At 41.8% G+C, this 141,777-nt stretch overlaps 11 protein-coding genes and 1 long non-coding RNA gene across 22 annotated transcripts in view; 5 read left to right on the forward strand and 7 right to left on the reverse strand.

Moving 5' to 3' along the window:
- Positions 1–1,171, forward strand: part of LOC139637535 (platelet-derived growth factor receptor beta-like) — a 16,390-nt gene extending 15,219 nt beyond the window's left edge. For all 4 annotated transcript variants that reach the window (XM_071506322.1, XM_071506320.1, XM_071506319.1 and 1 more), the window contains 2 exons: positions 1–107; positions 640–1,171. The exon at positions 1–107 is cut by the window's left edge and continues 32 nt beyond it. In XM_071506322.1, coding sequence (XP_071362423.1) covers positions 1–107; positions 640–787 — 255 coding nt within the window. In that variant the 3' untranslated portion in view covers positions 788–1,171. The remainder of the gene's footprint in view (positions 108–639) is intronic.
- A 3,107-nt stretch (positions 1,172–4,278) lies between these two features.
- On the forward strand, positions 4,279–22,439 carry csf1rb (colony stimulating factor 1 receptor, b). Of its 2 annotated transcripts, XM_071506133.1 has the most exons (22): positions 4,279–4,388; positions 11,849–12,118; positions 12,360–12,665; positions 12,756–12,886; positions 12,964–13,126; positions 13,533–13,917; positions 14,066–14,181; positions 14,339–14,447; positions 15,735–15,916; positions 16,034–16,143; positions 16,554–16,680; positions 16,875–16,976; positions 17,070–17,180; positions 18,215–18,374; positions 19,124–19,197; positions 19,277–19,365; positions 19,765–19,887; positions 20,222–20,333; positions 20,567–20,666; positions 20,735–20,861; positions 20,957–21,056; positions 21,141–22,439. In XM_071506133.1, exons 1-22 carry the CDS (start codon positions 4,331–4,333, stop codon positions 21,188–21,190), a joined length of 3,105 nt encoding a protein of 1,034 aa, XP_071362234.1. In that variant the 5' UTR covers positions 4,279–4,330; the 3' UTR covers positions 21,191–22,439. The 2 variants fall into 2 exon arrangements, with proteins under 2 accessions (XP_071362234.1, XP_071362235.1); XM_071506134.1 differs by lacking the exon at positions 20,957–21,056.
- A 4,861-nt stretch (positions 22,440–27,300) lies between these two features.
- tmprss15 (transmembrane serine protease 15) lies at positions 27,301–40,509 on the forward strand. The gene is made up of 27 exons (XM_071506143.1): positions 27,301–27,433; positions 27,622–27,741; positions 27,821–27,945; positions 28,275–28,342; positions 28,649–28,791; positions 29,158–29,277; positions 29,476–29,584; positions 32,096–32,205; positions 32,674–32,814; positions 32,898–33,050; positions 33,134–33,239; positions 33,375–33,540; positions 33,640–33,781; positions 34,256–34,345; positions 34,567–34,692; positions 34,776–34,919; positions 35,040–35,150; positions 35,469–35,592; positions 35,714–35,809; positions 36,056–36,105; positions 36,246–36,317; positions 36,448–36,592; positions 37,711–37,892; positions 38,239–38,334; positions 38,879–39,018; positions 39,287–39,344; positions 39,498–40,509. The coding sequence occupies exons 2-27, from the start codon at positions 27,630–27,632 to the stop codon at positions 39,620–39,622; spliced, it is 3,054 nt and encodes a 1,017-aa protein (XP_071362244.1). The 5' UTR covers positions 27,301–27,433; positions 27,622–27,629; the 3' UTR covers positions 39,623–40,509.
- Positions 37,749–38,811, reverse strand: LOC139637438 (uncharacterized). The gene is made up of 3 exons (XR_011694597.1): positions 38,676–38,811; positions 38,263–38,325; positions 37,749–37,884 (listed from the first exon to the last, which is right to left on the reverse strand). It is a non-coding gene; the product is annotated as an uncharacterized lncRNA (long non-coding RNA).
- A 10,395-nt stretch (positions 40,510–50,904) lies between the features above and the next one.
- Positions 50,905–55,897, forward strand: ttc1 (tetratricopeptide repeat domain 1). The gene is made up of 8 exons (XM_071506149.1): positions 50,905–51,068; positions 52,238–52,687; positions 53,115–53,175; positions 53,255–53,367; positions 53,682–53,718; positions 53,992–54,140; positions 54,351–54,405; positions 55,689–55,897. The coding sequence occupies exons 2-8, from the start codon at positions 52,247–52,249 to the stop codon at positions 55,820–55,822; spliced, it is 990 nt and encodes a 329-aa protein (XP_071362250.1). The 5' UTR covers positions 50,905–51,068; positions 52,238–52,246; the 3' UTR covers positions 55,823–55,897.
- Positions 55,898–56,004: 107 nt separating this feature from the next.
- On the reverse strand, positions 56,005–60,455 carry pfdn1 (prefoldin subunit 1). 3 transcript variants are annotated; one of them, XM_071506152.1, is made up of 4 exons: positions 60,298–60,455; positions 56,662–56,828; positions 56,400–56,484; positions 56,005–56,165 (listed from the first exon to the last, which is right to left on the reverse strand). In XM_071506152.1, exons 1-4 carry the CDS (start codon positions 60,328–60,330, stop codon positions 56,082–56,084), a joined length of 369 nt encoding a protein of 122 aa, XP_071362253.1. In that variant the 5' UTR covers positions 60,331–60,455; the 3' UTR covers positions 56,005–56,081. The 3 variants fall into 3 exon arrangements, with proteins under 3 accessions (XP_071362253.1, XP_071362252.1, XP_071362251.1); XM_071506151.1 differs by having other exon boundaries at positions 56,005–56,162; positions 60,202–60,441; XM_071506150.1 differs by having other exon boundaries at positions 60,202–60,370.
- Positions 60,456–60,831: 376 nt separating this feature from the next.
- On the reverse strand, positions 60,832–65,199 carry mat2b (methionine adenosyltransferase 2 non-catalytic beta subunit methionine). 4 transcript variants are annotated; one of them, XR_011694598.1, is made up of 8 exons: positions 64,587–64,782; positions 63,307–63,501; positions 62,977–63,091; positions 62,611–62,763; positions 62,305–62,498; positions 62,079–62,192; positions 61,284–61,602; positions 60,832–61,197 (listed from the first exon to the last, which is right to left on the reverse strand). XR_011694598.1 is itself a non-coding variant. In XM_071506147.1 (7 exons), the coding sequence occupies exons 1-7, from the start codon at positions 65,033–65,035 to the stop codon at positions 61,429–61,431; spliced, it is 975 nt and encodes a 324-aa protein (XP_071362248.1). In that variant the 5' UTR covers positions 65,036–65,199; the 3' UTR covers positions 60,832–61,428. The 4 variants fall into 4 exon arrangements, 3 of the variants coding, with proteins under 3 accessions (XP_071362248.1, XP_071362246.1, XP_071362249.1); XM_071506147.1 differs by lacking the exon at positions 64,587–64,782 and adding an exon at positions 65,006–65,199 and having other exon boundaries at positions 60,832–61,602; XM_071506145.1 differs by having other exon boundaries at positions 60,832–61,602.
- Positions 65,200–67,781: 2,582 nt separating this feature from the next.
- LOC139637239 (uncharacterized) lies at positions 67,782–79,636 on the forward strand. The gene is made up of 5 exons (XM_071505802.1): positions 67,782–67,915; positions 69,205–69,455; positions 70,088–70,189; positions 70,303–70,495; positions 78,069–79,636. Exons 1-5 carry the CDS (start codon positions 67,786–67,788, stop codon positions 79,634–79,636), a joined length of 2,244 nt encoding a protein of 747 aa, XP_071361903.1. The 5' UTR covers positions 67,782–67,785.
- Positions 79,637–80,504: 868 nt separating this feature from the next.
- On the reverse strand, positions 80,505–93,941 carry slc23a1 (solute carrier family 23 member 1). Its single transcript, XM_071506144.1, has 15 exons — positions 92,352–93,941; positions 90,594–90,767; positions 89,610–89,767; positions 87,237–87,325; positions 87,015–87,082; positions 85,599–85,780; positions 85,386–85,506; positions 85,138–85,294; positions 84,133–84,280; positions 83,914–84,019; positions 83,625–83,754; positions 83,358–83,501; positions 83,165–83,260; positions 82,301–82,554; positions 80,505–81,246 (listed from the first exon to the last, which is right to left on the reverse strand). The coding sequence occupies exons 1-15, from the start codon at positions 92,367–92,369 to the stop codon at positions 81,238–81,240; spliced, it is 1,854 nt and encodes a 617-aa protein (XP_071362245.1). The 5' UTR covers positions 92,370–93,941; the 3' UTR covers positions 80,505–81,237.
- Positions 93,942–99,144: 5,203 nt separating this feature from the next.
- pwwp2a (PWWP domain containing 2A) lies at positions 99,145–105,782 on the reverse strand. Its single transcript, XM_071506153.1, has 2 exons — positions 104,817–105,782; positions 99,145–102,787 (listed from the first exon to the last, which is right to left on the reverse strand). Exons 1-2 carry the CDS (start codon positions 105,770–105,772, stop codon positions 100,873–100,875), a joined length of 2,871 nt encoding a protein of 956 aa, XP_071362254.1. The 5' UTR covers positions 105,773–105,782; the 3' UTR covers positions 99,145–100,872.
- A 5,513-nt stretch (positions 105,783–111,295) lies between these two features.
- oatx (organic anion transporter X) lies at positions 111,296–121,336 on the reverse strand. Its single transcript, XM_071506155.1, has 17 exons — positions 121,151–121,336; positions 120,924–120,978; positions 120,556–120,768; positions 120,278–120,442; positions 120,120–120,193; positions 119,895–120,024; positions 119,641–119,744; positions 119,358–119,512; positions 119,017–119,185; positions 118,810–118,933; positions 118,614–118,729; positions 118,318–118,372; positions 117,932–118,091; positions 117,680–117,788; positions 117,383–117,461; positions 116,619–116,746; positions 111,296–113,292 (listed from the first exon to the last, which is right to left on the reverse strand). The coding sequence occupies exons 3-17, from the start codon at positions 120,580–120,582 to the stop codon at positions 113,142–113,144; spliced, it is 1,746 nt and encodes a 581-aa protein (XP_071362256.1). The 5' UTR covers positions 120,583–120,768; positions 120,924–120,978; positions 121,151–121,336; the 3' UTR covers positions 111,296–113,141.
- Positions 121,337–123,125: 1,789 nt separating this feature from the next.
- LOC139637445 (deoxycytidine kinase 2-like) lies at positions 123,126–128,522 on the reverse strand. 2 transcript variants are annotated; one of them, XM_071506156.1, is made up of 8 exons: positions 128,292–128,522; positions 126,556–126,674; positions 126,316–126,399; positions 125,277–125,386; positions 125,021–125,168; positions 124,452–124,567; positions 123,722–123,821; positions 123,126–123,624 (listed from the first exon to the last, which is right to left on the reverse strand). In XM_071506156.1, the coding sequence occupies exons 1-8, from the start codon at positions 128,392–128,394 to the stop codon at positions 123,598–123,600; spliced, it is 807 nt and encodes a 268-aa protein (XP_071362257.1). In that variant the 5' UTR covers positions 128,395–128,522; the 3' UTR covers positions 123,126–123,597. The 2 variants fall into 2 exon arrangements, with proteins under 2 accessions (XP_071362257.1, XP_071362258.1); XM_071506157.1 differs by lacking the exon at positions 128,292–128,522 and having other exon boundaries at positions 123,459–123,624; positions 126,494–126,632.
- Between the last annotated feature and the right edge of the window lie 13,255 nt (positions 128,523–141,777).

The following is a 141,777-nucleotide window of genomic DNA, read 5'->3' on the forward strand; positions in this document are numbered from 1 at the left end:
TTGGGGGCAGAGACAGAGGAGGCTGGCCCCTCCCATGGCACTTATATCATCCCAACTGCTGACGTTACCATAGAAACAAGCAGGAGCACTGCGCTGGACGCAGTCAGGTACAAGTTACGCTCTGACACCAAACCAGCTTCACATTCACTGAGCTTCATGGTAAGATGAGTAGAAATCAGTAGAAATCAGTAGAAATGGAGCTGACAGGCTGCAGGTGTGTCTGTAGGTGGATGTTTCAGGTACTTCACTGATAAACAATCATACCACACTAATCAGACAGGATCAGCAATGTCAGACTTGAGGATTGAAACCTGGTTTTGGTTTCTGACCCAGTTATAAATCTGCATTAACACAGGAATCAGGTTTAACTGATGTAAAGAGGCTGAACCAGGTCAGAGTCAGTGAACTCAGCAGAGAGGGAATTGTCACAACCACAGACACTGAATGCACCACCAGGAAGTAACAAGACACAGTCGTCACACACTGACACCTGTCTGAGATGAACGGTCCTGAAACACCTGGATGGACATGTGATGATGATGTTGATGATGATGATGCAATGATGATGATGATAATGTGATGAGGATGAGGATGAGGATGATGATGATGATGATGATGATGATGATGTTTCCTCTGCAGCCCCCTCCTCTCAGATCCTCCCCTTGATGCCACCTCTCAGGATGCATCAGGACCACAGGAAGTGACATCATCAGAAGGTAAAGAGGAAGCCGTCGAGCCTCCAGCTTCGTCCTACAGTCGTGAGGAAGAGGAGGAGAGCTGCCTGTGAAGGCTGCAGATGTTTGACAGACAGTGCACAGCATGAACTAACCAATCATCCTGCCTCAGTCCTCCTGACAGACAGAGCAGAGGGTTCTGGGTAATTTTGCTGTCAGTGCTGACTGTAAGGTTTTTATATCTAAACAACGACTCCACAGACAGGAAACAGGTTCTTCCTCTTCCTGTTTGTTTGTATATGAATTAGTCGACTGAGCAGCAGGTCCTGGATCAGATAATAATCCTTCAGTTATTCTCTGTATTAGTGTGTGTGTGTGTGTGTGTGTGTGTGTGTGTGTGTTTCTGCTTAGTGTGTATTCAAATAGCTTTTAGACTTTTGACACAAACTGAATTTTTATTAAAACATACGAATAAATATATATTGTGCAGCAGTTTATCTGAGTTTGTTTCATGTTTTAAATCAGTTTAAAGGTTTTCATCATGAGTCAGGACCAATCAGATCCCTCCTGTCTTCACCCTCTACCTCCTCCTCCTACCTCCCCCACACCAGTCACCCACAGCTCTCCTTCAGTGACCTGCTCATCTCCTGTTTGTACCATTGCCCCCTATATTCTAAATAATTAGTCACATGCCAGGACCTGGACCAGGATCTGGGTGGAGGACTGAGTCAGGTCAGACCTGATGTTTCTGATGTTGTACAGAACAAAGAGTCAGGACCTGGAGACAGAGGCAACCTGGTCTGAGAAGGAGAGCTGGTCCTCAAATATGACTCCAGGTTTCTCTGGACCTTGGTTGGGGTCAGAGATGAAGAGGAGATGATGATGTTGATATGATGATGAAGAGACTGATGATGACGAATAATTCAGTCTGAGAGAGGTTCAGTAGATATGTTTCAGAAACAGACCGAAGTCCACAGAGGGACAGATTGAGGTCCACAGAGACAGACTGAAGTCCACAGAGACAGACTGAAGTCCACATAGACTGAGGTCCACATAGGGACAGACTGAGGTCCACAGAGACAGACTGAAGTCCACAGAGACAGACTGAGGTCCACAGAGACAGACTGAAGTCCACATAGACTGAGGTCCACATAGGGACAGACTGAGGTCCACAGAGACAGACTGAAGTCCACAGAGACAGACTGAAGTCCACAGAGACAGACTGAAGTCCACATAGACTGAGGTCCACATAGGGACAGACTGAGGTCCACAGAGACAGACTAAAGTCCACAGAGGGACAGACTGAGGTCCACAGAGACAGACTGAAGTCCACAGAGACAGACTGAGGTCCACAGAGGGACAGACTGAGGTCCACAGAGACAGACTGAAGTCCACAGAGACAGACTGAAGTCCACATAGACTGAGGTCCACATAGGGACAGACTGAGGTCCACAGAGACAGACTAAAGTCCACAGAGGGACAGACTGAGGTCCACAGAAACAGACTGAGGTCCACAGAGGGACAGACTGAGGTCCACAGAGACGGACTGAAGTCCACAGAGGGACAGACTGAGGTCCACAGAAACAGACTGAAGTCCACACAGAGACAGACTGAGGTCCACACAGAGAGACAGGCAGGTCGTCTGGAGGGAACCACAGGTACAGTTGGGTGTCGTCAGAGTAGCAGTGAATTGAGCAGACATGAGCCAAATCCACCTCACATCCCTGATAACTGATGATCGTCTCTGTGAAGACAGATGAGCAGAGTGTCCACTACTCTGACGAATCAAAATGAAGGAAGCATAAACTGTTTATTTCAACAGTCTCATCACCACAAACTAAAACAATCTGTTGACGTCTCTTAAATAATCCAGCCTACGGTTGAAAATTGAACTTTGATCCCCCATACTGAGCCATACTACATTTGTCTTGTCCTATCAGATCAGTTCTCTCCCACCTCCCTCAGTGATTTGACTGACTTGTTCTTCCATGTATCCATGGTCGATCTCTGCTTGTTATTGTCAACCCGTCCCTCTCGTCAGGCTACGGACCTGAATCCTTCAATGTGGCCTCAGGTCAACCCCTTCTAAAAACCACACCTGGATCCTAGCTTCTACAGACCTCTGTCCCCTCTAACATTGGAGATTTTAGAAAACTCACCAATCACTGAGATAGCTGTCTTCGTTCTCATGCAGTTACAGTCAAACTACCTTTTTGTTTCTTTTGTATGTGTCTCCGTCACTATTGATCGTGATATACTAATTGATGAGCTAGGAAATGGGCTAGGAAATGGGCTAGGATACCTGGTCTAAACTGGTGAACCTGTCATTAACTTTTTTAGTTTCAGTTGATGATGTGTCCTTTGACTCGTGGCATGCCTCAGGACATCACCTGATCCAACAGTGTTACACCTGGTGACGACTCAGTGTACCCTCTCTTCACAGGTGTCTGGCTGCAGTTAGCAGCTGGATGTCTCAAAATTTTCTTCAATTGAATTTTCTTCACTCCAGCTCAGTTGACACACAGCTGGTCCATACTTTCATGTCCTCTTACACTATTGTAATTCCCAGTCTTCCTGTTTAGGCCAAGATGCTGTTACCTGGTTACAGTCTGTCCAGAAAGGTACCTCTTTACCAGTTCTGACTGAGAATCCTCCCCCTCATCTCTAAGACCTTGAATATCCTGCTCCAGAGTCTGTCAGTGAACTCCTGAGGCCTCACACCTGTGCCAGGCCCTCAGCTCCTCTGACTGAGGCCCACCAGATTTACATCCTAATGGTTTATAGGTGATAGATCAGGTGTCCTCACTCAGCCCCGCCCAGCAGTTTTTTCCTACTTCCTGTTGTGAAGTTGAGAAATGTGCTGAGTGTCAGAAAAGTTTCTTCCATCTGTGTCTGTTTCCTCAGAAAGAAGAATCTATTCAGTCTGAGTCACTCAAACTTCTTCCTCTTTTTCTCTGAGTCTGAAAAACATCAAGTTTCTGTTAAGGTGACGACCGAGTTTATGTGACATCGCTCACACCTTCATCTCCAGGTAACACTCCTGCATCACAAGGTCAAGGTCACAACTATCATCAGCTAAATGTATTTCAAGTATCAAAAGTAAAAGTACTTGCCCCTGTCTGACAGTACTGTTATTATTACTTTGGATACACACTGATGTTGCAGCATTTTACTGTTGTAGCTGCTCCAAGTGGAGCTAATTTAACTACATCAGATACATTTAGCTCAGTCCACTGGTTCCAAACTGAGGGGTCATGGACCTACAGAGGGACAGCAGATGAATGTGTTTTAGGTCACCTCTACTCTGAGCTCTAACATCTGTAATCGTTCTCAGGTGCAGTGATGCTGCTGTTTATGTTTATAAAGCTACACCTGTCAGGTAAATGTGAAGCAGTGAAACGTCCACCATTTTTTAAATGTGTATTACATGTAGATGTACATGTATCAGAGTACATGTACATCTACATGTATTCTGATACATGGGGGACATGATCAGAGTCAGAGACCTGCAGGACGCCTCAATCACTGTCCCTGAGAGAACGGGCTCAGGGAGGGAGGGGCTGGTGAGGGTGGTGTCAGGGTGTTGGGGTTGGAGAGGAAGTTCGTCTCTTCAGTCACATTCAGTTTGACTTCAACCAAACAACACAGAGAGAAAGATGTTGGTCCATTCTCTGCTGCTGTCGATTGCCCTGAGCTGCTGCTGCTCGGCTGAAGGTCAGAAAACAACTCACACTCTTTGTTTACTCTTTGTTTACTCTTTGTTTACTCTGTGTTTACTGTATTTTTATAGTTTTATTAAACATTAATTTACTGTTTATTAATGCAGAGCAGTAAACAAGTAAATGATCATCTATCTATCTATCTATCTATCTATGGGTTTTTATGAGTTTCCGCTGCTCTGAGAGTGTGGAGATACGTGGATCTCACTGGACACTAGTAGAGTGAGCCATGTGAGTACAACCGGAATAACTAAGCACATTTACATGAGGTACTTCAGTGCTGTGTAGTAGTAGTGCATCTGCTGTGTACCTGTTGTGTACCTGCGGTGTACCTGCTGTGTACTTGTACAAACCTGCACTGACATGTGTCTGACGTAGTTACAGCAGGTTCCACTGGAGCAGCTACAAATGCTACTGAAGCATCAATGACTCAGGATCAATAACCAATAATATCAGTTATAATAATATATAATAACATTGTAGTACTTTTTACTTAAGATAAGTACATTATGTGGAAAGGTTTACAGACTGTGGTACTGATACTTTTACTTCTGTTAATGAGCTTCATTCCAGATTATTACGATCATTAACATCAGTGGTGTCTTCACATTTTTACTATTAAAGCAGTTTGTGTTGTGAAAGCTGCAGCAGCTGATTTTCAGATGTACTTTTTAAAGTGCAAGGCTGCAGCAGCACCACCATCAGGACCAACCAGGGGCTGGAAGCTTATAAAACCCTCACTCAGCTCAGACTTCAGAGAATTAGTTAAAGATGAGGTAAAAACAGATCAAACTATAACACTGCAACTTTACAAGTGATGATGATGATGTTGATGATGATGATGATGAACAAGAAGAAAGACACTTAAAGACGTAGCTTCACATGATGAACTGGTCTGTGACACCTTCCCATCACAGACCAGTTCACCACCATCTCCACCACTCCCACAGAGTCGTCTACAAAGAAGAAGTAAGATGAGGAAGTGGGAGAAAAGACCCTCTACACACACATTATCCCAGTGTGTGCGTGTGTGCGTGTGGTCTGTGGTAAAAAATGTGTTTCCTGACTCTCTGAGGTTTCATCACATCGCCCCCCCCCCCGACACAGAAACCTCCTAACTGCAGGATTTTCTTCAAAACAAAACTCTGATTGGTTGGTGTAAAAACCTTGTATGTCTGTGAACAAATCTGATGATCAATAATCAGATTAATCAATAAGATCCTCAGTGGTTAGTTTGACACTAAGATGACACTGAGATGGACTCATTTATCAAACGATTGATGCTTCATGTGTGATCATTTTAAAAATCAATACTAATATTGTGTTACCTTCTTCACACACTGATTATCAGAAATAATCAATAAAGATAGAAAATCAGTCCTGAACTGAAACTGTGGAGATACAAGGTTTTCAACCCTGAACAGAAACAGACCAGGTTAACATGAAACAGACTGATGTCACTGATCCTACAAATTAAAACTAATAATTTAAAACAATAATTAAAAATAATAAAAAAATTAAAACTAGTAACAAAAACTGTTTGCCATTATTACTATTATTATTATTATTATTACTTCTTGTAGTGACATTATCACAGTATAAGTACTTCCTGTAGTTCGAGTATCACATTAAAAGTATTTCCTGTATTGATTTAGTTAGCTAGCTTCCCATTAGCCACTGTGTTGACCTTGAGTCCCATAAATCTATTGACCAAACCTCAGTACTCATCCATATCATTCATACTGACACTGAGATTCGCAATACAACGCAACCGTATGATACACAACATCCAACACAGACTCACAACCTGACACCTTTATATTTACCTGTTCTCTATTAACCTGTAGTTGTACCTGGAGGCAGTGTAATCATCGTGTCTGTGGAGCTGAACAACAGTGTAGCTGTGATAACACTAATGTTCACACTGTCTGTTTAATTCAGTAGTTAGGTATGGATTGCCTTATAGCAGCCACGTCTCTGCCCATTTTCACCACCTTCTGATCAATACAGCTGATCAACAATGATCCCAATCACTTTGCTTTTGTTACTGCATATTCTGAATATTCTATTTACAGTTATAGGTTGTTTTATTCACTTTAACTCCTCATTTAAAACCACACTCAGTTCTCCAGATGTGTGTGCATGATTCAAAATTGGAGGGTAATCATTTGTAAAAATGGAAATGAAGCTCAGTCCGAAACAACTTCCAGACACCCTCTGCTCTTCCCTCAGAATAACACCATTAAAATGTACAGCATGTTTCCTGTTGGTGAGATAACTTTATATCCAGCAGCAGCTGCTTCAGAGACATAACACTAATCAATAATAATTATGATCAAGTATCAGCTGCACTGAAATCCAACGACACTGCACCAGAAACTCTTTATTCTCAGTTTCTTTCATCCAGTCGTCTGAGTTCATTAGAGTTTATATAAATGTTGAAACTGTATTTAAGTCATTCTTAAACAAACACTGTTCTCTCCACCGTTTGACTTAAGGCAGATTCAGACCTGAGAGGGAACCTGGGTATTTTCTGTTCTACAGGACAAACACATGTCTCTAAACTTAAATTTATGATAAATTAAAACTAGCATCAGTTCAATAACTTCACATCCAGGTTATCGACACCTGAGGGTCATTCAGTACTATCTCATAATGATTTCACATTTTTACCAAACAAACTTTTTCAAATTTAACTTTATTTATTTATTATTATTCTGTTTATGACCTGTCAGAAAACCTGAATTCAACTAAACTTAAATCACTGACAGAATATTTCCATCTGCTTCCAAACTGTTTTTCTTCACATCAATTCGCTACATATGCTCCATATTTATCTAATGCCATCCATCCATTGTCTATACTGCTTATCTGAACTGGGTCGCAGGGGGGCTGTGGCCAATCCCAGCCGACACTGGGGGAGGGTGAGGGCGGGGTACACCCTGGACAGGTCCCCAGTCTATCACAGGGCTGACTCATAGAGACAAACAACCATTCTCACTCACATTCACACCGACCGGTAATTTAGAGTCTAATGTGCATGTCACGCAGACATGGGGAGAACATGCAAACCTAGAACACACGGGACACGAACACCGGGATTCAAACCCAGAACCTTCTTGTTGTGAGATGACCAGGCAGCCTGGTGTCTCCCTCCTGTGTTTGATTTCTTTTGCCTCAACTCTGTGTCTTAGTTTGATTTTCATCAGTTCCTTCATTTACAGATTAGTAAACACATCAGAATCATCCTCACATAAAACTGTTCACCTGTTGATATTTCCTACATCAGCATTTATCATCATCCTCTTCAGTGTTATTTGGATCATTAGTTTTCCTCTTAATTAACCATCAGCTCTGCAACATGTTGTTGGTTTGTGAAAACCTGAGATTGAGTGAACAACTCTTTAAAATCCAGTCAACGGTTAAATCTTCCAAAACATAGATTTCCTCATTTAAGACACATTTAACATTTCACATATTGCATCCAGATACATCACTGTTGTATTTGTTCATATGTAACAATGATCAGTTCAGTCTGAGCTCCTCCCTCGATCGTACTGGTGTTTGGTTCTGGACATGTATCTCTTCTTGGAGCTGTTTATTGTTGAATCTTAAGGTTCTATTCTTAACACTTCTGGTTCATAATTCCCGTGTATCATAAATTTCCTTTAATCAACATGACAACAATCAGATCAACACAAAGACAACCAGACACACACAAACACACACACACAGTAAAGGGTACAAACACAAAGCCTGACACATATTCTGAACCTTAAAGTCTCCATCCTGGTTCTTATGAACTTATGACGTGGTTTAAAGGCTGATGCCTCAGTGTTTCCCAGCATGCCTCAGGGGGGATCAGTACTTCACTATAAAACTCTTATTTTACTGGCAGAGGTTTTACTTCTGTTTCTTATTTTGGCCTTTTTTACTTTCTAATCTGAGGTGTATACACACACACACACACACACACACACACACACACACATACTTGTACTTCCATCTTTGTGAGGACACTCATTGACATAATGCATTCCCTAGCTCCTTACCCTAACCTTAACCATCACAACTGAGTGCCTAATCCTAACCTTGACCTTAACCTAATTCTAACCATAACTCTAAAACCAAGTCTTAACCCTCAAAATGTGATTTGAAGGTGTCACAAAAAGTGAGGACCGGCCAAAATGTCTTCACTTTCTCAAAATGTCCTCACTCTGTTAGTAAAATACTTTTTTTGGTCCTTACTATGTAGCAAGTACAAGTACACACACACACACACACGCACACACACACACACACACAGACACACACACACACTTGTGTTTGTCTTTCTATTGTCTATCTATCTGGCTGAGTGGTGGCACTACAACACGACTACTAATACGTCAATTAACTTTACACAGAACCTGTGAAACATTTACCATATAGGCCTGAATATAATATAACCCTGATTATGAGAGGACCCCCCCACTGTTGTGGTATAATTGTTGTTATATCACAACAGTGGAAGTAATAAAAAGTAAACTGGAGAGAGATAACTTAACCAGACTGCAGCAGTGAGTTTGTTCAGTAAGTAAGTGTCAGGCAGCAGGAATCAGACAAGACATCCAGTGTCCACGTCTCTACCTGCTCTGATTAAAGGACTGAGGGAGTTTATCAGTGTTTTCATTTACAGCTGCATTTAGTTTGGTGACCTGTAAAAGAGACACTTCAGTCAGTCTCGGGCTGCAGCATCAGCGTACAGCTGTTTCCTGAAGGAGGAGGAAATGTGATTCATATCAGATCATCAGAGATGTTCAGACGACCAGTTCAACCAGTAACCAGTGAAACCAATGGATTATCCCACAGTTACAACATATCAGGAGAGTCTTATTTATACACACACACACACACACACACACACACACAGTTTCACTTCTTGTTTTTTCTCAGAAACATTCAGATTGTGAAACTCGATGACGTGAATCTTCAACTGTCACATGAAGCTTCACAACAAATCTTTCTTCTTCTATTTATAATATTTGTTGATCTGTGATTGATCAGTGATTGATCAGCCTGACTCCACTCTGTCAGTTATTAGAAACCTGAACGCCTGCTGATTATAGAATAACTGTTTAAGAGCTGTTTTAGTATGATATCTCTTGTTCACCGACTGTGATTAATCTGTGATTGATCTGTGATTGATCCGTGACTGATCTCTTCAGAACATTACATTACTACATTTATCCACAGTCCTTAGCTTCAACAGCCTGAGTCAAGTATGAAGTGGTTTTATTAAGATGTTCAGTCTATTGAGGGAAATTCTCTCTGAGGTTCTCTGACTGTTCCACCTCAGGTTTGTTCCCACAACTTTTTCAAGTAAGCTTCAGGAACACTTTTAACTCAATAAACTTTCAGTAAAGGCTCGCTGTTCTGTCTGTTCTATTCTGTCTGTTCTATTCAGTGTGTTTGGTTTGGTTTGGTTTTGTTCTATTCTATTCTGTTCTGTTCTGTTCTGTTCTGTCTGTTCTATTCTGTTTGTTCTATTCTGTTCTATTCTGTTCTATTCTGTCTGTTCTGTTCTGTTCTGTTCTGTTCTACTACTCTGTTCTGTTCTGTTCTGTTCTGTTCTATTCTGTTCTGTTCTGTCTGTTCTATTCTGTTCTGTTCTGTTCTGTTCTATTCTGTCTGTTCTGTTCTGTTCTGTTCTGTTCTGTTCTGTTCTATTCTGTTCTGTTCTGCTCTGTTCTGTCTGTTCTGTTCAGTTCTGTTCTGTTCTGTTTCCTCTGTGGAGAAATATCAAACTGTTTCCATCTGTAAACGTTTTCATGCTCTGGAGTTTCCTGTTGTATCCACCCAATGGCTGTTGAGATATTTCCATGTGAACCAAAATGGTGGACAGACTGAACAATGTTACCATGCATAGAGCGATGTCGCTAACATGACTAAAAACATGGCTGTGGTGTCATGTGACCTCAGTCACTGGCTGAGACACCTGTCAAACCAAAATCATCTTAACATCCCCGTCACTAATTCGTAATATAACAGGACCTTTAGTTTGAAAACCCCAGGAAAATAAATCCTGTGCGTGTAGTGTAAAACCTGAAGTTTTGACTTCAGTCGTCTTCACTGCAGGTGATCACCATGACAACCCACCTGCCGACATCATGATGGGCACTGCCCAATCAGATGATGAACATCAGCATCCAGAGGCACTGTGGAGAAAGAAGGTCCTGGATCTGCTGACACAGCTGGTCCTGACCCAACAGGAGGTCGCAAGAGATCAGGTCAAGGTGGTCCAACTGCTCGGCATGTTGGGAACTCAGGTGAGCCAAGTTTAGTTTAGTTTAGTTTATCTGAAATTTAGTTGAGACATTTAATTCAGCTTAGTTTAGTTAAGTCTATCTGAGTTGTAGTTTTGTTAAGTTTAGTTTATGTGAGGTTTAGTTTAGTTTAGTTTATCTGAGATTTAGTTTAGTTTAGTTTAGTTTAGTTTAGTTTAGTTTAGTTTAGTTTAGTTTAGTTTAATTCAGCTTATGTCTATCTGAGGTTTAGTTTAGTTAACCTGAGGTTTCATTGAGTTTGGTTTATCAGAGGTTTAGTTTAAATCGGATAGATGTTCATCACTAGTCAGACCCACTTTGACTAAACTAACCTGGGTGTGTTGCTGTGCCCTTAGGGTTCCCAGCAGATCCAGGATCTGCAGAATGTGGCTCGTCACCAGAGTCTGCTGGTTGAAAACCATCAGGCTTTACTGCTGCAGACATCTCGAATCGCCACCCACCTGCAGGATATCCCCAAGAAACCTGCTGCTGCCAACCAGTGAGATCCTCTGGTCCTCTACTGGCAGCCGATGAAATCATCTGTTTGTAATGACAGTGAAATGTGTTCTAAACCAGCCAATAAAGTTAATCTGTACTTATTCAAATAGCCAGTGATTTTGATGGTTTATACCAATTAACCAATGAGATTGTTATTGATTCATTATTAACCTTTTAACCATGAGCAAACCTGTTGTCAGTTAATCAATGAGAATGATTTTCTGTATCAATATGCTGATAGATTTGAACATACAAGATTCATTTTGGCTTATCATTTGTTTTTCTAAGATGAAGTAGGACATAGTTTCTGCGAGGTATCTTAGATCACAACACTTTTCACTTCATCAGTTGCTTACATCACAGCAATTCATTGGACAAACTTAGGTTGATTTTGATCCTTTTGTTCAAACTAAATGTGATGTCAATGATTTTTAACTTTGAATGGGCCCTAAATAAAGACATGCTCTATCATCCATCCAGTGGTAGTGTTTCTGTGTTTTACAGTGAACTTGGTTGTTTTTGTTCTCTACTAACCCTAACCCTAACCCTTCCTCACAGGTTAGTGTGTTCAGGTGCTGCTATTGTTAATGTTCCTGTTGTGTTTCAGTGTTGTTGTTGTACATATATTATATTTACCATTCCTTTGTGTCAGATTCTCCTGCTGCTCCATCAATCCAAATGAACTCCATCTTCCTGCCAAATCAAACCGAGGAGGTTCTGACTGCTGGCTCCACCTTCACCCTCAGTTGCCATGGTAACGGTTCAATACATTGGTCGAGCACTGCATTTCGTCTACTGGGAAACCTGCCTGACCCAGTGGTGGTAAACAGTTCAGTTCCTCGACATACTGGGACATACCGCTGTGGGTACACCACCCAGGGCCTGGAACACCTGGACACCTGGATCCACCTGTACATCAAAGGTAAGATCATCTAAGGCCACACCCCCTGCCACAGTCAGATGGCTGAATCCAAACAGAAAACTATGTCAGGAGTTTGCGTTTCCCAACATTTGTAGTCCCTCTAATCTCTGCTTGGTTCCTGTTCCTAGTGGAAAAACACCTTTAGGTAGATGATAACAACTCCCCTGTTAACAGTGGTGTTTTTTTTATGCTTCATTGTGACCTAAAAATGACCTCCAGTTTCCTGTAATACATTTCTCAGACCCCACCAACCCTGCCAGTGTGTTCGTCACTCCTCGTAGTGTCCCTGGTGTCAAAGAAGGCCAGGACTTCCTCTTCAAGTGTCTGCTGACTGACCCATCTGTGAAAAACCTCACCCTCCAATCAGAGGGCAGGGCTGGGGACAGGGGGCACGGCCTGCCCCATGGCATGAATGTAACCTTTGACCCCCGCAGAGGAGCACTAATCCAAGACCTGCAGATGTCATTCAATGGACGCTATGTCTGTTCAGGCTGGAAGGACGGAACACAGTTCAGATCCAAACCTGTAGACCTGTTTGTGGTCCCCAGTAAGACCTGTCTGCTTGTCTACCTTTTAACTGTAATTGTTCTGTTGGTCTCTCCACCTGACTTTCGTCTGTCTACCTGTCTGATTGCAGACCATTCTCCCTCCCTGTCTGTCAGTCAGGATGAATTTGTCTGTCTGGAAGGAGAAAAATTTGAGGTCACCTGTCTGACTAGTAACCCCTCCCACCTCTACTACCTCACCTGGACACACCCAAACATACAGGTGAGAAGGAAGTGACCTGTGCGTCTGTGCCCCAGACAAACTGATTTGATGTTCATTGGTTGTTTGGTTTGTTTCAGACACTGAATGTGTCCAGCAGCAGACACTATAGTAACCACCGCCTGTACATCAATGGCACTCTGACTGTCTCTGCTGTCAGTCTGAAACACAGTGGACCATACACCTGTACTGCCATCAGCGAAGCTGGAGTCGCCACGGGAACCACATGGCTCAGAGTTCTGGGTAAGAAAATTTGGTTGAAAGACAATTATTATACCGACACAGAACAAGATAACAACCTGTGTGGAACAAGAATATAAGTCATATTCTTATAGGGAGCAAGATAAACGCTTTACAAAACATTGTTATCATTAGGATAAGACACATAGGAACAAGATAATAACACATGGAAACAAAACAATAACATATGGGAACAAGATAATAACACGTGGCAAAAAGATATTGACACAGGGCAACAAGACAATATAATTGTACAAAATAAGATAGTAAAACACACAAATAGTAACTTGTGTGGACAAGATAAAACATGCGGAATTAAGTCAGTAATTTATGGAAATAAAATGTAAACTTTTAAGAGTAAGACAGACTCAATGTTGAGTTATATTTACTCTCTCCTCTTCTTCTTTAGATCGTCCCTACCTAAGGATCTACCTGCAACCCATGCAGCATGCTAATGCTAACACCAGAACCAAAGATGTCAAGGACCTGTTTGCTAATGTTAACAACATGCCAGTGGAGCTGCAACAAGAGCCAGGCACTGACATCAGCAGTGGCTCACTGGAAGTGAATGGGGAAATGCTTGTTGGCCCCAAAGGAACATATGCGAATGGTGCCAGCAATACCAGTATTAGTGGCAGTAGAAGAGTGGAGGTGTATGAAGACCAAGATGTGAAGCTAACATTTGTGATGGAGGCGTATCCTCCAATCAGGAACCACAACTGGACAACACCAACACACATAAAAAGCCACAACAACACCATGTACCAGGAGAGCTACACTGCTAATGGTTACAGGTTAGCATGCTAACAACTACAGACTAACACACTAACAGTCAGTGCTAACTGCTACTACAGGCCAACATTATCAGATTTCTACTGCAGGTTGGACAGAGACCTGACAGAGACTTAAAGGGTTGTTAAGGTAGTTTTCTTCATGTTTCAGGTCAGAGGCGAGCCTGCTGCTGCGGCGGGTCCGTCAGGAGGATCGAGGTCAATACTTGTTTCATTTCTCAAACTCGTTCTTCAGCGGCCTGCACAGCATCGACCTCAGAATCTACCGTAACTTTTACTCCTCCTCTTCCTCACTGCAGCAGTTTTCCTTTTGTCTTCTGAGCACATGACCTATAAATGTTTTACCAACTGCAGATCTTGTTGTTTCTTGCTCTGTTTATACTCTGTAGCCAATAAATATATAAAATAAACTGTCTTTTCTCAGGTCCTCCAATAGCTGTGGTTAGTCTGCAAAATGACACTCTGACCTGCAGCAGCTCTGGATATCCACTACCCACAATCCTCTGGTACAACTGCCCCGGCATCCAGGACACGTAGGTACCACACAGATTGACAGTTTTTAGAGTCTGAACCTGAAAGTATGACGTTTGTCCTGAAGGTGGCGCTAGAGGAAAATCAAACAATTTTGGTACACTAGTTGTGTTATAGATGTTGTTACATTGTGTTTGTAAATTTGTGAGACATGCAAGCTGTCTTTTTGTGCTGGTGTTTTGTGTGCACAAAACAATCACAATAAACAACATTGTGAGGGACTGAGTCGTAAGGCGATGAGGAGTCACAGGTATTTTATCAAAAAAAGTTTATTTATTCCAAATTAACAAACTTCAAATTACAAAAAACAAACCAAACCAGTCTGGGCCGATAAAAGAGGTCAAAGTAACAAAACTAACTGAAGCAAAATAACCTAGAGCTCAACCTAACTCAACTGACCCACAGACAAAGAACACAAGGGAACATATATACTGGCTGATCAGACCAGCTAAGGCACACAGGGGGATAACATTAAAACTAACAATTTAACTAACAAATAAACAAACAGGACAGTTGGTCCCAAGCTTAAAACAATATCTAATAACCCTGCACAACAAAAATATACTATCCAACTAAGATCTAAATAAGTAAATAATCAAACATAAGAACTCCAATCCCCCCCATACTGACAGATACTTAGTTCAGTCCTAATTAACACATCCCCTATAAAAGTCTCCAGCTTCCTTAAGAGTGTCCTTTGCTTGACCCCAGCCAGCTGACCCAGGCAGCAGAGGTAAGGAAACCCCGAGCACCAACAAAACAGAAAGAATTAACACATCTTAAGGGAACTTATATAAATAAACACAAATGTTAAATGTAGAGAAAACTAACTAAACATGTACTGCCAATTAAACTAAATAATAAAATATGAAATAAAGAACTATGTGTCCTTCTTTATGTGTTTACATGTATGTGCAATATGGGTGTAAAGTGTAAAGAAAACCTAAAATAACTAAAGAGATGTCAGTGCATGGGGTTACCCACTTTTAATGTGTGGCTGCAAATGTGGCCATCACAAACATCAACAAATTTCTGTGATGAATATTGTTTCAAAGATGTTTCAAATCTCTGAGCTGCTTTGGAGACTTACTGAATCATGTTCTCGTGTGTCTGGAGTAAATCTAATCATTGGATTAATTTGTAATTTTCAAAACTAAGATAAAAGAATTCATCTCTCTATAAATCAAATTAACTTTATTGACTTAACTATGAAGAATCATTCAGCGGAAAATGCCACCGACACAACATGAGTGAACACAACAGATAAAACACTGTCACCTCCTCTGCAGGTGTGGAGATGTCTTCACCTATCTGGTGTCTCCAACTGATGTGACCTCACAGGAGGAAGAGGAGCAAGAAGAAGAGGTGGAGCAACACCTCCATCTGTCAGCTGGGGATGTCACAGTCGAGTGTGTTGCCAAAAATGTGATGGGAGAGTCACGTGAAGTCTTTATTCCTCGGATGACTCAGAGTACGAACATGTTGGGTTATTCTTTAAATTGGTGTAAAGCCCTTTGTGGTTTAAGGTTCTACACAGTTAAACTTTGCTGAATACATCTTACTGAATACACTGTTGCTGTTTGTTTAGGTTCTGCAGGAGAACCTCAAACATTCTTCACTCCAGCTCTGATTGGAGTTCTGAGCACTGCTGCTGTCCTCCTCCTGCTGCTATTGGTCATCATTTACCAATGGAGACAGGTACATGTGCTCATCATCCTGTGGACCCAAGTGTTCACAGGAAGAGATGAAAACATAAAATCAGGATGTGAGTGATGAAGAACTTGTTCTCCTCAGTTGGTTCTTTCTCTGTTTTCTTACTGAGGGTCCAGTTCATCCAAGACGATGTGAAAGTAAACCAGTCTCACTGTCCTCTGAGCAGTTATGCTCACACATCCTCATGTTAAATAAGACACAGATGCAGACTTACTTGGTTCTTTCTCATTGTCTTGGTACAATATAGATCAGACAGCTGCAGAGTCTGGAACATGGACTCTGGTTAAACCCCACTGTGAATATTGCAGGGAGTTGATCACCATCTTATTTCTGATGAAACTGGATCAGCTGAAGTTTTCAACTCCATAACGTTTCAACTCTTCTTCTTCTACCAGAAACCCAAATATGAAATTCGCTGGAAAATCATCGAGAGCACAGATGGTAACAACTACATCTTTGTTGACCCTTCCCAGCTGCCGTACAACCACAAGTGGGAGTTTCCACGAGACAAACTCCGCCTCGGTACAAAACTGTCTAATTCAAAACCAGATTATATGACAAAGATGTTCAGTCCAACACCAGAGCAGAGAGGTGTTTCAAATTAATAGTCAGTGTGGATCATTGAGAGCTGATGTCACCAGATTTACCATCTGTTGTTCAGGTGTGTTCAGTCTGTATTCTGTTTTGCCCTTGACCTTTGACCTCTCTGGTATCAGGTGCTGTTTTGGGTTCTGGGGCATTTGGGAAGGTTGTCGAGGCAACGGCTTACGGTCTGGGAACTGACAACGTCACCCGAGTCGCCGTCAAGATGCTCAAACGTCAGTCCACAAACCTTCATCAGCCTCATCATTGTTATTACATGTGGAACTAATTACTGTTGTACTGAGATGATCTGATGTGTTAATGAACAGCCAGTGCGCACTTGGAGGAACGTGAAGCTCTGATGTCAGAGCTGAAGATCCTCAGCCATCTTGGTTACCATGACAACATCGTCAACCTGCTGGGAGCCTGCACTCAAGGAGGTGATGATGGTTTTAATCATTTCAGTGTAAAACTACAGCCATGTCATAAAAGCAGAGATGTTCAGAGAAAGTGAGACGGACCAACACACTGTTCGTCTGCACACTGTTCACACTGTGTGGATAAACATGTACCTTGAAGACTAAAGGTAAAAATGTCAAACAAGTTGTTCAAACTGAATCTTCTGATGGCTCTATGGTCCAGTAAAATCCAGGATAGAATTTAAAATCCTCCTCCTCACCTACAGAGACATTAATGGTCAGGCACCATCGTACCTTGGAGAGCTTATAGTTCCCTATTTTCCCAATAGGACACTTCGTTCTCTAAATACAGGTCAACTTGTGGTTCCCAGAGTTTGTAAGAGTAGAATGGGGGGCAGAGCCTTCAGCTATCAGGCTCCTCTCCTGTGGAACCAGCTCCCAGTGTGGGTTCAGGAGGCAGACCCCCTCTCTACCTTTAAGATCAGGCTTCAAACTGTCCTGTTTAGTAAGGCTTATAGTTAGTGTTGGCTCGGGTATGTCCTGACCCATCCCTTAGTTATGCTGCTATAGAGCTAGACTGCTGGGGGATTCCCATGATGCATTGGGCTCTCTCTCTCTCTCCCCCTCTCTCTGTCCTCATTCTGCAGGTCTCTCTGCCTCTGGAGCAGCAGGATCCAGATCCACCACTACTCATCATTACTATTACCCACTGTTATCTGTCATTATTATTGATAACACCATTACCTACACAGCTGTTCCTGGTCTCTCTCTCTCTCTTTTCTCCTCTCTCCTCCCCCCACCCCCCCTTTTTCTCCTCCTAAACCCAATCGGTCGAGGCAAACCCCCTCCCACCCTGAGCCTGGTTCTGTTGGAGGTTTCTTCCTGTTAAAAGGGAGTCCTGCTCCTGAAGCGTCATGAAGACGCTATACTTCAATATTTTGCAATTCTTGATTATTTTAATGTTTTCCTTTTTGTATTTTATTGTTGGACAGTGACCAGACAAAATCACATCAGCTCTCTAACCCTTTAACCTCTCATCACCACCACCCCACCAGGCCCCATGCTGATGATCACTGAGTACTGTAGCCATGGCGACCTGCTCAACTTCCTGCGGGCTCATGCTCAGGACTTCATGACGTCCATTTTGAGTTTGGATGAAGTCGAGGAGGAGGCTTTCTATAAGAACATGGCCACCCAGAACACCAGACTCAGGAGGTCCGAATTATTTTTGTTTCAACTGGCTGATCCACATTTCAAATAGTTATGATAGAAAATCTGTAAACACAGGTGCTTCATAAGTTTGATGATAGTGTCAGTTCAATAAAACCATAATCTGTGACACAGAGTTAACCAATATGTACTGATGATATCGCCTGATGTTACTAAGTAATCACTAGTTAACACTAAGAAATCTTACAGACCAGTTAGATTTACACCTGTGGAAAGAAGTTCAAAGCATCAAGGGGAACAGACACAACATGCTCACCCTCCATGTCCACGATGCTCTCCACAGGACCACAGCACCTGTCCATACCTGTGAGGAGCTTGTTGGTACCAGATCCTGAACAATAAATCACATTCATATTTAATAAAACATATAAGTCATCCCATGGGGAGGACCCTGGGCCAATTCGACTCGTCTTCACATCTGTTCTTGAGACAAAGAATTAATTTGTCAGTGACGTGCAAACATATTACCTGAAAACCTGAAGAAGGAAAAAGTTCTTCACAAGAAAAATGTTTGTGTAAAAGACTATATCATCAGCATTGAGTAACAGAAACATAGACGAAAATGTGACTTCCTGTGAAACATCTTATACTGTTGAAACCTCTGTGTTTGACCTTGAAAGCAAATATTTGGACATTGCAGTGTTTCTGGAGCTGTGAGGTCACACTGACATAAGATGAGTCATCAGCTGTGTGGCCTCCAGCTAACTTCTGACATCCTATCATATGTGTTTCAGTGACAGTGGAATCTCATGCTCCTCAGAGTATCAGGAGATGCTGCCCGTTCTGAGTCCAGGACAAACACACCAGGGTACCAACCTGAACACACCTGACACATAGTTTCTGTCTCTGTGAGGTCAGACCTGTCTAACTCCCTGTCTGTCTCTCAGGTGTACAGACAGATAGCCTATCTGTCAGTGACCTCATGAGGTTTTCCTACCAGGTGGCTCATGGTCTGGACTTCTTATCCACCAGAAATGTAAGAAAACATACAAACGTTTGTCTATACTTTGACAATGCTCATTGATATAATGCAACCACAAAACCCAACCTGAATGATCCTTAAAACCTTCAAACTGTCCTGTGAAGTAATAAGGACCAGCCAGAATGCCCTCACAATGTACAAGAGTCCTTACAAAGTAGAAGAGTCCTAACAATGTAGAAAAGTACTCACAATGTACAAGAGTCACCACAATTTAGAAAAGTCCTCACAATGTAGAAATGTCCTCTACAATGGTTTAATATTGAAACCGGTTGTCATTAAAATACACATGCACCATTATATCAGCAGTTAAACTTTTGTAACAGTCTCTCTCTATCACCTGTTTCTCACCTGTGTGTCGTCTGTTGGTGTGTCACCTTTCTGTCTCTTTATCAGTGTATCCACAGAGATGTGGCAGCAAGAAACGTCCTGCTGACTGATCGTCGTGTTGCAAAGATCTGTGACTTTGGTTTGGCTCGAGACATTCGCAATGATGACAGCTACATAGTTAAAGGAAATGTCAGTGTTTCAACAACAACACAATGTTACCTGTTAGAGTAAACAACAACACTCTGTACCTGTTCAGACTTCTGCAGGGTCCTAAATGTTCATTACTCTCTTCTTCCTGTTGACAAAATAAGACGCCTGAAGTCTAATGCAGAAATTCTACATTTTACTGAGACACATTTGGGAGAAAAGTTTTACGAATGATAACATTTTTGTTAACTCATCTCTGTTTCTCTGATAACAACTTCCATGGCAACAGATACAATCCAGGTAGAATCAGGTGAAGCATCAGGCCACACCCACAACAACACTCACTTGACACTTCCTGTGGGTTTTATTGTGACAGGCCCGCCTCCCAGTGAAGTGGATGGCTCCAGAGAGCATCTTTCAGTGTGTTTACACCATACAGAGCGACGTCTGGTCGTATGGAGTCTTACTGTGGGAGATCTTCTCTCTGGGTAATCATGGCAACACTAGACATCCTGTCACATAACAGCTCTGATCTTGATCAATAGTGATCATTGATTACGACATTAGGCACTTCAGTGGTCCTGGTCCTTTCAGTTTTATTCTCTGAGTTTGTTCTGTGGAGAGTCTCCATATGTTACTATGGAGACGACATCCAGAACTGTGACATCAGTGTTAAATCACATCATCTGACCTCTGACTGTCTCTGTGTTTACCTGTTAAGGTAAGAGTCCATATCCAAACATTGCTGTGGACTCTAACTTCTACAAGATGATCAAAGATGGCCACCACATGTCTCAGCCAGACTTCGCTCCAGCAGAGATGTAAGGCGACAGATTCATTGTAATGTTAATAAAATTATGTTGAATTTAACACTCACCTGTCCTCTCAGGTATCAGTTGATGACTCTCTGCTGGAGTCTGGAGCCCACTGACAGACCAACTTTCAAAATGATTGGTCAGCTCATCCACAGGCTCTTCCCCTCTGCCAATGACACGTCGTCACATCACAGCCACCAGGTGAGGACCAATTAGAAGGTTTTTGTGCCCTCAGCTTTGATTGACAGGCTTTTAACCCAGAGTAGAACCCAGAGTTTTTCTTTATCTCTCCCTAGCCAATGTACAGAAACATTGATGAGTGCAGAGAAGAAGAAGAGGAGGAGGAAGGAGGAGGAGAAACACTGAAGAGAGGAATAGAACAGGATGAGCAGAGAGGTACTAACCTAGGATGACATCAGCTGTTGCTAAGAGACAGTTTACCTGTAAACCTGATTCTACTCCCTACCCCGACCCTCTCAGAGCTCCATGATGAAGAAGAGAAGATGAAGAACATCTACCAGCTCTCCTGACTGTCTCGTCCAATCAAGATCTGTTTCTCGTGTTGTTCTATTGTTTCTCATTTTTACTTTATTAACAAATGAAAACTGAGAACGAGTTGATAGCACATTGCTGACGAAGCGAAGTCCATCCTCCTCACTGCTGAAAACTTTGTGGATAATCTTTGACTTTGAGATGAAACCTCCAGCCTGAACAGATATGAACGGATGTCTGGGTGGTGCTCTGGTGTCCATGTGTGAGGTGGAGTAATTTAATCCTCTGCTCTGACTGGACAGTTGTTTTCTGACAAACCTTCATCAGCACACATCAACTGCGTTCTGATTTTTGTCCGGTTTTTATGTCGTTAATAACTCATCATAGAGAACTGGGAGGCCATCAGCTTCCCTCCACTTGGTTTAAAGTTTACAAAGTTTAAGTTTTTGGTGCAGTTTGAGATAAAACAACTTTCTGCTGGACTCACCAGGCTGTTTGTTGAGTCTTTCAGGTCTCATTCACGATGAATAGCAGCCGTCAGTGTCCCAGCTTTTTGAATTTGTCTGTGAACGCAGCATCTCAAAGCCAGGTCTGTTTCTGCAGCAAGGTTAACCTGCTGCCGATCTGATGGTTTTATCAACAACAACAAACTACAACAAACACATCGAGCAACAAAAAACGCTTATAAAAGATTTTTAAAAGCACAACCAATCTAGTCCAATCAAATCCAATCAAATGTAATCAAATTCAGTCAAATTCAATCAAATGTGTTTTTAAAGTTTTCATTCCTGACTTACCACCAAACCAAATTGTGGTCCAGGATTTTTGGGTGTGCAGGGTTTTACCTTCATCAGATATTTGAACCTCTGCAGTGACAGCAGAGACTGACACTGGACAATGGATTTAACGGATTAATCCAGTCTCAGGTACAGAGTCTGGATCTGGTGGGATCCGGTCTGAACTCTGGCAGCTACACATCCACCTTATTTACTGAGTTGGCTGTTAAAGGGTTTGATCTCAGCAACATTTAATTATGTCATTTTAATTGTTATTGATTTGATTTTGATCCAGACGTTCTCCTGTGTGACTGATCAGAAGTGTATTTTCATGTTTTATAGTCACATGTCAAAATAAAATCAGACTAACAGCAGATTTATTAAAGTTTGTTTTCACACTCACCTGCTGAAACACATTCTGACATCTGCTCTACATGAATCTACAAACTGCTGTAAAATCACATGTTTATATATTGATTTTAATAATAAACATTCACAGTAACATTTCTAATATGCATTTCTAATTCCTTTGTTTGTGTCTTCAGTCACCTCACCTGTGCTGCAGGTGAGGTTTCTGTTGTACCTGTCAGATGAGTGCAGAGGGGTGGGGACAGATTAAAGTAGATTAGCTGACAGGTTTACTGCCTCTGGACTTTAGATCGTGATCAACAGGTGAGTGTTTACACATGTGGACAAAATTGTTGGTACCTTTCTGTTAAAGAAAGAAAAACCCACAATGGTCACTGAAATAACCTAAAACTGACAAAAGGAATAATATATAAAAATTTACTGAAAATTAACTCATGAAAATCAGACATTGCTTTTGAATTGTGGTTCAACAGAATCATTAAAAAAAACAAACTAATGAAACTGGCCTGGACAAAAATGATGGTAGCCCTAGAAAAGATTGAAAATAATTTGACCATAGGGACAGGTTAAACTAAGGTTTGTCCTTGTAATCAGTCAGTCTGCCTATTTAAAGGGTGAAAAGTAGTCACTGTGCTGTTTGGTATCATGGTGTGTACCACACTGAACATGGACCACAGAAAGCTAAGGAGAGTTGTCTCAGGAGATTAGAAAGAAAATTATTAACAAGCATGCTAAAGGTAAAGGCTATTAGACCATCTCCAAGCAGCTTGATGTCCCTGTGACTACAGTTGCAGGTATTATTCAGAAGTTTAAGGTCCACGGGACTGTAGCCAACCTCCCTGGACGTGGCTGCAAGAGGGAAATTGATGACAAATTGAAGAGACAGATAATATGAATGGTAACCAAAGAACAACTGAGAACAACCCAGAACAACTTCCAAAGAGATTAGAGGTGAACTCCAAGGTCAAGGTACATCAGTGTCAGATCGCACCATCCATTGCTGTTTGAGCCAAAGTGGACTTAATGGAAGATGACCGAGGAGGACACCACTGTTGAAATGAAGTCATAAAAAAGCTAAACTGGAATTTGCCAAAATCCATATTGACAAGTCACAAAGCTTCTGGGAGAATGCCCTTTGGACAGATGAGACATAAATTTAGCTTTTTGGCAAGTCAAATCAGCTCTATGTTCACAGATGCAAAAATGAAACATACAAAGAAAAGAACACTGTACCTACTGTGAAACATGGAGGAGGCTCGGTTATGTTCTGGGGCTGCTTTGCTGCAGGGTGTCTTGAATCTGTTCAGGGTACAATGAAATCTCAAGACTATCAAGGTATTCTGGAGCGAAATGTGCTGCCCAGTGTCAGAAAGCTTGGTCTCAGTCGCAGGTCATGGGTCCTCCAACAGGATAATGACCTAAAACACACAGCTAAAAACACCCAAGAATGGCTAAGAACAAAACATTGGACTATTCTGAAGTGGCCTTCTATGAGTCCTGATCTAAATCCTATTGAACATCTGTGGAAGTGGAGCATGTGTAGGTGCGGCTGTAGTCTGTAGTTCACTGTCTGTAGTCTATTGTCCACTATCTGTAGTCCGCTGTCTGTAATCCACTATCTGTAGTCTGTAGTCCACTATCTGTAGTCTGTAGTCCACTGTCTGTAGTCCACTATCTGTAGTCTATAGTCCACTATCTGTAGTCCACTGTCTGTAGTCCACTATCTGTAGTCTGTAGTCCACTGTCTGTAGTCTGTAGTCCACTGTCTTTAATCCACTATCTATAGTCTGTAGTCCACTGTCTGTAGTCTGTAGTCCACTGTCTTTAATCCACTATCTATAGTCTGTAGTCCACTATCTATAGTCTGTAGTCCACTGTCTGTAGTCTGTAGTCCACTGTCTTTAATCCACTATCTATAGTCTGTAGTCCACTATCTATAGTGTGTAGTCCACTGTCTGTAGTCTGTAGTCCACTGTCTTTAATCCACTATCTATAGTCTGTAGTCCACTGTCTGTAGTCCACTATCTGTAGTCTGTAGTCCACTATCTGTAGTCTATAGTCCACTATCTGTAGTCTGTAGTTCACTGTCTGTAGTCCACTATCTGTAATCTATAGTCCACTATCTGTAGTCTGTAGTCCACTATCTGTAGTCCACTGTCTGTAGTCCACTATCTGTAGTCTGTAGTCCACTGTCTGTAGAAATCTAAAATCTCTGCTCAGAAATGTCATCATTTTATAAAAAACACTTTTACATTAGGGGTGCAGGTGAGCTGTGATGTCTCAGTCAAACGTATGTGAGTTGATGAACTGATCAAACGTTAAACACAAGCTGATGTTGATGTCTGAACTCACATTAATATTAACACATATATTAATACATATATTAATATTTAATATTCATACATATATTAATAAACTAAGCACAAAAATTAAGGATTTGTGTCTCAGTGCCAATGCCAAATAGCTTTTCTTTTGCTGTTGACTCTTGTTTGATGTTGTTTGGTGGACTGGATGATTAAAGTCTGAAGAAACAAGACATATTGGCAATTTATTCATTTAACAAACAGGAGCCTCAGTAGCATGTGGAAGAACCACACACAGCCACAACAGCCTGGCACCTCCTCCTCATGCTGGTCACCAGCCTGGTCACACACTGCTGTGGGATGGCATCCCATTCTCCAACCAGCATTTGTCGCAAGTCAGCCAACGTGGTTGTGTTGGTCACTCTGGCACGAACAGCACACCCAAGCTGATCCTACAAGCGGTTGAGGCCATTCCATCCTCTCCACTCCCAAATTCTGGAGGTAGTCTCTGATAAACCCTGCTCTGTGGGGGCGAGCATTGTCATCTTGGAGGATAGAGTTTGGTCCCAGACTGTGGAGATATGGGATTGCCACTGGTTGCAGAATTTCATCTTGATATCTCTCTGCATTGAGATTGCCTCCAATGATGACAAGCCTCGTTTTTCCAGTGAGGGAGATGCCACCCCACACCATCGCACTGCCTCCTCAAAAGGAGCAGCAATCACCAAAGCATTCTCCACTTCTTCTCCACACTTTGACCCTACGATCCAAGTGCTGTAGGAAGGATCTGGACTCATCGCTGAACATAATGTGCCTCCACATGTTCAAATTGTTAAATTGCCAATATGTCTTGTTTCTTCAGACTTCAATCATCCGATCCACCAAACAACACCAAACAAGAGTCAACAGCAATAAAAAGCTGTTTGCCATTGGCAGAGAAGATTTGGCAAATCTTTTATGGGCGCAAACCACATACTTAGCTGTGCTGCTCATCCCACAAATGCATGTTCCTTACAAACGTGGCACCATTTAAAAGGGAAATAAACAGGCTTTCCAACGGCATAAGATTTATTGCCAAGAAGCATTATTACAAGAAATAATCTACCAAACACAAATTTCCTTACTTTTTGTGCTTTGTTTATTTATATATATATACACTACCATTCAAAAGTTTGGGGTCACTTAGAAATGTCCTTATTTTTTAAATAAAAGTACAGTTTTTTCAATGAAGATAACATTAAACTAATCAGAAATACACTCTATACATTGTTAATGTGGTAAATGACAATTCTAGCTGCAAACATCTGCTTTTTAATGCAATATCTACATAGGTGTATAGAGGCCCATTTCCAGCAACCATCACTCCAGTGTTCTAATGGTACATTGTGTTTGCTAATTGCGTTAGAAGGCTGATGGATGATTAGAAAACCCTTGAAAACCCTTGTGCAATTATGTTAGCACAGCTGAAAACAGTTTTGCTGGTTAGAGAAGCTATAAAACTGACCTTCCTTTGAGCTAGTTGAAAATCTGGAGCACCACATTTGTGGGTTCGATTAAACTCTCAAAATGGCCAGAAAAAGAGAACTTTCATGTGAAACTCGACAGTCTATTCTTGTTCTTAGAAATGAAGGCTATTCCATGCGAGAAATTGCCAAGAAAAAATTAACAGCTAGAATGCCAAAGGTCTGCAATGCTGTAATTGCTGCAAATGGAGCATTCTTTGATGAAAGCAAAGTTTGAAGGAGAAAATTATTATTTCAAATAAAAATCATTATTTCTGACCTTGTCAATGTCTTGACTATATTTTCTATTCATTTTGCAACTCATTTGATAAATAAAAGTGTGAGTTTTCATGGAAAACACAAAATTATCTGGGTGACCCCAAATTTTGAACGGTAGTGTATATATATGAATTAATATTAATGTGTCCTACATATTTTAATTATTTGTTGTAGTCTCAGATATAAATTTATCAAACACGTCTCAGGACGAACAGATCGATACTGAAGTGAAGAGATATCTCCCGTCACATCTGATCTCAGAACAGCTTTCTGTCCCATAAAGGATCTGATACCTGTTTGTGCTCATCAGCAGCAGGGTTTGTCTATGAAGACAGTTTGACTGACAGCTGTTGTTGCTTTGGTTTCTGTCACCTTTGTGGGTGTGACCGTGATGATGACGGAGAAGAGCAGGTAACATTTGTTGGTGTTCAGCTGAGAGTGTATTTGTCAAACTGTCCTTGACTCAGCTTCTACTGTTCTGAAATCAGTTATGACATTGTAGCATCATTATTTGTGTGTGTGTGTGTGTGTGTATAGAAGATAAACACACACAACAGTGCATATTGATAATTTGACAAAGAACAGGTGAGTGACACCCCGAGCAGGTAACACTACTAATGTTTGATTGACAGGTGAGGTCATTATCCTCATTAACCTGACAGGCCGTCGCTCGTATCAGTTCTGGACTTTGAGTTTTCCTGAAACATCACACACACAATAAAACACACAACACACAACACAACGAGGAGTGAACAGAGCAACAGCTTTTCCAAAACATCATATTTTATTAATGAGTCACGAGTATAAACCATTTATCTCCACCTGTGTGCTGCTCCCAGTAACTTACCTGATTATCAGCTGCCGTATTGATAATGAGTCATCAATCATTTTCAGCTCAATAAAAGCTGATCACAGATCAGATCCAGACTCAGAGAGGACTGACGGTCAGTGTGGTCCTGATCCTGGAACCTTAGATCTGCTCTAAACAAGAGAAACAAACAGAAGCTGGTCTGAGGTCTGCAGCAGGTAAACTGGTTTCACACAGGTGACAGGTGAGTTCATCTTCTGTGCTGACAGGAAGTGGAATCAGCAGTGAGACTTGTCTGTTAGAAACAGGTCCTTACTGAACCATTCAGGCCAGACTGATCAACAATGAACTGATGATTTTTCTGCTCTCAGAACCTAAAACTCTCTAATTGATTGATTGATTGATTGATTGATTATGTATTGCTCCCTGTAGCTGTCAGTATGAAGCGGCGTCTGTCGTCTCTGGAGTTCCTCCTCAGCGTTGTTTCCTCTCTGCTTCTGATCTGTTGTGTCGGCCTGATCGTGGTTTCATGGATCAGCCTGCGGCCTGAAGGTATCTGACGGTCTGGTCTTACTAACCTGATCAGACTCACAGGATGTTATTGATCAGTACTGATTGTGTGTGTGCCAAGGTGCCATTGAGCCTGTGGTGCTGAGCGGGCGGATGGTGATCACTGAGGGTGCCGTGTTCTCTGAGGAGCTGAGGAACTCCAGCAGTCTGCAGTTCAAATCTCTGGCCTTCGACATCCAGCAGCTTGTGAGATCACAGACTTTTACTTTGAAAGAGCAGGCAGTTTCACCATCTAGTACCTGGTAATGTCAGCAGCTTTTATTTTGAAGGTGGCCTCATAATCAAACTATCAGCTATCAAAGATGTGATATTCTCTGTCCTTCCTGAGGAGGTTCACTCTGTTTTTTTTCTCAGCATTGAGCATCTCCTCTGACAGTGTTCTGTATTGTAGGACAAAACTACATTAACTGTGAAGATCAATACTGATCTAATCAGGTTTAATGACATCACAGACCAAGCTGTCTGTCTCCCTGTAAACTCAGCTGATCACTCTCTGACCTCTGATTGGTCGACAGGTGTCTGAGGCGTTCACTCACTCTGAGCTTCGATGGCTCTACAAGTCCTGCCAGGTGTTACACTTCAGGTCAGATATCTGATCAATATTGATCAATCACATCAGCACTGACCAATCAACAGCTTATTGGTTCATAAGTATCTCTGTAACAGAGGATCAATCACATCATCACTGACCAAAGCTGAGCAAAGCTGTTAGAAGGCAGCAGCTTCTTTTTGATCTTACACTGATTAAGTGATTAATTGATGTATTTATTGATTATCAGTTGGTTATTCATTGATTAATTCTTTGATTGATCACAGGAAGAGGACACTTGTTTTTATGTGGTAAAGTGATTCTGATGAGGTGATGAGTGCTATTGATCTGTGTCCTCAGTCGGGGCAGTGTGGCCGTGACCTTTGACCTCTGGTTCAATAAGGTGATTGATGTGAAGGAGGCGGAGCAACAGCTGGTGGCGGGGCTTCAGGAGGCCCAGGGCAGAGGACTGGTGATCGACAGAAACAGCATCCAGATCAAAGGTGGGTGTGGTCACTGTGAGGTCACTGTGAGGTCACTGATTACAGGTCTCAGATCAGACCACATTAGACTCACAGCTGACTGTGGAATGAGTGAATCAGCTCTGACACTGCAGAGAGGATCTTTAACAGATCTTCAGAGACTACATTAGAATGAATCTGGTCCAGTCTGGATCAAACTGGGATTAGCTGTAACCTGTTTAAAGTGTAGAAGGTCTGAGGATAATTTCAGGATGAAAGTGTGAAACTCTCCTGCAGAGAAACCTGAGGAGACCACAGCTGCACCGACGACGGTCCCACCTACCTAGTCTGTTCATCTTCGTCAGTGTCACATTCACTTTCTGAAGTTTATTTTCTGCGTCTCCACAGTGACGTGTCCTCCTCATCAGGAGTCCTGTGCTGATCGACGGATGTGCATTCCAATCGATCGGTTCTGTGATGGAGTCGACGACTGTCCAGACGCCTCTGATGAAGACGCTGCTCGCTGTGGTCAGTGATGATTTCTATCATTTATGTGACAGTGGTGACTCAGCAGGTGACATCAAAGGAGGCTGATTATCAATCAATGATTGATTACTGATGTAATCAATGAAGTATATCGGTCCACAGGACTGACACGGTTCAGACTGATCAGGTGTTACTGGAAGATATAACGACCTGATGATGTCATCACACTTGTCTCTGTAGCAACAGCATGTGACGGACAGTTCGTCCTGAGGGGACCAATGGGATCGTTCAGATCGTCAGAAGATTCTGACACGTACAACAACAGCAGTGTGTGTCGCTGGATCATGAGGTTACACACTACACTACACACTACACACTGCACACTACACAACTACACTACACACTACACACTGCACACTACACAACTACACAACTACACTACACGCTACACAACACACTACACAACACACTGCACACTACACAACTACACAACTACACTACACAACACACTACACACTACACACTGCACACTACACAACTACACAACTACACTACACACTACACACTACACACTGCACACTACACAACTACAGAACTACACTACACAACACACTACACAACTACACAACACACTACACACTGCACACTACACAACTACACTACACAACACACTACACACTACACAACTACACAACACACTACTACACTACACAACACACTACACACTACACACTACACAACTACACAACTACACTACACGCTACACAACACACTACACAACTACACAACACACTGCACACTACACAACTACACTACACACGACACACTACACACTGCACACTACACAACTACACAACTACACTACACACTACACCACTACACAACACACTGCACACTACACAACTACACAACTACACCACACACTACACAACACAACACACTACACACTACACAACTACACAACACACTACTACACTACACAACACACTACACACTACACAACTACACGCTACACAACACACTACACAACTACACAACACACTGCGCTCTACACAACTACACAACTACACTACACACTACACAACACACTACACAACTACACAACACACTACACACTACATACTGCACACTACACAACTACAGAACTACACTACACAACTACACTACAGACTACACAACACACTGCACACTACACAACTACACAACTACACTACACACTACACAACACAACACACTACACACTACACAACTACACAACACACTACTACACTACACAACACACTACACAACTACACTACAGACTACACAACACACTACACACTACACAACTACACAACTACACAACACACTACACAACACACTACACAACTACACAACTACACTACACCACACACTACACAACACACTGCACAACTACACAACTACACAACTACACAACACACGACACACTACATAACTACCCAACACACTACGCAACTACACAACACACTACACAACTACACTACACAGTACACAATACACTACACACCACACTACACACAACAAAAGACACTACACAACTACACAACTACACAACACACTACACAACACACTACACAACACCCTAAACAACTACACAACTACAGAACACACTACACAACAAACTACACAACACACTACACACTACAAAACACAACTACACAACTACACACCTACAACACTTCACAACTACACAACTGCACAACACACTACACACTACACACTACACAACTACACAACTACACTACACACTACACAACACACTACACCACTACACAACACACTGCACACTACACAACTACACAACTACACTACACACTACACAACACAACACACTACACACTACACAACTACACAACACACTACTACACTACACAACACACTACACAACTACACTACAGACTACACAACACACTACACACTACACAACTACACAACTACACAACACACTACTACACTACACACTACACAACACACTACACAACTACACAACTACACTACACACTACACCACACACTACACAACACACTGCACAACTACACAACTACACAACTACACAACACACGACACACTACATAACTACCCAACACACTACGCAACTACACAACACACTACACAACTACACTACACAGTACACAATACACTACACACCACACTACACACAACAAAAGACACTACACAACTACACAACTACACAACACACTACACAACACACTACACAACACCCTAAACAACTACACAACTACAGAACACACTACACAACAAACTACACAACACACTACACACTACAAAACACAACTACACAACTACACACCTACAACACTTCACAACTACACAACTGCACAACACACTACACACTACACAACTGCACGACAAACTACACAACACACTGCACAACTACACAACTACACACTACAGACTACACAACACATTACACACTACAGACTACACAACTAAACAGCACACTACACAACTACACACTACACAACTACACACTACAGACTACACAACTACACAACACACTACACACTACACAAAACACAACTACACAACACACTACACAACTCACTACACAACACACTACACAACAATATACACAACTACACACTTCACAACTACAAAACTACACAACTCACTACAGAACTACACAACAAACTACACAACTACACACTACACAACAAACTACACAACTACACATTCAGACCTATGTTTTATTTTTTATTCAGAATATTTCAGACACTGAGTCAAAGTTTCTTTCTTAGACTGAAAATGTGTTGTTGTGTTGTGTTGTGTTGTGTTGTGTTGTGTTGTGTTGTGTTGTGTTGTGTTGTGTTGTGCTCAGGGTTGACCCAGGACTGTCAGTTCAAATCAGCTTCCATCAGTTTGAAACAGAAGAAAACATAGACACTCTGAAACTATATGAGGGAGTGGGAACACACAAACTGCTCACAGGTACAGACACACAAACTGCTCACAGTGTGTATGTGTGTGATGTGTTTTCAATTATCTAATCTGGATCAGGCTCCTGTAGCTGGATCAGACTTGATCCACATCCTGCGGATTAACCTGATGACATATTAACAAGCTCACACATCAGACTCCTGACATGTTCACACTATACAACAATACAACTACTCATTGTGTTGTGATCGTAAATCTTGAACTTGATGTGTTTGCAGACTTCATGTCTGATCAGTTTTAGGGTTAATGACCAGATCTTTCACTTGGTGGACTCAAAAAGCAGTCTGTCTCATCTCCAAACTACATTTTGTTATGAAATCACACAAGAAGTGACACAGGAAATGATGTAATTTGCTTGTTATCCAGTGATTTTCACTAAAAACTGTCGGTGAGCGGAGAACCTGGGCTGAAATCATGCAGTGTGAATTCAGCATTAACTGACATTAATATGACTTACAGTTGAGCTCTCAGGCTCCTCCCCTCCTGGGACCGTGTGGCTGCTGACCGACCAATCAACTGTGGAGTTCATCTCTGATGATGTCAACAACCTGTCAGGGTTCAGCGCCACCTACAGCGCTGCCAACATCTCTAACCTGTCCAGTAAGAGTTTCCAGCAGAGTGTACAGTTGTGTTGTTGTTGTGTTGTGCTGCAGCTGACTGTCTCTGCGTTGCTCCCTGCTCAGATGAGGAGAAGCTCACCTGTACCTTTGAGCAGGGCATGTGTTTCTGGAGGCAGCAGCAGGATGATGATGACGGAGACTGGATTCGAACCAGCGGCTCCATGTTTCCTCCGCTGACTGGCCCGAGTGTCGACCACACGCTGGGGAACAGCTCTGGTGGGTTTGTGTGAAGGAAGCGTCAAGTTATCATTGTTTGTATCATTATCATTTATCAATACTGTGATTGATCTGTTTGTCAGGTTTCTACATCGTCACACCTCTGAGTCCTGGCCAATGGCTGAAGAGCTTCAGGATCCACAGCCTACCTCTGACTTCGCCCACTCAACCCATGTGTCTGAGCTTCTGGTAAATAATTGAAATAAACATGTAAACAGCTAAAATTTAACAAATAAACAACAGAAATTATGATAAAATAAAAATAAAATAAACAAATATTAGTGAACAAACAAATACACAACAGTCACGTGTGTGTGTCTGCAGGTACCACATGTTTGGAGATGACGTCCATCGCCTCAGAGTCCTGTTGCTGCCATTGTCTCCATCACAGCCTGAACCTGCCGTTACCGTGGTGTTCCAGAGAGACGGTAACTATGGTGACAACTGGAACTATGGCCAGGTGACCCTCAACTTGACAACTGAGACCAGGGTCAGTGACACCACACAGGGGTCCACAGAGACCCAATATCTACCCAATACCCAATCATCAATAACTGACTGACTGTTGTGTGACCTCTGACCTCTGCAGGTGGTGTTTGAAGCTCTGAAGAAAGGCGGGATGAGGAACGACATCGCTCTGGACGACATCACACTGACTGCTGGTCCCTGTGGTCCTGCCCCCCTTGAACCAACCAATGTACCGCCCCTCACGACCACGCCCCCTATACCAGGTGAGCCTCAGGTAACATCCGAGACCAGACCCTACATAGGTAACATAGGTAGGTCATGTATGTCCAAACAAACAGGTGAGTCTTAAACCACACCCCCCTACTCAAATTATTGCAAACATTTGTTTGTTGTTGTTACATTTTTTATTTTCATAACTAATATTATTGATATGATTAATTATCCTGTGTTAATTTTAATAATATATTTACGAATTGTTCTTTCATTGTTATTTGTATAATTATGTGTTTTATATAAATGTTTATTCTTTGTCTTAATTCACAACAAATATTTTAAATAAATAAAATCTATAAACATTTTTTGTTCCCGTTGAAATGGTTCAGTTAAGTTAATTAACAATTTAATTATTCCCTCTGTGACACCATGTTCACACAGAGCTCTGTTAACACGACCTGTACATGGTCATACTGTGAGCTGGAGCCAGTCTGACTCTGCCCCCTCTGCTCTGATTGGTCTAGCTGACTGTGGAGGACCCTTTGATCTCTGGGAGCCAAATTCCACCTTCAGTTCACCAAACTACCCACAAGCCTATGGGAACAAGGCTCAGTGTGAGTACACCTGTCTGACCTTCAGTTACACCTGTAGTGTGTATACTTCTTAATTAGGCAGGAGAGAAGCTCCACCCCTCAGAGCATCACACATGGCGACGCCTGATCCAGTTTCAGATCTACGTGTTGGACTGACTGGGAATGTTTACCTGTTGCTTTGAACCTCACCTGTCACCTGCATGTTGATACTGTAAATTACCCATGATCCTCTGCTGCTGCAGGTCTGTGGACTCTCCACACTGTGGAGGGTCTAAACATCCAGCTCCACTTCTTGGACTTTGATGTCGAAGCAGCCTATGATGTTGTAGAGGTGCGGGACGGGGCGGGGCCTAACTCCACCTTACTGGGTGAGGTGGTTTTTAGCTTTGTCATCACAGGTACAATTCATAATTTTCCCATTTTCAGGTTTGACTTGTTTTTTTTCTTCCAGCCGTCCTCACCGGCAGCAATGGCCCTGCCCACGACTTGTTCTCAACAACCAATCAGATGACAGTGTGGTTCTTTACAGACAGCTCAGGTTACGGTCGAGGATTCAGAGCCAATTTCACCTCTGGGGTTGACCTGGGGTTGCCAGGTGAGTCAGAGGTCAGAGGTCAACCTTTAGTTTGTGTTATAACAGAAGACAACAGTATTGTTGATTGGCATTATTGATTATTGATGATTGATTATGACGGGTTGTGTGGTCTCTGAACAGCTCTGTGTGCAGCCGGACAGTTCCAGTGTCAGACAGGAAGTTGTATCCATGGTAACGGTCAGTGTGATGCTGTGGTCGACTGTCCTGACGCCTCTGACGAAGCTGACTGTGGTGAGTCAGAGTTTGATAATCAATACAGGATCAATAACGATAATACGCCACAGAGATGAACTTCAGTCATTTAAACTCGTCACACTTTCTTCATGTACGATGTTCAGCCTGTTGTGACACTGTTTTAGTTACTTTGTGTTGTTACATTGTGTTGTTACTGTGTGTTGTTACATCATTACATTGTTAGCATCACTCTTTTAAAACACCCTCTGGTGGTCATTCTGAAGAACAACTTCTGTCAGAAGCGGTGCAGCAGTTGCTGTTTACATCATGTCTAGTAGCAACAGTCAGTGTTTGTTTTTATTTCTTGTGTGTTAGTTGTGTTGCAGGTGAACGGCTCCCGTCGTCTTCAGTTTCAACTGGTCTCCACTCTGTTCACTGTGTGTGCTGACACCTGGAACTCTCACCTGTCTGAATTCACCTGTCAGTACCTGGGATACAGGTAATTCTTACCTGCCCAACCACAGCTGTCGCTACCTTAGATACGGGTAACTCAGGCTGAACATGAGTTCTGAGGTTTCAGATCCAGGCTCAGAACCAGTTTTTGTTTCTGGTCTCTGCAGATCTGGAGAGGCCTCGCTGCTGCCAGCTCTGCCACAAGATTCACCGTTTACAGTCATCACAGTCACCAGGAACGGAACACTGGAAACCACTGTCAGGTACTGAAGACCAGGACCAGGACTAGGACCCCAACTACAACCAGGACTACAACTAAACTATAATCAAAACCTTAGTTAAAACAAGAACAAGGTCCAAAAACAGAACTTGTACCAGAATCATAACCAGGACCAGAACAAGGGTTCAATATTTGGGTTTAAGTCCAAATAACATTTAACATCATCATATTTAACAGTTAAAAAAAATCTCACAGTAAATTACTGTAAAAACTGTTTGTTTTTTTACAGTGAAACTTGTAGCAGTGAGGAAGTGGTTTCTCTAAGCTGTGACAACCAACGTGAGTACACTCATAAACACTGACAGTTAAAACAAGTCACTGCTACACTAATAAACACTGACCATTAACTCATAAACATCGACCTGGGTGAACTGAGATGGTTTATATGTGAAGACTGACCAAGCCATTGTATGTTTTAGCTTGTGGTCTTCGTCAAGTCACTTATGTCACAAGACAGATGGACCAATCAAAAGAGAGGAAGCTTGGTCAAGGTAAGAAAATTAATTAAAATAATTAATTAATTAATCAATCCATTTGATCTGATCTCTTATTGGTGATCGTGTTTGTTTCAGTGTCATTGTGTTGTGGTGTGATAGTATGTGTGTTGTTGTTACCTGTCAGGTGAGACCCGAGTGGTGGGCGGAACTAATGCAGTAAAGGGGGCGTGGCCATGGATTGTGTCTCTGCAGTGGCAGGGGCGTCATGTGTGTGGAGCCTCACTGATTGGCAGTGACTGGCTGCTGACTGCTGCTCACTGTGTCTATGGGTGAGAGACTCAACCAGAAATCATACCTCACGTAATAAGACGAAGGTTTACAGAATAAATGTCAGTTTTTACCATACACATGTCAAGTCCATTTTTATTTTTAAACATCACAACAGAAGTTATGTCAAAGCACTTTTCAAATAGAGCAGGTATAGATCTCTTTGTAATGTTATTTAAACTTCTCTCACAAATATTTTATTGGTGACCTCTTGTCCATATTGAAAACATCATTCAAACACTCAAACAGTGTGTAAAACCTCAACTACCTGGACTTGGGTGTTATGAGACCTGGACTTGGGGTTATCAGACACAGACTCGGGAGTTATCAGACCAGGACTCAGTGAGACCAGACTGGGGGTTGTGGGTCAGAGACGCTTGTGGTGTAAACAGAAAACCTCCCTCAAGTGGAGGAGCATCGAGACCTGGACAAATCCATATCATGGTTTATCAAGGTCTCTTCAGGATCATGTCAGGGTGTCTGTCCACCTGCTGAGGCTCAGGAGAAGCTGCTGATGACTGTGAACATCAGAGTAAATCCACCTTCTGGAGTGGTCCATTCAGAGTCCAGACCTGGATCCAGTAGAGCTGCTGTGGACTGAGACTAAGACTGTCCGAGCTGAAACAGCTCTAGAAGAAGAATCGTCCAGACCTCCTCCTGAACATGGAGCAGGTCTGATCAGCAGCCACTGAAGATCTGGTTTTAGGTTCAGGTTCACTGACTGACTGAGATTAAAACTATCTGTGTGATATCAGAAACACTGAGTCTGTCTGATGGTCAGTCACTGCAGAAAACCAGGTCATTCAGAGGGTCACTGACTTCTTCACCACTGTAATCACCACTGTGATTGGTGCAGAAAAGCAAAGGGTGGTGTTTCCTGTTCTTCTCAGGTGGATGGACTCTGCTGCAGGTCTGTGTGGACAGACTGAGAACTGATGATGAAGGCTGCAGCCTGTAGGGGACGCTGACAGAGCAGTTAGTCCTCACATTACTGTTGACAGTGTGATGGTAAATAGTGTCAGCAGTTTATGGCTCTGATTGTCTCTTCTGTTGACATGGTTTTGTTGTGTTCGTCCAAGTCATCCTCACAGAAACGTAAAGTTCAGGTCCTTCTCGACAGGAAGAACGTCCACCTCCAGTCCTGGTCAGCTGTTCTCAGTCTTCACGCTCAGATGGACATGAACTCTGAGGACATTCAGACCCGACGAGTCGATCGCATCGTCATCAACAGACAGTACAACAGACGAAGCAAACAGGCCGACATCGCCATGATGCATCTGCAGCAGCCAGCCAACTTCACCCGTCAGTAACAACACACACACACACACACACACACACACACACACAGGAAACATCATAACAGAGAAAAAAAACAAAATGATCATGACGTTCATTCATGATCATAAAAGGAACAACTGGTATGCTATGTGGAGCTTCAAAGAAATTTAGTCTGAACTGAAACTCATAGTGAGGTATAAATAATGGTGTCGTCTGCAAGCACTTTGACTTCTGCGGAGCGTCATGTTAACTTTAAAGATTAAAGTTTCATGTTAAAAACAAAAACAAAGATCATTGTCCTCGAATCAGATCATTTCAGTATTTTTAGAAACAGCTGCTGTGTTTTTCTGAAGAGACGTTTGTCTTTCAGAGTCCGTCCAGCCAGTGTGTTTACCTGCTGAAGGTCAGGACGTCACAGCAGGAAAGAAATGTTTCATCGCTGGCTGGGGACGAATCGCTGAGCAGGGTGAGACACACAAGGACACACAAATACCTCTATTCAATTCATGTCAAAGCATCAAAATATAAAATGCAACAAACAACACACAGATCTTTTTCTCTATGACAAAGTAAGGTCTTGACCTTACCCTGTAAAGTGCCTTGAGATAATGTATATTATGATTTGACGCTATACAAATAAAACTGAATTGAATTGAATATGTGTGTGTGTGTGTGTGTGTGTGTGTCTTTCTCAGGTCGTGTACATTGAAATGTTTAATACTGAGACATCACTGAGTTCAGTGAGATGTTGAATCACTTCCTTGTTCATTCACATTTTAGGAGGAAGTTCACATGTCTCAGCCTCACCTGAGAACACTGTGTTGTGTTTTCTTCGTGTTGTCATGTTTTGTGTCGTCCTTGTTGTCAGTTTGTGTTCCTGATCCTGGTCTGGATCTGCCTCTGCTTTCAGCCTCTGACAGTTCAGGGTCAGGGTCATCCTGATCTACCTCTCACAGGTTCTTCACACTGTTAGAACCTGGGTCAGTCTTGTTCTGGTCTTTGTCTCTCAGGTTCTCTCCCTGACGTTCTCCAGGAGGCCGAGGTTCCTCTGGTGGATCAGGATCAGTGTCAGCGTCAGTTACCTGAGTACACCATCACCTCCAGCATGCTGTGTGCCGGATACCCTGAGGGAGGGGTCGACTCCTGTCAGGTAACAACTCACCTGGACTCACCAGTAGAACTGACAGTGTTTTCTAATGTCAGAGCTCTACTGTGTGCTGAGTTCTACCGTCAGAGTTCTACTGTCAGTCTACTATCAAAGTTCTTTTGTGAACTACTGTCAAACTTCAGAATTATGTTTCTAATATTTTACTGATATTTTTCATGTTTTGTTGAAGCAGGAAGTGATCCGACTTCTGATTGGTCAGTCAGCTGCAGTGTAATAGGGTTTGTGTTGTTTTTGTGTTTGTTGTTTCCAGGGCGACTCTGGAGGCCCACTGATGTGTCTGGACACTAATGGACACTGGACTCTGATTGGTCAGTCACACACACACACACACACACACACACACACACACACACACACACACACACACACACACACACACACACACAGCCTCACTGTTTCTACCCTTTTAAAATAAACACTGACGTTTGAAGAAATGGTGAGTTCTGATTGGTTCCTGACAGGTGTGACCTCCTTTGGGATTGGCTGTGGGCGTCCTCAGAGACCTGGAGTCTACGCCCGAGTCTCTGCATTCACTTCCTGGATCGCCCAGACCAGACGCTCCTCGTCCCCCTCCCCCCTCCTCTGATACTACAGTCATCTTTGTTTTTTGTTTTTTTCTCTGAGCTCCTGTTTCTGGTTTGAAGTGGGCAGGGCTCACCTGGGTAAAGGTAAAATAACAAGTGTGTGAACCAATCAGGATTCAGTATTTTATGACAGATGTGGGTGTTTGGTCAAACAAAGCCCTGATGAAGCTGATCAATTCTAAAACAATGTTGAATATTTATTTCATTTTATTTTGGTTTTTATTTTTCAGATAATAAAGTTAAAGCAGCCAACAGTCAGTTTGTTGACATGTGTTTGTTGACATGTTTTTGACGAGACAGTTCATGTAAATAAACATTTATCTTAATATGTGACATATACATATGTCCCTATATTAAGAGTGCCATATATGTTAAGTATAAGGGGATATATTATTATCACATATATACATATATGAAGATAAGTTTATAACGTTTATGAAATACCCGTAGTAAAATTTGCATGTGAGCATCTATTAAAAATATCTACATGATGAATTTTGATATTGTATAAGAACTATTGTATTGAATTTACATATCAAATTTATGTATGCTTAAATTTTTTTTTTTAAAATCAATTTCTCATTAACTTTAAACATGTCTGTCTTCTCATTCTGGGAAAATATCTCAGACTTTTGGACTCTAATATTTATATTATCAACATACATTAACAGGCTTTAGGATGGATCTATATTCATGTAACATACAGTGCATACAGAAAGTATTCACAGTGCTTCACTTTTTCCACATTTTGTTATGTTACAGCCTTATTCCAAAATTGATTTTTTACCTCAGAATTTTACACACAATACCCCATAATGACAAGGTGAAAAAAGTTTGCTTGAAATTTTTGCAAATTTATTAAAAATAAAAAACTAAAATATAACATGTACATATGTATTCACAGCCTTTGCTCAATACTTTGTTGAAGCACTTTTGGCAGCAATTACAGCCTCAAGTCTTTTAGAATATTATGCTACAAGCTTGGCACACCTATTTTTGGGCAGTTTCTCCCATTCTTCTCTGCAGAACCTCTCAAGCTCCATCAGGTTAGATGGAGAGCGTCGGTGCACAGCCATTTGCAGATCTCTCCAGAGATGTTCAATCGGGTTCAAGTCTGGGCTCTGGCTGGGCCACTCAAGGACATTCACAGAGTTGTCTCGAAGCCACTCCTTTGTTATCTTGGCTGTGTGCTTAGGGTCGTTGTCCTGTTGGAAGATGAACCTTCGCCCCAGTCTGAGGTCCAGAGCGCTCTGGAGCAGGTTATCATCAAGGATGTCTCTGTATGGGGCTTCCGGTGGCGTGCTACACAGCATGGCAGCATAGTCACTGAGCTCCGGGCATCAGCCTTAACCCTAATACTACACACAAACGCACAAATTACATTTCGCTTTGACGATGAATGGGGACAAAGTCAAGAAAGGAGGGTATGAACTACGCAGTAACTTTGAAAGAGAATCCGAGACGGAGGCTGAAGCTAGCGAAACTCCAAAACAAGATGGAGGCCGCAGAGAGATCGAAACTCTGGATTCAATACGTACGGTGGTGAGTGAAGTGATGACTATGGGAATGGCAGTGCTCCAGGCCGAATTGAAAAAAGACCTCTCTGACTTCCGCACGTGCTTCAGGGAAGATATTAAAAAACAAATGGACGAATTTGTATCAGAAGTAAACCGGAAAATACAAGATGTGACAGGCCAAATTGAAGGGGCAGTGGAACGCGTAGGCCAGATGGAGGAAAACATGCTCGACATGGAAAGATGGGACATCGGAGTCAAAGATACTCTCACCCAGCTGCTCACTAATCAGCGGGCGCTACAGGAAAAAGTGACCGATCTGGAGGGGCGCTCCAGGTGCAATAATATCAGGATCTATGGCATCCCCGAGGACGCCGAGGGCACGTCGGCAGTGACTTTTATTGAAAACTTCATCAAGACGGAGCTGGGAAAATGAACTCGGCCGTGGACTGGGGATTGAGCACGCACACTGCGCCATGGCACCGAAACCACCACCGCGTGCCCCGCCACGCTCTATGGTGGTCCGTTTCCTCCAGTTCTCTGTCAAAGAAAAGATCCTTCACACCGCCTGGAAAAAAGAGCTCCGTGTCCAAAACAAATGGGTGTATTTTGACCATGATTATGCAACGGAGATGCAGAACAAAAGGAAGGAATATATACCCATCAAGTAAATACTACGAGATAATGGCGTACGTTTCCAGACCCCACTAACAAGAATGCGTGCTTTTTTTGAAACGGGCCCTGTAACGTACAACAGCGCTGCACAAGCAGCAGAAGACCTGTGGAGGAGAGGATACACGGTGGGCAAGATCCCCGGCGGCAGGACCAAGGGCAAAGACATCTCGGAGGAGACGCTGGCTTGGCTTCTACCCTGGAAGACAACAGAGGCCCGACCCGGTGGAGAACAGCACCGGTTCCAGGAGCAGATCCAGGAGAAGTTGAAGGAGTACCGCAGAACGGAACCAGGAGCCACAGCAAGGGATGAGTGAGACATTTAGCCCAATCATAATTTCCCCATTATCTCATTATAATGATGTCTAATTAAAACATAGGCTGATACCCATGGGCAAAAGACAGAGCCACCAAACTTTTTCTTTTTTTTTTTTTTTCCACTACTGAGGGCCCCACCTTGTGGCCAGCCCTCTCACTGTCTAAAGCGACATGACAGCTTTTCTGTTGGAAGTTCAGTTCACTGTTCTACAAAGTTCTGTTCTATACTGTACTGTTTATTACCATTGGTCCGGGGTGATACAAGAATGTCTCAAATGTAAGACTGACGCATTATCAACACTATAATATACTGTCTCTGAATGTAAATGGGCTGAATAACCCGGTCAAAAGAAGCAAAATGATAGCTAAAATAAAAAGGGAAAAGATAAATGTGGCATTTTGGCAGGAGACGCACCTTTCAGGTGCTGAACATGAAAAACTTAAAAAGATGGGGTTTAGAAACACCTTCTTTTCATCATATAAGAAAGGAAAAAGAAGGGGAGTAGCTATATTGATTTCAAATGCTGTCAAATTCAAATTAATATCTCAAATTAATGATAGAGAAGGTAGATTTGTTTTGGTAAAAGGAAAAATAGACCATAAAGAAGTAACATTATTTAATGTCTATGCTCCCCCTGGAAGCAATATAACTTTTTTCAAAAGGATATTTAAACTAATTACATCACAAACGTATGGGACTCTTATTTGTGCAGGAGATTTTAATATACTTCTGAACCCTTCTTTAGATACAACCAATAGAATAAGAAAAAGGAATTTGATTGAAAAACGCATAAACAAAGTAATTAAAGACTTGGGACTTATTGATGTATGGCGGGCTCTGAATGGTTCAACTCCAGGTTATACTTTTTATTCTGCAAGACACACAGCCCACTCAAGGATTGACTATTTTCACATGTATAACAAAGATCTGCATAGGCTGAAATATTGCAGAATAGGTCAGAGGGATCTTTCAGACCACTCAGGGATTTTTCTAACTTTACATTTAGATGCTAGACAGCGAAAAACTTTGTGGCGACTTAATACTGGTTTGCTAAATGACCATACCTTTAGAAATTCAATGGAGAAGGACTTAGCATTATACATGCAGGACAATAATAACGGTGAAGTAAACCCCAGTATATTATGGGACTCAGCTAAAGTGGTTCTTAGGGGGAAGATTATAACCAGGACAGCTGCACTTAAAAAGGTGAAAACCCAAAAATTAATTGGTTTACAGGAAGAAGTGAGACACCTGGAACAAATACACATAACAAACAAAGAACCCTCGATTATACAACAAATTAGACATACTAAACAGGAAATAGATAAAATACTAGGTGAGGAGGTGGAGAAAAATATAAGATTCATGAAACAAATATATTACGAGGCTGGCCCTAGGGCTGCAAAATTGTTGGCTTGGAAGCTCAAAAAACAACAGGCAGAAAACACCATCCACAAGATAAAATTACTAACAATTTGGACGGCATACAAAAAGCATTTGAAAGATATTATAAATCTTTATACTCTCAATCAGAACAGGTTAATAACCACGCAGCCGCCGAATTTTTGAGCTCCTTAGACCTTTCCACACTAGGTAAAGAAGCTAATGATAAACTCATCTCACCAATAACAAAGGAGGAAATAAGTAAAGCTAACTCAAGTTTGAACACTAGCAAATCACCTGGCACGGATGGCTTTCCTCCAGAATGGTATAAGTCAATGAAAGATCACCTGCTCCCTAATTTGGAGTCCAGTTTTAATTACATTCTAAAAGGAGCCTCTCTATGAAGGAGAGAGGCCTTCATATCTGTGATCCCCAAAGAAGGTAAGGACAGAGTGGACTGTAAAGGTTACAGACCTATTAGTGTTTTAAATTCAGACTATAAACTGTATGCCACCATTTTAGCAAAAAGAATGGAACCTGTAATGCCCTTGTTAATAGACGAGGACCAAACGGGATTCATAAAGAATAGGCAGACACAGGACAACATAAGAAGAGCCTTACATACCATCGAACAGATTAACAAAGACCAAATTAGTGCCATCATTCTCAGTTTAGATGCGGAAAAAGCTTTTGATTCAGTTGGGTGGGAATTTCTGTATTTAGTTATGAAGAGTCATAACTAAAGTCAGAAACCTTGGTGTCATTTTTGACCAGGACTTGTCCTTTACTTCACATATAAAGCAAGTCTCTAGGACAGCCTTCTTCCACCTGCGCAATATTGCTAAAATCAGACCCATTCTATGTCTAAAGGATGCTGAAAAACTAGTTCATGCATTTGTTACCTCAAGACTGGACTACTGTAACTCTTTATTGTCAGGATGTCCCAAAAATTCAGTAAAAAGCCTCCAATTGATCCAGAATGCGGCAGCACGAGTACTGACAGGAACTAGGAAACGAGATCACATCTCTCCTGTGTTAGCTTCTCTGCATTGGCTCCCTGTAAAATCCAGAATCGAATTTAAAATCCTCCTCCTCACCTACAAAGCCATTAATGGTCAGGCACCATCGTACCTTGGAGAGCTTATAGTTCCCTATTTTCCCAATAGGACACTTCGCTCTCTAAATGCAGGTCAACTTGTGGTTCCCAGAGTTTGTAAGAGTAGAATGGGGGGCAGAGCCTTCAGCTATCAGGCTCCTCTCCTGTGGAACCAGCTCCCAGTGTGGGTTCAGGAGGCAGACACCCTCTCTACCTTTAAGATCAGGCTTAAAACGGTCTTGTTTAGTAAAGCTTATAGTTAGGGCTGGCTCAGGTATGTCCTGACCCATCCCTTAGTTATGCTGCTATAGAGCTAGACTGCTGGGGGATTCCCATGATTCACTGGGCGCTCTCTCTCTATTTCTGTCTCTCTCCCCCTCTCTCTCTCGATGACTTCATGCCATTAACTTTGTTTCCTTTTCTCTCCCGTAGTTTGTGCTTCTCCTCTCTCTCCCTCTCTCTGTCCTCATTCTGCAGGTATCTCTGCCTCGGGAGCAGCAGGATCCAGATCCACCACTACTCATCTTTACTATTAACCACTGTTACCTGTCATCATTATTATTGATAACACCATTACCTACACAGCTGTTCCTGGTCTCTCTCTCTCTCTCTCTCTCTCTTCTCTCCCCTCTCCTCCCCCTCTTTCTATCTTCTCCTAAACCCAACCGGTCGAGGCAGACGGCCGCCCACCCTGAGCCCGGTTCTGTTGGAGGTTTCTTCCTGTTAAAAGGGAGTTTTTCCTCCCCCCTGTTGCCAAGCGCTTGCTCGTTGTGGGAACTGTTGGGTTTTTCTCTGTAACAAAGTAAGGTCTTGACCTTACCCTGTAAAGTGCCTTGAGATAATGTATATTATGATTTGGCGCTATACAAATAAAATTGAATTGAATTGAATTGAATTGAAGAGATTTAATTTTAGTAAGGATTTTATACACTGTATCCAGGCACTTTATGCCTCCCCCACTGCGAGAATTAAAGTTAATGGCAGTCTGTCTGATTCTATAACTTTACAATGTGGTTGCAGGCAGGGCTGCCCTCTCAGTCCCAACTTATTTAATTTATTCATCGAACCCTTAGCCCAAGCAATATGTCAGCAGACAGAATTAGAAGGTATATTCATGGGAGGAGAGGAATATAAAATAAGTCTGTACGCAGACGATGTATTAATCACAATAAAAAATCCTAATTCAGGCCTGCCTCTATTAATGAAAATGCTGAAAACATATGGGGAATATTCAGGATATGCCCTAAATATACATAAAACACAGGTTATGATATTTAATTACACACCTACAGAGGAACTCAACGCAATGTATAGTTTTAATTGGAACACACCCTGTATTAAATATCTGGGAGTGAGTTTGCCTAAAGATATGACACAATTATTCAATATTAACTATAACTGTATTAACAAAAAAATATATTGATGACCTTGATGGGTGGAGCCTGCTGCCTCTTGACTTCAGTAGCAGAATTAGATCAATAAAAATGAAAATCCTCCCTAGGTTATTATATCTCTTTTTATCCTTGCCAGTGGAAATCCCTCTGAAACAATTTAGAGAGTGGAATAAACATATTTCACGATTCATCTGGAATAAACAGAGACCAAGGGTTAAATTTTCCACCCTTCGGCTCCCGGAGGAGAGGGGCGGTAAGGCCCTCCCATCTTTAAGGGACTACTATTTAGCAGCCCAACTGAGACCCCTAGTATATTGGTGTAATTCTTCTTATGTAGCTAAATGGAAAACCATGGAGTTATCATTAACAGATGCACTAATACAATCACTGCTTGGTTGTGTGGGAATGGAGAAAAAAATATTACATATGGAGAGCCAATGGGTTAACTGCTCTTTCAAGGTATGGGGGGAGGTGGCTAAAAAATTTGAACTCCAAAAACAGATAAAACTACTTGGCCAGCGTATGACCCCGAATTCACACCAGGATTACTAGATCATAGATATGAACAATGGACCTATTATGGTGTTAAAGCTGTATGCAAAATTGTTAAAAAATGGGAACTCAACAGCTTTAACAATTTATGTCAAATGTATGGACTAGGTGGGCATGACTTTTACAGGTACTTACAGTTCCGTGATTATTTTTGTAAAAAGCTGAAAGGTTGTAACCCAGCAGAGCCACCAACAATTATTCACATATTTATGGATGCATACAACTCTGGGAATATTAAAGGACTTATAAGCAAGTTATACCACAGCATCACCTCATTGAAGAAGGATTCTACAGACTATGTGAAACAATGATGGGAAAAAGAGTTGAACATTGTGATTACAGAGGACATGTGGCTGAACGCATGGAAAACACAGTCATCCTCCACCAGCTCCTGGACTTGGAGAGACTTCTGTTGGAAAAGCTTAATTTGTTTTTTTATAACTCCCAAGCAGAAGTCCAAACAGACTGGTACACAACTGGCCTGCTGGAGAGAATGTGGAGAGGTCTTTGCTGATCATGCTCATATTTTTTGGTCTTGCCCCTCCATCCAGTTTTTCTGGAGGGAAGTGGCAAAAATTATTTCAAAGGTTCTATGTTTTAATATGAATGTATCATTCACAACTCTCTATCTTGGGAATATGCCAGATGGGTTGAGTAAAGCTGATTTGTACCTACTTAGGGTCTTGCTGGCTACAAGTAAAAAGGCCATCACAAAATGCTGGCTCCAGAAAAATGCCCCCACTACCGATTGTTTTGTTAAAATTGTAAAACAACTACATGTATTAGAGCAAATGACTTACTCAGTCAGATTCCAAAAAGATCTAGGGGAAAAACGATGGCAGAAATGGCAAACCTATTTGGCTAATGAGTGAGACTGTATGCATGTATTGGGTATGATACTTTGTCTTTTGGATTTGTTGATTACCCACGGACCTTGAATATGGGTAATTGTTCAATGTTTTGTATTTGTCTTTTTGTTTTACCTTCCTGTAGTAAAAGATGAAAATGATCTATAAATAAAGAGTTTAAAAAAAAAAGGATGTCTCTGTACATTGCTGCATTCATCTTTCCCTCCACCCTGACTAGTCTCCCAGTTCCTGCTGCCGAAAAACATCCCCACAGCATGATGCTGCCACCACCATGCTTCACTGTAGGGATGGTATTGGCCAGGTGATGAGCGGAGCCTGGTTTCCTCCAGACATGACACTTGGCATTCAGGCCAAAGATTTCAATCTTTGTTTCAACAGACCAGAGAATTTTGTTTCTCATGGTCTGAGAGTCCTTCAGGTGCCTTTTGGCAGACTCCAGGCGGGCTGTCATGTGCCTTTTACTGAGGAGTCGCTTCCGTCTGGCCACTCTACCATACAGGTCTGATTGGTGGAGTGCTGCAGAAATGGTTGTCCTTCTGGAAGCTTCTCCTCTCTCCACAGAGCAACACTGGAGCACTGTCAGAGTGACCATCGGGTTCTTGGTCACCTTCCTGACTAAGGCCCTTCTGCCCCGATTGCTCAGATTGGCTGGGCAGCCAGCTCTAGGAAGAGTCCTGGTGGTTCCAAACTTCTTCCATTTACAGATGATGGAGGCCACTGTGCTTCAATGCTGCAGAAATGTTTCTGTACCCTTCCCCAGATCTGTGCCTTGATACAATCCTGTCCCGGAGGTCTACAGACAATTCCTTGGACTTCATGGCTTGGTTTGTGCTCTGACATGCACTGTCAACTATGGGACCTTATATAGACAGGTGTGTGCCTTTCCAAATCATGTCCAATCAATTGAATTTACCACAGTTGTAGAAACATCTGAAGTACGATCAGTGGAAACAGGATGCACCTGAGCTCAATTTAGAGTGTCATGGCAAAGGCTGTGAATACTTATGTACATGTGATTTTTTTTTGTTTTTTATTTTTAATATATTTGCAAAAATTTCAAGCAAACTTTTTTCACTTTGTCATTATGGGGTATTGTGTATAGAATTTTCAGGTAAAAAATGATAAAAAAAAATTTAATCCATTTTGGAATAAGGCTGTAACATAACGAAATGTGGAAAAAATGAAGCACTGTGAAAACTTTCCGGATGCACTGTATGTCTACAATATAAGCATATGTACATAAACATAGATATTTATAAGGGGTAAACATATATGTCAATATATGAAATTGTTATATAAATAATTTTACATATGTTTTTATTTTATATGTACATGTGTAAATATATTACATTTGCGTAAGGGATGTAAAAGTATTTGTTAGTAAACAGATTTAGACTTCTGACTTCCTGTAAATAATAATAATAATAATAATAATAATAATAATAATAATAATGAATTGTCGTGGCAGATCAGGATCCTGCAGCTCCAGAAAGAGAGATAGAGAGAGATGGAGAGAGAGATATAGAGAGTCCTCATGTCTCTGAAGTCTTTGAATCTCTCTCTGTTTCTATTAAATCCAGTTTCGAACCTGCTTTTGGGTCCAGACTTAACAGTCAACTGTAACAGTTAATGACATGAAGTAGTAGAAGTGCATCATGTGAGTCCCTCAGCAGTTATATGAAACTGAAACACATTGAATAGTAATAAAATATAACAGCAATCAGTAGTAAAATACAGTGTAATACAGAAAGGATTCCCACAGTTTGTACACTCCACTGTGTCATTCACTAAATGAATTTTCTCTACTTAGCAGAGCCATGGTCAGGAAACTATATAAAAAACTGTATTAATATCATTTATTCTGGTGCCTTTCATATTTTTATTTAACTGTTATTTTCATGGCTCAACTTCATCTTGTTTATTAGTTTCATGTTATATTATTATAAATATATATATTATATATATATGAGTAAGGAATTCTCTATGCACACTATAGAGTGATGTGTGCACACATACTTATTCTAGACACTTTTCGAGGAGGAGTAGAGGAATTAGAACACCAGAGCACTTCCTCAGTCGAACCAGAACATATAGCCGGCATTTATTTAACAGCAACACTGAACATAGTATACTTCTTTTTCCTTCCAGTGTAATTTGTTAGTCCATTTTCAAAAACAAAAACAAAAACAACAATCTCCTTCAGTCCAAATAGTTTGAGATTTAGTCTCTTAGTTCAATTTCAGTTCTGCTTGCTCAGTTCTCATGTTGAGGAGCTCTGTATCTTTCTTATTCATTCAACCAACTCAGCTTGAAAAAGAAATAACCAAAATAAACAACAAATCAGAGCTCTGAGAAAATAACAAACCAAATTAAATTAAATATGTTCATCTACCCGGGTAGTATGTTTTTTCTTTTAATTCGAGGGTGGTGAGATCTCAGTGCTTATCTGTACAAAGCGATGAAGGAAGATAGAATGAGTCAATCCTCTTGACTGGTGAGGAGCTCCTTGGCTCACATACGCTGTAGGTCCTCGGCCCATCTGTGGTCGGTTCTTCAACAGTCTTTCTCACTCGCACATCATTAGTTGCAAAAAGAACAACCTGCGTAAGCAGGCCAAATTTAGATTTTTCTCTTTAATTTCTTCTAATTATACCTTTGCTTAATCAACTCAAGTTCTACTCCGATTGGTTTTTATCAGTAAATGTCTTAGGAATTGCCACCTTGTAAACACATAAATAGCAAGGCAAGATTACAGGATTTCTCATCAAAAGAAGACCTCTCACTATGAGAGTACTGCACAGTGACCTAGCCATGTTAGCTAACAGTTAGCACGGCATGGCAATCAATCAACACACACTCACCTGAGCATGAAATACACGGTCATTCAATCCCCGCCAACATCAACCAGTCACTCCTCGTAACCCAGGGACTTCACGTCTTTTTATTGTGTTCCTTCTTTACTTCTATATTTCGGTTCTCTTAATATCTGATCTAACTTTCTTTATTTCTTTTTTCTGTTCTCTCATTCTGTCGTTTCGTTAACTGTCCGCACCGCCGCTGCCCTCTGCTGGACTAAAGCAGCTACTGCAATTTATATATGTGTGTGTGTGTGTGTGTGTGTGTGTGTGTGTGTGTGTGTGTGTGTAATATGATATATTATTATAAAGTTGGTCTAAAACATCGGAATATTTTCCTGACGAACTCTTCACTTATTAACTTCACGTTTTCCATCGAGGTCAAAGGAAAGTGGTGAGGAAAGGAGGCCGAGGAGGAAAAGTAAATTCTACATCATAGGAAAACTTAGTGATCACCGACAGAACACATCTTAGTATCATGCAGGACGTCTGTGCACGAAGGGGCAGGAATGAAGGAAAACAGTGAAAACATCTTAGAGTGTGGACAGTGGTGAAGGAAGGAAGTGGTTAGTTCATCTTTCATGGGCGACTGGAAAAACAGATCTGAAGTGAATTAATTCTGAGGGAAGATAAACGCTGCAAATGCAGTAGTGCAGCATTGTGGCGGCAACTGCCGTAAAACACCGAAGAAGAAGAAGAAGAAGAAGAAGAAGAAGAAAAACAAGACGACTGTAGCCGGGATCATAACAGTAGAAGAAGAAGAAGCGGGTCATCGTCCCGGAAGTGACATCAGGGTGAGTCCTCGGCAGGCTAACAGGTGTTAGCAGGTGAGAAACCAAATGTAATCTCTTTAATATTTCTATTATTTCACTTTGTATTAAACTATCGCGCGGATGACGTCACACTGATCTGTGACGTGTCCGACGGTTAACAACGCTTTTGCTACATTTTGTTAGCCGTTAGCTGTTGTGAGCAGTTAGCTGTTTGTTAGCCGTTTATTAGCAGTTAGCTGCAGCTCCCTACAGACCAGACATTCAAGGCTGTAATGTTTGTTTGAAGGAATCAGACTGTTCAGAACTCCCTTTGGCAAGCTGCTGATTTAAGTTGCAGCTGGAGCAAAAGGGAACACAACCAAAACCTGCACCAAAACACTTCAGTCCAGAATCCACAACTGCAGACTCATCATGATCATCACTGATTCATTTACCAAGAAAGACAAGCAGACAGCAGCTCCGGATTAACCGATTAGTTTGTCACAGTCAGTCTCAGAGCTCAGTCTCATGGATGAAAGAAAATCATTTGCACAGTGAAGAAAGACCTCTTTGTGACTGCACGGCAAGTCAGGAACCTTCTCCAGGATGTAGGTGACATGATTCCTGTTCAAGGTTCAAGAGAAGACTTGATTAACCTCAGAGGATTCAGAGTAGAGATCTCTGAGTTACAACCAACCAAACCAAAGCAACAGGATGAAGAGATGGAACATCCTCCACTGGCCGACTCAGTCCACTTGCAGAGGACCAGACTAAATACAGAGACCCCACAACAACAGGAGCTGAGGGAGGCTGCAGTGACGCTGATCTTACACTGATCTTACGCAGCAGGATCTTACACTGAATGTTCAAGATGAGCATTTAGAACCTCCACACTTTGGGCACCGTGTGTGTGTGTGTGTGTGTGTGTGTGTGTGTGTGTGTGTGTGTGTGTGTGTGTGTGTGTGTGTGTGTTAGCACATTGTGTGTGCAGCAGCCTCTGTTGTGTTCTGTTTTTTTATTGTGGTATCAAACATTGTGGAATTTCAATGTCATGGATATCAAAAGTTTCAAGTCTTTGACATGACCTGTCTACTGAAGACTTAAGACTTGACTCTCTTCTAAACACTTAGGATTTGACTTCTCAATACAATTACGATCAGTATTATTGATTTATTGGTTCATCTATGAATCATCTTCATTCTGTGTTGCAGAGCTTCAACATGAACAGCCAAGTAGGTGAACAGAGATGTAGTGGAGCACCTGGGAAACCAAGAGAGCAGGAGGAGAAGGAGGAGGACTTCTATGACTGCCAGGAGACTCTGGAGTCTCCAGACTTCAGAGGGGGGGGGGAGGAGGAGGAGGAGACAACCCAACATGATGTAGAAGGGTCAAAATACTATCACATTAAAACTGAGAGACTAAGTGACAGAATAGACGGCACAGAGACTGAGACAGGAGGGGGAGGACTACATCAGGAGGAGGCGCAGGGCGACAGGCTGCGGGAGGAGGCACAGGGTGACTTGTCAAAGGAGGAGGAGCAGGGCGACAGGCTGCAGGAGGATTCAGATTCAGAGATGAGGGAGGAGAATAATCAGGGGGTGGAGTTTGATGATGACTACCTGAGGGAGGTGGAGAAGGATCTGACAGAGGAAGAGAAGGAGGTAACACCTGTTCACTTGTTCACCTCTTTACCTGTTTAGTGGAGAAATGTCAGCATCAGTCAAACTCCTGTTTGAAATGTGTTTGTATTTTCCATCTGTCAACTGTGTCCTCACATCCAGAGCGACGTCCCTACAAACCACCTGTTCAGTCTGTGCTCTCTGCTCCACTCACCTGTTTACTTCCTGTCACATCAGCATGAGGTGGAGCACAAACACCCACCTGCAGTTATTAGGAACATCAGCTATTTGATGTGTCTTTTTTCTTCCAGAGAGCAAATCATTTATTAAAGTAAAGTGGAAACTATATTTGTACCTTGCTGAATACTGTGTTCAGAGTTGGCTCCACCCCATGGAGGAGGGTGCTGGTAGGTTAACGTCCCTCAAATCACCTACTACCTGCTGTAGTTCTCTGTATCATATGTTTCAGAGTCGACGACAGCAGAGTTTAACTCTGAAGGAAAAAGGAAACAGCCAGTTTAAAGCTGGGGGTGAGTATACACCAGTACTAGTCCAGTCTAAACCAGTATCTAAACCAGTATCTAAACCAGTGTAAACCTGTTCCTACAGACTGGTCGGAGGCGGAGTGCAGCTACACAGAGGCTTTGGTTTTATGTCCAGTTTGTTTCAGCAGAGAGAGAGCCGTCCTGTTCTCTAACAGAGCTGCAGCAAGACTGCACCTGGTAACAATGTGCTAACATGCTAAGAACATGCTATACACAGGCTAACAACAAGCTAACCAGAGAAAACTATACAGTTCAACAGAGCTGCTACAAGACTGCACCTTGTAACAGCACGCTAACAACAGGCTAATGAGACAGCAGCTAATAACATGCTAATAGTAATTATATTAGCATAATGCTAACAGTGATATTAGCAAGATGCTAACAATGATGTTAGTCGAACACTAACAGTGATACTTGCAGGATGCTAACAGTGATACTTGCAGGATGCTAACAGTGATACTAGCAGGATGCTAACTGTGTCTCCTTGTCAGGACCTGAAGGATCAGGCGATCTCAGACTGTACCAGAGGTGAGTGATTTATTGTTTTCATACGCACAACTGAAGTGGGAAAAGTTTTAAAATGAACAGACTGGGGACAAAACAAAATACACAATAATAATAATGGTAATGGTAATAATAATAATAATAATAATACGTTTTCCAGTTGATCTGTCTGGTTGTCCTGGTGACGACTCAGACAAAGTTATCTATCGAGAGTCTCAGGTTGTAATCAGAGCATTTTGATCAATATATGATGAAATTGAACCAGAGGTGAATGATGATTATTTCTGGTTGCCGCAGCAATAGAGCTGAATCCAGACTACGTGCGGGCGTTGCTGAGGAGGGCGGAGCTCTACGAGCAAACAGAGAAGCTGGATGAGGCTCTGGAGGACTACAAGAAGGTTCTAGACCGAGACCCGAACCAGCCCAGCGCCAGGCAGGCCTGCATGGTGAGTTCACTTACTGGTGGGACAAACCAAACTCAAGCAGGACTGATGAGCTTCCTTCAGTATCGGACTGATCAAGTCCCTTAAAAAGCAGTCATCAGCTGATGAAAGTCTGAAGTGTCGTCCTGACACATCAACTGTCAGAGACCACAGTGCTGACGGCTCTCTACCTGTCTGTCTACCTCTCTCTCTCTCTACCTGTCTGTCTTTCAGAGGTTACCTCAGCAGATACAGGAGAGAAATGAGAAGTTGAAGGAGGAGATGATCAGTACGTCCTGCACCTGAATGCACCACACTGCCTTTCTTTCCTGCCTCAGCTAATTAGATAAATTATTATTACCAATAATCAATAGGTATAATCAACTCGACTCGACACATGTTGAGGGTTAAAGCAGTTCTCTATGGAACGCCAAAGGTGTCGTTAACATCTCAGTTTCCACAATGTTTATTGTGAACGCTGCTCTAACATGTCACCTGACATTTGGCACGGAACTCTGCCCTGTGGTTTTCACAGCCAATATATTTGAACTGTAAGCATCCAATCAGTGAAGAAGAAGGGCAGACCACACTGATAAACCATTAATCTCCTTTGCTGTTTGTTAGAGAAGCCTAAAGAAAATCCTCAGTGTGGACCTTGGTGTTGTAGTAGAGTGTAATTACATCAGAAACCTGACTGGGACAAACCAGGATCCTGCTGCAGCAACAAACACATGCAGACAAATTACTTAAAATAAAAATACCAATGTAGAAATATTAAACTGAACAATTAAAAAGAATAAAAATAATAGAACATTCAAAAGCCTTGTAAAAGATGGTGATTTTGCAGATCGAAGTTCATCAGGCATGTTGTTCCAGTTGTGGTGTCTCAACAGCTAAAGCTCCGCCCCCTTTAGTCTGACATGTTGACATAGAAACCACCAACAAGTTCATGTCTGAGGACCTCAGACTACCTGCATGTTCATTCAGAACCAGGGTCATAATCCTCCAGTGGATAGTAGAGTCTGGCTTCTGCATTCTGATGTTCTGGTTCTGGTTTATGGGAGTCAGGAGGTCGTTTGCAGTGTGTGATCATGAGGCGTGTGATGGTTTCTGTCTCCAAGGCTCAGACATGTTCATCGTCTCAGAGTGAAGGTTGGAATCAGACTCCTGGTTTCTGATGACTTTGTGTTAGAACAGAGGATTTAAAATGTTTAAATAAGCTTACTCAGGTTCATATATAGAGAAAAAAGAAATTAGATACACAGTTTATATACATAAAATGATTGTGTACCTGTTACAATATCAATAATGTCAGTAACACAAGGAGATCAGTGATTGATTAGTGTGGTCTGCTCTGGATACTTCCAGGTTAAATTTATTGGGCAGAGTTCTGATGACACATACTGACACCTGACAGCCAATCGAACAGCGTTTAAAATACACCAAACATTAATGTGTTGTCCTTTCATAATAAGAGCACAAACACTTTAATTTGAAATCATGATGGTTGACGCTGCAGGGTTGCAACTGTGTAACGACACGTGTGTAACATGTAATAATGACGTTCCACAGGTAAGCTGAAAGACCTGGGGAACATGGTCCTGAGACCATTTGGACTCTCCACGAACAACTTCCAGGTGAACCAGGATCAGGACACTGGATCTTACTCCATCAACTTCGTCCAGAACCCAAACAATAACAGATGACATCATGATGACATCACAGCAGCATGTGGACAAACCTGTGTGTTTCAGAGTTAAATAAAGTTTAATTGATGAGTTTCCTGTTTGTAAGGTGTCATCAAGCTGCTAACTGAGTGGTTATTGACTGGTTAAGTAATTGTTGACTGGTTATTAGTTGTTTAATAAAGTAGGAACCAGAGACTGAATTACATTTCAAGAGTTTAATATGAACAAACACACACAGGAAACAGGAGTCACTACCACATTATTGATTGAATATTGATCAATGAGCTCTTCTGGACAGCAGCATCTCTCTGATGTTGTCTTCAGCTTCTTTCACGCTGCGTTCAAGGTACACCTTTTTCTGCTGGAAATAAACACACACAGTCAGGTTCGACACACACACAGCAGCTGGACCTGGACTAGGACCTGGCTGAGCAGCAGATGACGGGTTGTGGATAGACAGTTCAAATAATTAAAGGACCACATGTGAATTTGACCGAACATCAGTCTCTCACACCTGTAACACCTGAATCAGGTGAGCAGGTGAACGGCCTCTGTCTTATTTTGTGTCTGTGTATCTCATTGTGTGTTTTTGTACCTCAAGCTCTTTGATCTTCTCATCAGCTGTTTTCTGTTTGTCCATCAGCTGATTATTGATCTCCTCCTTTGACTGAAGAATGAACCTGAAACGCATTTCAGTAGCTTTCAGTCACGATATCACATGGTCTTCCTCAGTAGATCATCAGAGAGAACTGTTTGTTGTAATTAAAGTGACACATTCATGACCTCTGTGATGTCACACTTTCTGTCTGCATCACCTCTCCAGGTGAACAAAGATGCTGGCGGTAATGGAGACTCACATGCGTCCGACTCCCTCATAGAGTCGCGTGTTGTCGGGCAGCGTGGTAATCTCAGCATGAGTTAGCTTAGCATGTTTCTGGACCCGGGTCAGCTGATCGATCTGCAGGTCGGCCAGCTTCACCTTCTGCTGCGTGTCAATCATCTTCACCTGCAGCTCAGAGAACGCCTGAGGAGACAGGAGGTATCATTCTGATCAGAAACAACTGCAGCTCCTACAACACCGAGGTCTCACTCTGTTTAAAAACACCTGAACATGAACTGGTGAAGGAGCTGGAACAGGTGGGGCAAGTCTTAAACAGAGGAACAAAAGCACAAATATATTTTCTACTGTTCAGTTTGTTTCAGTTTACAAACACAATACACCTGTTCTTACATGACAAACATGGTTCAGGACTTACATCCTACAGTCATTGGGGAAATGAGACACAAAAACACACCTGAGCACCAATCGGTCTTATAGACCTCACGTGAGCTTCAATGTGAAACTTGAAAACATGGAAGCAGTGAGAGGAGAGGAGAGGAAGAGGAAGGAAGAGAGTCGTGGGGCAGGACGAGGGTAAGAACACAACATCACGTCAACACCTGATGGAGCACTTGTACAGGTTTACTATGACCATGTGTCACTGTAAAGTAACACAGTAATGACAAAGCTGTCTGTGACCTGCACTAGTGCCTCCAGTCTGGGGTGGAGTCTTTTTTTTGGGGGGGGGGGGGGGGGGTGTCTGCCCCATCCTCTCCCTGTGTGATGATGTAATCACTGTGATGCTGTGACTAATATGTTGTATTTGAGTCCTGCTGGACTTTGGAGACTGCTGTTCTGACAGCTGTTTTCATTCAAATTTAATTAATTCAACAAACTGACCTGGCTTGTTTTTAAATGACATCATTTTCCAATAGATGTCAATTGTCTGTAGGCAGAGCTCTTACACACTGATATCTTGACACCTGCTCCGGGGTCTTAGGTGTGTTACCATGGCGATTTACCCGGCGTTCCAGTTTAACTGGTGTTTGTGTTATCTGGTGATATTTGTTTACACATTTACCTTCTTGTGCTCGGAGGTGGCAGAGTCGTCATTTTCTCGGTAGCAGATCTACCTGTGTGTCTGTGAGATGTAGTGATACACTGAAGACCTCGCAGAAATAAAAGTGAACATCTCCAGTTAACGTAAAATGAAAATTCATGTCGATATTAGTCTATAAATAATAAAATGAAACTTGTTCACCAAAAATACATATACAAATAAATGACGCCCTGCTGGAGGGATTCAAATTGCTGCGCTACTGCAATAAAATTACCAAGATGACGTTTACCTAGTTACACCACTAACAGACTCAATCAGTGTTTTTACACCACATATCATGTTGATTTTGTCACACATTTAAAACCCGTTTAGATGACAGGCCCATGTTAAGTGGTGATAGTCATGACACATGCAAGAAGACACTGCTCATTAACACACACATCACGGCAAACAACTTTAACAAACCTGCCCCCAGTGGCTGCCAATATCTATCATTCCAAACCTTTTTGTTATTATTGCAACCGTCTGACTCTTTGTTGAAGCTTTTACACATTGGTGTCAAAGAGCCTGACCTAATTTGGTAAATTTCAATCCAAGCTACAAACTGATCACCAAATAAACACAAAATAGAACAGGCTTGTTTGATAAGAGACTTTTTCTTCCGTTAAATGCTATTTACGTGCAGGGAAATAAAAGTCCATGTCCACAGGCGGTTCTTCAACACCGCTCCAGTGGAACCAGCTGTTGCACACAGAATTGTTATCCGATTATTGCACATAAAACTGTCCTGCGATCAATTAACAGATTGATTCTCAGAGGGAGGAGTTCAACAGTTTGATGGCCACTGGCAAGGGATGATTTCCTGTGGCACTCTGTGGTGCAACGTGGGGGTCTCTGGCTGAACGTGCTTCTGTGGCTGACCAACACGTCATGGAGAGGGTGTGAAGAGTTGTCCAATACTGACCTTATCTTGACCTTACATTCTCCTCTCTGACACTGCTGTCAGAGTCTCCAGCTCCCCTCCCACAATGTGGCTGGCCTTGTGGGTGAGCTTATTGAGTGTCTCAGTCTGCTAACCCAGCACAGAACAGCATAGAGGATGGCACTGGCTACCACAGACTCATAACATCCTCAGCATAGTCCGACAGATGTTGAAGGACCTCAGCCGTCTCTGAAAAAAGGGTCGGCTGTGGCCCTTCCTATAGAGGGTGTCAGTGTTTTTGGCCCAGTCTTGTTTATTGTCCAAGTACACCCCTAGGTACTTGTACTCGTCCACAATGTCCACACTGACCCCACAGATCAAAACAGGGGTCACCGGAGCCCTAGTTTTCCTCATGTCCACCACCAGTTCCTTTGTAATTAGTAGGCTAAAGTCAATCACACCAGTGATTGCTTCCAAATAAAGCACATTTCATTCATAATATTGTGAATACAGGCCTATGGTCTCACATACATGTTATTTTTCTGGGTTGTGTGAAATCATTAAAAATAATACAAAACAAATCTGCACATCAAGGTGAATTGGTTCAGTCTTGACTCTTGGTTGACGGTGTGTTGACGAAGTACAATATTGTAATAATTAGATTTCTATTCTTGTTACTTTTTGTAGTGATGATTGTATATATTTTTGGTATTATTACAACTGTACATAATCTTATGTCTGTGTGGTTCTGATGTTTAATGGTGTTTGAGAATGGTGTTTTTTGTTGGGGGAGTAACGAAAACAAAAGTTTGTGCAGCGGTGGTGCTGGTGGGTGGACGAAGGGGGGGGGGTTCGCCCAGGGCGTCATACACGCTAGAAACGCCACTGCAGTTTTCAATCTTACTCATGCTTATAATCTGAGTTGAGGATAGATGGAAGCTGTTTTCTGAGCTGATGGTGGATTAACAGCACAGCATCTTAATTTACACATTAACTTCCATCTTTTTGTTGTGGGTGAGGCAAAGTCTCGAACACGAGCCTATCATCTAAAGCATACACGGATTTTAAACGTGTGACAAAGTCAAAATGATATATTGGCGTAAAATACAATGTGGTTTGAGCCTGTAGGTGGTGTAACGGGCTAAATTCCCGCTGGGACATTTTATTGCTGCTGCTCTGCAGTTCCGATCCCTCCGCGGGGCGTCGTTTATTTGTTATTATCTGTAGACTGATGTCGACATCGATATTCATTTTACGTTAACCGGAGATGTTCACTTTTATTTCTGCGAGGTCTTCAGTGTATCACCACACCTCACAGACACAGGTAGATCTGCTACCGTGAAAATGACGAATCTGCGACCTGCGGGCACACGAAGGTAAATGTGTAAACAAATATCACCAGATAACACAAACGCCAGTTAAACTGGAACACCGGAAACAAGTGAACCACCATCGTAACCCTGACAACCCAGAGCTCAACATGAAGGTGAATCCTGCGTCATGGTTCAGACCTCTGCAGGTGAAACCGTCCCAGCTCCTCATGCTAACACTTAGCTCATCGCGCTGAACAGTTTAACAGCTGTTCATATACTCACGTAGCTTGAGTTAAAGACAGAGAACAGGTGAGAACATGTGAGAACAGATGAGAACAGATGAGAACAGATGAGAATGGCGACACGTTGAATCTCTACCTTTTTCAGCTCCAGATCTATGGGCGCGGCCATCTTCACCAATGCTGGACCGGAGCTACGTGCAGAGACTGCGGATGTGCCGCACGATCTTCTTCTTTTATGAATTTTCCGGCAGGTGACGTTGATCAGCGCCTCCTGCTGGACTCAATGACCGGTCACTGAACAGTGGTGTCTCCTGGAGAAATCAATATATCAGTCAATCTTTTTGATGAGAAAAACATTCATAAGAAGAAGCAGGAACAACATGGCTCCACTTTAAAAGACTCAAGAACAAGAAGAGAACAAACAGTCTCCAATACATTTATTGTGAACCAGTGATATTTTGATTTCACTTAGTTGAAGAGTTTTTGTGTGAAATCACAGTTAATAGTAATAAAAACTATTAATTAAAAAAACCTTTCAATCTTATATGAAACCATGGGAAAACAGGGTATTATTGGATTATTTGATCTTGAACTGAGTTCCACCACCCCCACAGAACCAGGTTTAAAGTTTTTGTGTGTTTGTATCATGTAAACAGAAACTCAGGTCAGATTCAGTGTTTCAGATGTTTAATGTGAACATCAACCAGAGTAGAATCACAATAGACATCACATTAGATTAGATGTCGTCCTGAAACCAGCAGTTGACACATCGACTGATTCTCGTTCTCTTTGATTTAACGAGTTTTTAAAATGTGAATCACAATAAAAGAAACAACAACAAAATAATTGGAAAATATATAAATTAAAATCTACATGAAACCAAACAATGAAACAAACTAAAACCTTAAGTCTGGATCTCAGGACACAAACACAGTGAGGAGTAAACTCTAAGTGTTACACTGACTTTCAGTTCAGTCTGCTCACACTGTCTCAAACCAGAGTCACTCCGGTTCTGTCTCCACCTGTCTGCCTCCACCTGTCTGTCTACCTGTCTGTCTATACACCTGTCTGTCTCTGTCCGTCTGTTCACCTGACTGTCATTCTCTACTTGTCTGCCTCCACCTGTCTGTCCATACACCTGTCTGTCTGTCTCCACCTGTCTGTTCACATGTCTGTCTATACACCTGTCTGTCCACTTGTCTGTCTGTCTCCACCTGACTGTTCAACTGTCTTTCTATACACCTGTCTGCCTGTCTCAACCTGTCTGTCAGTGGAAGACGGTCTGTCTCCAGCGTTTGTCAGGTGTGAACGGCCACAGACAGTCGGTGATGGCGGAGGTGAAAGGTCGCGGTTCAACGCTCAGGTTCAGCAGCTCCAGACGAGAACAGTTTAACCGACTGTTGATTGGACGAGGAGCCGCCACCGCCGGCTGCTCCGTCAGCTGTAGAGAGCGGCAAAGTATTAACACTACAAGCACTACATACTGCAAATATTAGATAGTAGTACAATAATTTTACACCATGAATAATTAATACTACAAGTACTTCATAGTACAAATGATAGTGAGTGTGTTCAAGAACTACGTACTGCAAAATCCCCAGTACTACAAATACTTTTCCCTACAAATACTTTACAGTACAAATACTTTCTATGCTACAGATATTCGATGAGTATTTCCAGTGAAGAAAGTATTTGACTCCTTACTACGTAGGTAAATATACTGATTAATGTGTTGACTGATTTATGTTAATATACAGCTCTGTGTAATAGGTTCTTCATCATCATCAGGAGGCTTCTGATTGGTCCAGATTCATTCTCTCTCTCTCTCTCTCATAGGGTCACATTTGACCACACCTCCACTGATGGTTCTTCGATTGATATATTATCTGAGTAAACATATTGATCAACATTACTTACAGGTATGAGGTGATTGGACGGAAGCTTGAAGGCCTGAGCGATGGCCACGCCCATCTCATATTTGGTCATCTGCTCCTTCGCCGAGAAGTGGAAGACTCCTCTGATAGACGGGTCCTGAGAGACAGACAGGTGGGGAGACAGGGAGAGGAGAGATAGACAGGTAGTGAGTCTCTCTCTCTCTCTCTCTCTCTCTCTCTCTCGCTCTCTCGCTCTCTCGCTCTCTCACCTGTCTCGCTCTCTCCGACAGCTTCCTGCAGACAGCGGCGACATCCCTGGCGTCGGTGGGGAACCTCTGCTGACAGTGGTCCAGGGTGCAGGTCTCCGTTGCCTCCTGAACTTTGAGCCACAAAGATGTGACGGCGCTCTCCATCACTGACTCCACCTCCCCAAATAGAACAGGCACCCGCAGCACCACCGCACCTGAGGAAGAAGACAGGTGAAAGACACAGACAGGTAGAGAGGCAGACAGGTCAGATTAAGTTGACAGGAGTGAGACAGATGAGAGGCAGAAAGGTGAGAGACAGACAGGTACCTGGACAGTGCCGCAACGTCTCCCTCTCTCCCTCCAGTTTGCTTCGCCCGTAGACATTCAGGGGGTTGGGGCTGTCATCTTCTCCATACGGAGGATTCCTCCCATCGAACACGTAGTCGGTGCTGATGTAGAGGAAGAATGCTCCACACGCAGCTGCACACACACCATACGTGTTCTACATATGATCATCTACACACACATGTATGCATGATGCTGTCACTGGTCTGAAAACGACTGCACCAGGTGAGAAGAACAGCGTGACCTGTCGTACAGCCCAGGTGACTAAACCACCTCCACAGGTGAAACCTCCTCCTCTGTGAGTGAAAGGAGCTGTCAGCAGTGTGACAGCATCATGTGATCACTGACCTGCCTCCTTGGCGAGCGTGCTCGTGGCGTGCACATTGAGATTAACAGCTGCTTCGGTGTGTCTCTCCACAACATCTGGACGTCTCTCTGCTGCACAGTGCACGATGACATCAGGCTGAGACAGGCAGAGACGGTTAAATTACAACTTTATTAACGAGTCCTGAAGATCTGATGATTATCTCCATGTTCAGCAGATTGTCTTTGAATTAAAGTTGATGATGAGCTAGAGACTGTGACTGCAGTCTGACCCAGTAGGAAGGATTATACTGATCTACAGTACAGTTTGCAGTAGAGTGTGCAGTACAGTAGTGTGCAGGGCAGTGTCCCTACCTTGTACTCATGCAGTAATCCTTTGACAGCATCCTCATCTGTGAGGTCACATCGGAGGAGGCGGGGCCTAGCCCTCCTGTATCCAGTCCCAGTAACCAACCAGCCGTTGTTCTGAAACTCTCTGCAGACGGCTCGACCTAGAAGACCAGTCGCCCCGGTAACCAGGACCCTCAGACCCGGGACCACCACCTCCTCCTACAGTACACACAGAACTAGAATAAGGAGAGTGCAGTGACCAGAAAGGAGGGTGGGGAGCAGGTCACTGTAGACCTTCAGTACAGACCTGCTACTGAAACCTGACTCAACTTTATCCAACAACTGAGGTATCAGTTTACACTGAATTATTTTTAAGGATATTGACTAGAAAGGTAATGAAACAGGTGGGTAGTTACTGATCATTGCAGGATCGAGGCTTTTTAAGAGGGGGCTCGACCACAGCGTGTTTCAGGCAGGGGGCACAGTGGATGATGTTCAGACTCATCTTAAAAACATCTCTGACTGAGGCTAATGAAGTCGGGGAGAAACAGGTCAACCGGGCAGGGCAGACTTGCTAGCTCTCTGGTGGGGGTGGGAATGTTTTCCTGAATGAAGGTGTTATTGAATGAGGTACTGAGTTCCTCAGTTAAAACCAGGTCAAGTGTATGAGCCTGATTGTGAGTTGGGCCTGTGACATGTTGAGCAGCAGACATCAAGAATCAGAACCAGACGGAGACAGGAAGTCTGTGAATTGTGGAATTAAGTTTTGATGCAATTTAGGCAGGTGATACACCAGAGCAATCAATGAAGGATTAGCTGCTCCTGCTTTAATTAGTTGTACTTCACAGCTTTGAAAGAAGCAGAAGCTTAATGGAGACAATTGAAGGGCATCGAAGAGCCTTATGAAGTCTTGTCTAAGTAGCCCTGAATATCATTTGTTCTGACTGACTCAACAGTCAACTGGAAACACTGGAAACACTGGTTTCAAAGCTGGAACAGTGTTGATCCGACGGTGACGTCAGTGTGAACATCAGGTCTGTTTTCATTTATCATCTTAAACACAAACCATACACAGGTGTACACAACACACTGATTAAATTAGCTTCAGTTTCAAACAGGAAGTGAATTAACAGCCGGACAAATCAATATAATCAAATCAATGATTTAAATGATCAATACCTGACTCAGACTTTTTAAACTTCCACTTTAAAAAAAAACAAATTTTAAAGTCACACCATTCACAAACTTTCCAGGACATTCCAGGACCTGCTGTGTTAGCCGTTAGCTCCGTTAGCAGGGTTTACCTGAATCAACTGCACGCGTCCGGGGCTGAACATAATCCTCAATTCTGCGCCTGCGCGGCTCATCTCTCTCCTGCGTTGATCAGTTATGTTTCTGATATCTGTTATCGATCAGTATCGATAACTCCGCTCGGCTCCGTTTTTCTGATGCGCACTTTCCCGTCTCTTCCGCTTCCGCACTGATCAGGTGTTTACCGTAAAGTAGCTGTCGCGGTGATGCTACCTGTTAGCATGCAGGCTAACGAGCTTCACAGAAGAAACACGGAGATAAAACGGAAAATGGGACAAGTTCGTCTCCATCAAACCGCAGAGTTTGTTCAGACAGACTCAGGGAAACGGGTCTAACCTGGACCAGGTCTGATCTGAGACCCGATTTAACACGGCCACTTTATTCCCACAACACCGAAGAAGTAACGACTCACCTCCGGAACTTTGAACTCAAATCCAGGCATCGGGTCCGGAACTAGCTCTCAGACCAGCACCGACCCACAGAATCCAGCAACAATCGGCAACAGCCAGCAGAAACCAGTAGAAATCAGAATGAATCAATAGAAACCAGTTGAACACCTCCCACAGCAACAGAAGGCTCAGTCGCTGCTTCTTCTTCTTCTTTTGGTTTGATTGGCAACCAACTTTTAGGAGAATTACCGCCACCTACCGGACTGGAGTGTGGATCAGTAGATTGACAACAACAACAAAAAAAAAAAAAAAAAAGGAGAGAAACTAAATTATTTCTATTAACCCTTTTTCTTTAAGGTAATTAAGTGAGAGTAAATTCCCGCTGCTCCTCCTCCTAGTGGACTCCCCAGAGTGAAACTAAGTCCAGCTCTCCTCAGTGCTGCTCTTAGGTGTTTTCTCTTTCCTTCATATGCCCTGCAATCAATCAACACATGCTGGACTCATTCTTGATGATTACAGTGCAGACAATTACCAGTCGGGTGTTTGCCTATTTTATTCAGAGTGTCACTGAGTCCTGTAGTCCTGTATGCCCTATCCTGAGATGGGTAATGATGTCTTCTTTCTATCCCTACATGCTTATGAATACTATACAGATGTCTTCCAGTGTCTTCTATATTCCAATACCCTTGCCATATTTCTAACGTTTGCTTCTGGATGACTGATTTACCTTCAGCTTTGCCTAATGGAATATTTATGTCTATTGTATGTGATCTGAATGACTGTTTGGCGAGTATGTCGACATCTTCATTTCCTTTAACTCCAGCCTGAGCAGGAACCCAAAGGAAGCAGAGAGACAATTCCTTATCATGCATTTTGAATATTAATTTGTGGATTTCTAAAATGATGTCTTGTCTGCATGATTTCATTAATTTGATACTAGCAAGAGCTGCCCAACTTTCTGATGCAATCAGTGCAGTATTATGGTTGTTTATTTCAAGCCACTGCAATGCAAATAGGATAGCCAGGAGTTCTGCTGTGAAAACTGATGCATGATCTGTTATTCTTTTCTTAATTTCTACCTTGTGTTATGGGACAAAAACTGCAGTAGTCATTATCATTAGTACAGTGATCCACATAGAAAATCAGGTTCTCCAGCTGCTCCCAGGTCTTTGAAGTGACCAGGATGTGTTGAATGTCTGTGACCCACCCCACCCCAAAGTCCACAATGCACCAGTCTCTACCTGTTTGTGACGAGTGAATCTTCTCAGCAGGAGTTCACTCCTGTACATTTATTTTTGACACCATCATGACTGAAACAGTCTAAAACTGTCAGACGGATGATTAGAGAACACCTGAGCAGCACATGAACGACATGGAACACCGAGGTATCAGTGAGATTATGAATCTATTCACTCAGTTGGTGGTTTGGGGTAGGGCTAGTCTGGATTAGGGTTTGGGCAGCTGTTTTAGATCACCTGTTTAACTTCTTTAACTAAAATAAGATGCTCTGCTGCCAGTGGACTTGTGATTGGTTAAATGTTGCAAGCACTGCCCCTGTAAAGTATTGCTGGGTGTGTGAAGGGACTGGTTCCGGATTATGGTAGATCAACGCAATGAGTTGTTGGTTTAAAACAAGGTCACAAACACAGAGGATCCAGTTCTTCTCATTTATTGTTTAGCTGGTTGATTCTGATGAAAAGGAAAACGAAAGAACAGCAAATATTAGTCCACACAACTCATATAGATTCAATTCAATTAACTATAAAATAAATTAAGAGTGTGTGGAACTTAAATGAATAACTCACATCAACTACGCAGCTCAACAATCAGGAATTGGGGAGGATGAGGATTAGGCAGCCAGGTCCTTTGTTCTCCAGGGCAGAAAAGGCCTGCCCCAGCTGAGCTACCTGCCTAAATGAACTTCTCAGCTCCACCCTCCAGTGATGTGAGCGGAAGGAGGAGGGGTAGAAGGAGTTGAGGTGAAGGAGGGATGTGGAAGGAGGTGGGGATTTTTTCCAGCCCCAATTCTGTGAACACTCAGGAAACCTGAGTTCAGTTACAGGGCTGAAACCCAGTTGTGTGACTTCAGTTGTTGGTTCAGTGTTGACCCTGATTTATATTTTGGATGGTTCTGGATCCTACAGCCCCTGTTTTCTTTCTCCTGTTCTCAACTTCAGGTTCTGGGATCAGGGAACAGACTGGAGGACCAACATTCATATTAATACCAGTTACACTGTTGTTCAGACCTTGTGAGTCTGTCATCAGGGCTGCATGTGATCCTGGACTGTACCAGGAACCACCAGAAGAGGTTTTCAGTATTTGGCAGGTGTTTATCTGTCTGTGAGGAATGTGTCACTGTGCCAGCATCAAACCTGTCAGAAACTTTATAGGTGTGTGGTAGAGCTCAGAATGAAGCTGGTTCGAAGATGGTTCTGGTCTAAAAAGGCCCCCTTTTTCAAACCCCTGGTCCTCATTCATTTGTTTCTTTCATTCATTGATTTGTTATGGATAATAACAGCAGCACACACACAAACACACACACACACACACACACACACACACACACACACACACACACACACACACCATGCGTTATCACATTCCTCTGCAGAGTGTTACAATGACAAACACACACAGGTCTAAATATAAACTGTATTATGTTGTTGTTACTATGGTGACGGCATCAGTTTGTGATGCCATGACAACAATCAGCAACAAACTGTATTTAATGACAGTGACACTGAGCTGATCAATGAGAATTATTGATCAGGTTTTCATCAGATGAAAACCTGACCCAGACCAGATGAGGTATCTAGTCCACCAGTCTCTTCTGGGTCTCCTCCAAAACCTCCAAGAAGGAGACCACAGGGATCCAGATCAGAAGATGAATCTGAAGGAGCAGCTGTCATTGATCTTCAGCCTCAGGTTTTCAGGTACCAGTTCCTCTTATGAACCACCTTGTACTCCAGCATGCATGTTGTTCACAGTCCATCAACAGGTTCAGACCAGGACCTTCCTCCCAGTCCCCTCCACCAGGAGTAAAGTCCTGAACTATGTGTGTTTAAGTAGTTTCCTCTGCTGGACTTCATCCAGAGACTTTAACAGGACCAGATTCTAAAGTGCTGGTGCATAAACTGTCGGAGGTTTTCTCCCAGTTCATTTGGACCATGCCTGACCAGGACTCATGGGCCACCTACCAGAGGCTTGTCGGCAAGATCCCCTCCCAGGTCTGGCTGCAGGAGGGGGTCCTGGTGCAGCTGCAGCCTCGTCTGTCAATCACCTCTTAAAATAGAAACCTGCAGTCTGACACCGACTCTCCCTCTCAGTTTGTGTCTATGTCTCTCTACCATCCCCCCTCTCTCTCTGGACCTGCAGTCTTTCAGCAACACTCATCCTCGCTCTACCACTCTCTCTCTCTCTATCTCTCACACACTCTCACTCTCTCTCCTGAAGTCAGTGTCAGTGGTGACCACCCTGACACTGAGCTGGTGTTGATTCAAGTTTAAACTGAAACAAACAGAGCACACAAACCAGTCTGGGACCAGAACTTCCTCTGAACTGGCACTGACAGACTAGAAAACCAGAAGAATTCTGGGTAAACTTTGGAGGTTTCTGAGGTTTATCTCAAAGAGGTTGAAACTCCAATAACACTTGAAGTAAATAGAAGAACGACATCGACCAGAGACCAAATCCTTCAACTGGACCAAAGACCTGAATTTGGACCTGGTCTTGGACTCTGCTGGACTTCGACTACCAACCTTACCTTGAACCAGAACCAGAACCAGGATCTCTATAAACTGAAAATGTATCTTGACAGGTGACCCTGGTACTGATCAGATCTGGATCCTGATCAGATCTATCACTGAACTCATGAATGAAACTAGTTTGAGTCCAGAACAGTGAAGTCAGATTTGTATTGGCTGACTGTCACACCTGAACACCTGTGTCAGGTAGGTTCCTGTAACAACTCTCTGATTGGACAGACGGCGCCTGTGTGTCGAACAGAAGCTGCTGCAGTGACAATCTGTATATCTGTGTCAGAACAGCTGGAATCAAACGTTCAGATTAAAGACGAACAGCAAAACTATGAGCAGCAGAGTGGACAGAGAGGGTGGAGGAGGAGGAAGGAGGAAGGTCTTCCTCAGCGCTCACCGCTGCCCTGAAGCTGACCTGCTGCCATATCATGACTCTGAGATACAAATCCCTCCCCTGTGTTCACTAGTTCCTGTCAAGAAGAGCCCTGAGTTCCCATGTACGGGTCGTTCAGAGGCAAATTACCTGGATGTCTCCTCCACCTGTCGCTCTGAGGAGGAGGAGGAAGAGCAGCAGGAGGAGGAAGAGGGGAGTATAAGTGACTGGTCAGAGGAGGATCTCTCCCTCCATTTCTCTCCCTCTGTCATCCTCCCATCAGAAGATGAAGAGTCAGATCCAGAGAGCAGCTTCAAGTGTGTTGACGTTACCGTGGAAACAAAGGTGAGTTTTATTTTCTCATTAATGTCTGACGGAGGATAAAGGTTCAGTCTTGTTCATCAACATCGGTCTGTTTCTGTTTCACTCACTGCTGTAAAGGTCCTGATCAATAAACATCAATAACCATTGATAAACACTAATAACCATCGATAACCATCAATAACCATCAATAACCACCAATAAACATCAATAAACATCGATAACCATCGATAACCACTGATAACTATCAATAACCATCAATAAACATTGATAACCATCGATAACCACTGATAACCATCAATAACCATCAATAAACATCAATAACCACCAATAAACATCAATAACATCAATAAACATCAATAAACACCAAAAACCACAAATAAACATAAATAAACATAAATAAACATGGATGAACATTGAAAAACATAAATAACCACCAATAAACATCAATAACATCTCTTCAATCATCATAACTGAAGATCAACAACTGTTTTATCTGTTTCTCTGATATCTGTTCCCCCCCCGATGACACAGTTTTCTATTGTAAAACTCAGGAGCAACAACAACAGCTCCAAAACCAACTATCAACAGCTGCATGTTACTGTTATCAATCACAACCTTTTATCAATCAATCAACACTGTTTTCACCTGTTCAGGTGGCAGGTCATGAGGGGGAGGTACTAAGGATGGTACCAAAACGACAGATCCATCTGAAAAAGAAGAAAGACATCATCAGTGAGAAAACTGAGAAACTGCAGGTACGATTAATACCTGTTCACATTTCTGTTTCTACCTATTTACCCATTTGTTTCCTGTTCTCCTGTCCAAATCTGTCTACTTGTCTTTCTGTTTACATCACCTATCTATCTAGGGGATATTGAAGGATGAACCTGCTGAAGGGGGAGGAGCTAACAGTGAGGTGTCAGCTAATGAGCTGCTTTATCCAACTGTCCATCATCGCCCTGATCTATTGCTGCGACAACACAGTATGCCTGCCTCCTTCTGCACACGTGATGTCGACAGCTACAGGGTCTACAAGGGCCTGGTTGCAGGGGCTAGCCAAGGTAACAACACCTGTAGCTGTTGTTGTTTATTAAACTCCTCCGGTTCCTATAAATAAAAAAGGGCTTAATTACATAAGATGAGGGAGTCACCCATCTCCCAATGACACCTAGACCTTTTGACCTAGAGCCTTTTAGCTAAGGCCCTTAAATCTTTTTACCTAGAGCCTTCGGGCTAAGGCCCTTAAATCTTTTTGACCAGGGGATCCCTAGCTAAACATACCAAACCCATAAATTCACATAACATATAGAACTTCAGATACTACATATTTCCCCCCTTCGAGACTATGCAGAGTCTCGAAAAATAAAAGAGTAACACATACATGCTTGCAGTTATAACAAATATAACAGTTCCTCCTACAGCATAACCATAGCAATACAGCAACTTTATGGAGTGCAAGAGTGAAGAACCTGTCAGGCAGCTATCTGTCCTGAAATGTCCATCAAACAATCTAGACAGGAAAATTCTCTCACGGCCCCTCTGCCTTAGGCGACCACATATAGTACTCTAGACCAATTGAAAAGGAGGAATTTTGACAATGTGTGTAGGGATATGACTTAAGTAAATACATATGGAAACCTCAGAAAATAAAATCAAAACAATGTCCAAATTCAGGCTGGTCAACCCATCGCACCTTCCAGTGGACCTTTCCCTGCCTAGCACCAATATCCCTAAGCACCCCGGGACAAAAAGAAAACATCTGAGATCCCAGTATATTTACCCAATAGCAGAAAACATCATTCTCCAAACAATTAAAACAAAGAAAATGTTATAAAATTTAAGTATTACTCATGTGATAAAGAAACTTCAAAAACTAAGATAAGATTATCACTACTATATAAATGTCCTCTATCACTATCACAGATTACAATATAATAGAACAAAATCCAATATTATAAAAAATATATGTAAGCAAGGACAGAAAAATGTATCACACCACAGCTCCTCAGCAGCGTCGACTCTCAGTGTAGTGTCGATGGTGTTTTAAATCTGGCCAGTCCATTTTTATTGTCCATGTTTGAATGTCTGAATCCCTTCAGAATGTCGGGATCCCTGAACAACCAACCACCCTCACAGTGGTCTTCCCCCAATATATTGTTCTAGGAGGAAAAAAAGAAAACACCAACCAGTATCTTTGCAAAAACAACAGATGCAAATTGAAACATAAATGCAGATGAACACCTTATAAATAGATGTGAAATTCACAATATCATACTTTCACATTATTCCTAGTTATAAATCACCTTTTCCATTTCCCCCCTTTAATCATACCACTCTATAGTAAGAAACTACTAAAAATAGAATAATAACAGAAATAAATGTTAAAACTATAATAGGATTAGATATTCAAAATGGATATTGCTCTACCAGTTCGCCTTCTATCACCACTTCCTTGTCATCGTCTGTGTCAGTCCTATGTAGTAATGGCAACTGAACTTGATCTCCAGGCATCACAACTCCAACCCATCTCAATATCATAGCCTTCGCAAAGGTCAACAGCAGCATACAGCAACAAAACATCACACACAATGATAGAAGAACTGCTACCAAAATCTGAACCAACACTGCTCCAAACAGTCCTAATTTCTCCTGCAACCAAGCATTCGCAGACCATCCAGTTCCTTCCAATGAGCCAAACGCATCCCTTATATGCTTCAATGCATCTATGACATTAGTCATATTATCAGAGCTATCAGGAATCAAAGTATAACAAGCATCCCCAGTTAAATTCAAAGCTAAACATAGGCCACCTTGTTTGGCCAAAATATAGTCAAGAGCCAAGTCATGTTTCAGCAACGTCAGTCTGTGACTCCTTTGAGTATTTGACAAATATTCAAAACCTCTTATAGTCTCCTTTGCAAAATCCTATAGGGTGTAGGTAATATTATCAATGTGATCTGCCAAAAATGTTACACCATACCATGGAAATAATCCTATACCCCACTTCTCTCCTAGACTTATCCTCCAATGGTAGGACTCCAAATTGTGAAATTGTGCCAGTTCCCTTTTCTTTCTACTTCCAGAAATAGCATTAGATTGGACCTCATCAGGTACTTTTCCTCTCTGGACAGCAAAAACCTCATATGGGAGTTTCAGTGTTGCCATATAACAGCATCCTGTCCACCCATAAGGTAGAAATATGTATGCCTTATCACCACAAACCCACCAAATATCCTTGAAATTCCCTATAGTCACGTTTCCAGGCAAAATTTGGTTCTGCACCATCAAAGTTCTACTCTGTTTGTGATGTGGTACATAAAAGGTCACTTCATACAAGTCATCACTAACCTTATGTTTACGCTTACCCAAATTCATCATATACTTGTTACAGTCTGATATTCCCATAAACATCCAAGGCCCATTATGAGTATCGTTTGAACAAAAACAGTCTTTAGCCCTCACAGATTTCACTTCCATTGCATCAGGGACCGCTGTTATCATATTTTCATACTGATTAAGTAGATTCACATATGGTAACTCCCTCAACCAAGAACAATTATGTCTAGGTCTAAACAGATGCACCGACAAAAACATCACTGTATCTTTTGCTGATTGCTGCTGATACAACAACCACGATAGTGCATAAGATTGACATACAATAGTTAGTGGTTCTGGTACCCTCTCTAAAATTGAAGGCCATGTGCCTAGTGATGGAATTTTCACCACACATGGACAGTTCATTTTCCTAACCGATCTTACAGAATGGGTTACCTGCTGGAACCATAAGTTCCTACCTGCCCACGGGTCTGCAATTTGTAACACAGAGGAATCAAATCCATATGCCTTCCACTTAGTTTCTCTCTTCTGTAATCCATCACATTCACCTGCTGAGGATCCTTCATCACATCATCTTTCCTGCTCCTCATCCTCTGAACCTGCTCCACTCTCACCCTTCATTCTCCTCACTTCCTCTGATCCATCTTAAATAAATCACTCACCTGATCACCTAACTCTTGTCTTTGCCTGTCAGAAACATATGTGGATATTCTTTTATGCAGAGTAGCCATATATGTAACATACGCTCGCATTTCATCTTCCAAAAGGGCCAGGCTTGGACCCTTTCCACTTGTACGCAAACAAGGCGTTGGCATCCGTCTTCCCATGACCAACTCATGAGGTGTCATATACAAATCACGCAGCTCACTCGAGCGATGCACCATTAGTGCCAGCAGAAGTGCCACTATCCAATTTAGACCTGTGTGTTGGCAGATTTTAACAGTACAATTTTTCAGAGCACCATTCATTTTTTCACAAATCCCTTGACTTTGCGGATGATAGACTGCTCCAAGATGTTGTTTAATTCCCAGTTTTTGCAAAATCAATTTCACTGTTTTATCCACAAACTCCTTCCCATTGTCTGAGGACATCCTATCTGGAAGTCCCCACCTGCTTATGACCTCTCTACACAAAAACTTGGCAACAGACTGAGCATCCTTCCGCTTGGCTGGACAAGTGTCCGGCCATTGCAAAAATCTGTCCACAACAACCAGCATATATCTCTTACCTCCAACTGGTTTTATCATGTCAACAAAGTCCACAACTAGCTCACGCATGGGACCCCTTGGAGTTGGAATGTGACCAGGAGGAACCATCACACCCCTCCGAACATTATTTTTCAGACAGATAGTGCACCTGCCTATAACATAATCAATCTGTTCAAGCAAATATGGTGCCCAAAAACCATACTCCTTTGTAATCTTTCTCCTAACTTCCCCCCTTGCAACATGAGCTAACCCATGCGCTTCCTGAATCATCAGACCTAACAGGTCTGGAGGTGCTACTATCAGCCCCTCATGATGTCTCCAAAGACCAATAGAATCTTGGGTGGCACCTCGGTCTAGCCACAACTGTTTATCCATTTCAGGAGCAGCTTCCTGCATTGAAATCACATCCCTAAGTGTAATTTTATCTTCCAAATTCACTTCATGAGTTACCAGAAGAACTTTACCCAATTTGTCTGCTCCTGTGACTGCTTTTGCAGCTTCATCAGCCGCTTTATTCCCTTGTGTGACCTTTGACACATCCATTTACTTTAAAATCATCAAATAATCTCAATATCGACTCCCCAATGCAGCTCAGATCAAAATAAACCCTACACAGACAATAAAACTCACATTTGCAACTCTCAACAGTGTTTAAACCGAATAATTATACTAAATTAATTAATTAAATGCATTAACTGGTCAGTCCGTTGCCAAGCCTCTCTTCTAAATGACTACAGCATGTATTATCTTTTGTATATGTAGACAGATGGAGGTATTCTATTAACCCCAAATTGAGATTCTTATGACAGCCTATAAGTGAGAGCAAACTAAATGTGTATCAACAACAATGGCTATAAATGAGTGTACACACAAATGTTTAAAATGCAGGTATTTGTTAAAAGAATTTGTGGATAAAACCGCACTAGCCTTGATCAGACTGGATTCAAGAGCTGCACACTCTGTTGTCAGCAAGCCTCAATCTGTGTGACACACTGACCAGCTGCCTTCTCATCTGCACTTTGGAAGATCCCAATTCAGACGCACTCCATCTCCTCTCTCTCCTCCCACTCTCACACACCATAGGTGGATAAAGGAAGAAAAAGAGAAAACAGACAAGAGTTCAGTATCTTATGAACCCACTAGGTCCTTATAAACAACACAATAAACAATTCAGTGTGATTTACGCACATTATCAACACCAGATGTTTTCCTTCTTTTAAACTACAACTATTAATAAACACCAAGTTATGATTTCATACAATACATTATCAATTTAGAAATTTTTGTTTGTTTCACTCTAATAACATCTTAAATCTTCCAATAGTATATTATTACCCGCATGCTGTATTTCCTAGTACTCTTTTTACTTTACAGTGATTCGAATATCCTAAAAACTGTCAAACTACTATCAGAACCAAATCATAATGACCTAACATCTTCCTCCATTGCACTTCCTTGTAATAAGAGAAGGGAGAGAGCACCCTCACCGCTCCTCCTATTAGGGAGAGCCATCTTATTTGAGTTCTATGTGGGGTATCCCCCTTTGCTCCACCTCTTAAAATTAGCAAGAACTTCCAGTATATTCTAGCTCTCAGAGAGTGAACATCTAGCCCAATCTCCGTATATCCCCCCAAGATCAGATAGACTCCATATGACAAAGCACAGAGTCAGAAACAAAGAGCACACACACAAGCCAGAGCAGAATCTCAGTCAACAACCAAAAATACAGAACGTCCGCTAACAGTTAAATCTATCTTCTCCACTATTTTGGATAAGACTATATGTTCTTTAAATGGACAAATCCACTTCATACAATCATGCACACTCACACAGACTCACTGAGAAACTCACAGACAGCAAGAAAGAAAGACAGAGAAGAACTACTCATCTATTTATCAAGCAATCAATTCGCTAATTCTTAATCAAAACTCACATTCCAAAATCAATAAACGTCATCAAAAGATTTTATTTTATTTTATTTTCCTTTCTATCTTACTTATTAAGTCTTTTTACCCATGCTTATGCACACAAAACATCCTCACTGATCTCTCCAGTTCTCTTCAAAATCATATACGTCCTTTTTGGGGCTCATACATTCTTACAGATTTGAAAACGTCCCCTCGAAAGAGGCTCATAGATCTTATCAAAGTCCCCCTCAAAGGCTCATAAGTTTTAGTCACATATATAAAGTCCTCTTATTTTTGAGGCTCATATTGTTTTATTCAAATGTATAAAGTCCTCTTATTTGAGGCTCATATATTTTAACACTAAATGACAAAATATCTTTCCTTATGAATTACTAAATCTCCTGTTCTCAACCACAACCTATATATGCCTATTCAATATGAAATCTATCACATTAACATAAACCACATTAACCAACCCATTCTGCAGCCTTTCACACATAGCTGAGACACAGCTGAGACACAGCTGAGACAGTGCTCCACACACACACACGGACACACAGGCAGAGACCGATCGTCCAACAAACAATGGCACAAAGCAAACTCACAAAGTAAAAACACACAGCAAATTTAGCATCATCCCAAAAACACAAGCAGCATTCAATCCTAAATTCTCAAAGTCGACTCATTCATACTTTTCCTATAGCATGCTTTTCACCGCTTCTTTTCTCTCTTTTTTCCTTCTAAATTTATGCTACTTTATGAGGTGTAGATATTCAATGAGAGGCTGCTTCAGACACTTTGTCAATTAGTGTTCGAGTGGGAACTTGCAATTGAATTTTCCATTCTACACCTCCAGTTCCTAGAACTGACCCGAAATTCACCTAGTGATGTTCCAGGAGTCTAAAACCGCCTCCCAGACGTCTTTTGTCCAAATCTTCTTTCTTTAACTCTTATTCTCTCCTTTCCTTTATTCCTATTTCTCTTTTATTCTTTACACTTATTTTCTCATTTCTCTCTATTTCTCTATTGTCTCTTCACTTTTTCCTCTTGTCTTCTCTATTTTCTTTATCTTCTCTTTTTCTCTTTACCTTTATCTTCTCTTTTACCTTGTCTCTTCTTTCATCTTTCCAATTTCCCCTGGGCCCAGGGTTGTTACTTTCCTCTTTTTCTTTTAGCCAAATCCAACTATTCCTCAAAGCCAACTTTCACACAGTGACTACTATACACATGTCTTACCGTTAAGAAGCTGAGGGCCCACTCTTCATTTATCTTGCATGGTGTTGTTTAGCTCACCTTATCGTTAACTAATTAGGCTATTCTACACTTTTTACTTCACTACTTATTTTCTTCACTTCTTTTACTTAAACTTTTATTCTCTATCTTCTCTATTGTACTCCCCCCTGTTGCGTTGTTCACAACTCAATAAAACCCAATTTAGAACGGCGCATCACTCCACACATCAACACATCATGGCACACACACACAGATGATCCTTTACGGTGTGATCAGCCAGCAAACACACAACAGCCTCAATGAACAAATCAGCGCCCAATCATGTGAGAAATGCTCACCGTATTTGCTGGCTTGGTGCGGGAGAAGGTGCACTGAAGCTGTCGGAGACGCCGCCGGTCACAACACGTCCGGACTTCGTGACGCCAAAATTCTTGTTGTTTATTAATCAGCGATGATGTGATGATGATGAAAAAACCTCTTTATATACAAGCAAGACGGTGTCTTGCTTGTATATAAAGAGGTTTATTACAAAGAAGTCCAGTATCAAATCAAGCACTTGAGATTGCCTGAGAGAGGAGTCGGAGCCAATATGAATCTCCTCTGAATAACAGCTCCAACTCCCCACTTATATAGGTTGGTTGTTCTCGTGAACCTAAGGTAAAACATATAGTTCCTATAAATAAAAAAGGGCTTCATTACATAAGATGAGGGAGTCATCCATCTCCCATTGACACCTAGACCTTTTGACCTAGAGCCTTCTGGCTGAGGCCCTTAAATCTTTTTGACCAGGGGACCCCTAGCTAAACATGCCAAACCCATAAATTCACATAACATATAGAACTACAGATACTACACTGTCAGAACTCCTGTCTCTACCTGTACTGACCATGTTCTGATCTGAGTGTCTCATCAGGTGTGAAGTTCTGCTCTGATCCTGTTTGCGGTTTCAGGGTATCAGGTTGGAAGAAGGTCTGAGGCGCTGAGACGTCTGCAGAAATCTGTCTCTCTAGATGAAACTAAAACAAAGATGGCATCTTGCATCATTAAGAGCGTCCTGTCAAAGAAGATGCAGGTGGAGCAGAGCAACACTAAAACTTCACACTTTAAGAAAAAATCTGAGATGTTACCTGGCCCTCCCCAACCTGCAGACCAACAAACAGTGAGGGAGGGGGGTGAGGTGGGTGGATGTGTGTTTAAAGCTCCGGTTCACGTGGTGAGAGACGTGAGGAGTTTAGTGAAAAACACCTACAACCTCTCGTTCTCCACAGCAACAACACCTGAGAACTACAAACCAAAAATCTTCAAGGTGATTGGTCAGGAAGACAGTCCGCCCCCCACCTACCAGCAGGCTGTGGGGGTCAAAGGTCACCATAAGACCAACTCCACCAAAGGACACGTTTCCAATGTTGCTGCATCTCTTAGCCAATCACATGACAGGAAACAGAGCAACACACTGAGTCGTCCAATTACACAGCAGAGAAGAGGCAGCGAGCCAATCATAAGCAGAGTGAAGGTGGATGATGTCACGTTGCCTGTCATGGTATTTGACCCACCCCCGCCCAGCAGCTCACCTGTCAGCCAATCAGAGGGAATCAGAGGTGTTAGTCACCAGGCCGGGGCCTCCCTTCCCCTTCTGTCTTCATCCAGCAACCCCCTCTTCCCCCCTCTACCCCTAAAAACCCCCAGGGGACCCAGTCTCCTCTCTCTGCCCAGGAACAGCACTCCCTCCAGGGTGTTTCCTGTCAGTCTTCCCCTGCTCCCCCCCAGCAGTTCTTCTACTCATGTTTCTACACCCCTCCCCACCCTACATCCTCACCTGGGGAAGCTCAGCTATGTCCACAGCCCCATGAACTACATCCAGATCCAGCTGCAGCCCTCCCCACCTGTTCCCACCCTTCACCTGCTGAGGACGTCTGAGGACAACCAGAAGAGGTCAACTGGAAACACTTTGGACCAGCCGGACTGCTGTATGAAGTCCTGCCCCCCTCAGCAGACCAGGACCAGAGGAGCCCAAGAGGGACACCTGACACCTGCCACACAGACGCAGCAGCAGCCATTCATGTGCAGCGTTCAAGGTTTTTTACCTGCACAGGTGGGTAGTGACTTCCTCGTTGACATCACAGGTTCTGCTGCACCACCTGGAGGCCTCCTCAGTGGCCCCGCCCCCTATAACATGATGTTAGAGCCTCAAGGTGGACGGTGCTACTATGTTGACACGCCCCCACAGCCTCAGAGGAAAATGCTGCTGGATCCAGAAACTGGTCAGTTTATCCAAGTGTTCATACCTGTCACCAGCTCCGCCCCCAACACGACTGTGTTCCCTGTTTGCTGTCCTAACCCTGCCCCCACTATCACAAACCCTGCCCCCACTATGCTACAGATGGGCAGTGCTAACCCCACCATTGTCTCAGTGATGCGGTTCCAGCCAACCATGGCCTTCCCCTCCCTGTACACCCCCCCCTGCCTCCCCTTCACCCTGCACACACCATCAGGTAACTTCACAGATACGGCGCCATGATGACATCACAGTCTGTGTGATGACACGACAACACATCAACTTTGACTGCAGCCAGAAATATTTAAATTCAACAAACAAATCCTGAAGTCATATTTATTATGTGAAACTCAAGTCTGACTCAGTTCAAATAATAAAGCTGCTGAGATGTAGCTGCTAACATGAAGCTGCTAACATGTAGTTGCTAACATGTAGCTGCTAAAATGAAGTTGCTAGCATGAAGCTGCTAACTTGTAGCTGCAACAGCTCATCAGTGCTTCACACATATTCATTCAGCAGTCACTGTTGTGCTGCACTGTTACGGTGAAGAGGAAGCGGAGAGCTGCCATTTACCTGTCCTGAGCTCTGGGTAGTGACTGAAGGACTCAGGTTGTGATTTACAGGTAGAACTTCCTGGAGACATGATATATGACATCACATGGAAAGAGTTGGGATCAGGGGGCGTCTGAACTAAGCTGCTGCCAGAAGGTGATGATGGGACTTCAGATTCAGTTCCAGTCTAAGACTGAATAGATTTTCTATGACAGAAACACATTGTTTATCTGAAAACACTCAAATATTGAACTAGCACAGTAAAGCTGAACAGATTTTGTGTGTTCATAGGTTATTGATTGGTTATTGATTTGTATTTGTTTGCACACTGTCACTATGAGGTCATTTCACCTGAGATTGTTCTTACCAGCAGATTACTTAGTTTAATTCTGTCTCTGACACAGTTGCTCAGGGGCAGCCATCTCTAACAACACAATATAATCACGTTGAACAATAAGTGTTAAAAATATTGATGCACAATTCAGTTTAAAATTCTACCTGTAAACACAAACAGCACAAATAAAAACTGTGATGGAGATGAACAGATTCACAGTCATGGTGGTCGTCATTATTATTTCTTTATTATCTAATGTGACAATAATGTGACATGAAAATATTAAATGAACAGAAAAATATGAGACCAAAGAAAAAAACATGTTAATGTAAACAGACAAGTTGTTGTGATGTGAAAGTCACTGATTGAAACGAACTGTCGTGTTCAGTTGAATTATCATGATTTATCTCCTGTTGACCCCCACTACACATTTTTTACTTCCACATAAACCAACCAGGTCTCTATGGCTGAAATGATTAGATTAGTCATTAATCAATAATAATTAGTTTAACAGAAAACAGAGCTAAAACAGATACATTTTTTAGTAAAATGTTAAAACACTGGTTCCAGATTCTGATGTGCAAATGTTAGATATACGACAGTAAACTCAACATCATTAGATTATCTTCACTTTGGGATGATGAGGCATTTTCTTCACAGAATAATGGTTAGTGAATGAATGGTCCTCCTGAGGAAGGAAGCATGACTGTGACAATACAAAACTCAGTGGAAGAAGATCAATAAAATGGTTATAATTAAATGGTGTGTCGGTGGATTCTTCATTAACTATTTAAGACTAACTACAGACTGCAGAAGGGTCAGTGTAGGAGCCGTTGCCTGTTGCACTGGTGAACGATTCGTCTCTCGATTTGTTTGGTCTGGTTGCCACGGTAATGCACAGGGTTTGGGTCACGTGGGCACTGGGGGATGATTGCCGTAGGTGATACAGGGAGCTGGTTCACCTGCACTGGGGGAGGAGAGAGGCGAGTGTGGGTAGCCGCAATTTTTGTTGACCGCTTTTGTTCATTCTGTTGTTTAGTTACACGCCACCAGCGTGCACGTTTTCCATCTTTTAGGCGAGTGTGTAATTTGTGGACCGCTGAATGTAGCTGTGCTGTTTTTATTAAATCATTAAATAACTCACTTGGACTCAGCGAGCTCATATGAACTCGGCAGCAGCGCGTCACACAAGACAGGCCTCACCTCATCCTCTTAAACGACTTCAAAGGGACAGGCAGGTCGTTATAGTCAGGTCAGGACAACCTTCATGACACCTAAATGTCATGTAAATAAACAACTCACAACATTATAGGAAGTCTATAATTATTAATGTTCTACTTGATTGAAAACTCATGTGAGCAGATTTAACATCAGTCATAATTATTTCAGGTCATATACGTTTATTTCTAAGCATAAAATTATTTTCTTAAATGACTATGTTAAAAAATGAACACCTCACCTGTTCAGTTACATGTGAACATAATACATGTGAAGTGAACATTTAGTTTTCGATTGTCTTTTATTTGGGTTGTTGAGATTTTTCTGCCTCAGTGAATCAACAAACGTGATCAGTTGTTTTGGTTTTGTTATAAGCCTGTGAATATTCTCATTTGTCCAGGTCATAGTGTCTCAAAGGAGTTTTAAATCGAAAGCAACTGGACTTGGTTATTTGTCTAGGAAGACGTTTCACCTCTCATCCAAGAGGCTTCATCAGTTCATCACCTGACCAGGCTGGGACTGGTTTTGTTTTTGTTGTTTTCTGACACTAAATTGTTTTAGTTGAGACATTTTTGTGTAATAAATAAAACACAATTTATTTTTTGATGTTATAAATAAAAGTAAAAACATGTCATGAAAACACTGAGCATTTTGTAGCAGTTGAATCTCTTTATGGTGCAAAGGTGATCAGGTTTCCATGGTAACAGAGGCTCGGTAACAGAGGTCCCTCTGTGACCATTATCATGTTCATCTAAAAATTTCAAGTCACTTGACAGGTGTGACTAATGACATCACAGTCACACCTTGGTGCTGGACAGGTGGGTGTCAGGAGCTTCCTCCACCTCTCCCCCTCTTCCTCTCTCCTCCTCCTCCTCCTCCTCCTTCTCAGGTGTCGGTTGGTCGTCAGATGCCCTGAAACCTCTGAAGGAGGGGCTGATGGGAAACCGTCTGAGCCAGGGAGTCTGCCTGACCACACCCATCCCCAGAGGAAGATCATAGGAGGAAGAGGAGGAGGAAGAAGAGCTCCAGTCGACCAAACCTCGCTCTTGTCTGGAACCTGAACACAAACAAAGAAGAAAAATCTGGTCAACACAAATGAACGACACACAACACTAAAGCCTCCTGATGTTTTCTTCGTCTCTGATTAGTCTGTGTTCCTGAGGCTCACTCTGTCACAACATGACAGGGTGAAAACATGAATCAGTCAGAGTCTGAGCGAATCATCTGTGGTGTCTGAACAGCTTCATGTCTGAAGTGTTTCACAGCGCCTCCTTTAGGCAGCGCCCTTCACTATACAAACACGAGGAGTCAGCAACGGTGTTACTGTAACTGATCAAATATGAGAACGAACACATACACACACGCACACACACACACACACACACACACACACACACACATACACACAATGTTTATCTTTGTTTCTCTGTCACTATGAGACATCTCACTTAGCATGGTTGAGCATAGCATCAGCTGACTGTGTGTGTGTGTGTGTGTGTGTGTGTGTGTGTGTCTGTGCATGTGAGCAGCTTTTGCTGTGTCTCTTAAAGGCACAGTTCCACATTTTATTTAGCTTAGCTCAGTGTCACTCATGAATATTTGTTTAATCTGGAAACAAGCTGTCTGTGTGTGTTGTGTGTGTGTGTGTGTGTGTGTGTGTGTGTTACCAGGTATTGTGTTGTCGAGACAAAAAGCCAAAAAACCTCCAACGAACATCTCAGTGGACAGAAGAACCGTAAGGATCTGATCCAGCTCTGCCAGACCTGAACACACAAAACTGATGCATCAGATCTACACCAAGAACTTGTCTATATCCGTCAGATCTACACCAAGAACTGGTCTACATTTGTCAGATCTCACCTGTTTGGATGGAGTTGGGGTGTGAGTCCAGGTATGTCGGCAGCGTCAGACCAAAGAACACAGAGAAGCCGAGAACAAACAGATTTCTAGATGAGTTCAAATCCACCAGCTGCAGGTTGGATAGGCCTACAGCTGTGATCATACCTGAGAAACACACCTGGATTATTGTGACATCACTAACACACCTGATATTGTGATATCACTAATACACCTGATATTGTGACATCACTAATACACCTGTATTGACATTTGTCACCCATGACTCACCGAACAGCGTGCAAAACATCCCTCCGAGGATCGGATCCGGCAGCGAGGCGAACAGAGCTGTGAACTTCCCGACGGATCCCAACAGGAACATGATGCCGGCTCCATACTGCACCACCCGCCTGCTGCCCACCTGCACACAGGGTCAGTGATTCAAACATCTACACCAAGGTCTAAGCATAAATCCTTAATAATCAGGAACATCGGCAAATAACCATCCAGTCAATTACCTCTGGCCTAGAACCAGTAGGTGCAGGACCAGTTACCTTGGTTACCAGTTGGGCTCAGTTACCTTGGTGATGCCAAGAACGCCTATATTTGGACTGGAGGAGGTGGAGCCATTTCCTGTTCCTAAAAGACCAGCGATGATGCAACAAACACCCTCAGTGAAGATCCCTCTGAAACACACACAAACACTGTCAAACACTATTTCATGTGTGTGTGTGTATGGAGGGGGTGGGGGGGGTAAGAGGACATTTCCTCATTTCTTCCTGTTTACCTACTGTCTCACCTGTTGATGGCGTGAACCGGAGGGGGAGGGGCTCCAGACAGGCGAGCACAGGCGTAATAATCTCCTATTGACTCCACAATTCCTGCCATGGTGGCACTTAACATCCCCAACACCCCAGCTACCGTAACCACCGGCAACCCCCACTGACCTATCAGACACGAAGACAGCAGGAACAGGAAGTCAAAGGCCCTGTTCTGATGTGGTATTAAGACCGATCACACGTGCTCAGCTCTGAGTTTGTCTGTTCATACTTGCTTTAAAATGTGTCTCCAGTGATGTGATCACTTCCTGCTCTGCTATGCAAATAAGAAGGTATGAAGTGTTGTTATTAGCCAGACAGACGTCTGTTGTCATTTAGCTTCTGTGTATGTATGCGTGTGTGTGTGTGTGTGAGAGAGACTGTGTGTGAGTGAGCAAGCGAGCGAGTGGTAATGAAAGGTTGAGTGAATCAATGCTCTGTTCACAGCTCTACAGTGAAATAAGGTTTCATCCATTAGAAACAGTAAAATATTTTCGGTTCATTATGAAACTGTGACAGGACTCATTAGACTGTGTCAGAGGACTTCAGTAGAGGAGGTGGGCCTTCAATGTGGTCAGGACACATTCATGTTCGCGCTGCTAAAAAAAATGTGGCCACATGTGGACCACCTCTGAATGTGGTCTGAGTGATCGGATCTCAAATTCATCCTAAATGCGTCCAGGTGCATTCACACCTGAACTTAGATCTATCTCAGTCAGGGTTAACCACTGATGTTTACTGTGATCACTGACGGAAAGTAGACCATAGAAGAAGACAGCCAGACACATGTTTAATGAACCTGTTTTAAACTTTAAGTTAGCTAATGTAGCATTGTGCTGTAGCTTGTTAGCTAATGTTAGTTTGCTGACAGGACAGGAGTGTAGGGTTAGGATTAGGTTCTGTAATTAGTTACCATGATTGCAGGAGGACTGTAAGTTTATTGCCGCATTTTAAAACATAATCAGGCCTGTGATTGGCTGACTTACAGGGGTAGGGTACCCTGAACCAGGGTGATGAAGCCATGATGTCACCTCGAGCATCAGTCCGAGCTTTGTGTCCATAGCGATCAGGGTCGCTTGGCAACAGGTCAGTCAGAGTGAGGACATAACAGATGAGCCAAACCAACATGATAGCGAGGATGATCTGTGATGAAACAGACACCTGACACATGATCACCTGGTTTGTTTTTTGTTTGTGTGTACAGGTGTGTGTGTGTGTGTGTATGTGTGTTTACAGGAAACATCTTGAAGATTTGGACTCTGGTGGACGTCAGTCCTTTCTTTCGGCTATAAACAGGAACAGGAAGTGATGTTGCTCTCAGATACTGAGCGAACAGCACAATGAGCAAAATACACCTGTAGAGACAGAAGGACAAATATTTACCTGTCCATCTGTCTGACGGACAGGTAAATATTTTACTTGACAGGTAGACAGACAGGTGTCTCACAGTGCAGTCAGACCCCAGTGAGACCCAGCTCTGTCTCCAGCTGTGGTGAAGACAGACAGGCCGATCAGTGAGACAGTCGGAGTGATGGTGAGTGGACCGATGTACTCCAGCAGTAAACCTGGCAACCCACAGAGACCGATGACCAACTCCACCACACTGGACATGATGATGGCGCCCTGGATCTGAGACACACAACAAACAATGAGACCTGATACGATAGATCATTGTATTCTCCTTGACCGATTGGAATGCACATTTGGTGTCTCTGGCCTGGCCCTCCCGCTCCCAGAGTTTAGGGCTCTTGTCTGTTCCTAGAGTTAAAAAGTCTTCTGCTGGCTGCAGAGCCTTTTAGTATCAGGCCCCTCTGCTCTAGAACAACCTCCCTGCTGATATGAGGCTGTCCGACTCAATTTTAAATCGAAACTTAAAACTTACTTTTATGCCTTAACTTAGATGTTACTTAGATCTTACTTAGATGTATATTCTCTAACTACCTCAGACGTTGTACCTGTTATTTTCCTCATACTGATGGGGGGGGCTTCAGTGTCAATAAATCAATCATACCCAGTATAGACACAGTACAGCCCAGGTTCTTCTGCCAGCAAAATTACTGTGAACTTTCTGAACTTACTGAATTTACTGTATTATTCTAACTGCCTGTTTTGTCTCTCATGCACATGAGTGCCCAGGCTGTGTGCTCCCCCCCCCCTCTCCGTTTCCCTGTGACCCACCAACCACCCCCACCCCTCCTCTCTCTGCCTCCTCCAATTGGAAAGTGCCTTGAGATAACTTTTGTTGTGATTTGACGCTATATAAATAAAACTTGATTTGATTTGATTTGACCTGAGACCAACTGGACCATGATACCAGCTGGACTCTGATACCAGCTGGGCCATGATACTGCCTGGACCATGATACCAGGTAGACTCTGATACCAGCTGGACCCTGATACCAGCTGGACTTTTCAGAACCACTGATGGACTGTCTCTGTTCTGAGAACCACTGCTCCTGTTCTCAGACCAGGGGGAGGCTTAGCAGTGAGACTCTGGTCCCTTGTGAAGCACCACCCTGGTCTACCAGTCCACTGCCTTCCACAAGAAAGCCTTCAGGTTTGGGTTAAATCTTCAGGTGAACCTGGTCCACACCTGGTGCCAGACCTCCGTCAGAGAAAGGACGAGTCAGTCACGTTCAGGGGATCTCCTCAGACCAGTTCAGCAATTCTGTGCTGTACACAGTCTGGACTTAATCCTGCCTCCACCTCCTGAGTCTCTGAAGGTTTGTCAGATCGTCTTTGAGGACCTCCATGACCTCCTCGAACTTATACCTGTCTGCTGCTTCAGGACTCACCTGGACAGACCCAAACCAAGACTCACCTGCACTGAACCAAACCTTCTGTGAATAATAATATTCATGTACCTCTCTGATCCGCGGCTGCCAGATGTGTGAGGTGTTCAAAGGAAGACTCCAGTTCCCATAAATCTCCTCTGCAAAGAAAATAAAAAGGAAGTGACCTCAGAGAGAGAGAGAGAGTCAGAGAGAGAGAGAGACAGAAAGAGAGAGAGAGTCAGAGACAGAAAGAAAGAGAGAAAGTGAGCAAGAGAGAGGGAGAGAGAGAGACAGAGAGACTAACTGTCTCACCTTCGCTGGGACACCTCCATCGGTCCAGACTGAGGATTGCCTGAGCAGGAATCAGGAAAGCAAATGCACTGGCCTGAAAGAGAGGAAGCCTACACACACACACACACACAAGGAGTGAATGCACCGTGAGCCTCCCACCAGGGGAAAAAGAAGAAAAAAAAGACCAGTGCACTCGATCCCGCCTTCATCCACCAGTTCAGGATGATGACATCATGGATGACATCGTGAAGCTAAGCCCTCCATCACAGACTCTTCAGACTCAGTGAAGCTGAGGAGAGCATGTGGGGGGAGGAGCCCCCACAGGGTCAAGAAGAGATGAAGACACAGATGACACATCAATTACCTCTGTCTATGAGACGTTCTGACATCTGATTTCCTTGTTACAGTAATAATTTTACTTTTATTTTACTTTAACAAGTAGTGAAACAAATTACTAATAAAATTTCAGTAATAAGAATAAAACAGTTACAACTTGTTACAAGCTTCGTTTTGTTGCCCCTCCTCCCCGACTGATTTAAACTCGACCAATCACGTCCCAGAATTCAGTTTCGTCAGCTCAATAACCCTGAAGATGAACACTCACATTCAGCAGCTGGAAACATTCCCATTCTTTGATTTTGTCAGGAAGAAAGATGAAACCAGACGTTTACATACACTATATAAAAAGGCACATAACCTTTTTTTCTCACCGTCTAACATTAAATCAGATTAAACTTTTCCTGTTTTTGGTCAATTAGGATTACCAAAATTATTTCTATTTGTTAAATGCCAGAATAATGAGATAATTTTTTAGACAATTTTTTATTACTTGAGAGTCAGAAGTTTATACACATTTCATTAGTATTTGGTAGCATTGCCTTTTAACTGTATGACTTGGGTCAAACGTTTTGGATATGTTTCCACAAGCTTCTCACAATAGTTTCCAGGAATTTTGGCCCATTCCTCCTGACAGAACTGGTGTAACTGAGCCAAGTTTGTAGGCCGCCTTGCTTGCACATGCCTTTTCAGCTCTGCCCATACATTTTCAATTGGATTGAGATCAGGGCTTTGTGATGGCCACTCCAAAACATTGACTTTGTTATCCTTAAGCCACTTTGTCACCAGTTTGGCAGTATGCTTAGGGTCATTGTCCATTTGGAAAACCCAAACCCAAGCTTTAACTTCCTAGCTGATGTCTTGAGATGTTGCTTCAGTATTTCCACATAATGTTCTTTCCTCATGATGCCATCTATTTTGTGAAGTGCACCAGTCCCTCCTGCAGCAAAACAACCCCACAACATGATGCTGCCACCCCCATATTTCACAGTTTGGATGGTGTTCTCAGGCTTGCAAGCTTCCCCCTTTTTCCTCCAAATGTAACGATGGTCATTATGACCAAAAAGTTCAATTTTAGTTTCGTCAGACCACAGGACATGTCTCCAAAAATTAAGGTCTTTGTCCCTGTGTGCATTTGCAAACTGTAATCTGGCTTTTTTATGTTTCTTTTGGAGTAATGGCTTCTTCCTGGGAGAGTGGCCTTTCAGCCCATGTCGGTACAGGACTCGTTTCACTGTTGATAATGACACGCTCTTACCAGCTTCACCCAGCATCTTCACAAGGTCTTTTGCTTTTGTTGGGTTGATATGCACATTTCGGACCAAAGAACGTTCATCTCTGGGACACAGAGCCCGTCTCCTTCCTGAGCGGTATGATGGCTGGACATTCCCATGGTGTTTATACTTGCGTATAATTGTTTGAACAGATGAACGTGGCACCTTCAGGCATCTGGAAATTGCACCATGAACCAGACTTGTGCAAATCCACAATTCTCTTCCTGATATCTTGGCTGATTTCTTTTGATTTTTCCATGATGTTACACAAAGAAGCAGTGTGTTTCAGGTGTGCCTTAAAATACATCCACAGGTGTTCCTCTAATTAACTCAAATGTTGTCAGAGGCTTCCAAAGACATGACATCATCATCTGGGCTTTCCCAAATTGTTTAAAGGCATAGTAATCTTAGTGTATATAAACTTCTGACTTTGAAGAAAGTAATAAAAATTGTCTAAAAAAAATTATCTCCCTCATTATTCATTATAAATATTTTAAGAGCTTATAGTTTCCTATTGCTGCAGATTACTATTACTATTACTATTACTATTACTATTACTATTACTATTACTATTACTGCAGAACCACTGCAACATTCATTATTATTATTATCACTGTTATTTATTATTATTATTATTGATAACACCATTACCCATAGTCTATACAGCTGCTCCTGGTCTCTCTCACCCCCTTTCTCCTCTCAAACCCAACTGGTCCAGGCAAACTCACTCAGCTCCCATAGTTTCACCCTGGCTCACTCAGTGTCACCTGGCTCTGACACTCACCTGACTCCCACGGTGGTCTGAATCAGGGTTGTGACCCCGACGGTGGTGAAAATGGTTCCAATCAGTTGACTGATGGTTTTCTGGTCTTGACCGACACACATGGCCTCTGCCAGGAGGAATGGTACTGCTACAGTCCCGCTAAAACATGTCAGGTAATGCTGCAGACAGATTAGAACAGGTGACAGGTGAAATCATCAGCACTTCTTTCACCTGATTGGACAAACACATGACTTGTTGGCCTGTCATTGGGCTTTGTTTGTGATGTAATAGCTGTTCTTGAAACCTTGGTCTTAAGTGTCACCAAACCTGCAGCTGCTGAACCATGATCCACACCTGGACTGTGAAAAACCTGTAGACCTGAAGAAGTCCAGTCTAAACCCAGCAATCCCAGTCTAAACCTAACCAGCCCAGTTTTAACCACTTACAACATTAAATCTCATATATCACAAACCTTTTGTTAATCTAAATTGAATTTAATCCCAGTATAATATCAGTATAATCTCAGTATAATCCCAGTATAATATCAGTATAATCTCAGTATAATCCCAGCATAAACCCAGTACAATATCAGTAAAGATCCAGTATAACCCCAGGATAAATCCAGTATAAACCCAGTACAATCTCAGTATAAATCCAGTATACTCCCAGTATAATCTCAGTACAAACCCAGTATAAACCAAGTATAAACCCAGTGTAATCTCAGTATAAACACAGTATATACCCAGTATAATCTCAGTATAAACCCAGTACAATATCAGTATAAATCCAGTATAATCCCAGTATAAACCCTGTATAATCCCAGTATAAACCCAGTATAATCCATGTAAAAACCCAGTATAATCTCAGTATAAACCCATTATAATTCCAGTATAAATCAAGTGTAATCTCAGTATAAACCCAGTACAATATCAGTTTAAATACAGTATAATCCCAGTATAAATCCAGTATAATCCCAGTATGATCCCAGTATAATACAAGTCTTACCTGAAGTCCCAGTAAAATACACAGGTACCAAGGTGGAACGTCTTCAATGGTATAAATCATGTCTGACCCCGCCCCCTTTGCTTCTATTGGCTGTGTAGTTTTTCTGTCTTCTCCCATTGGTAAGTCAATCATGTCTGTCTTGTGACTCCGCTCCTCTGCCAGGTAATCATTAATCTGATTAGACAGACATACCTATTAGTACAGGTACATTATTTATAACATTATAACATATTTGAAACATACAAACTACAAAGCAGCAGAAGTGTAGTTGGAGTTTGTTGTGTTGTTGTTGTGTCAATCTTTGTTAGTAGTGTGTATTGATAAATGTTAAGGTTGTTTACTGTAATTCCATCTTTAAGTTAGTTTGTGTGTTAGAGTTAAAGTGTCCTCCATCATAATTCTGATTGATGTGAAGGAAATACTCAGGTCCTTTACTTGAGTCAAAGTACTAATACTACACTGTAAAAATATTGTAGTGATGGTCCCATATATTGGTTCATGTTTGCCAGCTGTATTGTTTCCATCTGCTGGAGAAATTAATTCATAACAGTTTTAACTTTTGAGGAGACGTTACAGCGAAATGTTGATAGAAATGTGTGTAGCTGACACATTTGTTATCGAATCTAAATTTGAATGTACACTTTAAAATCAGTCATCAGTCATATAATAATAACTAAATGAATAGCTGTTGTAGTTTTTAATCATAAGAATCATTATTATTATTATGATTAATAATAGTAGTAGTAGTAGTATTTGCATTAATTGCATTTCATTAATTTTATTCTCCAGTTATCATTTAGACACAAATATCTAAAGTCTGCTTTATGGATTTCTTGTCTTTGCAGGGTCAGTGCTGAAGTTTGTGAGCGAGGGCTGAGTCCAACAACTAAATTCTGTTTAGGGCCCCAATGTGGTGAGGAGTGGCCCTGTCTCTCACAGGACACAGGTCAAGTTTCTCTTTAACAGGCTTATTAACTGATCAGAGGTCAGTTTGTACTGAGAAAAGATGGAATGTGTTCACACCTGAGAAAAACCTGTGAAGTGGAAACATTAATGATTAAACCAAACAGAAAGAATACATTGATTTTAAGGATTAAAACTGAATCTCTAGATTAAAAACATAATTCGATCAGGAAAAGTAAAATAACAGTATTAAAACTAAAATGAACTAGACTCTCCACAGACACCAGATAACCAAACAGATCCAGACCTCAAGTAGTACTGTTTCCATCACAGACCTGAAACTCAGTCAGACACAATCTGTTTGTTTTAATCTTCACTACAGTTTAAATAATAATAATAATAATAATAATAATATTTAACAGTTTCAACAAAGTCTGGCGAAACAGGAAGTGTCTGGGCTTTAAATGGTTAATAAAGTTTAAATCAACGTACTGGGTTTTTAGGCCCTTTAGTAATGGGGCCCCTGGACAGGTGTGAAACTGTGAGATTAGATCTTTTGTAACAACACAAACTGAACAGTCCACCTGACCTATAGTCCATCTGTTCTACAGTCCACCTGCTCTACAGTCCATCTGACCTACAGTCCACCTGGTCATCACCTGTCCACTTGACCTACAGCTCACCTGACCTACAATCCACCTATTCATCACCTGTCCACCTTACCTACAGTACACCTGTCCTACAGTCCAGCTGTTCATCACAGTCCACCTGTTCTACAGTCATATTTATCACCTGTTCCCTGTTCACCAACTGTTTTAGAGACAATAATCAATCAATTCCCAATAATCACTTTACCTTATTGTCGTCTTCCATTTCATTGGCAGCTTCTGACTTCTGGATGATCGACTACTGAAAACTAAAGACAGAGCAAGAATGAGAGTTTTAGTGTTTGAGGTGAAAGTCCACAGGGTTAACAACAGATTATTAACCATCATACACACACACAGAAACGTGACAGAAACGTCTCACCTGTTCAGGTGTGTCACTTTCTCTGATACAACAGGTTTTATGATCAGTGATTGTTGATTATTGATTATTACTGAGGTCAACTCCACATGGTTTTCATCATCTGAGTTCTGACTTAATCTTCTAATGACTTATCACCTCTTCTGTGGTGGTCTGCCTTGACCGGTTGGGTTTAGAGGAGAAGGGGGTCAGTGGGTGGGTGGGTGGGGGGGTAACAGCTGTATATACTATAGGTAATGATGTTATCAATAATGATAGCTAACAGTGGTAATAATAGTAATAATGAGTAGTGGTACATCTGGATCTTGCGAGAGAGAAAGAAGAAGCTCAAACTACGGGAGAGAAAAAAAAATGTTAATGACATAAAGTAGTATGATATAAATGTGGAAGGAGAGAAAGAGAGGGAGAGAGAGAGTCGACCAACATTCACACAGCAGCATAGGAGGGACTGAGACTTCACCCAGGTTTGACTCTGAAGAAACTTTTTTTCCAGTGTCCAAATGGAAAATGCAGCTAAACATCAAACAATGGCTTCAGGTGATGACAGGAGGCAATGAAGTTATTAGGTCTGTCCTCCTGAACTCAAAAGTAAAACCAGCTGAAACTGAAGACATTTAACTTTCATCATCATTGCAATATTTGTTTTCTACCCTGGAATGTTTTGGTATCAGCAAAAGGTTCACAGACTGGATTAGGCTCATATATACTGGTCCCAGAGGATCTGTGCTCACCAATGGCATAATCTCTCATTCATTTGAACTTGTTAGGGACACTACTTTTCACGATGGCACTAGAGCCATTAGCTGTTGCTGCATTTCCAGGTTTTTAGATTGGCGACAAATGTCATAAATTGATGATGTATGCAGGCGACATTCTTCTGTTTGTATCAGATCTGGAACACTTTATTCTATCTCTATTTCGAATTATTGACAAGTTCTCATCCATTTCAGGTTATAAAATGAACTGGACAAAGTCTGAAGCTCTCCCTCTCATTGCTAATTGCCCCAAATCCCTCTTCATATTCAGATACTTTTGCCTGACCATAGAAAGGCATTAGATATAACTCTAACCCCCTTTTTGACAACTTGTGGGCTGATGTAGAGCGTTAGTATCCACTGTATCTCTCTGTGGGTCAAAGCAAGCATCATTAAATGAATTGTGCTCCAAAAGTTAACTGCCTGTTGCACGCTCCCTCCACTCAGAATTCATTCAACTATTTTAAACAATTTGATCAACTTATTAATAAATTCTTATGCAACAATAAACATCCAAGAATGAACCTGAGGAAACTGCAGAGGCCAGTTAACAGAGGAGGCCTTGGGGTGCCTAGCTTGTTATTTTACCATTATGCTTTCACTCTCAGGCATTAGGCACAGTGGTCCCTGCCCCCCCACTGGCTCCCCCTCAAACACCCCAGCTAATGTAAACACTCTGGAGAAAGTCCTATAAATCTTTGGTTGTAGTCATGAAGCTTCTGCCTACTATTCTATGATCCTTATGGCCTCAGATTCCAATATTAGTCCCTTTAAATCGACACAGGGAAAGTGACTTAAAGGTATTATTTACAGGGGCAGAATGGGGAAGGATTCTTAAGAATGGAAAAAAAATGTCAATGGAACTGTAACCAAGGTTGATCCAACCTAAGATCATAAATAGTGTCTACTAGACGCAATCCCAGCTGCACAAAAGGGGTTTTGTGGACAGTTCAAAGTGTTGGAAAAGGCATAACAATCATTATAAAGAAAATTACTAGACTAGACATCCCTTTCTCTCCAAATCTGTTTATTTTGAGTGACCCTTCAGCACCCAAGTGATTTAACTGCACCACAGTATTGTTTTCACCTTGTGAGTACTCCTGAGTACTGATGTATCAGAACATCAACATGTTGACTTGTGTCACAGATTGATCCCATAACATGATGGTCTATTAATAATAAACTCTATTAAACTAAATATTTTCTTTTGAACATCTGATGTCAAAGAAACTGATGTAAGAAAAATCTTTGTGTCTAAAATTCAATCAAATTGGAAGAGTTTGTTGTTTTCTGAGACTGATTAAAAAATAAAACTACTTCCACCTAATTCTTATCATTTCTAATCACTGTTTAATTATCCAATAAAACAACCAAACTGTTTCACACATGCAGTCTGTTTATTGCATTTATCATCTGTAGTTTGTACACAATATTACAATAATAATAATAATAATAACAATAATTATAATTTCTCTGTGTTTCATTTTCACATATTTGCATCATTTTCAGATGAGATAAATAAAAATGTGTGAGGACAGGTGATTCAAAGCTTCAGTATAATAATCTTCAGAAACCAGTTTAGACCAGTTCAGACCAGTTTTTGGATTAGGGTTATAGGGTTTTAGGGTAAACCCTGATTCTCAGGTTTATCTGTACCTGATATCTAGCTGGACCACATCATATCTGCAACCACTTTAGTATCAGCTGGTTTCTGTCTAGTTTTAGTCTAGTATCAACTGGTTTCAGTCTAGTATCAATCTAGTATCAGCTGGTTTCAGTCTAGTATCAGCTGGGTTAGGGTTAGGTAGACTGATTCCAGTCTAGTATCAGCTGATTTCTGTCTAGTTTTAGTCTAGTATCAACTGGTTTCAGTCTGGTTTCAGTCTAGTATCAATCTAGTATAAACTGGTTTCAGTCTAGTATCAATCTAGTATCAGCTGGGTTAGGGTTAGGTAGACTGGTTCCAGTCTAGTATCAGCTGGTTTCAGTCTCACACCAGTCTATTATCAAATAGTTTCAGTCTAGTATCAACTGGTTTCAGTCTAGTATCAGCTGGTTTCAGGTCTTTAATTGTCCTCTTCTCTCCTCCTCTCTGTGCTCACATATACAGTATTTTAATTCAGCCGAATTCACAATGAAGCTGTTCTCATTGACGTTTTTCTGTTTGTTGTCATGACAACAGAACAAGTTTAAAACAGTGACTGAAACGTGGTCTATTAAGACATGTTAACGAGCAGTCACTTCAAGCTGCTGCTAAAACCCTGATGTTATGACCATGACGTCATGTGACAGAATCAAACACATCAGTGAAAGACAAAGACTTTCAGCTGATTCACCGTAAAATGATCGGAGAGAAAAAGAGAAGGTCAGTCACGTCTGAGACGGCTGCTGTGTCAGTTGGGAGAGGTATGTCTGTGGGGCGCAAAGCTGGAGTCTCTCTACAAAAAGTAGCTAAAATTTGTCCAAAAAGTCATTACATTTGTAGCTGGGTCTGAAAAGTTGCTAAACCTAGAGGTTGATGCATGAAATTCTCAACTCTGCTTGTAGTACCAAATCATTTTCAAAGAGCAATGACTAGTGAGGAAAGTCCAACATTCCAACATTTATTGGACTGGCCTCACTGTCATGGTCCAGCCAAAAACTCTGTCTGTTTCTTCTGTAGAACCTGGTTTACCTGGTCTAACCCTAACCCTAACCCTAACCCTAAATCTCAGGTTTAATCTGAGTCAAGGTCTTTACTGAGAGACAAGACATTACTGGTTTATTTTCCAACATTAAGGTTTAAAGTCTGTTTCAGAAGTTCTGCTGAAGGAAACACTTCATTTATTGTTGTTTTAAATATTTAAATAAACAGTGGAATCTTCCTTTAAATATCCACCAAGTTTTAAACTCACTGAAACACCAGAGTAAAGTTAAGAGACTTCATTAACCCTGTGAAACCCTGTGTTTCTTTCTCAGAGAAACAGAAACAGAATCAGTTCAGAGCTGCGGTCAACATCATTTTTTCTTCTGATGGTTCAAACTGAGTTAACTGAGCTGAAGTATCTGAGCAGCCATGATGAGAGCTGAGGAAAGTAGCTGAGGAAAGGAGCTTCAATGCTTCCTATCTTATCTCCTTTAGCATAGGACACACTGGACCTTCCTTTACGAAAGGAAAGGAGAAAAGGCTGTCCCACAATTCCATGCTGCAAGTGATGTACCATTGAAATTTGACCACAGCAGAGCAACATAGACGTAGAAACAACAGAGCAGCTGTTTCATGTTTGAGACTCGATTCAACACTTTGATTGTCTGATTGTTTGATTCAAGGAGTCATCATGAAGAATAATCACCATCATAACTAAATGCTACAGACATAAATAAGATTTCACTGAATCCTTTCATTGTGTGAAGCTCTAAAAATCAATTTTCTCTACTTGACAAATGTATAAAAAGGAAACCCTGAACACTTCTATCTGAATATTATTTATTCTGATCTGCTCAGTTCATTATTTTTATTGTTCAACTTTCTCTACTCGTATATTTCTTTCATGTTATTTTGTTTCAACATTTCAATCTTCCATATGTTAAAAAGTTTAATCAGTTTCTTTTCTAAGTCCTTATGACCTCTCCTTCAACTCTGTTCTGGACCTCAGGATGTTTTCCATCGAGGTTGAGGAGAAGTGGTTAGAAAGAGGATTATTTAGACTTTGCAACCGCAGCCCAAATCATAGCTTAGCATGTTTAGCCACACCCATTAAGGGGAGGGGCCAGAACACACCACCGCAGGTGTGAACAGGAAGCTGAAGAACAATTCTATTTCTGCATCTGATTATGAAGCAATAAACCTCCTGTCAGTCACACTTTGTGCCATGCTACACTAAGTTTCCACCTGTTTCCAGTCTTTGTGCTAAGCTAGGCTAACATGACCAGTCCTATCTCAGCACTGATGTCTCCTTCCTCTGCACCTGATAGTTGTCTCCTGAGGGGCGGAGCCTCATGTCTGTTTATCCCAGGTGGTTTACAGACATGAGGCGGTAAATTCAGGTGCAGCAGTAAAGTGTGTAAAACTGAGCTCTGACTCTCACTTCCTGCAAGTCAAAGGGTGAGTGACATCAGTCGTTTCCCTGTTTCCATGGAGACCACAGCTTACCCACAAGCGGACAAAAACCCCCCCAAAAAACTAAAAGGTTCATCTGTGAGCTGATTGATCACTGATTGATTGTTAATTGTCTGATTGCTGATTGGAGGACACAAAACAAAATGTGGTCAACAATATGAACCTGGTATCCATGGAAACACTGATTAGATCTAATTGATCAATGTGTTTCCTTCTCTTTATAAATATCAACTCTTCAGTTAAACAATCATTGATTATTGATTATTTATGTCCATGTGATCGATCATCTGCCACTTGGACTTCGCCCACAGCCTCTCAGCCAATCAAAGCACAGGATTCTCAGCGTCAGCAGCTCTTCAGAGTAGTACTGCAGAGAGAGAGACAGCCATCACTAATGATGTCATCAACAAGTCAGTCACATAATCAATCAGCATCAGATAAATATGGATGCACAGTTTACATCTTCACTTTGTCAAACACACTGCACTATTTCAGACAATATCTAAATAAAGATATTAAATAATTTATAAATCAATAAACAATAGTGATGTTTCACCTCAGCGGTTTGATTATTACACAACCACATTTTATTATGAGCAGTTTATCTGTTCTAACTAGTTACCAAGGTGTACATGAAAAAACATGACACCAAACTTCATCAATATCCTGAAATGATCATCTGGGTTTTGTCCACCAGGCTGTTGAATCAGGAGGAAACTGAAGGAACACGAGTAGTTTCCAGAGGACCCTTTAAACTCAGCTTCAACACGAGTCCATATGAACAATGACAGAAGTTTTTCTTTCTCCAATTCGGTTCTCATTCTCTGTAAAAGTCTAACATGAGGCTTCAGCATTTACAATTCATCAGATCAAGTAAAGATCTTGTTTAGTTCAGGTGCATCTTGCAGCTCAAGTGAGTGAAATCTGATATTTCCACTGGCTGTGGATTATGTCTAAACTTTGTGAACAAATCTTTTCACTCAGAAAAGAGGGCAGCATCATGTGTCTGCATCTCTTAACTTCCTGTAAAAATGTTTCTATTCTTTTTGAGTTTTACTGTTTTGATGTGAATCACTGTATATGAAATGTGCTCTAAAACCTGCTTAATGAAAACATTCATCTTCTCTTGTTACTGTTAAACTCACTAATAACTCCACTTCCTGTCACACGAACACAACTAATAAACACAAAAGTATCTCACACTTCAACAGTGAGTGATTTCCTCTCCATGAGGATGTCAACCAAACTCTAATCCCAGGATTTAGTCAGTACCATCTGTTATTTTTGTTCTAGAGCTAGTCAGTTATTTTCCAATATTGAGTCAGTGCAAGATTAAATATTTTTTCCTGTATTCAGACAGTATCTTCTAATATTTTGAGTATCAAATCAGTACCTGATTATGCTGTCCAGTATTTATTCAGTACCTGCTGGTATTTTCCCAGTCTGGTTATCAGAGGTGTTTTTACCTAAAACCAGCAACATGTCAACATTATTGGATGAAAACCTCCTGATCATGTTTATTTCCTGTAGTTTCGGTCTGGTTTCTGTAGATTAGAAACAGAAACATTCTTGCATTTTATGTTGTTGTTGCTGACATTTTTGGTAAAATCAGCTCTGGAGACCCATTTACCAAACATCTGTTTGCAGGTGAGAAAATCTGAGCGTGAGGGCTGCTGCCAGCATGCTGCTGAGCAAGGCACCACCGTCACTCCTACAGTAAGACCACCACAGAAGAAAAAGAGTTTAAATGACGACGATGATTCAAAGAGAAGTTTGACAGTTTATTAATAGATTTAAAACATCAGAAAAAAAACATGTACACAGGTCGACTCAGACGATTCTTTTATTTTTACTTTAATTCTTTTTGTTTCCGTTGTATTGTCCAAACAATTTTTAGTTCAGAATCTCTGATCTGCAAACAGACGGTAAAAAGAGTCTGACAGCTGAAACTACAAACAGCAGAGAGGGAAAATCCACCTTCTTCTTCTTCTTCATTATCATCATCATCATTAGAGAGCAGAGCAGCAGCTGTCCTGTCTAACAGTCAGTGTGTCCTACCTGTCCGTCTGTCTGTTGGTAAACTGAGGCCCGGGGGTCAAAACACAGAGCGAGTGTGACCTCTGCAACATCGTCTCCATAAAACATCTCTGACTTCAAATGAAAAATCTTTAAATAAACAGAGTGAGAGCAGCAGAATTTCACTTCTACTCATTGTGTAGAAAACATGGATCAAATCCTCAAATAAATATGGTTTTATCATCGGAAATACAGCTTCTGATACAGAACTACGGTGACATAATTTGATGCAGGACAACAGGGACCTGATCTGATACAGAACAACAGGGACATTCTGATGCAGGACTACAGGGACCTGAACTGATACAGAACTACGGGGACATTCTGATGCAGGACTACAGAGACATAATCTGATGCAGGACTACAGGGACCTGATCTTATACACAACTATGAGTTTCAGTCCGGTTTGTGTAAGAGCCCTGGTACAACAGCTGTCCTATGTTTAAATATCAGAGAGCAAATCAGAGAACAGAATATCACAGTTGCTGTATTGATTGCTTATTAGTTTTCTATCAGTTGGACCAAACATTTAAGTCTGAAGATTTGGATCTCATGATGAAACTAAAAACCTTCCACAGTCCAGACCACTTTGACTCAGCTCTGAACCCTGTTGGGGACCTCCTGCCTCAGTTAGGACAACACTTTGTGTTTCACAGTTTTTTATCTTGATATATTTGTGAATGGAAATGAAGCCTCCTTAAAAAGAAAATAAAAAGTTTCAGTCAGATTTTTCCCCAGTAGAACCCAGAGGAACCTAGGAAACAGGAAGTGACACATCAGCGTTTCACACCGCCATCACCGGACCGACGAGGGACAAAGAAGTCAGACTGAAAAACTTGACACACTTGCGTTAAATCAAAAATTTAGTTTTGACTCAACACATTATCGAGATTTAGGATGACAAAAATCTATGATTGAGGAACGAGAAAAGAAAACGAGGTCAGACGGCATCTTGACCACCTGGATCTTAATTAGTGTTTTTTTCACATTAGCGATTCTTCTGTCGATTTTGGATCATTGATGTTAATCTGTGACATTGGGATGTAGTTGTCTGGTCTTTGAGTCAATTGTCATTTCAGTTTTCCAGTGATTTTGTTCGTATGTGAAACAGATTAACAGCAAACATCACTGTGACATCACCAACACTGTGACATCATCAGCGTTTTACACTGATGACATGTAAGCTTGGTGGACTGTCCCTTCAATAAACTCAATAACTTGATGGCGAGTGGAAACGCTGCCACTGACTGACCCCTGCACAGAAGACCTCCATGAATGCCCCTTGCCATTAACTGTCTGGTAACCCAGATGCTCCACCCCCTCATTCAAACAGGAAGAACAGAGACAGAAACATTGTCCACCTGTCTGCATCAGTCTCTGACAGACGGGCGGGATGGGGGGGATTTACCAGTGGCATATGCTACGTCTCAAACTGCGTGAGCAGCGCTCGGACTTCAGGTGTTAGCTGTTTGGCAGCGCTGGCGGCCTCTGCAATTGCACGGCGGTACGGCCCCTTCCTCTTCCTGTCAAAGCGAGACTGGAAGGTCTCCAGGAAGGGTGACAGCTGGGCAAGTGGCAGGAAGGAGGTGGTGGGGGAGCCGAACCAGGAGACTCGCGCCTCCTGCCGCACTGCCAGCCCTGTGTCGCCGCGCCGCGCCACCGTGATACCAAGTACGCGAGCCGGCCACCAGGGGAAACCGTAGATCTTTGCCCAGACGATGTCGCCGACACACACGGCCCGACCGTCAGGGAGAGAACACTTGGACACCGACTTGGAAAAGACAGAGGAAGACGATGAAGACGAGGAGGAGGAGGAAGATGTGGAAGACTTGCGGCGTCTCTTTAGTTCACCTCCCCCCTCTTCCTCCTCCTCCTCCTCCTCCTCAGCGCCAGCCTGTGTCTCCTTACTGTCGGATCTGGGAGGAGGGGTGACAAGTGAGAAAGAGGGGGAACATCGAGGCGCTAACAAAGAGGAGGAAGGGGGAGCAGGAGCAAGGGGAGAGGAGAAGGAGGGTGGGTCTCCAGGGGGTGGGGGGTCAAAGGTCGTTGTGGAGCTACACTCTGAGTGGGACGAGTCCAAGGAGGAGGATGAGGAGGAGGAGTGAGAAGGAGGCTCTACTACCTGCCCTTCAGCTCCTTCCCCTCTGTGATACGTTCCCTCCTCCACTGCAGGATAGACCTGCGTCTCCACGGCAACACTGACTGCACAGGAGGAGGGTGAGGGCACTGGGAGAGTAGCTGTGGTTGAGGGAAGTGGTGGGGCTGTGGGTGGGACCGGGTCTGATGTGGGGACAGGAATTAAAACAGGTTTGGGAGGCGATGAGCGAGCAATCTGTTTGGGTGGGGAGGAGGAGGATGATGTCTGGCTGTCGTCGGTACGATACCTTTGGGGTTTGAGGCGCATTCTGGGTGGTAATGATGTGTGGGCGCTCGAGCTGACGGCGGTGCCAGTGAGGTGCTGAAGGCGGCGGGTGAAGTGGACCTTCTGGTTGTGGTTCTGCAGGGCAGCAGCTCGGGTCACAGCCTTGGTGCGTTCCTGGCTCTGGGTCTGACTCTGGTTCTGGTTGTGGTCTTTGGGCTGACGATGCGGCGGTGGCTGCGAATTCCTTGCCAGCTTCTTGAGAACCTGCCGTGCTTTGGAGCGGTCGCCGGCCGAACCTTTAGCCAGACCCTTCTTAGAGTTCAGCTTCAAACGCATGCGGCTGGATGAGGATGATGATGAGGATGAGGATGAAGCCACGTCCCTTAGGACACGGCGGGAGGAAGATGATGTTGAAGATGACACACAAATCCCTGATGTCGAGCGTCTGTCAGTGGTGGTTCGTCCTCCCCTGTCGTCACTCCTCAGCCGTTTTACCTCAGAGGAGATTGGTCCCTCAGCTTGCCTCCGCCGACGAGACGCCTCCTCACCCCTCAGATCCACTGGACCCCTCCTTGCCTCCCTTTGCCCTCCTGACACCACCACACCTTTGCACTTGTCACAGAGCACCTGACGGGGGCGGAGCTTTATGGCATTCATGATGGAAGTCGGCTCCTCGCAGCGATAGCGCCTCTTTGGCCGTTTGATCTTGCGTGGTGGTGGCTGAGGTAAGGCCTGGTTGTAGGTGTCCCTGATGAACAGAGGAGGCGGGTATGGCGCCCCCTCCTGGAACAGTGGCGGTGGTTTGGAGATCCAGGGGTGAGGAGGGGGAGGGGGCGGGGTGCTGACAGTCACCTCCTCCTGTTTGGTGTAAGGGTTGTCGTTGGTAACAGGCTCTGAGTGTAGAGACATCTGAGGTCGACTGCAATCATCCCGCCTTGGAAACACCGTGATAGGAATACCGTACGGTCCGAACCTAAACAGAACGACAGACACAAAAACACATACACAATGAGAACCTTAGAGACTTAAGTACAGCTGACCAGCACTATGACGAGAATCAGAGATAAAAACTAATACTGTTGTTAGAACCTGAAACTAAAACTGTTGTCTGAAACTGCAACTGTCATTATACCTGAAACTACAACTGTCACCTGAAACTACAACTGTCTTTACAACCTGAAACTACAACTGTCTTTACAACCTGAAACTACAACTGTCGTTACAGCCTGAAACTACAACTGTCATTAGGACCTAAAACTACAACTGTCATCTGAAACTACAACTGTCATTTGAACCTGAAACTAAAACTGTCTTTACAACCTGAAACTACAACTGTCATTAGAACTTGAAACTACAACTGTCGTTAGGACCTGAAACTACAACTGTCATCTGAAACTACAACTGTCGTTACAGCCTGAAACTACAACTGTTGTCTGAAACTAAAACTGTTGTAAGAACCTGAAACTACAACTGTCGTTAGAACCTGACACTACAACAGTCGTCTGAAACTACAACTGTCGTTAGAACTCTGAATCTGAAGATGCTTGGATTCAAGAAAAAACTTTTTTTTATTTTCAGATGAACATAAAAACAATAGATCCTCCTCTGACTTCACAGATTATTGATTTCAAATCAATAACAGACCAAGACCGGGGAGACACCAAGTCGACAGGGCATACCGTACTGTACTCTTTTTTTTCAACCGTACTTTGCGGTTTCTTTACTGTACTCTTTTTTTTTTTTTTTTAAGCGTACTCTATGGTTTCTTTCCTGTACTCTAAAGTTTCTTTACTGTACTCTGTATTAGTAGATTCTATTGGAACAATTTCAATTTTGAAAAAGGGGGGAAAATCACAAGTTAAATTTGACCCTGAATAAAAACAGAGCTCTTGTTCTGCTCTGGAACCTTGGCAAGCTTGGTGTAGCTCCACATGAACCAGTTCTCCACCTAAGCAGAACAAGAACCACCATCAGTCCAAGACGGTGGAGTGACAGTCTGGACAAACAGGAGAGGAACAGGAGGCAGGATGAGGTGGGTCAGTGACTGAACTTTCTAACTGAAGTTCTTACATACAGCACCTCATGAATAAACTGCAGGGCTGTCCAAGCAAATACTCCATATGAACTAAGCTAAAAGTGTGATTGGTTGTGACGCTTGTTATTTCTATTATTACCACTGTTATTTATTATTATTATTATTATTATTATTATTATAACACCATTCACTTTAGTATATGTAGCAGTTCCTGGACCCCCCTCCCCAGTGGTTCTGTTGGAGGTTTCTTCCTGTTAAAGGGACTTATTCCTCCTCCCTGTCACAAAGTGCTGCTCTTAGTGGGAACTGTTTTTTTTTCTTCTCTATAACAAACTCAGGTCTGACCTGACCCTGTGAAGAGCCTTGAGATAATGCAGATTATGATTTGGCGCTATACAAATAAAACGGAATAAATAGAAACACTATCCAGAAAGAATAGACAGGATTTTGGGCAAAGGAAAGCAACAAGCAGACAAACATCCGACAGATGTGTACACACAGCAGAAATATAAAATCACAACTTCTATTCCGAAACAAAATCAAACATTTTATTCATTCATTTAATAAAGCAGATACTGATAAAAAAAAAACCAAACTCTGTTTATGTAAGACAGGGCTAATTACCATTTTAATTATCGATTAATCTGCTGATTATGAATCGCTACAGAAAATAAAAAAAAAACAAAAACAATAATAATAATTATTATTATTATAATAATAAAACGGTAGAAAAAAAGAGTTTAAAAAACTCCAAAATGTTCTGTTCTGTTTATTATGATGTAAGAAGATGAAACATGAGGCAGTTTTTTCTTGAAAATTGAGATAAATGATTAAGTGACAGTGGACTGATCAGCTGAGCTCGATAAAGGTCACCTGTCAGACAGGTGTGTTTCTGTTTTCACGTTAATCTATAAGTATTAAACATTTATACATTAGTAATAAGATTGTTATTCAAATAAAGTTTTACCTTTTGGAAACGTCCATCAGCACCCCAGAGAAAACCTTCTCTCCCAGCCGGAAGGACACCACCAGCGCGTCATCGATGACGTGGTCCAGGGACACTCGGACCTCGGACCCAGGACTCAGATCCTGAAAGGACGCGAGTGGGGTAGCACCGAGACTGGGTTCAGGTCCGGGCTCGGGCCGGGAAGACTCCTCCTGCTTCACGGTGTCGGTCATAAGCCGCCTCTTAGGGGACCGGCAGGGCGGAGACGAGTCCCGCAGGCCGCGGCCCGCCGGCTCCTCCGTCCCCGCAGAGTTTTTAGCGTAGCCGCTCTCCGGGTCCATACTTACCGGGACCGACGTTCGGTCCGCGTTACCGTCCAACATGGCGTCCTCGGCGGGCTCGGGCCTCAGCTCTGTTTGAACCAGAACCGTGTAACTCCTGTCTCGGCCCGCTGTCTCGGCCCGGTCTGTCGTCACGTTGGTGGTCGGTTCTGCCGGTTCGGCCAGAGAGAGGCCGGCCTCGGTGACGGGCGGCGGAGCCGGGAAAGAGTGCAGAAAGACGGCGGACGGCTGCGGGTCCGGCAGGATGCTGCGGTACACCGCCTGCACCGACAAGTTCCCGCCCAACTCTGGATCCCCCGGTAGTCCGGGCGAAAACCGGTCCATGCCGATCCGCTCCACTGAGAAGTTGTTGATCAGTTCGTCGGGAACGACGTTTTCACAGAGAGGTTTTCCCGCCGCAGGCTCCAACTCCGGCCTGACATGGCGGCGCTCCTCCCCGTCCCCACCATCCTCCACCCTGGGGGCGACCAGCTCCACAGCCAGGCCGGACTCCCGCGGCCCGTTGGACTCCCGCGCGGTTTCTGAGAGTCCCGGGCCGCCAGAAACCGGTTCTGGCGGACCCTCATCGCCCGTTGTCGCGGTTGATGTTGTTGTAGGAACCGCCGCAGCTCCTGGCTCTGCAGCCACGGCCGCCATTTTCTTCCGCTGTGCTGCCGAGCGGCGCCTTGTCCCACCTTCCCACAACGCTGCCAGCTGCGCAGGCGCATTGCCATTGGCTGAAGTCCCTATCAATTAAACTAAACAAGACAGCGCGTCGTCTCTGAGTGGCTGATTCTGTCAGAGTCTGTGAGGCGTCAGACCCCCGCCAGGGGGCGTTTACCTTTACAAGAAACAAAAACAAAAGCAGTAAAGATTAATTAACAGCTGATCAGTCAATATGTGATCAATAAAACTGTAGTCTGACGAAGAGAGACGACATTAATCATAAGTGAATTAATACCTGATCACAGTAACTTTAGAAACTGATCAAAGAAACATTTGATCTTCATCAACGACACATAATTGATGTGTGAAAAAAAATTTAATGTATTAAAACCACATCTTCTTGATCACATCAAAACAATCTAATCAATAATCTAGAATATATTAAACCACACAACAATGGGGAGTTCAACATTCCAATATAAATCTGTTAATAATCTGTTTTTGTTTGTAGTCAAAGTAAGAATAAATTAATCTTTTAATAGTCTAAATATTGACTAGTTGTGTTAATGAATCAATTACCAAACAATAACCCTACCTGAAAACTGAATTTTTCGCCAGAGTATCAATACCTTTCAAAACAAAGTAACAATGTGTTTTACAAAGGAAAACAAAGATAAAGCAAAGCTGTACCCACATTCAAAAAAGATCCAACAAATGAAATTACACAGAATAAACAGAATAAATCTAACAATAAAATAAGATAAAAACAACAAACTGAACAAATGAAATACATCAAACAGAGGTGCAGAAAAACTAACCGTAACCAGCAACAACAAATATTATATTTCAACTCAGAGACCAAATTTCATCTTCTAGAAGGACAATTTTATCATAAAGCAAGATGCTACAGACACAGAGCTGCCAGTAAATTGCCAGAAAGCAGAAGAGGTAACACTTTTCGACCGGGGCTATGGTGGACACTGATCAGCCGGTGACCTCAGTATCTGGGCAGTAGCTCACTGCTGACATGACTGCAGATGTCTCCCGGCAGGGCGGTCCTCACATCCTCAAAAACGCCCCACCAACTTTCCAAATAGATGTAATTAGTGTAACTGACACAGATTCAGAAACTAGATGGTCACTGTCTGGCCTGAAAATATATCAGAACTTCATGAAGTGATGTAAAAAGAATTCTAGGATGAAAAAGGTCACAGCTTTGGGCCTGGCTCAGCTTCTCCGCTGTTGTCACTTTTTTGGTGTGAGATGCATCTTGGGATATTTAGCTGTCCCAAGTCCACACAAGTCACGTCCCAATGTATCCTCAATGAAACGGGGAGAGCAAGAACACTTCCGGATGTTTTATCTGTACTTGGGTAGATGTGGACTTTGAACTGGAACAGTACTTGGGTTGGGACCGATGATGTTTCACAAGTCCGCAAGAACACAAGAACAGAGGAGAACGCAGATTGAGAAATGGCTAATGTCTGTTTTCATTAATTATGGCTGCAGCACACATAATCACGTTAGCTAACTTGCTATTACCTTTATTATTAATGTGTTCTGTAAATGTTGCCATCACTAGCTGGCAAACTGTCAGCATAGCTGTGGAGCATATAAGATTGCCTTTATTAGTCCCACAGTGGGGAAATTCACAATATGATGGCAATGCTAGCTAATGGTGGGCTAATGGTTGTGATGATGTGCTATAAAGCTCAAATCAAATTTGTCAGTGTCTGTGTCATGTTACTCAGAGCTGCTCAAAGGATTTACAGATGAGAGACTTGATGATGCTAATCTTATTTGAATAATAATATCGGTGTTCACTTTGACCTCTGAACCCCTCACACTCACTGTAAACTTTCCAAAAGCCTGAAACAAAGACAACAACAAAAATCTGATTGATGTTAATCACAGTTTTACAGGTGCTTATTTGGCAGAGGTGTTACAGAAGGCCACAGAGTAATGGAAGCCGACTGGAAAAGATCCGGCTGTGGTTACTGACAACACAGCAAACATGGCTATAGCTGTTCAGCTGATAGGATATGAACACATTTGGTGTTTAACACAAATATTTAATCTGACGTCACAGCAAGCTCTAAAACTTTCAGCCGTTGCTCGACTGCTTGCAAAGGTTATGAAGACTTCAGTTTTCTTCCACAGGACCACCATTGCCACAGATGCACTCAAGAGAAAGCAGAGATTGTTGGAACTTCCACAACACAAGTTTATCACAGATGTTGTGGTACGCTGGAACAGCGCCTGTGAGATGCTTCCCAGGTTTCTTGAGCAGCAGCCTCTGTGCTGCCCTCTTATCTCCTGAGGTGAGTTATTGATCATACTGTGCTGATAAAGTTTATTAAAAATCTGATTTGTTTGTATATCACATATTTTATTTTAGATGTTGTAAATGAAGCCTTAAATAGGAATGCACGATTTTTAAGTAAAGTTTCATGCTTCTTTGTAATGGGATCAAAACTCGTGTGTTGAATTTTAATGACTAAGTGAGTGACTTAAATATATTTTGGTCATTTAATTTGATATATCTGGGGTAGCCTGATGGCGGAGTGGTCGCGTATCACATGAGCGGATGCCCTTAGCAGGTGAGTGCCAGTTCGACTCCTGATTGGCCCGACTCTTTCCTGTGTGTCATTCCCCCTCTCTCTTGCTCTGCCCCTTTCTTGTCACTCACTACTGTCCTGTCAATAAAGGCAAAAAATGCCCCAAAAAAATATCTTTCAAAAATTTGATATATCTAGGCTTCAGCGCAAAAACAGAAAAACATAGCACTTTTATTAAAAATCATGCATTCATATTTTAGGGTGTTTCATTCACAGAATCTAAATTAATGGTTTTAATGAAAGTTCTTTTTGCTTTGTGAAAGACTGTGACTGATTGTAGCCTGACTGAGACAGGCATCTCAAATGCCAAGGAGACTGTGTAAGCTCTCAAGCCAATGATGGTGGCCACAAACATCATGTGTGAGGAGAGGAGCCCAACAGTTTCTGTCATTGCTTTGCTTCATGCCCAACTTTTGAGTGAGATAATTTGCACCAACAAGGATTCCCGTCTTACCAGAGAGATAAAGAGCACCATCAGTCAAGACCTATCAAAAAGATAAGTCTCTACACAGGAGAAAGACTGCCTATACATCTCATCAGCCTTGGACGCCAGGTTCAAATCTCTGCTCTTCCTGTCACCATCAGATGTGCAGGAGAAATATGCCAAAGTGATTTTAAAGGCTGCTGCTCTAATTATTAAGGTAATTACATCTTGTGAACTGTAGTAGGTCATGTGGATTCATAGTTTCTGTTTTGTGTTGATGTGCCCTTAAGCATGCTTTTAGATGACCATGTAAACGAGTACCACTGTTTGTTTTCTACAGGAGGGTGCGGATGTGGAGGTGGAGAATAATGCTCAAGAGGGAAGTTCTGCTGGTGATGGAGGAAACAATGGACAGATGAATGCTGAGTTGCCTGACAGCAGTGAGAATGAGAACCATCCTTCCAGTGACCAACAACCCAAGAGGAGGAAATCTGCACTTGCTGACCTCTTTGGGCAGAGGTTCAGGACCACCAAAGCCCCCTCGGTGTTGGCTACCTCCATAGCTGAAAAGGAGATAAAACAATACCAAGAAGCTCCACCGCTACCACTGACAGATGATCCACTGGTATGGTGGAAATCTCAGGCACCATGCAACCCACTCCTTGCTAAGCTGGCACACAGGTACCTGTGAGTCCCAGGGACCAGTGTATCAGCAGAGAGGATCTTTTCCACTGCTGGTGAAATAATCATAGCCCAGAGACGTGCCCTCACCTCTGAGCATTCAGATCAGTTGCTGTTTCTGAAGAAGAACATGTGTATTTGAAGATGAACTGAAACATGCTCACGTTTACATGCAAGTTATTGAAAAACACAGAAGTGTTCTCAGGTTATGTTGAGCAAGTCAGTTAACACTTGGATGTTTACATGAAAGGAACTGGTAAATTTAGGTTTATACACATGAGTTGGTTATGCACTTAAGCGCTAACTGTTTTACGTGCCTTGCATAAAGAAATGTGTATTTCTTTTACACAAATTTGTTTACATAGTTGTTCTATAGCTCTGTAATTTTTCATTTACAGACTGAAAAATGTGTTCTGCTGCAGAACTGTGCTGTGTTCTTGCAGTTTGGAATTTTGCCAGTCTGATGTCACATTTTGACATTGACAAGTTACAGTGTGTTTGTAAAAGATGGACTCTGCTGCTAAGACTCTATGCACTGTTTGTTCAGCATTTCATCTCAGTTCGTTTCAAACTGTGTAAAAATGACTCATGAATAGAGAAATCCTGCACTTTAATTTTTCTGGGGCATTTTGTTTTCTTCAGTTAGACACATATGATGTATTGCTATGTGATTGTCTTGCAATACATCAAGTCAATCATCACAGAATCGTTGTATAGTGATCTTATTGGTATTGTGGGCCATGTATCGCCTATCGTATTATATCATAAGGTACCCTGTGATTCCCACCCCTAGTGTAAAATGTAAATAAAAACCATGTGATGATGTGCGAATCAAGTAAACCCATATTTTACTGAAAATAGAACAACGACAACATATCAAATGTTGAAATTTGATTGTTTTATGAAAAATATATTCTCAATTTGAATTTGATGTCAACAGCATGTTTCAAAAATGTTGGGTCATTTTCACCACTGTGTTCATCACCTCTTCTTTTAACAACACTCTGTAAATGTTCAGGAACTGAGGAGATCAGCTGCTGGAGTTTTGAAAGTGAAATGTCCTGTTCTTGTCTGATACAGGATTTCAACTGCTCAACAGTTTGGGGTCTCCTTTGTTGTATTTTTAGTTTCATGGTGCAACAAATGTTTTCAGTGGGTGACAGGTCTGGATTGCACGCAGGCCAATTTAGTGTCTGGACTCTACCACTACGAAGCCATTCTGGATCATGGTTAGATATGGGTTCTTCTTTGCATGGTAGAGTTTCAAACCTACATTTGTGGATGAAGCAGTGATGAACTGTGTTCACAGACATTGGTTTTCAGAAATGTTCCTGAGCTCATGCAGTGATTTCCACTATAGAATCATATCTGTTTTTAATACAGTGGTGGTTTTCAGCCTTGTCCCTTTGCCTACAGAAATTTCTCTGGATTCTCTAAATCTTTAATGATATTATGAACCATAGACGCTGAAATTCACAAATTCTTTGCAGTTTTACCTTGAGGAACATTATTCTTAAACTGTTGCACTATTTGCCCACAGTCTTTCACAGAGTGGTGAACCTCTCCCCATCTTCACTGCACAGAGACTCTGCCTCTCTGGAGCCTCTTTTTTATACCCAATCATCTACTGACCTGTTGACAATTAAGAGATATGAGATATTCAAGCTGATGTTTTTTTTTTTTAGCATTACACAACTTTTCCAGTGTTTTGTTGAACCTATCCCAACCTTTCAAAAACATGATTCAACATCAAATTCAAATTGGGTAAATATTTTTCATAAAACACTAAAATTTCAGTGTTTCAACATTTGATATGTTGTCTTTATTCTATTTCCAATTAACTATGGGTTTACATGATTTGCACATCATCACATTATGTTTTTATTTACATTTTACTAAGAGTCCCAACTTTTTTTTGGAAACAGGGTTGTATATATTAATATCTGACTTTATTTGTTTAGACCGATTTACAATATATTAAACATCTATATTTTTTACAAAGAAACTTTTACTCTAAACCTTCCTTCTTCAGCTTCATCACCTTCTCATTGGTCTATTTAAAAAAAAAAACATCATGACTCCAACTATCTGATTGGTTGAAGTTGAGTCCAGCTGTCTGATTGGTCGTGGTTGAATATCCCCCCATTACACACTTCTCCACTTCCCAGATTAATTTTCAAGTAAACAAAAGAGACCTATGTCTAATCAGTGCACCCACTGCGATGGGTGATGCTGTGCAGTTCTGAACAGTGAGGGAAGTTTTCTCTGGCAGTTGACGACTGATGCACATTTAGGTCAGACTTAGCTGGTCCTGAGGAGATTCAGCATCCAGGCATCACTTAGTCAGAGCCGACGGCAGGGTGCTCTGGGTGGCTGAGGTCTATTGGTCCAAGTATTATAAGGATTTTTTTTCTGTTATTCTTTACCCCAACCTCTCCTGCTCTCTGTCACCCACATTATCCTGTTCTTCATTGTTGTAACCAGAGTGAGTGTTCTTCTGATATTTGTCTGATGAGCTGCTGCGTCCGAAGGTTTGGAGTCAGTCAAATCCAGATTTTAACCTCCGGTCAATCACATCATGTGTCACTGCACTGACAGTGGAGTTTCTACTGATTTCTCCTTTACTCTGCTGTTTTTATTTTGTCATAATGTTCCACTGACATTACATCACATGTTGTTGTACAGGTGTGATTCACTGTGTTCTAAGAGAATCATGAAAGTGTAACTGTAACACTGTGGTTTTATTGGACATATAAAAAATGTGTTGAAAAATATTATGAAGAATCAGGATGCAGTAATTAAAATTTTCAGTCTATCTCTGAATTTGGTCCAACAACATTAAAATCAAAATGTCCACAGTGTTTCATTATTTCCCATGATCATTTGCAATTATTAACTAATGTAAAAACAAAACAAAAAGGCTCTTTGTCCAAGAAGTTTCTTCTTGCTACAACAATGGTTTGCAAAGTGGGGTCCGGGGACCTCGAGGGGGTCCCCATGAAAAAGGGTTATAATCTATTTTCACTGTAAGTCCATCCAATTAACACAATGACAAATTGTGTGACTATTTTGGTCATGGCTTTAAACATTTTCTACAAAAAAAAATAAATAAATAAAAGCAAAAATCTCATCAGATGGGGTCCGTGCTGAAATTTGTGTCAGTTTAGGGTCCCTGATGAGAAACAGTTTGACAGCCACTGAGATACAGTTCTAAAGATGTAAAGATGACATGTTTAGAAAACTGAAAACACAATCTGCAGCTTTGGTCAATTCACTTTTAAATTCTGATCAGCTGCGGATGAACTCAGTAACCATGGTGACATATTTTATTTGTCAACTGTAGCAACAAAGTCACTCTCTGATTCACATCTCTTCTCCATGGCCACAGTAGCTGAGGGTTCTGGGTAATGTAGTATTTGGAGACATAAAAGGGCTGATTAGTCAGTAACAAAGTGTAAATAGTTCAACATGGTGACAGAAGATAAACCTGACTGAGACACTGTCCAGAGAGGTTCAGTGTTCAGTAACATTCAGATACTTCAAAGAAAAGAGTGAAATTAGGACACAAACTGAATCTCCCCCTCATACTTCACCACACTACTGACTCTGACTGTGTGATGTGGCAGCATCTGATTGGTCAGAGGGCATTGAGGCCAGTCCCTTCTGTATCCTTCAGCTCTTTTAAAGCAACGCCCCCCTGTGAAACCATGCCGATGTCATCGCCGGAGACCATTCCCTCCTGTAAGGACATGCCCTCTTTCTGTCGGGGGGCAGGGCTTCTTCCAGACCTGTAAAAAAAGACGACCAGTTATCAGTTACTGATATTTATCAGAGACAGGTACAATAACTGAGTAACTATTAGCATTAGCATCATTATGTGAATTAGCATCACTCTGCTCTATGTCAAATTACAAAACAGATAATATCGAATTGAAGTGCGTGATCAAAAGATCAAATTGAGACAGTGGAGAAAAGAACAGGTTTTAGCTTCTTTTTAAAGCCGGTTACAGTTTGGCCAGATTTTATATCCACTGAGTGCTGGTTTTAGCAGGGTGCAGCACAGTGGGTTTTTTTAATTTAAATTAGTTCTTCTGGCTTTTTATGCCTTTATTTATAGGTACAGTGAGAGAGAGACAAGAAAGCTGGGGAGAGAGAGAAAGGATGACATGCAGCAGTGGGCTGCAGGCCGGATTGAAACCCTGGGCTGCTGCAGGTAGGACTGAGCCTTAATGGTACATGCTCTACCAGGTGAGCCACTGAGGCGCCTCCTATCCTGTTAAGTTTTAACTCCAGGCTCCACTAACTGACCAGCTCCTGCAGGTCTTAAAGACCCTTTAGGCTTATATACATTGAACATTTCAAAAATATATTTATGGCCCAGATCATTGAGTGACTTGTTGACAATAAGTAAACCTTTGAATTCAGTTCTGTATCTGACTAAAGTCAGTGTAGATACCTGAGAACTGGATTAATGTGCTCTCTGTTCTTACTTTTAGTCAGAACCACAGCAGTGGCATCTGAACAAGCTGTAGCTGTCTAATGGTCTTGTTTGGTAACCCAGTGAGGACAGTGTTGTGATGATTGACTCTGGAGGATATGATGGCATGAAGAAGTTTCTCAAGGTCTCTGACCCTAGCTGTGTTTTTGAGATGACAAAATGCAGATTTTGTTAGCCGTTTGTTAGCAGCTTTGATGTGGTCACTGAAACTAAGATCCCCATCCATGATTACACCCAGATTTTTAACATTGGTTGAAGTCTTTAATGCTCCAGACTCCAGGTCGGTTCTCAGCTGTAACCCTCCTTCTTTGTTCCCATCAGAACTATCTCAGTCCCATCTTTATTTAACTGAAGGACATTTTGTTGCCTCCAGTCTGTCACTTTTTCAGGGCACAGACACAGAGAGTCAGTGGGACTGAAATCATTTGGGAAGGGAGATAAATAAATCTGTGTGTTGTCTGTATAGTTGTGATCAGCCAGGCTGTGGTCATGGAAGATCTGGACAGGAAACATATACAGGTCAAACAAAAGGAGCCTGAGAATGGATCCCTGTGGGATTTGCAATGACAGAATTTTTTTGGTAAAAGAATTTAACATCAAGAGGCATTTTTCGAACTATGTAAAAGTACTTTGAAAAAGACTTCCCAGCAGGTTCGGATTTTCCTTGACACAAAATTAGTAGTCTGACAATTATCTACGAGCAAATGTGGAGTCTACAGACAGAAGTGACGTAGGTGTGCTACGTCTATATGTGAGATTTTTTGACAGCAAAGCTTTTCTCGTGGACACATTGGGATTAATTCCTTTGGAGGGACTGGCGAAGTAGGCTTCTTTTTGAGAAAATTGTTTTTTATTTCCAAAACCATGGACTGGATTTGCAGTGGGTCAACAGACACAGATGGGATTCCTGCAGTGGCAGGAAGAGTGCAGTGTCTAGCGGCCTGCTTGTCGGCACTAACAACACAGATGACATTCCTACAATGCCTTCTACACCACCCTGTGCTATAAGCCAAAATCAGCATTCTGTTAAAGAACACAACAGACTTTTTTATTGCTGTCATTAATTTCATTAGATCAACATCCAGCCTGCAACACCATCTGTTTCATCAGTGACTCTCAGACACTTAAGCCGAGCACAATGATCTGCTTTGCACAATGACGTTAAGGTGGCTTAGCAAAAGCAACACAGTAAAATGGTTTTGTGCACTGAAGGAGCATCATCAGCACAGATCACTGACAATGACAGATTTTTTAGTTAAGATTAAGGCTAACTTTGCCACAAGATTTGAAGTTTTCAAACTACCCACAGAGATGTTGGAGTTTGCCAGGGACCCCTTCTCTGCTGATGCAGACGGAGGCTTTCACACAAAAGCAATAGGGGTAGTGACATCACTCAATGAAGCTTCCCTACAACTAGAACTGATCAACATACAACCATCCTCTACCCTGAGGCAGGCACCTCAGTCTGCCAGCAGACTGTGGCTGTCAGTTCTGGACAGACCATGTTACTGAGGAGCAATTTCCAAACGTGAGAAGGTTGGAAATTTTCATTCTTGCTATGTTCGGATCAACAAACACATGTGAGTCCAGTTTCTCATATATGAATTTCATTAAAACGAGCAATCAATCCTCTTTGACTAATGAACACCTTCATCACTGTCGCTTTGACCACATAGGAGCTGAGCTTTTCTGCTCTTTCAAGATCCAAAAAGTGTCATTTCCCACACTGAAATGTTTTCTCTGTTAAATTATAATAGGTGCAGTGGCGAGACTTTTAATTTTTGAAAATGAGCCAGTTACGGCACAAGACAATCTGAATAGTGTGTTAAACCTATGTCATTGTGTTTTTTATTTAAATAAGTTGGTGATATTCTAAGTTTGTGGGGGTGAATGAAAACAGATTTTAAATGCAACTACGAAATAGCAACCTACTTATGGGTGTTTTACATTGTTTGATTATTAGAGGGTCATCATTCTGATAATGCGTATTACTACTATTACAAAGGTGATTTGTTTTTCCCTGTCCTTTTGTAATGTTCAATTGTGAAAATGAATGAACAAAGTGGAAAAAATATAAATGTGCATAATTTTAACTGCAGACATTTAAATTTCTATAGTTTAACAGGTCAGATATAGGAACTGTAAATGTCCGGCCACTTGGCACTTCCCTTTTTTCAAATCTTGCCCTTCTCAAAAAGCAACTGAATAGGGAGTGGCCCGGTAGTCGAGTGGTTAGGGCGTGTACCATGTGAGACACTGTACTATAATAAAGGCACAAAAGATTCAGTATAGTATTGTGGTTTTCACTGATTCATGAGAAACAATAGAGACAAAACAGTCTTCATCTTCTAAGCAGGTCCTGAACCATGTGAGCACTGTTCCTGAGAGTCCAACCCAGTTTTCTAATTTGTGGAGGTTAGAGACAGGTCTTTAATTACTGAGAGTTGTCCAGGTTTCTCTTTTTCAGATAGAGTAGATGCAGCAGTATTTTACTATCAATGTTAAATTCAGACATAGAGATTGTATTTTTTCTGAGTGTTCATTAGGTTTTGTCAAATCATTGCTTAACTGGAAGCTAACATTACTAATGAAGCTAACTGTTAGCTGTTAGCTCACCATTTCTCCTCCACATCCTCGATGGTGTCAGGGAGCGGGACGTTCAGTGTCTCTGGCAGGAAGCAGGCGAAGCATCCAGCCAACACTGCTGCTCCCCCATACACAATACTGGGCAGAGCTGGGAGCACCTGGGAAATGTAGTCCATCAGTACTGTTAGTAATAATTCCTCTCTTCTGTTATCTTTGCTCTGACTCTGTTATAAGACCAGACTTTACACTGACACGACATGATGCTACACACATTATAGCCACTGAAGTCTGTACCAGCTCTTACACATGTTATACAAGATTAAAACTGTCTCAGTATAATTGAAACATGTTAAGGTGTGACGCTCTGCGTCAGTTGACTACCTTATTTTAAACAAAAATAAGTGGAAATGAGATCAAGACAGAACTACACATTTAGGACCAAGACTTAAACTGTTGACAGGGATTCCGATGTTACTGATGGATCATGTAAACACCATTTATATGAATGTTTTTATTTTTATTACACACATTGCTTCATTATATTGATGTGTATTGAGAAAATATTTTATTTCAAAGATCAGATTCAGGGTGTAAGAACTTGGAAGAATGTGGATCAGTTCATATATATTTGTTGTTTTTTTCATTATTGTAATTTTTATTCTCCCTCAGGTGGATCTCCACCTTTCATTTACTAAACCACTAAGTTGTGATTGTATTTACATTGGTGATATTGATAACATGTATATGAATAAAGAGTTTTAAAAAGACGGTGATTTTTGTATCACTGACGTCACCTCATCCAGGATGAGGACAGCAGGGGCTGCCATGCTGCCAACTCTTGCCATGGTAGAGACAAAGCCCATTCCTGTCTGCCTGAAAACACACACATCCACACATCATGTGATCAATACACAGAACTATAAATTATCATTAGTGCATTAAGTTCTCCTTTAACATGCCTTGCTGTAAAGTTCCTGCTGAACCAGCAACTCCCCGTCTCACCTGATGGTGCTGATTTATTGTATTCTCCTCTGACATGCTTTGCTTGAGGGCAGAGTACCTGTGGTCAGGATTTGAAGAGTGAGTCTCACCTGATGACGGTGGGGTAGAGTTCTCCAGTGTACAGATAGACGGTGGTGAAAGATGCCGAGGTGAAACCTTTACCAAGACACGCCAAAGTGGTCCTGATGGTCTGCATGTCTGGGTTCAATCCACCACCAAAACATTCGTACACATGGGTCAGAGTCTCAATACAGGTGTGCACATTCTCCCAACAAGATCAGAATCAGGCTCAGATCAGAAACAGGTTCAGTGCTATTGTGTATTTTTTGTGTACTTGTCACCTGTGGGGACGAAGATGTTGGCAAAGATGATGAAGGCTGATAGGAAGAGACAGGTGGCCTGAGAAACCCGCCTCCCAAGGTAACTGAGCATGCCAAGAGCCAACAGTTTGGCGGGAATATCTACAGCTCCAAAGATGATCTGCATCAGGTAGATACTCACCTGAAACAACCATGAACAAACAGAGGAGGAGCTCAGTATCAACTGGACAAGGGTTTAAAACACCTGTCAACATGGGACGGGTGGACAGGAAAATTGTGTAACCATCACAACCTTCCCATCTCTATCTCTTAGGTATCTGAATCTCAGCTATCAGGTGAGTGAGGTGTACAGGAAATTGTCAGAGGTTGTTCTAACATGTAGCATTGATACTAATCAGTTGACTGACCCCAAACTTCTGTAGGTCCATCGCCAAACCATAGTATGCAAAACTGGTGGAGAACCTGTAGACAGGTAGACAGAAAGGTAGACAGGTAGAAAGGTAGACAAGTAGACAGGTGGGCAGGTAGATATAGGTCTGAACCTCATTTGTTGTCACTTTGTAAAAAGTGTAAACATGAACGTACAACTATAAGACTAAAGAAATTAATACAGGTAATACATTAATATAGAGTGAAGATGAATGAAAACAGGTGAGTAAAGGTGGATGAAAACAGGTAAAGGTGACTGAGTCTGTTCTCTGACCAGACAGCGATCAGACAGATAGATATTCGTCTCATCCCTCTGGACTTCAGCAGGTCATACGCTGTGAACGATGAACGACTTGACTCAATCTCCTTATTCATGTGAGACTGGAGCACCTGCAGGGGCACATGACACTGATTACTGCTGCTGATTGGATAACACACATCTTCATACAAGTGACAGACAGACAGGTTACCTCCAGCGTTAACTTGTTGATCATCTCTGGTTTTCCATTAATTCGAGCAACTCTATGTAGACTCTTCAATGCATCCTCAGAGCGACGGTTCAGGACCAACCAACGAGCTGACTCTGAGTACCACCTGACCAATCAGAGAGTAGACAGATCAGAACCACCTGACCAATCAGAGAGTACACAAACATTCATTTGAAAATCTCCACTGACCAACTGTAGGCAAAGAACAGGAAATGAGGAGCACAGGCGACCACCTGCAGCTTCCTCCAGTCTCTCAGCCAATAGGCAAGTCCTGCCAGGACCATCTGACCAAAAGTGAAGAAGAAGGAGGTGAGCGTGCCCACTAACGTCCTGGCTTTAGTTGGGATCCACTCCACCTCTGCGGACAGACAGGTAGAGAGACAGGTAGAGAGACAAGTTGCTCTACAGCTGAGAACACATTATCAGTTTGTTTCCATTAGAAACCGCAGAGATGGGATGACAGGTTAGGGTTAGGTATACATGCAAACAGGTAGACAGGCACACAGACAGGTATGGAGATAGACAGGTACTCAGTGAGACTCCGTTGAGGATGACTCCAGATACCGCCATCCCACTCAGGAACCTAAAAATGCAGTAGGCAGAGTATGAAGGAGAGAGGGCGGAGCTACAACCAAGAACACCAAGCTGCAGATATGACCAAATAAGGACAGACCGCCTCCCAAACCTGAGGGAGAAAGACAGACAGATTCTCAGTGGTTGGACCTTTCTAAAAGTAAAACATGGACACTCACTGGTCCAAAACTTGACAGGTTTACAGATTGAATGTCTGTACTTCAAACAGGTGTGTCTTACCTGTCTGACAGGCCACCGTAGATGATGGCTCCTGTTAAGACTCCACCCATATAGATGGTCTGAATCATCTGTTTCAGAGGGCGGAGAGAACAGACCAGATCCCACTGAGAGACAGACAGAGTCAGAGAGACAGACAGGGAGAGGGACAGTGTGACTAATATGAACTGTTCTGTTAATGAGTATCACCTCATTAAGCTCATTAACATAAATTAACCTCAGTGTTAATAGTTGCCATAGCAGGGCTTTCTTGTTACCTCAGAGACGGTGGTGGCGAGGAACTCGGAGCGGTCAAACGTCCATCCATCCACACATTCTTCAGTCTGTAGCTGACTAATGTTAGCTGAGCTGTTAGCAGCTAACAGCTGCCACTGGGGCTCCACATACCTGTACAACAGCAGGTGGAACACAAAGTGATGTCAGAGGAAGTTCATTATTCATTGATACAATTAAAGGTGGAGAGAAAAAAAATGCCCTTTTACCTCCTACAGCGGTCCAGTCTATTTCCTGTAGAGTCCAGAGGGATGAAAGCTTTCAGCAGCTGCTTCTCATCCACCTGAAACAATCATTCATCAACTGTCAGGTTACCTATTGATGAGACAGGTAGTTAGTCAGGCTCCCTGATGGCGAGACAGGTTACCTGGTTGTGCGACAAGTTGTAGAGGCTATAATTGGCTGGCAGGCTGCAGTGATGGGCGGGGATTCCTGAGACAAAGTTGTTTATCAGGTTCTGACTCGCCATCATCAAACCAGGTAAACTGATCAGGGTCACATGGAGCCACTGGTACCTGCCGAACCCACCCACCTCACCATGACGGGGGGGAGTAATTATATTATATTATACAGTGCTCAAATTACATGATACAATAAACAGATTATTATGACACAGTATTCAGATTACATCAATAGTAAACTCACCTCTTCCAGCAGCTCGGCGAAGCCCATCTCTGTCTGATTTCTTCAATATCGCCTTTATATTTTTACTTTTATTATATTTTCTAAAACAGTCTGTTCATATTTTCAGCTCCACTGTCCAAAACAACTGTTCTTTCAAAAATTATAATAATGAAAATAATAATAACAGATGTCAGATGTTTTCAAGGTTTGAGCTTCAGTTCCATCATAACAAACCTGAAAACATAACAAAACAATTATTTAATAATTACATTTGTAGGGAAGTTTCTCTTTCTCTGAAAACATAGATTCACTTTAAAAATGTTTGGGTCAAAGGTGAAACTGAAAACCTTCTCCAAACTCCCCAAAACTTTTTTCAAAACTATCCAAACCTCATTTCACTGCACGCTCTGGGCTGTTGTTCGTCCATAAATCTGCTGTTTCTCTCTAGGAAACAGAGAAACAGAGGAAACAGTAGCAGGAGTGTAGCAGCAGCAGTTTAACAATGAACTCTAAAAAGGTTAAATATTTGCGTCTGGTGAGAGTTCTTAAAGGATTACCAAAAGGAAAACAGAATGAAAAGAGGATTTTCACAGAAAATCTGTGAAAACGTACTTACAGTCTGCAGGCTGACAGATGACTGGATGGGTGGAGTGGATAGATGGATGGAGGCATGAACAGGTGGATGGATGAAGGGAAAGAGAGGTGGAGCAGCAGAAAACAAATGACTGAACATTAATAAGTGACTTTAAAAGGAAAAGTCAGCACCAACTCTTTCACTCCTGTCGTCTTTTTTCTGCTCAGTGGTCGAGAGACCCTTGTAACATGATTGACCACCAACCCTCACCCCCAAACCCCCACCACTGTTTTTCTTGGCTCTACAATCATTTGTTGTTCAGTTAATGGTTGAGCTTACTCTCTCTCTCTCTCTCTCTCTCTCTCTCTCTCTGTCTCTGAGAGGAAAAGTTTCAGACTGATGTTGAGAATCAATATAACCATATATTTGGTTCTTTCTGACCATGTTTTTCCATTTTTTTATAGAACATATAACTGGTAATAATCAATTATTGAAGTAATTTTGAAAGTAATTGGCAGATTGATCAAATAATAAAAATATAAAAAACAGAAATGGGTGAAAAGTCTCTCTCTATAAAACCCTGCAAGTCTCTTTCACACTTTTCCAAACACCTTCCAAACTTTCCAGACCTCTCCATGCCTGTTCCTCCCTGTTGAGCTGAGTGATTTGTTAAAAACTTGCGATCTCAGTTTGTTTTTGTGTCCTCGCTCCTCGCTGAGTTTTTCTCTTCTGGAATTCGGCTGACTGAGTTTGGGTCAACAAACAGCTGAAACACAAACTCAACACACAGATGCTCGTTACGTAGATGCAATGACCCCTGGTGGGACAGATGATGGAGAAGAAGCTCCACATTCAAATAGCGCAAAACTTTACCAAAGCAAAATAACCTTTTTGTGAATGTAAATGAACTGTTTCATTTTGTTCCCCGAGCTTCAAAAATAGAAAACGAAACAGTGACACCGTTCAAAGGTTTTGTGAAAGTTTCACAAAATGTAAAAATGTAAAAATCTGCGGGAACATCTCAGTCTAATGTAGAGACACAAGAATATTATGTAGTTTGGTTGATTTGACAACCATTTCAGAAACAATGCTGTTCACAATGTCAATACAACTTAGTGTAGTGACACTTTGTGAGTGACAGTACAGTTATTTCCATGGCCCATGAATTGAGCTTAAAAACAGATAAAGACATTGATAAAACATTACATAACAATGACCTCATACGTTTAAGGTTAAAATATATGTGTGTGTGTGTTGCAGATTGTTTGGTAAGTTTGAATGACACCTGTCGAGGTGTGAATGAATGATGTTTAAGTTGCTGTGTTTCCATTGTGTTTCCTCCAGTCAGTGATTAGCCAGTTACACAACTTCATAGTGACTCAACATATTAGTTTGACTTTAAACGTTGAGCTTTAACTCAAAGTTAAACACTACAATCATTGTCAGTTTCTGTTAGCATGATAGCATAGTGTCCCCCACATTCACATCTGGACTGAAGCATGAAAAACTCACGTTTCATTAACCCTTTATTTCATGACCTGTGAAAAAAAATGCCAGTGCAGACCAAACTGTATTCACATTTTCAGTAAATTTCATTTGTACAAATGTACAATTTTTCTTACCGTTTCTTTTCACTAAATCAAACTGTTTCCATGAATTCAAAGGGACATCATATAAAACTATCAGAACTTTTATTTTGATATTCATCAGGAATTAAAATGACTCAGCAATGTCACTGCTGGTCAATAGCCATACACATGTCTACATAGTATCAGTGACTCATTGGTTTTTCTTCTCTTACATTATTTTGTGATAGAAAAAAGTACTGCAGTCAGTATCAGTACACACAGTACTGTAATACTGTAGTCCAGTGTTTGCTTGCTTCACTGACATGTTTGATATTTCAGTTTTGTTACTGTGTTGATGTGACTGAAGAATTTTAAAACAGCAAATTTTTTTAATGAGGTTTGGTTTAATAACATCCAAGTTTAAAAAAAAAAAATCAGAAGACAAATAGTTCAGTCTGATTTCATTTATTCACCCGTTCAGATTTACAGACACCAGCAGAGAAAAATATCAAGTGTTATTCCTGAAAGGCATTGTGGTTTTTATGAGATGATGCAGGCTGAAGCATAAATATTGAGCTGATTCAAGTAAATAAGTAGTGTTAAAACACACACACACACACACACACACACACACACACACAATACCTTCACTGACTCGTGTTAAAATGTATCTACAAAATATATAAAATTAAAACTGTACATGAAGTGAAGAAAAAAATTAAAATACTGCTGCTACAAATTTGAGGTTTTTCAATGGAGTTTTGCACCAAAACACCAGACTAATATTAAATGTTAAAAGTTAAAAAGTAAAAAAAAAAAAACAAAAATTAAAAATTCACCAAGAGAAACATTTACAAAGTGTAACAGAATCATCCAATCAGTCATGCCTGCTGCCTGCATCCTGAGCTGTGATTGGTGGAGCTACAGCGTGGTGAGAAAGTCTCTGACCTGCAGGAGGAAACAGATCAGACTGTAAAAATCTAACCTGCGAACGGAACTGAAACTGTAAAGTACAGCAGAAAAGTAAAAGTACAATAAAACAAACCTTGTCAATGATGGCTTCCTGTTTGATGCGATTGTCCTTGAAGTCGTCGTTAACGTCCAGAATCAGAACAGGTAGATCATTCAGGTAATCAAAATCCAACCTGAACACAGAGAGTCAATATTGAAAAGTCTGTTCACTGAGGAAAACCGAAATCAAACACAAGTCAGAGTTTATTTGAAATTCTTTTCCAAACTCCACCTGCTGATTTATCAAACTCATCATGAAACCTGGTTTTACATTAATTTATATAAATCTGAAGAGTTATTAAATTATTTGGTTTGTTGTTGTTTGTGAATAAACAGCCTCCAACTTATCAAAGTGTCAACTCCTGAATCCAGAGACAACGTGAAGGTTGTGACAGACATTTAAATGTCTGCATGATTTTCTCTTTGGAGCTGGATGAAGCTTGATTTTTCACGTGACCAAGGACATGCATTGTGATTTGCTTGAACCCCCCCCCTTTCAATCTGCTGCTAACCGGCTGGTAAAGGCTCAGGGTGAGAGAAATGTCAAGGCCTGTTTTGGCCTGTATCATCACCAGCCAGAGGCGAAGAATCACCTGATGGGCTTCCATCCTAGGGTCACTAAAACCTTTTATATAAGTAGAAACCATCTGAGGCTTCAAAGCTCTGAACATTAAGTTTTTCAGAAAACTGAGGTTTTAATGGGTTAATGTTCACCTGTCTTTCAATGAAAATACATTACACATAAAAACACTGTGGTGTGTTACCTGAGGTTCCTGTGGTAGAGCCAGGCTTCATGTTTGAAGTGAAGCTGCTCGAGATACTCGAGGGGAATCCCTTGTTCCTCCTCCCGACCCCGGTGGAGCAACCGCTGCATACACCGCTAAAATATACAGACAAATACTGATGAACCTGAAGACAGCGCTGAAATATGTGGAGTATTATACAGATACTCTGTAGACTCTAAAATTCCCTGTAGAGGGTCGTTGTCAGGAGGGGCATCCAGTGGAAAACTTGTGTGCCAAACTAGAATACGTGGCAATCTGCTGTGGTGACTTCTGAGGGGAGCAGCCAAATGACCAAAAAAAAAAATACAGATACCCCGTAGGATAAATGGAGTGGTAGTAGTAAAAGTACTAATGGTAGTAAAAATATTAAAAACTTTATTTATATAGTACTTTTCAAAACAGTCAATGTGTTGGACATAAAACCCCAAAAAAACAATAAAATAGTGTCAATTACAAGTATAACACAGTAGAAGGCTCCTAGTAGAGGGCTTTAGGTTGGAAGGCAGTAGTAGTAGCAGTAGTAGCAGCAGTAGTAATAGACCTAGTACCTGTGGCTGGGCTCTCAGGTAGATGATGGCGTTGAGGGCGATCTCAGGTTCAAACTGGTTCAGTAACCAGGTGTGCCAGTCCTGATAAACACTCCACTCTGTGTCTGACAGGTTACCACACTCAAACAGGTTGGATGCAAACACGTACCTGGACACACAGTACACACTTACTGTAGTAATATATACCTGCACACCGGTAACCCAGTAGTATATATATCCCTCTGTGTGTAATTACCTGTCTCAGGCGTGTAGTTACCTGTCTGAGTAGACGGAGCGTTCGTAGAACCGGATGGGGTTTTCAGCCTGCTGAAGTTTGACTGATGGAGACTGAAGCTGGGAACGAACTCTGCTGAGACATGCGTAACTCTGCAGAGAGACAGTTGAGGAAGACGGGTGAGAGAGGAGCAAAAAAATAAAAAACAGGATGCACTGTGTCTCAGTAAAAATAAAAATCGATGATACAGACACATCAGAGATTTTAGAAAACAGAAGTGATGATGTGAATGTTGAGAAAACAAAAGTATAACTAGTCACATGATCACATGACAGAGTCACCATTCATTTTAATCAAGGGAATAAACATCTATGTGCATTTTGTTCCTTTGTTCTGATTCTCTGATCTCCTGTTCTTGATAAACCGTGAGAGAGATTATTGTTATTATTGTGTTATTGTATCATTATTGTGTTATTGTATTATGATTATCATATTGTGTGGTATTTGATCAATAGTGTGAAGATTACATTTCCTAAAAAATGTTGAGGCTAAGAAAAGTTCTGACATCCTGTAAAACAGTTGACTGTTTTAACTGTGGATGTAAGGAAAACTGAAAAGTTAAGAAAATGTACAACAAAGCTAGAAATGTGGTTCAAAGTAAGTTTTAGGTTAAGGGTGAGGGTTAACTTTGATCAACTTTACAACTTGATCACTTTTTAAAAACCAATAAATGGACGAGTTGGTTCAAATATATTTTTAATAATTGAAGGAAGTTTTTTAAAACTAAAACGAAGCAGAAACAAAGTCTTGAAGAAGAACTTTAAAAGCATATTTTCATGCTATTCATGTTTCATGAGATTCTGGACTCTGGAGACTCTGAGTCCCTGAAGACCTGGTCCCTAGTTTCATTGTGACAGGTACAGAGGCGTCTCGCCTCTGAGCCCTAGGTGAACTGTGCACTAATGTATTGAAAACAAGCTGTGAGTTGTGAGAGGATGATTGTGTCCTGAGGGAAACTGATCTTCACTAATGGTGAAGTGTGGAGAAGCAGCTTTTAAGGAAAAACAAATGTAACAGTCACCTGGAAAGTGTAGGACCAGCGGCTCGGTTTATCGTACAGCATCTGCAGTAGGTTCCCTCCACTCTTCTGAGAGGAACTCAGCTCCTGGAGACACACAGGTAAACACACAGTGAAACAGCAGTCATCAACATCATTTTATTTTGAGAGAACAGGAAGTGTTCTGATGGCTTAGTCTTACAGTGATGCCGTTGTGTGACATCATCACTGCAGGTGTGTTTTACTCAGGGGCTGCATCTTCACCTGGTAAATGTCGTCACTTTCATTCTGGACATTACACCATTTTCCAATGGGTTCAGGAATCACCTCCCAGTCCTCCGATGCCCCCTGAAGGAGACGCACAAACGTAGACTTTCCTGCAGCTGAGACACAGACAGACGAAAAAAAGACAGGTGAGACGAGCAGACAGGTCACAGAGGCTGTATCTAACCTGGTCTCCAAGTATTTTCAGTTTAAGCAGAAGTGTGATCAGAAACGTCAGAACAAACAAACACAAACCACATACATTTCAATAGACAGACAAATACCTGAAAAACATACTAATGATCAATTAATGATTAATCAAACCGTTCTTGTTCTCAGCTGTTTCCATCACAGTCAACTGAACATCTTTGTAACAGACATTTGAAGATGTCTCACTCGACTCTGGGAAACTTAGATGACCTTTTTGGCTTGACCAAAACAGTGGGGGCAACCCTGTGAGCAATCCACCAATCCATCATCTATTGATCTATCTACCTATCCATCCATCACTGACAACCTCAGTGTACTGAGCCACTCTGGTTTCCAGCAGCTCAGGAACTGCTGGAAGAGGAGGAGCTTCAACACACTGAGCCCCACCTCCATTACAGCAAAAATAACTACCATGACTACATTAATCATTATTACTGAAGGATAGAGAGAGAGGTTTGGGGGGGGGCATTGCTAAGCAGGCTTCATACCTAAATCCAGCTGAGACCAGTTCTCCAGATCAAACAGAGGAGTCAGACATAAAGACTATACTGATGTGGATTCAGACAGAGGCTGAGCTCTGAGAGAGACACAATAAGAAAGTCTGTCTGAGGGCTGTTTCTCTGGTAGCTCACCTTGTAGAGTACATGATCTGTGGGCTAAGTCTTTGCTCCAGTGGCCCTGGTTCGAGTCCAGCCTGTAACCCTTTCCTGTGTTTTACACTCTCTGTGACTATAATAAAAACAAAAGCCTTAAAAAAATAATGTTTAAAAAATGAAAGATCTTCTGGCTCTTTCACTTTGTCTCTGATAATTTTACAGTGAATTAGCAAAATCAGTCTTTGTCTTTCTTTCATTCATGTGTTTGCTGATTCTGTCAGACGTAGTGATTTTAAAATTTGGATTTGACCATCGGTGGTCCAGGCATATACTAGGTTTTGACCTAGTCTTGTTAATTATAATATGTTAATAATAATTAATGATTAATGAGTTAATTGACAAATAGACGTTAGTATTTTCATAATTGAAATTATTTCCCAGATGAACTGATTAATGGTCAAATTTAATGTATAAAACGTCAGATAAAAGAAAAACTGTCTTGTTTTTTGTCGCAGAAAAACTGAGATTTCTTCCATTTAAACAACTTACTTAAAGATTTTTACTTTTTCCTGTAACAACTGAAAATAATCAAATGTTTCATGGATCAATAAATTGATTGGTTATCACAGCCCTAATATTAAACCGCTTTGACTCATCATAATGATGATACTTGTGTAAGTTTAAACGGGATCTTAACACTAAGCTCTTCATTTGGCGCCAACAAGCTCCACAAGGCTGGGTCGGATTTAAATTGAATAGTAAATTGATAGTAAAACTACAAATCCGCCTTTTCATACGGACACTCAGAGACTCCGTGCTTTTCGGGAGAAGCGACAGTTTAACAGATTTTAACATATTTATCAGAGATCGTTCACCTCCCCGCCGATACAGAAGTCACCGCTAAGCCGCCCGGTTAGGCTCAGTACTCACCGATGTTTCCCTCGATGGAGATTTTCTTCTCTCTGCGGGAGAAACTGCCGTTCAGCGACGGACTAGCGGGAACACGGCATAGCCTCTTCGGTGGAGTCGCCATTTAATCACTCTGAATTACTCCGAATTATTGATCTATACTTATTGATCTCTGTTTGTTCTCCGCAAGCAGGGAAACCGACTGACCGACCGAGAGCTGCTTCTTTAATTAAATCCCGCGGGTGAATCGAGTTCCTTTTCCGGGGGCGGGACTAAACAGCAGTAAGAAGCTAAGACGATGTCTCACTCTGCTTCTGTTTCTAAAGTTTAAATAAAGAGGTCTCACTCTGCTCCTGTTTCTAAAGTTAAAATAAAGATATCTCACTCTGCTTCTGTTTTTAAAGTTAAGATAAAGATGTCTCACTCTGTCCTTGTTTCTAAGAAAGAAAGAAATTTATTCTATTATATAGTGTGCTAACCATGACAATACCAGTATAGTTAACATGTGCCTAGGCTACACATTACAGCCCTCTTGTGGTCAACTCCTATCACTGAACCTCTTTTCTTTTCATGTAAGCTGTATACAAATCAGCTACTTTAACTGTAATACAGTAGTTTAAATCACAAGCAAGAACATATACACTATTCAAAAGTGCTTCCATTGGCATGACAGCTTTGGGGGAAAAAAACAATGTTGGCAAAGCTTTAAAATACGATTCCACTTGCTGATATACAGGTTGGGGTAGGAGGGTACATATTGCCCATGACAGTACCCTCCTCCTGCAAGAAACAGTACTCATAGAACACAAAAAAAATCATTGTTAGTAAGGCAGAACTCAAGCAACTGGAGGATCTCCTCATCTGGCCTGTGGGGATCTGAATGCCTGTGAAATACATTCTTGACTGTTCTGAGCCCCATGGTTGTATTGATGTTAGTATATCCTCTCTCATCGTCAATTATACAGAGTCCCCACTGTTGGAGTTTTTTTTTGTTTTGTTGAAACAGACACCCCCCCATTTATTTGTTAATAGTTGTGAACCGTTCTAACATTTTGTACTGTTAAAGATTGAGATAAGATACCTTTCAGTCAGTCGATGGTGTTATGGTGCTGTTGCGGATCTGCTAGAAGAATTATAGCTGCAGGCTCTGCACATGCAGAGCTCAGAAATAAAACAAGCGCTGGCCTGTGCAAGACACTAAATTTGGTCCTCTCTCTATCAATCCACAGGTAAAACAAAACTCACTTTCATATTCTTTAACTAGTTCTAAAACTAACACAAATGCAGTAGTTGTTGTTTTGTCATGTTGTCAGTCGGTTTTGAGGTGTGTAACGTAGTTTTTTTAGTAGAATGTATCGGTGTGTGTCACCTGTCATGTCGGTAGTAGTTCACAGGAACATCAGTATGTATAGTAGTTTTACAAGCATATGTACTTGATAGAAAGAGTCCATAACTGGTTTAAGATGTTGCCAGCCAGTGGCAAGTAAATATTTTGAGGAGAAATCCCATATTTCAGTTAGTTTTGTTTTCCCAGTTCATATTGTAATTAAGCTGTCTTGTTCACTGCTGCCATAGCGTGCAGGTGTGGAAGCCTGTACACTACCTCAAAGGAGTTTTAAATCGAAAGCAACTGGACTTGATTATTTGTCTAGGAAAACATTTCACCTCTCATCCAAGAGGCTTCATCAGTTCTTCTTGCACCTGACCAGGCTGGGACTGGTCCAACTATCTGGTGTGGAGACCCAGGTATTTTTAACCTCTGGGAGGGGCTTTCACAAGGCTGATGATGTCATTGGTTCCCTTTGTGCTCCATGTGCCAACGACAGTCATTAGAGTGACTGTCTTAGTGGAGAGTTGGTTTCAACTTCGTTAGAGCCCTATTGTGTTATAACGACAGTCGTTGGAGTCACATGCCACTTGTGAATAGTTGTTTTTCTTAGAGATTAAATTGTTGAATCTCCTGGGAAGGGATGAAAGGGCAGCATTGTAAATTGGAGATAGGTGGTGTCTGAGGCCTCCTCCCCTGTTGAGGGATGGTTTCTCTACTTTCACATAGATGGCTTCTTTCACTCCTCTTTCGAACCACCCATCCTCTCTGTCCAGGATGTGAACATTGCTGTCCTCAAAGGAGTGGGCTTTCTCCTTAAGATGTAGGTGGACAGCAGAGTCCAAGCCTGAGGATTTAGCTCTCCATGTTGTTTCTCTTGTTTGGTTTTTCTTTCTCAACCATTTTGCTACTTTTCTTTCTGGAAGCAGAAGCAGTTTTCACAAAGGTCCAGTTAGGGTAAGCACAAGTTGTGAGGGCGCCTCTAAGGGTTAGGGTTAGGGTTAGGGTTAGGGTTAGGTTTAGATAATCTATCTCGATAGTTCCCCCCGTGGCATCCAACGATACTCACGGTTTGGTGTAGAGAACTAAAGGTAAGGCACGGGCCGGCGCATGTCACTCGGACGACCTCCTCCCGCTATGCATTACTCTTTGGGTCAAATTGATTATTTGTTGCCTCAATGCGGAACCGAACGGAGTATTTTAGGTTTAAATTGAAGTACCAAGTTAGGATTGGAGAGTTCTAAATTGACTGTTAGGTTTTGGGTGTCGGTTGGGATGGTGTTAAGTTAATTGTCAGTTCGGTGTCTGGAAGTCCTCTGAGTCAATCAATTAAAGTAGCCCCTTGAAAACCTAGTCAGGTGGTGTAGAGACTAAATTTGAGACACATCATCAGTGGTGGACCTCGGGGTCTACGGGTGTTTCGACCATTACCACCAGACACCCTCACCCGAGGGAGGTCCAGACGGGATTGATCATGTCCCGCTGTGTGTCACTCGTCCAATTAGGGTCATCCATATTTGAAGTCGGTTGAGGAGCGGAACGTCACGAAGTCTTTGGTCAAGTTTTAGGTCGAGAACGGCGTGAGTTGGGGATCGGAAGCGGAGGTGAGTATATTGAGGTAAGTAACTCGTTTACAGGTTTGTATTTATTGAGGTACGTCGCTTATATACAGGTAAGTATTCGGGTAAGTATTTAGCATTAAAATAAATGGGAAACATATCTAAGGTAAGTAATACTTTCTGATCTGTTATTAAACGGTAAGTTCTAGCGGTAAGTATTAAGTTCAATTAAGGTTAAGTTTAGCGGTTTAAGTTTTGTATTTATTAAGGTAGATAACACGTTTACAGGTTTGTATTCTTTAAGGTAAGTATTGGGGTAAGTATTTAGCAACATCTAACTTCTATCTACTTTATTACCTAAAATAATGGGTTAGGGTTAGGGTTAGGTTAGGGGACAAAGCTCTTTAAAATAAATAGAAATTTCTAATAAAAAAAGCAGCTCTGGCAACAGGTATCTACTCTGTCATTTATTTATTTTTGTTTCTCCTTGGGGGTTTCTATAACTCCAATAGTGCAAAATTAAATAAAATAAAATAAAATAAAATTTGACAAAGACAACAATAAGATAACAATACATAAATAAAATTTTAAAACCAAATAAATTAGGGTTAAAAAAAGATATTTTAATTTCCTAAAACCACCGTGAAAGCGAGGGAGAGAGCCAATTAAGGGTTAAAAATTCCTATAAGAATATAAATGAAAATGGAGGTAAGGTGTGTGGGGGTTGGTCTTGTGGGGGTTAAAAGACCTTAGGGTTAGGGCCCCCCCTGAATGGTTAAGGTTAGGGGAGGGGCCATGTACAGGTTAAATAAAAATAGTTTTATTATGATATGGTTGATGTTAGGCATACTCTCCTAGGTGGTTATGGTTAGGAAATAAGTTCTGGAAATAATAATAGGGAGAAAAAAAAAAAAAAAAAAAAAAAAAAAAAAAAAAAAAAAAATTAGATATGGCTGAGTATTGTATCAATAAATTAAAGGTTGGGTTATTGTATACCAAAGGAAATTAATTAGCACACAAAAGGAGGGAAAACTCATACCATTCAGTTAAAAACAACACCAAGTTAATCTGCAGGTTAAGCAAGGAGAGATATTTTTATATATTTATGAGAGAGAGTAGGATAAGGACAATGAAATGGTATTTATTAATATATTATTGCTTTTAAAACTTATGTTATAATTCTAGCCTCCAAGTTGTTTTTATAGTTTTTAAATTTTTATTGTATTTTTAAACTATCTTTTTACTGTTAAACACATGTAAATAAAATCCTTATATGTAAAAGATAGTTGGTTTTATATTTTTTTATTTTAAAAAAAACAATTTTTTGAAAAAGAAATACTTAGGAGTTCTTAAAAAGGTTATTTATTAAAAGCAATAATTTCTAAATACCTTTTGTAAAAAAACCTTAAATTATTGTTTTTCATTTAGTCCTTTTGGGTTTATAGTTTCCAAAGTGTTTATCCATTCTCTCTCTTTTCTTTTCCTAAAGGATCTAGACCAATTATTATTGTTTTCCAGTCCCAAAAAGATGTAATTATTGGGACCATGATTTCTAAGATGATTATAAAGAATAGTCGAGTTTTCCGTTTTATTAATTTGGTATGTATGTTGATAGATCCTGGTTTTAAGGCTGTTACCTGTCTCTCCTATGTAAATTTTTTTGCAGATGGTACACTGGATTGCATAGACTACATTTCTGACATTTTCTTCAAAGCTCTGTCTAATGGGAGCACCTTTCTCAGAGAATGTATTTTCTATAAAGAGTGTATTTATAAATTTGGGGTTGTTTGAGCGTGGTCTTTCTTGTTTTGCCATAGCTGTGTGTACCAAAATGTCCTTGAGGTTCTTGTTTCTCCTGTAGGCAGTGATCATCTTAAAATCTCCCAGTTCCTGGATCTGATTTTGTGCCTTCTGAAAATTGGTTTTCAATTCAGAGTTTAGTTGTGATACATGAGGTGAGTAAGTAATCACAAAAGGTATGACAGGCATGTTATTTTTTCTGCTAGTATATTCCCCGGATGATTCAAAAAGTCTCCTCACTTCACTTTTGGCGGCTCTGAGGAACCTGGCTGAATAGCCTCTAGGTCTCAGAGCCGCAAATAGAGTGTTGGTGGCAGTTTCTGTATCTTGTTTATAGGTGCAGATCCTGTGAAATCTGATGAGTTGTGATTTTATGAGACCTTTATATGTATGACGGGGATGGAAACTAGTCTTATGGAGTAAAGCATGCCTGTCTGTATCCTTGAAATGTACTCTAGTGGCTAAACCTTTTGAACTCTGATTGATATCACAAAAGAAGGCTTGTGTATCCAGGAATTCCACCTGATGTGGTTGGATGTTGTATTTGAGGGAGATTTTAGGATGGTGGCTGTTCAAAATTGCCATAAAATCATTAAAATCTGCCAGTGAATGTGGCCATATTCCAAAAATGTCATCCAGATATCTTAAATAGAGAGCTGGTATTTTGCTGCATTTTTGGAAAGCAGTTTTCTCCCAATCTGCCATGTAAATATCTGCATAAGCAGGTGAGTACTTTCGGCCCATGGCGCATCCAGAGACCTGCAGGAAAAACTTGCCATTAAATTCAAAGTCATTCCTTTCTAATGTGAGTTTCAATAGGTCGAGGATGAACTCATCAGGACGAGAGGGATCAGGGTTCCTGCTAAAACACTCAGCCACCGCTTTCAGACCCAGCGTTGTGTCTATGTTAGTGTACAAGGAGTCAACATCAACAGAAAAAATATACGCGTTAGTACATGTTCGTATGCTTTTCAATTTATTCACAAAATGATAAGTATCCTTAACATAACTGGGATGTTGCTGTGATAGTGGATTCAGAAAAAAATCGATGTACTCTGTGATGTTGTACGTCTCCGAGCCACAGTCGCTGACGATGGGTCTGCCACTGGGGATCACGTGCGGGACTGGCCACGATGCAGCAGGTTTGTGGATTTTCGGCAATAGATAGAATAGACGTGGACGAGGATTATCAGGTCCCATGAGGTAAGTTTTTTGTTTATTGTTTATGAATTTGTCCTTGTATAATTGTTCCACTCTATCTCTGACGATAGTTTGAGTTTCAGGTTGAAGTAAATATTGCAGCGGTTTATAATACTGGGTGTCATTAAGTTGCCTGTTGGCTTCCTGTAAATAATGAATTTTGTCCTGTAAACAGATTTGGCCTCCTTTGTCCGCTGCTTTAATGATGATGTCCGGGTTGTTAGCGAGACCAGCAAGCGCTCCTCTCTCCGCCTGGCTGATGTTTTGTCTGCCTGTGTGGCGCGGTTTAAGCTGGCGGAAAGCCGCTATATCTGCCCTGATGAGGTTCTGAATTGGAGAGGACACTGCTTCCAATTGCGGTTCCCAGTGTGATGGGACAATAAAGGGTACGGTCTCTTGTTGTCTATTGTAGTCAAAGTAGTCTAATAACTTTAGTCTACGATGATAAAGGTGGAGGTCTTTACGTATTTCTGTTGTAGTTGGTGGTTTGGGTGTAGGTATAAAAGTCAATCCTTTCTCCAGTATTTGTATCTCCGCTCTATTTAAGGAGAATGACTGGCTTAGGTTAATTATGTTTGAGGATGAGGGGAGTACATGCACAGCATTTTCCCCTCTTACATGTTTAACTTAGACAGCCAGTGTTTGAGGATCTTATCCGCTGTTTCTTTCGTCCAATGAATTGGATCATTGGGATTGACTATGAAATCTGGTCTATCAATGCGGGTTAGGAAATTATATTTCAACCTGATTTTTTTGTTCATGTCAGAGATTAACAGTTGTTGGTTTTCCGGTATTCTGTTCGAATAGTGGATAATGGGGACGTGGATGATAGCCATCGGGAAGGCCGTTGTTGTTACGGCAACTAGTTGTTGCAGCTGTTTGCACGAGGTGGGTGTGGTCTGTTCTCTCAAGCAGTTATTCAGACCGACTGACAGGATCACATGTTCAACTTGTGGTTGTATACTCAATTTTTTAAGCAGATGTGTTATATGTGAACAGGTGGCACCGGGATAGCTGTCCACTTGGACCCGCTCGTCGGTGAAAACTGGGATTCTGGCTAAGTTGGAGTCACCGATTATTAAAATCGGTTTCCTGACCGTCAGTCGCCAGTCCTGGTTCTTATAGCTGGTGTGCTGATGCACCGTCGGTTCAGTGCGCTCCAGTGTGGTCCGTATGCGGGAGGTGGTACGTTGGGGTTTAGGTGCAGAAATGGAGTCAGACTGAGGGGCATTAGTGTCATTTTGACTTTCAATTGTGCCCTCTGTCATCATATTTTTATCTCCATCTTGTGCCCCCGCCCCCACTGTGTTCACCGCACTCACCGGTTCGGACTCAGCGAGCGCCCCTTGAGTGACGTCACCGAGTGCGCCGTCCGCTGCAGGGGTCAGCGTGATCTCCTCGGACACGGTGACGGCTACGTTCGAGAATTGGGGACCAGTTGGTAAGTTATCTGTAGTGTCTTCTTCACAAACTAGTTCAAAATTGACTTTGGGAATGTTGTCTTGTTTTGTATTACTGGAATATTGATCTGTGATTTCATTCGGTGGAGGTGATTTGTCCGTTGCAGGCTGTGAAGCTAGTAGCGGTGCGTCCGCGTGGCTCGGGTGCACTTGAGCCATTGTCTGCCTGTGCGCCTGGCGTGCCGCTGTCGGTTCCTGGGCCGGAGGGGGCGCAGGAGCTAGCATGGTGTTTGGCTCGTTCCCCGTGATGACCGGGTCGTTCCCCCCCGAGCCTGGTTCGGTCTGGTTCGGCTCAGCTGGATCAGAGAGACCCATGCTTTCTGGCCGCGCCGCTGGAGGAAGGGGAGGGAAATCTGCGGTGTTAAAAACAGATGGAGGAGCGGTTGCAGGTACGTGTTTGTAGTTCTTTATCAGATTTTTGCAGGTTTCTACCGACGATGGTGTCAATTTTCTCCTGTATCTGTTTTTGGCCCAAATCAAGGTTTTGTCAAAGCTAGTCTGGTCCCAGGGTCCTACCTGATTAAGCTCCGTGGCCAGTACCGCATCATAGTGGTCTCTGAGGATGTGCGTATTTGTCAACATCCACTGAATGGTATTGGCTCTTACTCTGTCTATTACAGATGTGTTGGGTGAGGATGGTTTAATCGAGGAGCTGATTCTGTTCGCTAATTTCAGCATGCCCTGCGGGAGAGTGTCTTTGCTGATCATTTCATTAATAATTTCTGCATGATGAACCGCTTGTAAGATTTTGAAATATCTTTTGGTATTGTCAGGTTGATGGATGACATTCTCGCTGTTCGTAGCGTTTCGTTGGTTAATTGTATTATTTTTCCTGACTCGGTTTGGAGACCAATTGCGCGAGGGAGATTCGCTGCAGTCTGGCTGTGCGGCTAGGACACTGAAACGGTTGGTCAGAGGAAGCGCCATGGAACCGTAGGGCTCCGGTGAGTAGAGTCTATTGGCTGGAGTGGAAGACTACAGGTAAGTGTTCAACTATAGAAAAATAATTTTTTGATAATAAATTATTGTTTTTCCTGGAAAAAAAAAGGGGGGGGGGGGGGCTAAAATAAGAAATCAAAAAAGATCACCACCTACAGGAGGAACTCGGTTGAAACCGAATTCTATCAAAAAAAGAAAAAAACAAGTTAGAAAGAGGGCGATCTGAAAAGCGCTAGGAAAAAAAAAAAAAAAAAAAAAAAAAAAAAAAATTGTTTTTATATTAAAAATTTAAAAAGAAGGGGGGTTATTAAAAATGACAATAACACAAGTAGATAGAAACAACAAAAACAATTTGTATAAATTTGTGGAGTTATAAGAAGAAATTCAAAAACTCCTTAAAAGGACTCTTAAGAGGAAAATTCCCTTTGCTGTGTAAACAACTGTAAAAAACTGTGTTCTATCAAATTGACACAACACTTAAAATAAATAAATTAATTAATAAGCTTGGCTGTTTCACTGAGAAGATATAAATAAATAATAGTGTCACTTCAATAGCTAAGCCAACATAAAAATTGTTACAACCGAGGTTAAAGCATTGAAATGTTGGCTCCGCTTTACAAAATGGCCGCTAGTGGACGGTAAAGTGACACCGCTACATTCAAATGGTCGAGTGCTTTTACTATGAAAGGCATTCGATCAAAAATAAATACATTGATAAAAAAACTCAGTCCAGATTAATCCAAGCATACATCATATCATAAAGAGAAATTAAAAAAACCAATAAATATATTTAAGTGAAATACACAGTTATTAGTTTTTACAGTGATTTGTGGTTGTCTTATAGAAGCTTGTACAGTTCTTTTTTCAGGAGGGGGGTGCAATAAAATAATAAAAGAAGACAAATTAGGCCCCCCTGAATAAAGGCTGGTTGCTGATACACAATAAAATGCTCACTTATGGAGTCTCTTTTTAGCTAGCGGGGAGAGAAGATGGAGTCGGCTTTTGTTTGCCTTTTACTTCCTGATCCGATGTTTCACTCACCCGATGCCGTTTTTGTGAGTCAGTAGCAGGATAAAGCTTCCAGAACGGGTTGTAACCTGGTAGGTAACAGGTTGAGTATGCAAAAGGTAATATACAATCCTCGTTTTCAAAAGTCCTCTCGTGGAGTTCAAATGGTGACCGGTCTAACGTTTCGCCTATCTCAGGCTTCATCAGAGACTGGAGGATACAAGGTGGAAACCGGAAGATAAGAAGAGTTTTCCGTGGCGGTAACCCCGTAGGGGGTCGTTGTGATTGGTCCTGGAGATGTCCTGCGCCCACCGTCGGACTGTCCCCCGTGACGATGGACACACCCCTCTTCCTATCTTCACAGAGCGGTAATTAATGCTTTATGTTATAGAGAAGGAAATTGTTTCTTTAGCATTTCTAAACACCTTGTAAAAAAATGTCTGTTTGTTTGTACCCATCTTATAGGAGAAGAATTGACTGACCTGGCTCTGGCAGGGTTAGGTTAGGGGACAAAGCTCTTTAAAATAAATAGAAATTTCTAATAAAAAAAGCAGCTCTGGCAACAGGTATCTACTCTGTCATTTATTTATTTTTGTTTCTCCTTGGGGGTTTCTATAACTCCAATAGTGCAAAATTAAATAAAATAAAATAAAATAAAATTTGACAAAGACAACAATAAGATAACAATACATAAATAAAATTTTAAAACCAAATAAATTAGGGTTAAAAAAAGATATTTTAATTTCCTAAAACCACCGTGAAAGCGAGGGAGAGAGCCAATTAAGGGTTAAAAATTCCTATAAGAATATAAATGAAAATGGAGGTAAGGTGTGTGGGGGTTGGTCTTGTGGGGGTTAAAAGACCTTAGGGTTAGGGCCCCCCCTGAATGGTTAAGGTTAGGGGAGGGGCCATGTACAGGTTAAGGGTTAGGGTTAGGGTTAGGGTTAGGGTTAGGGTTAGGGTTAGGAAAAGGGGTTGCCTGTCCCCTCCCATGAGGGCCAGGGAATGCACGGGCCTCCCCTCTGGCACCCACCCCTCCCCGGTCCCAAGAAGACCAACTATGGCCTTGGGGTCGAGAGTCAAAGGTCCATCCACGGGAGCGACCCCTCCTCCCATGGCGGACCAGCTGCCACCCCCCATCCTCCTTGGCAAACGCCATCTCAATTGATGGGAGGGTGTTTTTTAATTTTTTATATATAATTTAACTTAAATTTTTAATAAAAACAAAAAATAAAAAATAAAAACCCAAAAAAAATTAAAAAACTAAAAAAACTCCCTTAAAACAAACTTATTTTTTTCTTTTTCTTCTTTTTTTCTTTTTTTCTTTGTTTTCTTTTTTCTTTTTTCTTTTTAAATGAACTAAAAATATGCCCTAGCGCGACGTTTCGGCACTGTGTATGTGCCTTCTTCAGGCAGGGCAATGAAAACAAAAAGAATGGCTACCACGCACTAAAAGTGACTGTCTCCAACCAAGCCTAAGCTCCAAATGAGCCCTCAATATGTTTTTCGTCTTTTTATACTCGCTCAATCGTCTTTTTTGTTTTAATCGTCTTTTTTAGTTTTTATCGTCTAGATTTTAATTTTTCGAAATACCTCCAATTAACCCCTTAAATCCTGATAATTTTTAAATATAAACCCCCTATAATGAATTTTAACCCTATGTTTTACATCTTTAATGAATTTACATGAATTAAATAATGAAATAATAAAAAATACATTTTTTAACCATATTCATTTTTAACAATATTTATTTATTTATGAATGAAACAAAATGGTTAGGGTTAGGATTAGATAGGTTTTAGGAACAATCTGGTTAAGGTTAGGCATCAAATCAAATGGTTATGGTTAGGTATTGGTTAGGTTTAGGCATCCAATTATAATGGTTAGGGTTAGGATTGGTTAGGTTTAGTTGTCCTTTAAAAGTTTGGTTAAGTTTAGGCATTGGTTAGGGTTAGGGTTAGGGTTAGGGTTAGGGTTAGGGTTAGGTTAGGAAAAAAGAGTCAGGGACCCTCAATTGGGTCCCTGAAGTGCACGGTCCTTATGTTGGCCCTTCCCAGGGCCTGCCAGGCATGCCCTGGCCTAAAAATTGGTCCTCCTCCCAGACTTGTTGGGTCAATTTCCCTTTAAAAATTAGGCTCTCACGTCCTCTAAGCACCTCTAACCATTAGCCATCCTGGCGACAAAAAATTACTAATTAGCTTGATACTCTAGCCCTTGTAGCTACGTTTCGGAACTTGTTTGTCCTTCTTCAGGCTCAGCTAGAGTAATAACCCTACTTGGGTTTTCCATCAACTGTTTTTATCCACTTGTTTTTAAATCATGAAATTATTTATCTTTTTAACTTGTTTTTAACATCAAATTATTTATCTTTTTATTATTTATCGCCCACAATGAATTTATTAACCCTTCCCCTTCTTGGGATAGGGTTAAATAAGGTTAGGGTCAGGCAAGGTCACCCTGGTTGGGGTTAGGATTAAAGCCATGGGAGGGCTTCCTCCTCCTAGGGGTCTCACACGGCGGGCTATACCGTTTGACAGGTCCCAGTCAATCTGTTAAAAACAGCGGGTCCAACATAGGCACTGGCTGGATTAGGTTAGGAAAAAAGAGTCAGGGACCCTCAATTGGGTCCCTGAAGTGCACGGTCCTTATGTTGGCCCTTCCCAGGGCCTGCCAGGCATGCCCTGGCCTAAAAATTGGTCCTCCTCCCAGACTTGTTGGGTCAATTTCCCTTTAAAAATTAGGCTCTCACGTCCTCTAAGCACCTCTAACCATTAGCCATCCTGGCGACAAAAAATTACTAATTAGCTTGATACTCTAGCCCTTGTAGCTACGTTTCGGAACTTGTTTGTCCTTCTTCAGGCTCAGCTAGAGTAATAACCCTACTTGGGTTTTCCATCAACTGTTTTTATCCACTTGTTTTTAAATCATGAAATTATTTATCTTTTTAACTTGTTTTTAACATCAAATTATTTATCTTTTTATTATTTATCGCCCACAATGAATTTATTAACCCTTCCCCTTCTTGGGATAGGGTTAAATAAGGTTAGGGTCAGGCAAGGTCACCCTGGTTGGGGTTAGGATTAAAGCCATGGGAGGGCTTCCTCCTCCTAGGGGTCTCACACGGCGGGCTATACCGTTTGACAGGTCCCAGTCAATCTGTTAAAAACAGCGGGTCCAACATAGGCACTGGCTGGATTAGGTTAGGAAAAAAGAGTCAGGGACCCTCAATTGGGTCCCTGAAGTGCACGGTCCTTATGTTGGCCCTTCCCAGGGCCTGCCAGGCATGCCCTGGCCTAAAAATTGGTCCTCCTCCCAGACTTGTTGGGTCAATTTCCCTTTAAAAATTAGGCTCTCACGTCCTCTAAGCACCTCTAACCATTAGCCATCCTGGCGACAAAAAATTACTAATTAGCTTGATACTCTAGCCCTTGTAGCTACGTTTCGGAACTTGTTTGTCCTTCTTCAGGCTCAGCTAGAGTAATAACCCTACTTGGGTTTTCCATCAACTGTTTTTATCCACTTGTTTTTAAATCATGAAATTATTTATCTTTTTAACTTGTTTTTAACATCAAATTATTTATCTTTTTATTATTTATCGCCCACAATGAATTTATTAACCCTTCCCCTTCTTGGGATAGGGTTAAATAAGGTTAGGGTCAGGCAAGGTCACCCTGGTTGGGGTTAGGATTAAAGCCATGGGAGGGCTTCCTCCTCCTAGGGGTCTCACACGGCGGGCTATACCGTTTGACAGGTCCCAGTCAATCTGTTAAAAACAGCGGGTCCAACATAGGCACTGGCTGGATTAGGTTAGGAAAAAAGAGTCAGGGACCCTCAATTGGGTCCCTGAAGTGCACGGTCCTTATGTTGGCCCTTCCCAGGGCCTGCCAGGCATGCCCTGGCCTAAAAATTGGTCCTCCTCCCAGACTTGTTGGGTCAATTTCCCTTTAAAAATTAGGCTCTCACGTCCTCTAAGCACCTCTAACCATTAGCCATCCTGGCGACAAAAAATTACTAATTAGCTTGATACTCTAGCCCTTGTAGCTACGTTTCGGAACTTGTTTGTCCTTCTTCAGGCTCAGCTAGAGTAATAACCCTACTTGGGTTTTCCATCAACTGTTTTTATCCACTTGTTTTTAAATCATGAAATTATTTATCTTTTTAACTTGTTTTTAACATCAAATTATTTATCTTTTTATTATTTATCGCCCACAATG

The sequence above is a fragment of the Trachinotus anak genome, unplaced genomic scaffold (assembly GCF_046630095.1).
Source record: "Trachinotus anak isolate AG129_WGS33_773 ecotype Australia unplaced genomic scaffold, CSIRO_AGI_Tana_v1 ptg000020l, whole genome shotgun sequence".
In the NCBI taxonomy this organism is placed as follows: Eukaryota; Metazoa; Chordata; class Actinopteri; order Carangiformes; family Carangidae; genus Trachinotus; species Trachinotus anak.

Bases quoted from the DNA above. Each gene is read 5' to 3' on its own strand.
- mat2b (XM_071506145.1), bottom strand. From the start codon at position 64,649: ATGAGCCGCGCAGGCGCAGAATTGAGGATTATGTTCAGCCCCGGACGC. The intron at 63,092-63,306 runs GTAGGGACACTG...TGCCTGTCTCAG, and splicing joins GATTACTGCATGAGTACAAG to CCTGATGTCATCGTGCACTG. The intron at 62,764-62,976 runs GTCAGTGATCAC...GTGTGTGTGCAG, and splicing joins CACGCTCGCCAAGGAGGCAG to CTGCGTGTGGAGCATTCTTC.
- ttc1 (XM_071506149.1), top strand. From the start codon at position 52,247: ATGAACAGCCAAGTAGGTGAACAGAGATGTAGTGGAGCACCTGGGAAA. The intron at 53,719-53,991 runs GTGAGTGATTTA...TGGTTGCCGCAG, and splicing joins GATCTCAGACTGTACCAGAG to CAATAGAGCTGAATCCAGAC. The intron at 54,141-54,350 runs GTGAGTTCACTT...TCTGTCTTTCAG, and splicing joins GCGCCAGGCAGGCCTGCATG to AGGTTACCTCAGCAGATACA.
- pwwp2a (XM_071506153.1), bottom strand. From the start codon at position 105,772: ATGGCGGCCGTGGCTGCAGAGCCAGGAGCTGCGGCGGTTCCTACAACA. The intron at 102,788-104,816 runs GTAAAACTTTAT...CGTTCTGTTTAG, and splicing joins CTGATGGACGTTTCCAAAAG to GTTCGGACCGTACGGTATTC.
- LOC139637239 (XM_071505802.1), top strand. From the start codon at position 67,786: ATGAGGTATCTAGTCCACCAGTCTCTTCTGGGTCTCCTCCAAAACCTC. The intron at 69,456-70,087 runs GTGAGTTTTATT...TCACCTGTTCAG, and splicing joins ACGTTACCGTGGAAACAAAG to GTGGCAGGTCATGAGGGGGA. The intron at 70,190-70,302 runs GTACGATTAATA...CTATCTATCTAG, and splicing joins AGAAAACTGAGAAACTGCAG to GGGATATTGAAGGATGAACC.
- tmprss15 (XM_071506143.1), top strand. From the start codon at position 27,630: ATGAAGCGGCGTCTGTCGTCTCTGGAGTTCCTCCTCAGCGTTGTTTCC. The intron at 35,810-36,055 runs GTACTGAAGACC...GTTTTTTTACAG, and splicing joins ACACTGGAAACCACTGTCAG to TGAAACTTGTAGCAGTGAGG. The intron at 39,019-39,286 runs GTAACAACTCAC...TGTTGTTTCCAG, and splicing joins GAGGGGTCGACTCCTGTCAG to GGCGACTCTGGAGGCCCACT.
- csf1rb (XM_071506133.1), top strand. From the start codon at position 4,331: ATGTTGGTCCATTCTCTGCTGCTGTCGATTGCCCTGAGCTGCTGCTGC. The intron at 13,918-14,065 runs GTTAGCATGCTA...TTCATGTTTCAG, and splicing joins TACACTGCTAATGGTTACAG to GTCAGAGGCGAGCCTGCTGC. The intron at 16,977-17,069 runs GTCAGTCCACAA...GTTAATGAACAG, and splicing joins CGCCGTCAAGATGCTCAAAC to CCAGTGCGCACTTGGAGGAA.
- slc23a1 (XM_071506144.1), bottom strand. The intron at 84,281-85,137 runs GTAAGTCAGCCA...CGTGTCTGATAG, and splicing joins GTTCAGGGTACCCTACCCCT to GTCAGTGGGGGTTGCCGGTG. The intron at 82,555-83,164 runs GTAACACACACA...GTTTGTGTTCAG, and splicing joins TCTCGACAACACAATACCTG to GTTCCAGACAAGAGCGAGGT.
- LOC139637445 (XM_071506156.1), bottom strand. From the start codon at position 128,394: ATGGCGACTCCACCGAAGAGGCTATGCCGTGTTCCCGCTAGTCCGTCG. The intron at 126,400-126,555 runs GTGAAGATGCAG...GTGTGTCTCCAG, and splicing joins AAAGTGACGACATTTACCAG to GAGCTGAGTTCCTCTCAGAA. The intron at 123,625-123,721 runs GTTTGTTTTATT...TTCCTCCTGCAG, and splicing joins AGGAAGCCATCATTGACAAG to GTCAGAGACTTTCTCACCAC.
- oatx (XM_071506155.1), bottom strand. From the start codon at position 120,582: ATGGGCTTCGCCGAGCTGCTGGAAGAG. The intron at 119,745-119,894 runs GTAACAAGAAAG...TCTGTCTCTCAG, and splicing joins TCGCCACCACCGTCTCTGAG to TGGGATCTGGTCTGTTCTCT. The intron at 118,730-118,809 runs GTAACCTGTCTG...GTGCCCCTGCAG, and splicing joins TCAACAAGTTAACGCTGGAG to GTGCTCCAGTCTCACATGAA.
- pfdn1 (XM_071506150.1), bottom strand. From the start codon at position 60,330: ATGGCCGCGCCCATAGATCTGGAGCTGAAAAAGGTAGAGATTCAACGT. The intron at 56,485-56,661 runs GTGAGTCTCCAT...AATGCGTTTCAG, and splicing joins TATGAGGGAGTCGGACGCAT to GTTCATTCTTCAGTCAAAGG. The intron at 56,166-56,399 runs GTACAAAAACAC...GTTTATTTCCAG, and splicing joins AGAAGATCAAAGAGCTTGAG to CAGAAAAAGGTGTACCTTGA.